Here is a 127084-nt window from a genome sequence, read left to right on the forward strand (position 1 = left end):
GAAATCAGGAGCCCTGAAGCTCAAGGAAGAAAAATATCTGTGCAGATGCTTAAAAATAGCTTGGCTCAAAGAGTGTCAAGAAGGAGACACTCTAATCACAAGCATCAGGGAGCAGATTCTACAAACGTTCCAAGTAGAACCTGAAAATCTAACACAGAGTCCTTTGACGGTTTGATTTTACACGAAAATCAGAGTTTGAGGCATAAACTCAACAGTATATACCACTGATTCGTAAAATCTTTCAACAAGAATGCTGTCTTCCTCATTGTAACTTTTAACCACCATCCCCACAATGTTTGGGTTCTTTTTTTCTTTTTACCAATTTATTATTATCACACTGCTAAGTCTATTTTTTTTTTTAAATCTAGGATAACGTGGGGGAAGGACTTTTGTGAACATTCCTACTGGAAATATCTGCATTTTTGAACATTATCTGAACAGCACCGTGCTCTTCACACTATTGAAATCACAGAGTCTTGCAGGGAGCAATCAGGATAATTTCATACAGATAGAAATTACTATGCTGAGCAGGAAACCATAGCAATAGCACTCTAAACTAGAAAAGAGATCAGTCACAAAAGAGCAATAAGAAGAAAACATTTGTCTAAAACAATAAAAAATTAGTTTAGAGTACTATTATTCTATTGGAGTCATTTGTATTTTTCTTGCATACAAATATATGTTTGCTTATACATGTATGGATATATATGCATGGGCTTCCCAAGTGGCTCCGCAGTAAAGAATCCACCTGCCAAGCAGGAGACACAGGTTTGATCCCTGGGTTGGGAGGATCCCCTGGAGAAGGAAATGATAACGCACTCCGGTATTCTTGCCTGGGAAATTCCAAGGACAGAGAAGTCTGGCGGTCTACAGTCGATGGGGTTGCAAAAGAGCTGGACATGACTGAGTGACTAACACACACCACATATCTCTAAACTGTGGTGGAGGACAGCACACACCCTGTCCCTTGAGAGAGCCCTGTTCATAGCACTGTACCCTCCTGGGGAAAATTCAGGTTGTCTGACCCCACACCCATGTCTATTTACATGCTCTCCGAGACTTTCTTCCACTTCCTCCTTCCTCCTTTGCTTGCCCATGTAGCCTCTCTGTGCTGGTAAAGGATAGGTTAGAAAAAATTAACATATGGTGAAGCTCCATCCAATCAACTAGTCCAATGACTAGCTGCTCAGTTAAAAAGATTTATTGAGTCACAAATATCAAACAGTGGCTACCTTTTAAAAAGTTATTTATAGATATTCTTCATCAATGTTTTCTCTCTCTTTACATCAAAAAACAAAGGCTGGTTTATTCCTTTCAACACAAAACATCTGTTAAAAATAAAAAGCAAAAGTAGGATTTCAAATGACAGGGTCACTCTGATGAGGGGAAGGGGGTCTTTCCAGAACATTTAGTTTTGGTTTTGTTTTGTTTTTTAATTGGGGAATAACTGCTTTACAATGTTGTGTTAGTTTCTGCTGTACAGCGAATTGAATCAGCCTTATGGATACATACACCCCCTCCATGGTGAGCCTCCTCCGCGTCTCCTTGGCGTCTTTCTAGGTCATCACAGAGCACCGAGCTGAGCTCTCTGTGCGATACAGCATCTTCTCATGAGCTATCTATTTTATACATCATAGTATGTATATGTCAAGGCTACTCTCTCATTTCATCCCCCCCTTCCTCCCCCTGTGTCCACAAGTCCCAGAACATTTAGTTTTTATGGACAAAACCCACTGAAGGTAAAACACATGAGGGCTTAGATACATAAAAATTTCCAGCATCGAGAAAAAGGCACAGGCTCATATTATCTGTGCTTATTTGTGGTCTTACATAATTTATTGTACTTTTCATAAATATGCCGGCCTTGTGAATTGTCTTCATTTCACTATAGAAGCTGTACTGAGTCATTTGCTGTCTTAGTGCAGGATTTTCTTTTCTGTGTTCATATTTATAAATTTGTCCTCCTGGAAAATATCAAGGTCAATTCCTGCCATTTGTTGCAAAATGTAGAAGATTTAACTGAAGGTAATGTTGATTATGCATGCATCCAAATATAGACCTGGGTCTTAAATATTTATTTAAACATTGAAAACACTTAGATGGGAACACATACAAAGGCACACAGTAAACAAAACAAAAAAGCAGAAAATGAAATCTGAAATATGTTTTCTTAGCTCTCAGTGTCATGCTGTCTCAAGCGGAAGGATCCAGTCCCTGAAAACACTGATTTTTGGTTAATAGCAAATTGAAATGAAAATTATGAAGGTAGCACAATAGCTAACAAGTTTTCAAACAAATAGAGGTTTTTATTTAGTTGCTGCTTTGTTCTTCTGGGGATATACTTTAAACAGAGAAGGCAATGGCTCCCCACTCCAGTACTCTTGCCTGGAAAATCCCATGGACGGAGGAGTCTGGTAGGCTGCAGTCCACGGGGTCGCTAAGAGTCGGCACGACTGAACGACTTCACTTTCACTTTTCACCTTCATGCATTGGAGAAGGAAATGGCAACCCACTCCAGTGTTCTTGCCTGGAGAATCCCAGGGACGAGGGAGCCTGGTGGGCTGCCATCTATGGGGTCGCACAGAGTTGGATATGACTGAAGCAACTTAGCAGCATACTTTAAAAAAAAAAAATCAAAGACCAGAAATAGCAAATTCAACTCCAAAACTATTTTGAAATGAAAAAGTCAGGGAACATTTAAGACTATGGACAGTTTACAAAGCTGCTCCTTATACAGTTGGGTTGTAGCTCTGAAGCTTCAACAATTTCCTGGGCATAGCAGGGAGCAAAGGATTGAACCCAGTAGGTAAACATAGGAAGAAAACATCAGTGGATGGTATTCATCCATTGTCTTGTTCATTTTACAAAAATTTGTGTCAGGAGACAGACTTCAAATTAAAGATCAGATTCAATAAAAACTGGAAGACAGAGATCATGTACAGAGGTTGAGGCACAATAAGAAAGGGGTCATGAAACAACTGAGAAAGCATTGACTTGGAGGTTAGAAGTAATTGGAGAAGTTGTGAGGAAATCTGAACTGTGATTTGGCTAAGGGCAAAAATTAAGACATTCTGGAACATACAAGGACTCAGAAGATATAGTATCCTTTCATGTAGAATAGTATCCACCTGACAAAGGGAATAAATCAGGAAATAGATGAAGGAAGCAGTGGGTCCAACACTAGAGCTGGACAGGGAACTCCCTGGATTACCACTGAGTGCCTGGAGATCATCAATGTGTCCACAAGAGGGAAGAGAAAGGAGGCCCCTGGGAGCAAGATTTCTAGGGAAAAAAAAAAAAAACAACAAAAGGAAATTTGACGGGTCCTCTGACTTAATAAAGCTTCTTTTGTCTAGATTTGGCTTTTTTGGCATTCTTAATTTTTGTGACAAAATATATTTAAGACAGGGCTTCCCAGGTGGTGCTACTGGTAAAGAACATGCCTGCCAATGCAGGAGACATAAGACATGCTGGGTTCAATCCCTGGGTCGGGAAGATCCCCTGGAGGAGGGCATGACAACCCACTCCAGTATTCTTGCCTGGAGAATCCCATGGACAGAGGAGCCTGGCGGGATGCAGTCCATGGGGTCGCTAGGTTGAACTTAGCACACATGCAAATACATAAGATAAAAGCACCGTTTTAGCAATTTTTAAGTTTTGTTGCAATAAATGCATTCTATTGTAATAAGTTCCTGAAGGTAGTAAAGTTATTTTATTGATTTGAGGCTTTTCTTTTTTTTTTTTTTCATGGATTTATAGAGATTTCCCTCTTAGCACTGGTTTTGCTGCATCCATTAAGTTGGTATGTTGTTTTTTTCATTTTCGTTTGTCTCAAGTTATTTTCTTATTTCCTTTGTAATTTCTTCTTTGATCCATGGTTGCTTAAGAGAGTGGTATTTTATTTCCACATGTTTGTCAACTTTCCAGTTTTCCTTCTGCTACTGATTTCTTGTTTCATCCTACTGTTATCAGAAAAGACGCTTTGTATGATTTCAATCTTTTAAAATTTATTAAGACTTGTGACCTAAAATATTGTCTATCTTGATTAATGATCCATGTGCAACTGAGAAAAATATCTATCCTTTTGTCACTGGATAAAGTATTCTGTACATTTTCATTAGGCCCAGTTGATATCTCTCTTGTTTAAGTCCCATATTTCCTTTATAGATCTTCTGTCTGGCTGTTGTATATGTTACTGAAAGTCTGGTATTTAAGATTCTTACTATTATTGTAGAGTTGTTTATTTCTCTCTTCAATCCTATCACTTTTGCTTCATAAATTTCGGAACTCTAATATTTGGTATGTAAATATTTATAACTGTTAATATCTTGGTGAATTGACCCTTTTTTCATTATAGAATGTCCATCTTTGTCTTATAGGTTTTTTACTTAGTGTGTTTTATCTAATATTTGTATTGCCACCCTGATTTCTTTTCATTACTATTTGCATGAAATATCTTTCACATGCTTTTGCTTTAAACTTATGCATGTCCTCACCTCTAAAGTGTAGATAGCATAGAGTTGAATCTCATTTTTTGAATTTATTCTACTAATCTATGTCTTTGATTTGGGAAGTGTAAATCCTTTACATTTAAAGTAATTGCTGATAACGAAGGACTTACTTCTGTATTTTGTTATTTGTTTTCTGTACGTACTGTAGCATTTTTCCCATATTTCCTTCATCTTCAATTTCCTTCAGCTGGACATTTAATATCCATGAGTTAGGTTGGTAATGATTCCATCTTTAAGAGGTGTTCTGAGGATCAAACGAGGTAAGGCATGAGAAGCACAGATCCTAACACATGATAAATGCTCACTAAATGTTAGCATTAGTAATTGCACTGCAGAATTTTACCAGACAAGATGTGAATTAAGCCAGTCTTGCAAGTTGGAAACATTTTGTATGGACATTGAAGGGAGATATAATTAATTTGAAGACAATCACAACTCTCATTATCACCCCAACCAAAATGGGCTTTAAGACAGCTCAAGGGTGTGATTCAATAGGTGTGATTCAATTCGTTTCTGCGTTTGTTTCTTTAATCCTTGATGGAGGAAAGGAGCCAAACTAGTAGATGTGGCTGGATGGGAAGGGTGTTTGGCTCCTGTTGATGGGTTCTGAAAGGGTTTATTGATCTTTAACACTAGAGCTTTCATGTCCTGAGAAAAGGGCTCCCCTGAAACCATGACAAGCCAGGGTGGCTATACTGCATAAATAGTCCAGTTTACTGTTAGTATATAAACAGTGTTTTGGCATTAACATAGAAAATCTGAATCAGAGAGGCCTATTCATAAATAAATTATTTGGATAAGAAGCAAAGCCACCACAGAGTTAATTTGTCTATAAAGTCAAAAAGAAACCAGAGGAATAAATAGAAAAGCTGGTGTCAGCACCAGGTAATACTCTGGATATATGGCAGTTACCCGGTTAATGTAGTCAGTGTGGGAAAACTCAAGAATTTCTCCAAATTGGCTACCCATATTGACTGAAGTATTTAAACAATGACAAATCTCTACTCTGTGTTGGGTAGATGAGTTATTGTTGTTCAGTCGTTAAGTCATGTCTGACTCTTTGTGACACCATGGACTGCAGCATGCCAGGCCTCTCTGTCCACTATCTTCCAGAGCTTGCTCAAACTCATGTCCATTGAGTCAGTAACGCCATCCAACCATCTCATCCCCTGACACCCCCATCTCGTCCTGCCTTCAATCTTTCCCAGCCTCAGGGTCTTTTCCAATAAGTCAGCTCTTCATATCAGGTGGCCAAAGTATTAGAGCTTCAGCATCAGTCCTGGGTAATGTTCAAAATATGTGACAAAATAGTATAGTACAGAAACTAAAAATCAGAATAGAAACTTGCTCAATCTGATTCAGTGTTATCTGTAAACATGTCGTCCATCTGTACTTATGTGTACCCACAGACTATTAGCTTTGGGGTAGATACCATCTCTTGTCTTTTTCTTACCACTCCTCCATGAAAATTGACTCTTCAAAATGTTTTTAACCTAAAATGCTGATGATCCCAGCTGGCTCTCTGCATTCATCAATTTAACCACTTCACAACAAAAATTTCTCCATTTTTTGTTGCAGAGATATTTGAGAAAGGAGGAGAGGAATTTTTAAATTATTAATGTGAATTCTCTGGGTCCTTTCAAAATTGGCCATTTAGAATACCACTGGAATTATAAAAAAACTGCGAGGAAAACAACAAGAAGGAGAAATAGAAATGCAAGCTCCGTCTGTGGCAAGTCAGGTGATATAGTAATCCTGAGATATGGTAAGTAAGAAGATTTGACAGGTCGTCACTGGTGGTCCAGTGGTTAGAAGTTCACCTGCCAATGCAGAGGCCATGGGTTTGATCCCTGGTCCAGGAAGATTCCGCATGCGGCTGAGCCACTAAGTCCATGTGCCACAACGACTGAGCCTGCGCTGTAGGGTCCAAGAAGCACAACTATTGAGCCCACATGCCCTAGGGCCCATGTTCCACTGGAGAAGGCACTGCAATGAGAAGCCAGCACATCATAACTACGGGGTAGCCCCCATTATCACAACTGAAGTCCACACAACAATGAAGACCAAGCACGGCCAAAAATAATTATTTTTTTTGTAAATAAGGAAAAGCTGACAAAAGCAGTAGAGATCAAGTACCAAGTTGGAATGTTCACAGCTGCAGTTCTCAGAAAATCAACAGAGAACAATTCTAGGAGGCTTGTCCCTTCAAAACCAACCATCTCTTGTTGGAAACAAGAAGCATAGGTACTCTTGGTAGCTTCAGGAAGCATGGAAAGTTTTAAGATTAAAAGAGAAATCACAGAGATGCCATGATCTTAGTTTTCTGATTGAGTTTTAAGCCAACTTTCTCACTCTCCTTTTTCACTTTCATCAAGAGGCTCTTTAGTTCTTCTTCACTCTCTGCCATAAGGGTGGTGTCATCTGCATATCTGAGGTGATTGATATTTCTTCTGGTAATCTTGATTCCAGATTGTGCTTTATCCAGCCTGGTGTTTCTCATGATGTACTCTGCATATAAGTTAAATAAGCAGGGTGACAATATACAGTCTTGACGTACTCCTTTTCCTATTTGGAACCAGTCTGTTGTTTCATGTCCAGTTCTAACTGTTGCTTCCTGACCTGCATACAGATTTCTCAAGAGGCAGGTACAAATAGCTGTGAAAAGAAGAGAAGCGAAAAGCAAAGGAGAAAAGGAAAAACATACCCATTTGAATGCAGAGTTCCAAAGAATAGCAAGGAGAGATAAGCAAGCCTTCCTCAGGAATGCAAAGAAAAAGAGGAAAACAGTAGGATGGGAAAGACTAGAGATCTCTTCAAGAAAATTAGAGATACCAAGGGAACATTTCATGCAAAGATGGGCTCAATACAGGACAGAAATGGTATGGACCTAACAATAAACTGCAAGGATTATAGAAAGGGGAAAAACAGACATAGCAGAACCAATGTTGAGACAACTGATTAAAGTTAACCCTGATTTCAGAGATAAAATAGCACATCACCTATAAGTGGAGGAAAAAGACTCATACTGTCCTCAAAGTATTTTATTTCTATATCACAGCTAAAGGTCAGTGTGGCCTACAAAGTCTTCAATGAATGAGAATGACCTAAGAATTTTATTCTTAAATAAAGTGACCAATCTGCCCTAGTTTATTCAGTTCTAGCTTTTGCACTGTAAGTCTTCCATCCTGGGTGGGAACCCTTTCAGTCACAGGCAAACCTTGGTTTCAAGTGTCCAGGCAAGAGTCACTACCTGTGATGTATTAAACCACAGTGAGAAAATCCATTCATTCCAGCATGTAGAAATAACACAAAGAACATTCTCTGATTATATGAAGTAAATCTAGAAATTACTATAAAAACTAAAAAGAGGAAAAAACTTCTACCACCTGCCAATGTACAAAAGAGAAAATTAAAATGTGAACGGCTGAATATTTAGAACATAAAGATATAAAACCACTCTATACAGAACTCCTTACAGGTAAAGTAATGCTTGGTAAAAAGGGTTTGTGATCTTACATCCAGAAAAAAAAAGGAGATTAAAAATAGTCATTTAACATCCCTCATAAACACATATGAAAAATTTTACTAAAATATTAGCAAAAGAATTCTGTAATATATAAAATAATAATACGTAAAACCAAGTAGAGTTTATCTCAGGATTATCAAATTGGTTTAAGATTTAAATCACATATCTGCATCTAATGTCTATTTAGATATAGACATATCAGGGCTTCCCGAGGGGTACAGTGGTAAAAAAAAATCCACCTGCCAATGTAGGAGAGGCAAGAGATGCAGGCTTGACCTCTGGGTTGGAAAGATTCCCTGGAGAAGGAAATGGCAACCCACTCCAGTATTCTTGCCTGGAGAATCCCATGGGCAGAGTCTGCTGGGCTACAGTCCATGGGGTCACAAACAGTCAGATACAGCTGAGCACACACATGCTGTATGGTATATATCTAGACACAGAGAGAGAGCAAGAGAGAGGGAGGATTATGTATGAACGCACGTATGTATGTATGTATACCAGTCTCTTGCCAAAGCATTCTTTAAACTCTCGAATAAGAAAACACGTCCTTTGTCTGCAATAGGGTTTCTTTTGTCCCATAGCTAACAGTCACACAATTAGACAAGAGGAAAAACCAGAGGTATAAAATTTAAGGAGGCAGAATTATATTTGCAGGTGATGGGACTGTTTTTCGGAAACTGCTTTCTCTGGAAAACCTAAGAGAATCTACTAAAAATATGTCGTAAATAATAAGAGAATTCTTCTGGGGGAGAGACTTTGATGACTAAGGTCCTGGATGTAGGAAGACTGTGGTTTCACCGTATATCCTTGTGTACATTTTGAATTTTTTGCCATCTACGTGTTATTACATACAATAAATAATAAAATTAAAACTAGCAACTACAAGTGAGGATATTTTAATCATTTCCTGCATAACTATCTCTGCCAACTGAAGTATTTAATAAGGAACTTTTGTGACAAAACAAGAGGGAATTGTGAAGTTTAAGAGAAAAGAAAAGAATGACCAAATAAAGTTGTTCAAGAAATGCATCTCTAGGGCTTAATTTTCTCACGTTATTCTATCTTTTTGTTGTCGTTCAGTCGCTAAGTCACATCCAACTCTGCAACCCCATGGACTGCAGCGCGCACCAGGCTTCCCTGTCCTTTACTATCTCCTGGAGTTTGTTCCACTGAGTTTGAGCAATTGTCCATTGAGTCAGTGATGCTGTCCAACCTTCTCAACCTTTGTTTCCCTCTCCTACAGTCTTCAGTCTTTCCCAGCATCAGGGCCTTTTCCCAGTGAGTTGGCTCTTCGCATCAAATGGCCAAAATACTGGAGCTTCAACTTTAAACAATCTACAAAAACTAGTCATCTGGAGAACAACATAGACATCTAAGACAACATCATAGACAACAACAACATCTAAGACAAGAATATCAATAACAATAATAACCAACATCTAATTAGTGATTACAGTTTGTCAGACACCATTTTCAGTGCTTTTGGTCTATTCATTTGTTTAATACTCACAGCAATCCTACGTGCTGTAAGAGCACATTACTACCCGTCTCAGTAAATATGAGTTTCCATTTGGTTCATTTTCACCAAATAGAGTACAGTGTAGACAAAGGCTGATGACAAAGCCATCTGGCCATGATTCTATTAGCCAGGGCGCCGGGCAGAGTTTTCCAAGACCTCATCACCTCCCACACCTGGAAGGGTTCCAGAAGCCCAAGGTCTGCACAGGTCATAGAGACGATGATGACGGTCCCAGGGGTGGCCTGACCTTGACCAAGAGTCAACATTCAAAGACAATGTTGCTGATGCTGCAATTTCCTGCTTGGAGTGCTCCACATTCCTGAGCGCTTGCGGTGAGAGCTAACGGAAAGACTCATCCAGGACTGTGTCCTGAGTGCCTGCGGGGGTGGACCTGTGCAGATGAAGCCAGCAACTGGGCAGTTTATTGTGAGTGGTAACAGCACTCACTCAGGACAAACTGTAAGCATGGCGCTTTGAGAAAATCCCACTACAGAATATATTAGCTCCACACCTCTGTCCCGAGTGCCTGAAATTTCATAAGGAAGCACTGCTGTCTGCCAACTCCACTATTCCAATAAAAGTAAGATTATCTATCTATGGATTTCCTAGTTGGTGCTCGTGGTAAAGAACCTGCCTGCCAATGCAGGAGATGTAGGAGACGCAGGCTCGATCTCTAGGTCAGGAAGATCCCCTGGAGGAGGGCATGGCAAGCCACTCAAGTATTCTTGCCTGAAGAATCCCACGGACAGAGGAGCCTGGCGGGCTACAGTCCATAGTGTCACAAAGAGCTGGACACAACTGAAGTGACTTAGTATATATACATATATATGTATGTATATATATACATATGGCATATATATATATATATATATATATGGCTAACACTAAATAAAAAGTGAATTGTTTTAAAACTGCAAAAGCATAGAAGTCATTGTCAGATATTTGTTTTAAACTTTTCTATGTCTTTTAGTAATTCTGTGCCACCAGGCAAGTTTACTTAATTTGAGTTGGTTTCTTCATCTGTAAAACAAGGCTGCCGCCGCTGCTGCTGCTGCTGCCTAAGTCGCTTCAGTCGTGTCTGACTCTGTGCAACCCCATAGACGGCAGCCCACCAGGCTCCCCCATCCCTGGGATTCTCTAGGCAAGAAGGCTACTAATTCTCATTTCATAGGGTTGTTGTGACAATTCAATACAGACGCACACACTCCATCTTATACAGAATCCAGCTGAATGTTAAAGCATCCAGTTAAATGTTCCACTAACATCAGTTTCCTCCTACGCTTTCCTACCTAATTAACCCCATCTTCTTGGAAGGCAATACAAAGGCATTTTGCTGGAATCAAGCTTGACGCGCTTGCCTGGAGCTGGCCCTTTGTGCAGGAACCACCACGCCCTCTTGTTCACTGCACTCCCCTGACCCTTGACCCATCCACTCGCTACAGTTCAGAGCGTGGTGAGCCAATCTTACAGTGAAAAGAGACATTTCCTACCCTTGAAAAAAAAATTGGGCAGAGAACCAGCAGACGTGTGGTGCCTTCCATTTCCCATCTGTAAATTTCTCAAAATACTTTCCAGTAAGCAATCTCCAAGGGCTCATAACCTGATTAATAATATTGTCTCTCAGTCGCTTTTAGTATTTCAGATGAAATAGCGTCTTGAGAGGGTACAGTCGCTGAATTGTGAATAGGAGGCTGTGTGGTCTGTGCTCTTTCTATTCACATGTATGCTAGACTCTCAGAGGGGTGACGGGAATCGACTGGTCATTCAACAAGTTAAAGTTTTGCTTGAGCCTCACAATGAACTAACTCACAGCGCTGCTGCGGGTAAAATCCAGGGTCACGTCCAGAAACTGGAGACCTCAACTCAGAAGGGCCAAAGAGAAGGGACATCACCGAGTGGCTCTTCCTGGGGGCTCTTGAAAACATGAGTCTCAGGTTCCTTTTGTCTGAAATTCCATTGCTACAAAGTTGCCCCCTTCAACGGCAAGTCTAAGTACGGTTTTCTCTGTGCAGAACCTTGCAGTATCACTTACGGGCTGGGGGTGGTCAGTTTCCTAGCGATAGGATGCCTAGATTGTCCAGACCTCACAACTGTGCCTCCTGCCACCACTCCCTGCCGACGGTCGTCAGAGCCACCTGCCCTTTTCCGGGCTGGCACCATCCTTCACTCCCTGTCAGATGAATTTGCACAGGCAGGGCCAGCGTGGCGGCCGCCTCTTTATCTGCCTGCACACTTCTTCCTCTGCCCATTCAGGCTGCCTGCAGAGGTCCGGATCAGCTTCCTGTAATCTTGGAGGGGAAAAACGTCTCCTTTCAGCCCAGCTTGTGAGCCTAGTTGCTGTGGGTAACTGATTTCCTCCTCTCTTCTTCCTTGAGTTCACATAGCTTCCTTTGCCTAGCCTGCTAACCCTCCTCCAACGGTGAGGAGTCTTCTCTACACCCTGGGATCTCAGCGCGTTCCTCCCCTTTCTGCGTCAGGGCACAGGATTTCCTGATCCTGGGATGTATACACAGAGCAGGCACTGCTGGGGTCTGTCTTGACCCCAGGCACCTCCTAGGGATCATCCCTTTCCCTATACATCATGTCGTATTTATATCCACAGCACTGAGGCCGCTCCCAGCTTTGATATATCATTTCCTTCATCCCTAGAAGTTGAGCAAAGCAGAAAATCCTTCATCCTCCAAGTCCACTAGCCCCCTACTCTTTTTCCTGCTTTGACTTGAGGACATTCTTGCAGCTTCAGTCCCTAAGCTGGAGGAATTAGTTAGCATGAAGGATGAGTTAACAGTCAGAAAAGTGAAATGTTGCAGGAGTTATCATCTTCTAGCTGAAATCCCTTCTAAGAACCCTAAATGTTTAACACATCAAATAATTTGAAAATGGTCAAAGGGCTTCTGGATATACTTAGAGTATATCTCCGATCGTTTTTTATTCTGATGGAGTTTAAGTAGACATTCGTCAATTGGAAATATGGATTGCATCTGTGGAAAAACTCTGGAATGGTGACTAGAAAATGATCATAGAGATCAGTTCACTTTCAACCTGGAAAGGTACATTTACCTATGGAGATCCATAATAAAATATTACATTTCTCACGCAGTCCTAAAGCAGGAAACCCGGTCCCATTACTTCCTGCCATTATACCTCCAGTCCCTGGTCTCCCTGCAACATACGCTGTTACAGCCCAGAATTCCCAGGTGTTACGACTAGAATCTGAAGGCAGTTTCTAGCTTTCCAGCCTCACTACTAGAGCAGGGACTCAGATGCATCTGTCAAGGTCACCTTCAGTGCCGCTGCAAGACAACCACAGTGCCACCAGCCAGTGCCAAGAGGTCCTCTCTGAGCCAGGCAGTGCTTATGAGCCTAAAAGCATATTGTAGTTGGTCCTGACTAAAACTGTAGATGCCATTCAGATATCCCTTCTCAGAACTTATAATTGCAGGGTGAAACAAACCCACTCCTTGGAGGGTAGGGACACTCACTTCTTAGGAGTCTCCTTCCCTGTTCCCCTTTAGAATGGCACCTTGTAGACAGTAAGTGCTCAATAAATACCGATCATGCTTTAGTTAGATTGTGTAAATGGGAAGACTGTCTTCATCTGGAAACATTTTCTTAGTTTGCTGCTGCTGCTAAGTCGTTTCAGTCGTGTCCAACTCTATGCGACCCCATAGACGGCACAGCCCAACAGGCTCCTTTGTCCCTGGGATTCTCCAGGCAAGAATACTGGAGTGGGTTGCCAGTTCCTTCTCCAATGCATGAAAGTGAAAAGTGCAAGTGAAGTCATTTAGTCGTGTCCAACTTAGTTTAATTCCCCTCAAAATTGGACATTGGTTTCCACCTCGATGATGTTACATTGGCATTGATTGGTTGTAACTTCATACTTCCATCCACGCATGCTCAGTCACTCAGTCATGTCTGACTCTTTGCAACCCCATGGACTTAGCCTAGCAGGCTCCTCTGTCCATGAAATTTTCCAGGCAAGAATATCGGAGCGGGTTGCCATTTCTTACTCCAGCGGATCTTCCTGACCCAGGGACTGAACGTCTTGCGTCTCCTGCATTGGCAGGTGGATTCTTTACCACCATGCCGCTTGGGAAGCCCCTTCGACAGTATAGGCATGAAAAAGTCCCCTCTTTAAACTTAGAAGTTGAACTTGTGTGTGAAAATTGTATTACTGTTGTGTTGGCTATGCCTAAATTGAGGGAGACCCAGGTCAACAGTTAAACAATGTCCAGATGTTATGGGATTAAACTTAGACAGACCCTGGGTCATTTGCTGATGTGGAAACAGAATCCAAATCGGGGACCGTTATTTCATAATATGGACAATCTGGCCACTCAGGGTTAGTTTGAATTGGTCTGTAGTTTAAGAAAGCCATTGGCAAGTGTTGTCCTGTTCAATCTCAGAAGCACATGAGTGACACTGCCAACATGAATAAAGTTTACATGCGTAAACATGAGCAAAATTTACGTGAGTAAACGGCCATCATTTTAAAACAGAAAAGACTCAGTTCTTGACTCTAAGAATTTAACATAAAACACAGAAGAACATAAAGCAACTTTAAAATAAGATACTGTGTTCACACATAACATTAGGAATGACAAAGAAAGAAAACTAAAGGAAGAAACCCAGACAAATAAATATTAATAGTGCAGTAATTGAAAAAGCCAGGTTTTTATGTTGCTGACCATCAGTAAATTTCTAAATAATCCCACCCTGCTAGGCGGATGGCCGCCATGCTCTTGTGAGTGAGAATTGTTATTTCTGTTTGAGAAGTGTAAGTTTCCTAACAAAGAGCACAGGATTGAATGGTATAGCTTTGTCTCCACCTGCAGGAATGAAGAGACTGAATTTTTTGTTGTTATTTGAAAATATGCAAGGCCTCTAGGATCACGTAAGAACAGGAGATTGAATCAGTGTGTGTACGTGTGTGCTCTGTTGCGTCTGACTCCACGATCCCACAGACTGTAGCCCACCAGGCTCCTCTGTCTGTGGAATTTTCCAGGCAAGAATACTGGAGTGGGCTGCCATTTCACTCAAGTTTACTACACATTCTTCTATAATAAACTAACAATTGGATCAAGACAGGTTCAGTTAAAAGAAGCACATAATTAATGTGAACCACCATGCTTATTTCTATAATGTCTTAATGAACCTATCCATAGAGAAAAATTCACCATGTGAACACACTTGTAACCATCATCCATAACAGAAATGACATCAGCAGCACCCCTTACAAACTGCACTTTATTTTTAAAGCCAGAATTGAAAACCTTAGTCTTTTTTTTTCCTTTTGAACTTTTTATTTTTGTATTAGGGTCTAGCTGATTAACAATGTTGTGATCGTTTCAGGTGAACAGCGAAGGGATTCAGTCATACATATGCATGTATTCATTCTCCCCAAACTCCCCTCCCATCCAGGCTGCCACATCACATTGAACAGAGTTTCATGTACTGTACAATAGGTCCTTGTTGGTTATCCATTTTAAATACAGCAGTGTGTACATATCCCTCCCAAACTCCCTAACTATCCCTTCCCCATGGCAACTCTATGTTCGTTCTCCAAGGAAAACCAAAGTCTTTAGCCATCCATTCTAAGAAAGAGAAGAAGCCACTAGCCACCGATGGACTCTTGTTCCCTAAGCAGCCTGGTCCGGGTGCTGCCCCCAAAACGGCCATCATCAGCCTGGCTATGAAAGGGAGAAGGCAGCAGCTACCACTGGGGCTCCAAACATTATGAGCTTAGGAACTTGCCTGGTGGTCCAGCGTCTAGCTTAGGGCCTTCCCAGGTGGTGGCAGTGGTAAGGAACCCACCCAATGCAGGAGACAGAGGAGACATGGGCTCGGTCCCTGGGTCAGGAAGATCCCCTCAAGGAGGGCATGGAAACCCACTCCAGTGTTCTTGCCTGGAGAATCCCATGGACAGAGGAGCCTGGCGGGCTACAGTCCATAGGGTCACTGAGAGTCGGACACGACTGAAGTGACTTAGCACACACTCCATCGGCTAAGACTCCACAGTCCCGACGCAGGGGGCCCGGGTTCAATCCTTGGTCGGGGAACTAGATCCCGCATGCTGCAACTGAAGATCCTGCTTGTCGAAAGTAAGACCTGGCGCAGCCAAATAAATAAATCAAAATAAGTATTGAAGAAGAATGATCTGTAGGGATTTTTATACTGGTTGCTATAGAATGAGCAAGTATTCTAAGTCACAGTAAGAACTACCCCCACCGCACCAAAAAAGAAACAAACATGATCAGCTCATGGTCATGTCCAAGGATAGGTCTGTCCTTGTCTACATGAAGCTAAGTCTTGATGAAAGTTAATCAGAATGTGGTTTGTCCTCAGAAAACCCCTCTCTTGTGTACTTCTTGCAGAATCTTGGCATGCAGTATGTGCGGAGGTCTCCTCTCTGCTGTGGACGAGCAGAGGTCCCGCTGGTCACTACAGTCAGTGTGGCCAGTATTCTACACCCATACCAAAGCAGAAATGAAACTCTTGTGTTTATGACCCAAACTACAACTTCTACATAAAATAAACTTCCATCTGATTTAAATTATTGTAAGCTGCCTATGGTCCGAGGTCTCAAAACTCTTAGTCCATATGGTGTTTTTGGACTTGGGATCATTTAAGACAAGAGGGTACACCCAGTGCCTGTTATTCCATCTTGGCTGGGAGCAGAAATCTGAACAATTACTCTCTGACAATCCTCTAGCCTCTTGAGAAGAATAGGTTTTGAGAAACACAAAGCATTTGATTCTTCTTATGCTTTGCTCTGTAATGGGTCCTGTTTTTTGGTGTTTTTTATTCCCCCTTGACCACATATGTGTGGCTGCTTGTTTTGTGACCACAAAGTCTGTAGATATTGTCAGGCTCAGACTTAAAAACAATTAACCATCCCCCTGATTCAGCTGGGAAAGAAGGAATTCACAGCTTAAGAACCCAAGGGGAAAGGAGACAGGAGCCAGGAAGAGTGGAAGGGAAATTATAAAACTGAACAAAACGTGCCAGGATCTGTTTTCTTTTTAGGCTTTAATGTATTTGTTTAAACCGTTTGTTAGTCTGTTTCTAATATTTGTTTAAAAATCATTGTAAAATATATATTTGGACATCTGTCACTCAAAGAGTTAAGCCAGACAGTAGGGGGGCAGGGTGGTTCTGGAGGCTAGTGACCCTGCCAGGTGCTTTTGGTAAAAGGGAGGTAACAATGTGTCTAGCGCATACATATTGTGGGCACACTTCAGCTATTCAAACCCAGACAGAGGAAAGGAGGAATGGAGGTTGGGGGAGGGATGGGGCTTAGAAAAGGAACAAAAAGAGAAAATGGCCCAAAACTCTCTGCTGTGGCTCTTCATGTGATGAAAGCCTGCATTGTGTGAAGCTGTGAGTCAAAAGAAGAAGGTTATTCAGCTATTGCAGACTGCATCTCAAATATGAAACAGTTCTCTTCCAGCCTCTTTGCTTCTCCTGCTACAAAAAAAAGTCCTCATTAGCTACCACTTTTCTTCTGTGGCACAAAGTCATTTCACATTTTCAGCAGAAAGAATTTAATTTTTTCAAACCTCTCTTCTCTAACCCATCAACCGAATTTGCGCATTCTGGTGAATGGGGGTGAATGCTTGGTCCTAATTTGATGTTTGCCAAAGGCATCCTCTGGCCCCATAATAAGCATCCATGGATTCTGCAGGGAGCAAGCCCTCATCGACCCTCCTCTGAAACAGCTCCCTCAGAGTCCCCAGCCCCCAGGTCCTTCATCACGATCTATTTTCCTTGGATGAGAGCCTCACAGTGAATAGGAAACATTTTTAAGAAAAGGGAGGAGGGGTTGTGAAAGAGATTTAGAGGCCAAATGGGGCCTTCGCAGGAAAAAGAATTCAGCATGGCTGCTGGAACTCAATGGTATTCACTGTTGCAGAAAGTAACGGACTTTTTACTTAGTTAGCAGAGGTTCACCTTGTGTCCTCGTCTAATTGGAGAACATTTTCCAAGAAGAAAAGAGGGGTCGTGGTTCACAGCCACGCATCTGTGCGTGGGGCTGGGAACCACCCGCCTTTTCTTGTGTAGACTTTTGTGCCGGGAAAAGACTCCTTTTGTGTCTCTGCCTGGTTCCTTGTGTGGCGTTCTTCTGTGGGAATCAACACCAGGTGAAATTATGTAGTTCATCATCCATTTTAAAAATGTAAAATTTTCTAGAACCTGCATATATGCATTAATATATGATATTTGGTTTTGTCTTTTCAACAGACTTCACTCTATATGACAGTCTCTAGGTCCTCAGATGATCTTATACGCAAAACAGATATAGAGACAGAGAGATAGAGCACACACGTATGGACACCAAGGGGGAAAGCAGGTGGGGGGATGAACTGGGAGACTGGGACTAGCGTATATTTTTTATAGGAGGATAATTGCTTTACAACACTGCTGGTTTCCGCCACACATCGCCATGAATCAGCCACAGGTTATGTGTACGCTATTGATAAGATGGATAAAATAGCCAATGAGAAACTACTGTATAGCAGAGGGGACTCTCCTCAGTGCTCTGTGGTGACCTAAATGGGAAGGGAATCCAAAACAGAGGGGATATTTGCGTATGTATAGCTGATCCACTTTAGAGTAGAAACTAACACAACGTCATAAAGCAGCTATACGCTGATAAAAATTTTTAAAAATGAAAAAACCAAAAGGTAAATTTTGCCTGAAAATTCTGCGCTTGAACTTGATCATAATATTCTATGTCCAAATAGCTTCAGATCTCCTTAAGTAATAGCGTATATAAAATATCCAAATACTGACCCTGAAGCTGAGTCTTCTATTAAATTAGCTGAAAGTGAAATACTTTGAGAAACTATATTACTAGACTATCTGACCAGAAATAATAATTTTCATTTGTGGCATTAAATCTGTAAATTACTTCACCCCACATACTGCCTTTGAATGGAAGGGACATTTCTTTCAGGGGAGGGTCAGCCAGCAGACATGCATGCCTGAGGGTGACTTTTCTGCTTCTTGGTGGTCTCGTCTTACCTGGAGCAAGTCATTATGCTGCCTTATATATTGAAAGGAAAGTTCTGAGCTTTTCACTTTAATTTGGTTAGTTATCAGAACTTGGGCTATCTGCGGGCTAAGTCTCTTCAGTCGTGTCTGACTGTTTGTGACCCCATGGACTGTAGCCTGCCAGGCTCTTCTGTCCATGGGATTCTCCAGGCAAGAACACTGGAGTGGGTTGCCATGCCTTCCTCCAGGGGATCTTCCCAACCCAGGGATGGAACCTGTATCTCTTAGGTCTTCTGAATTGGGAGGTGGGTTTTTGTTTTGTTCTGTTTTTACTACTAGCACCACCTGGGAAATCAAATGGTAAAGAATCCACCTATAAAGCAGGAGACCCGGGTTTGATCCCTGGGTCATTAAGATCCCCTGGAGAAGTATTCTTGCCTGGAAAATTCCATGGACAGAGGAAACTGGTGGGCTACAGTCCATGGGGTTGCAGAGTTGGACCTGACTGAGCAACTAACACTTGAGCTATTTGCACACTATCAAATTTCTTCTCTCCTTTTGCAGGCAGCCTTCATGGTCTGAGGGCTATCCCTGGGATTAGTAGGGAGCGATCTGGGTTTCTAGTGTGAACAGTGCGTTTGTAAGTAAAAAGCTCAAAACTTTTTCCTTATTAAACTTCCTGACACATGTTCTTGGAATATCACTGTGAATTTTGACCGTCGCAAATGGCAGTTAATCTCAGTAAGATCATACACAGGTTAAAATGCTACTTATTCTTTGGCCATCAGAAAGTTGCCTCCAGGTTGGAAAATACCATGACTTGCTCATACTAGATACCCAGTAAATGTTACTAATTTGATTTGATCTAGGATATCTCTAAGGACTATTTGGAAGCCAGGTTCTCAAACATTCCCACGATACTTTTTTCCTAGTAGTTCAGTTCTCAGAAACTGAGGTGGGTGAAACTGCAGTGATTTCCCGCCCTGGGTCCCTTTCTTATGAAGTCAGAGACACAGCTTTCTGAGGTGACTTCAGGACAGAGCTGTGGAGGAGTCCTTCTTCAATGAAGCCACCCTAAGAATCTGAAAGGATCTATTCAAGGGTTCTTGGGTGGCTCCTCGTGGCTCAGCTGAGATTTATACCTCTGATTTCAGCAGGACTGTTAGGTGCCTTTGAACCTGAGAAGTCACATAATCTGGCTGGCACCTTTCTAGACTCACTTCCTCTGGTGAGAAAAGAATGAATCTTTATAACAAAGAAGAAAGCATACTGCCTATCCTGGGTCCCCAGCCTAGGTAAGAACAGCATCTACATTTGTCAAAGCCCAACTGGAGGGTGTGGAGATAACTCTGGTTAGGAAGAAGAACCAGTTTAAGGGGAACCCATCACTGGTGGCAGCGTACATTGCTCTTGCCTCCAGATTAGCTCCATCACAGGCTAGAGGTCTGGAATACAGTTAGCAATCAGCATAACAGCTGCTAATACTTATTGAGCACTTATCATATATCCTGGACTGTTTCCAGGTCTTCCCGTTAATTCATTTTATTCTTACAGCTCTACAGAGCAGATACTAATATCATTCTTACTTTACTGATGAAGAAACTGGAGCTCAGAGATTTTAAATAAATTGCCTGGGGAATTCCCTGGTTGTCTGGTGGTTAGACTTTGCCTTCTAACACAGCAGGTGCAGGTTCCATCCTTGATCAGGGATCCCACATGCCTCGGGGCCAAAAAACCCAAAACATAAAATAGAAGCCATGTGTAAAAAATTCAATAAAGACTTTTAAAAATGGTCCACATCAGAAAAATCTTAAAAATAAAGAAATCAATTGCCCAAGGTTACACAGTGTGATGGTGTAAAAATATGGGCACAATTCTTTGAAAGTCTCTTTTCAAAAAGTGTTAGTCACTCAGTCATGTCTGACTCTTTGCAGCCCCATGGACTGTAGCCCGCCAGGCTTCTCTGACCTTGGGATTTTCCAGGCAAGAATACCGGAGGGGGTAGCCATTCCCTTCTCCAGGGAATCTTCCCAACCCAGGGACTGAAACTGGGTCTCCTGAATTGCAGCTGGATTCTTTACCATCTGAGCCACCAGGGAAGTGGTGTATAATTCTCCTCCTCCCTTGATTTGAATCAGACTTAGAGACTCCATTCTAATGAGTAGAATGTGGTGTAAGTGAGCAGATATGCTTCCTAAGTGAGGATAACGACATTGCCCCCTCTCCCAGCTCTCTTTTGGGTTGCTCACCCTGGGGAAAGCCAGTCATCACTGGCTTCAGGACTCCCAGGCGGCCTATCCAGAGGCCCATGTATGGGGACCAGAGACAGAATGAAAAAGCACAAAGAACAGCTACCCTGGCCCCAGAATCCCAACCCTCGCTGTGGCTCACCAGGGCAGACTGCCACACGCACGGCAGCTCTGTCTCTGTAGACGTTTTTCCACTCAGCAGCCGTGACGCTCCTCTGCTTAAAATCGAGAACAAATTCCAAGTTTTCTGCCAGGTAATACAGAGTTTTCTACAGTCTGACCCTGGCCTAGCTTACCTCCCAACAATCCTCCTGATTTTTCAACTTAATATCATTGAATTCTATGCAATTTCTGACTCCACACACCCTTTCTGACTCTTTGAGGACAGGGCCTGGGGTTCGTCTCACCTGGGATATCAACCCTCACTCCACCTGACCCCTTCCCTCAGGCGTTTCTCTTCACTGCTGGAGTGAACACTCACCCTCCACTCTCCAGCAGTACCCTGAAGACAGCCCCACGTATGGGGTGTGCTGTGCGGACAGTACCTGCCCGAATGCTTGTCCCCTCCAGGACATTATAAGCTCTTAGTCAAAAGCTGCAGGATCATATTTAACATTGCATTCCTGGTATCTGGCAAATAGCAGGTGCTTAACAAATGGGACAATGCGTACAAAGAATTTAGGACAACACCTGACAGAGTAAGTGACCAATTCATGTTGTCATTGCTGCTGTTGTTAATTTGTTGAATGAAACCAATGGCTACTGCTCATCTATCCACAAACAAACAAACAAAAAAACTGTTTGCTTTCCTCCAGGCAAAAAGTGGAGAGAAAAACGCTAAATGAAAAGGAAAGAAAATGGAATATTACTCAACCATAAAAAGGAACATTTGAGTCAGTTCTAATGAGGTGGATGAACATAGAGCCTATTATATAGAGTGAAGTGAGGCAGAAAGAGAAAAACAAATATCGTATATAAATGCGTATATATAGAATCTAGAAAGTTGGTACTGATGAACTTATTTGCAGGGAGCAATGGAGGTGCAGACATAGAGAACTGACTTGTGCACACAGTGGGGGGAGGAGAGGAAGAGACAAATTGAAAAAATAACTGAAACAGGTACCTTACCATATATGAAGTAAACGGCAGTGGGAGTTTGCTGTATGATGCTGGGAGCTCAAATCTGGTGCTCTGTGACAACCTAGAGGGATGGGATGGGGTGAGAGGTGAGAGGGAGGTTCAAGAGGAAGGGGGTATAGGTATACTACGGCTGATTCATGTTGATGTATGGCAGAAACTAACACCATATTATCATTATCTTCCAATGAAAACTAAATTTCTTAAAAAGAAACAGAAAACACATTGAAAACAATGAAGAACCTAAAGACACTAAAGATATGCAGTTAAATAGCCTAAATCAAACGAGATTAATGAGAAAATCAACGAGATTCATGAGAAAATCAAACAAAGCAAGGGGAATTTGTCAAACTTTCCTAGCAGGCGAGATAGTCTCCGCTTGGAAAGTGGCTTTAAGGGAAGTGGCAAATTCCCTATAACCTGAGTCACTAAAAATGAGATCAGACAAACCACTTAAAAGTATACAGCAGTACACATCAGGGTACTGGCAAGAGTTCGTGGGCTTTTTCATCTAATTTCTCTGATTCATTCATAAAATATTTATAATAAAGCTGCAAAACATTTGTGACATCTTTTCCCATTGTTGGCCTTCATTTTTCCAAGGGGAAAATGCATAGTATTAATATTTACTCAGCTAAGATTACCAGGCAAGGGGACTGTGTGACTCCACCATGGCTAATAATTGAACAATAACACTGGATATGACAGAGACCGTCATTTTACTGGAAACTTTCTTTGACACTACTTGATTATTTTGATTAGGTCTATATTGGGGGGAAAAAATCTTGGGGTAGATTGCTACTGTTTGCTGATTTATTCTTTGAATAAAATTGGTCAAAAATACATTTTCTTAAAATAACAACCGCATATGACACTCACATTGTACTTTATTTCTCTTGCTCCCTTACTGCCTCCTCCTTCCTCTGCTTCTTTGTTTCATTTAATGGTTCCTAGAAACAAAGACAGACGCTAGAATAAAAGAGCTGATATTACTATTCTCCTGCAGTTGTTTTCTTTAGCTTTTCAAATACAGTCATATTTTCCCAACTCTTTGATGATCAAAATTTTGCCTTAAAAATTATCTTTCAGAAATATCTCTGAAAAGATGGTTTTAGAATATTTCCATCTCTCACTTTAACTGGCACCTGGATTTTCTTCTGATGAATTAAGGTGTAACACTACATTTAAAAAAAAAATGTTCTTAGGGTTTTTTTGACTCACACGAGCACTCTTTGATGTTAGAGGTGAAGCGTTCAGGGTCTCCAGGACAACCCTCTCATTTTAGCTAAGGAAACCAAGTCCCTGGAGGTACAAAGCCAGAGTGAGTTAAAGCCAGGAATCCAGATATCATAGCTCTTTTATTTAATTAATTAATTTTTATTGAAGGATAATTGCTTTACAGAATTTTGTTGTTTTCTGCCAAGCCTCAACATGAATCAGCCATAGGTATACATACATCCCCGCCCTTCTGAACCTCCCTCCTATCTCCCGCCCCATCCCACCCCTCTAGGTTAATACAGAGCCCCTGTTTGAGTTTCCTGAGCTATACAGCAAATTCCCGTTGGCTACCTGATTTACATATGGTAATGTAAGTTTCCATGTTACTCTTTCCATGCATCTCACCCTCTCCTCGCCTCTCCCCATGTCCATAAGCCTATTCTCTATGTCTGTTTCTCCACTGTTGCTCTGTAAGTAAATTCTTCAGTACCATTTTTCTAGATTTTGTATATATGTGTTAGAATACGATATTTATCTTTCTCTTTCTTTCTTCACTCTGCATAATAGGTTCTAGGTTCGTCCACCTCATGTCTTCACTCTTTCTCTAGAACTTTGTCTGCTATACCAAGGATGAAAGGGGTAGAGATCATTGAGGATGCACTATTTTTTTCTTTTCCTTCAATCCAAATTTCAGCAATATAACTGTAATGAAAATAAGAACAGCTAACATCTCGTGATCAAACCAGTCCATCCTAAAGGAAATCAACCCTGAATATTCATTGGAAGGACTGCTGCTGAAGCTGAAGGTCCAATACTTTGGCCACCTGATGCGAAGAGCCGAGTCATTGGAAAAGACCCTGATGCTGGGAAAGACTGAGGGCAAGAAGAGAAGGGGTCGACAGAGGCTGAGTTGATTGGGTGGCATCACTCACTCAATGGACATGACTTTGAGCAAGATCCAGGAGATGGTGAAGGACAGGGAAGCCTGGTGTGCAGTTCATGGGGTCATAAAGAGTCAGATACTTAGCGACTGAACAACATCATCCTGTGAATGCTTATTTTGTGCGCTGTGTTATCCTACACTTTTTATGTGTTTTAGTTTGAGTCACAAAACTATTATCCCCATCTCACCAGTGAGGAATACGAAGCACTAGAAGGGGGTGTGACTGTCCCAGGGTAACCTGCCTTAGGTAACTGGAGACAGAGGGAGGATGGGATCCTGAGGCCCGAGTTTTGGGGACGCTGCCCCATCCTTACCCTTGCGACCTCTCAGTAAAAGCAGACCTTCCTTGGGGGCTGGGAAAGCAATGGAGGTGCCTGTTCCCCAGTCTAAGTGCTGATATTTGCTTTATTTAAAAAAATATTTATTGGATAAGTGTTGATATTTCATTGCTATTCCAGTGTCATCACTGTGGCTTTGTGTTTTCATAATTCCTACTTTATGTCATCATTACCAATGAATTTGGTACCAATCTCATTCCTTGGAATTTCCTGAATATAACAACGAGGATTTCTCAATAACGTGAAAATGCGAATTTTGCCTCTTCGTAAACTTTCTAGATGTAAAAATATTTTTTAAAAGTTGGCCCCAAACCACTGATAAAAAATAATTATAAAGAAGCAGATTGACAGGACCAGTATAAAAATTTATAAGAAAGAAATTCTTTGCCACCTAAATTCACAGATCAAATAGAAGAGCTTTTGAGAATAATGAAAGTTGTACAAAACACTAAATATAGTTCTCAGATTTTTTTCAAAACCTTATAGGAGAAAGGAGTCTTAAAATGGGCATTACATTTATAAAGCTTTAAAATTATATGAAGTTTGGGGAAAGGTAAAGAATACAGAAGACACTGAACGCTGAGACTAAGGTTTCCTTTGGCAGGTATGAACTTGGGGTGTATTGGTGAGCACCCTATGGATAGCCTGCCTGGGCTTGTTAACACAAGCCTGCCTCCAGTTAGCACACTGAGGTAAGCAGTCGGCTAGGCCCTTTCCTGCAGTTAGACAACCCCCCTGCCGTGAACGTGGGGGGACCACGTTAGGGTCTGTTCATTCAGCACACACCACACACACGTGGGTTTTCACCTAGTCATTTTACACTAATCTACCCAACTCCTTACAACCTTCGAGTTCCTTTTCATGATTAGTTTTTAGGTTCATTTCAGCCAACAGTTAGATATCATGGAGCAAACAAAAAAATGTCAGTAGATTCATAATTTCTGTTTCCACCTGGACAGACTAGAGTACAGCATGCCAGGTTTTACACAAGCTGTGCTGTGCTTAGTTGCTCACTCATGTCTGACTCTTTGTGACCCCATGGACTACAGCCCACCAGACTCGTCGGTCCATGGGGATTCTCCAGGCAAGAATACTAGAGTGGGTTGCCATGCCCTCCTCCAGGGGATCTTCCCCACCCAGGGCTCAAACTTGGGTCTCCCACATTGCAGGCAGATGCTTTACCTTCTGAGCCACCAGGGATGCCCAAGGCCTGGTTCTAATTTGCCTTTCAGCATTCTTGCCTTGAGAACCCCATGAACAGTATGAAAAGGCAAATCACAGAGCCACCAGTGGCAGCAGCAGAGAGTGCTTGGTTACACAAGCTATCACCACGTTTCTTATTGTATGGAACACATTTACTTTTAAATAATAAGCAGCTGACTATTAGGTGGATGGGATTCAAGTCATAGGAAAGGAAGTACCTAGTTCTACACAACTGCCAGCCTTAAAAGTGTCCTGGTTGAACTTGGGCTGGGGCAGAATTCCTATATTCCCATAACTACTCTACCCTAGACCAGAGATAATAGCCTGACTCTTCACTGACTGACTGGATTAGTAAATCTAAAATTAGATCGCCAATCCAAAATCAGACCATTTTCAGTTCAGAGCTTGTGTTTTCTTTTCCACCTGTTCTGATCAAAGCTGATGTAGAAGCAGATAATCAGCTTCTATTTATTGAAAATCATGGCGTCCCGGCCTCTTTGGTAGTTAGCGGGAAAATGTGCAAATGGCATAAAAACCCGTCTGTCAGAAGCCTCACAAGCAACCTCCAGCGCTCAGGACTCTCACTGTTTGGAGATACAGAGCTCACGAAGTGCCCTCCCACCCAACAGCCGGGGAAGTCCACTTGGACAGCACTCACCGCTGCTTCAACCCTCTTCCCAAATGAGCTGCTCTCTCAGAAGGCCAGTCTCTTTCCTTTGATCTCCTTAGAGACTGATCTGCTATTTTTCCCTTCCTGTAGCTGGCATGCCAAGAGAATGCACTGGTCATAGCAAACACCCTCTTCCAACAACACAAGAGAAGACTCTACACATGGACATCACCAGATGGCCAACACCAAAATCAGATTGATTATATTCTTTGCAGCCAAAGATGGAGAAGCTCTATACAGTCAACAAAAACAAGACCAGGAGCTGACTGTGGCTCAGATCATGAGCTCCTTATTACCAAATTCAGACTCAAATTGAAGAAAGTAGGGAAAACCGCTAGACCATTCAGGTATGACCTAAACCAAATCCCTTATGATTATACAGTGGGAGTGAGAAATAGATTTAAGGGCCTAGATCTGCCAGATAGAGTGCCTGATGAACTATGGACCGAGGTTCGTGACATTGTACAGGAGACAGGGATCAAGACCATCCCCATGGAAAAGAAATGCAAAAAAGCAAAATGGCTGTCTGGGGAGGCCTTACAAATAGCTGTGAGAAGAAGAGAGGCAAAAAGCAAAGGAGAAAAGGAATGATATAAGCATCTGAATGTAGAGTTCCAAAGACTAGCAAGAAGAGATAAGAAGGCCTTCTTCAGCGATCAATGCAAAGAAATAGAGGAAAACAACAGAATGGGAAAGACCAGAGATCTCTTCAACAGAATTAGAGATACCAAGGGAACATTGCATGCAAAGATGGGCTTGATAAAGGACAGAAATGGTATGGACCTAACAGAAGCAGAAGATATTAAGAAGAGGTGGCAAGAATACACAGAAGAACTGTACAAAAAAGAGCTTCACGACCAAGATAATCACAATGGTGTGATCACTCACCTAGAGCCAGACATCCTGGAATGTGAAGTCAAGTGGGCCTTAGAAAGCATCACTACGAACAAAGCTAGTGGAGGTGATGGCATTCCAGTTGAGCTGTTTCAAATCCTGAAAGATGATGCTGTGAAAGTGCTGCACTCAATATGCCAGCAAGTTTGGAAAACTCAGCAGTGGCCATAGGACTAGAAAAGGTCTGTTTTCATTCCAATTCCAAAGAAAGACAACGCCAAAGAATGCTTAAACTACTGCACAATTGCACTCATCTCACATGCTAGTGAAGTAATGCTCAAAATTCTCCAAGCCAGGCTTCAGCAATACATGAACTGTGAACTCCCTGATGTTCAAGCCAGATTTAGAAAAGACAGAGGAACCAGAGATCAAATTGCCAACATCTGCTGGATCATGGAGAAAGTAAGAGAGTTCCAGAAAAACATCTATTTCTGCTTTATTGACTATGCCAAAGCCTTTGACTGTGTGGATCACAAGAAACTGTGGCAAAATCTGAAAGAGCTGGGCATACCAGACCACCTGGCCTGCCTCTTGAGAAATCTGTATGCAGGTCAGGAAGCAGCAGTTAGAACTGGACATGGGAAAACAGACTGGTTCCAAATAGGAAATGGAGTACGTCAAGGCTGTATATTGTCACCCTGCTCATTTAACTTCTATGCACATTACATCATGAGAAACGCAGGGCTGGAAGAAACACAAGCTGGAATCAAGCTTGCCGGGAGAAATATCAATAACCTCAGATATGCAGATGACACCACCCTTATGGCAGAAAGTGAAGAGGAGCTAAAAAGCCTCTTGATGAAAGTGAAAGAGGAGAGTGAAAAAGTTGGCTTAAAGCTCAACATTCAGAAAATGAAGATCATGGCATCTGGCTCCATCACTTCATGGGAAATAGATGGGGAAACAGTGGAAACAGTGTCAAACTTTATTTTTTTGTGCTCAAAATCACTGCAGATGGCGAGTGCAGCCATGAAATCAAAAGACGCTTACTCCTTGGAAGAAAAGTTATGACCAACCTAGATAGCATATTCAAAAGCAGAGACACTACTTTGCCAAGTAAGGTCTGTCTAGTCAAGGCTATGGTTTTTCCTGTGGTCATGTATGGATGTGAGAGTTGGACTGTGAAGAAGGCTGAGCATCAAAGAATTGATGCTTTTGAAGTCTGGTGTTGGAGAAGACTCTTGAGAGTCCCTTGGACTGCAAGGAGATCCAACCAGTTCATTCTGAAGGAGATCAACCCTGGGATTTCTTTGGAAGGAATGATGCTGAAGTTGAAGCTCCAGTACTTTGGCCACCTCATGTGAAGAGTTAACTCATTGGAAAAGACTCTGATGGTGGGAGGGATTGGGGGCAGGAGAAGTGGACGACCAAGGATGAGATGGCTGGATGGCATCACGGACTCGATGGACGTGAGTCTGAGTGAACTCCGGGAGATGGTGATGGACAGGGAGGCCTGGTGTGCTGTGATTCATGGGGTCGCAAAGAGTCGGATACAACTGAGCGACTGAACTGAACTGAACTGTAGCTGGTATGGAGGAAGAGTGGAGAGATCAGAAGAGCGGAGAGGGGACAGAGTTGGCTTTGATCCTTGCTCTGCCACTGGGGAACAGCTCTCAACTCCCCAGATCCTCCTGATTCTCATTGAACAACAGCAACACCGACGTCTGCCTTGTGGGGTTGATGTGAGGGTGAGACGTGAAATATACAAAGTGCCCGGTCCCAAGCTGGTGATTCCAAATGGCAGGCATATAGAAGGACGGTGATGGGAGTGTGGGTCTCTATCAGCTGGTTGCTGGTCTGAGACTAGGACCTCTGGCTAGAAGATGGATGCTCTGGAAAACCCTTCAGTTCCTCAGCAGGAACAAGAGCGCCCAAGGTAATTGCCAGAGGGATGTTTTTCAGTTTTTAAAAGAGTGTAAATGGGGTCAAGTGCTTGCCTACTGGAACCATCCATAAGAGGTCAAGAACTGAGCTCTCAGGCCAGGAAGGGGAGTTTGGGAAGGGTCCCTGAGCCAGGAAATAGATGGTAAATGATGCGAGCCCACAGGGCCGGGGAGTAACTTTAGGAAAGCCTATTTCAGGCGTTTATTGGAACGCCTCTGATGTTCAGCGACCAACTCAGTTCAGGGGCAGGTGTCCCTGCAAAGAACACAAACTAAGGCCCAGCTCTTGCCCTCAAACAAGGGACAGCTGAGGAAGTAAAGACGGCAAGCTCCCTGAGTGCAGGAACCTTGTCTGGAAGGAAGGTAAGGGTCAGTGAAATCAGTGACTCCCCCAAGGTAGCACCCCAAGTCAGGGCTAAAGTCAGGACTGGCCTGCTGAAACCAAGGGCTCTGGACCAATGCTATTCCTCCACTCCCTGCTCCAGGGTCCAGTCACGGTTCGCAGCGACAACCCTGTTCCAGCACTACAGCAGAACTGGGGAGACCTGGGGGAAGGCTGAGCCTCCCCGCACACTCTGCCTCCATCTGGATGCCTCCGGAACAAACACACCTGGCTGATCTTGCTCACCACTGAGACGGTGCGCAAAGGACGTGCTTGGGAAGCTTGCAGTGAGACCTGAGCGAGGCAAGTGCTTTTTGGCATCCGTGAGAAGTAAGACAGAAAGACTGCTGGGCCTGTGATCAGCTGAGTGAGACTCCAAAGGGCAGGACAGGCCCTGAGTCACTGGGGATTGAGGCGGTTCTCTTCTCTCAGCCTTGGGGGAAATGACCCAGGCGGTGGCACCATGTCCCTTTGCTGGGCTGCACCACAGCTGAGGCCACACCATCTGAGCTGCAGCTACACAAACACAAAACGCAGTCACCAAGGAGCAGCTAGCCTGAGCCCGGAGAACGACAGGGGGTGAAAATGAACGTTAAAAAGATGATCAACATTACCAAGTGAGGTCTCGTAGAAAGGAGAGGAGAAGACAGTGAGGCAGTGGAAACTGGTGAAAAAGCCTCCCGGCAATACATACGCAGGAACCACACACTTCAGTTGTTACCAAACTTTTCACTCATTAAAACTTAACTGGGAGAAATTAAAGTGCATGATCTTAAGCAGCCTTTTATAGTTTAATTCTTGAACTGTTCTTAAAGCAAATTTGACAGCAAACTTTCTTCAGTATTCTGGTTACTGGCTACTGCTTACAGATACCTCCGAGGACACAAATAGATTTCCTTTTGTTTTTAAATAATCAAGTGGCTTATATTGAACATATATGTTCATATATATTCATATGAATATATGTTATATATTCACATAAGATAGAAAGGAGAAATGAATAAACACATGTACTAGGGAGCAGGACACAGCAAGACATGGCGAGGAAGTGGGGAAACTCAAGATCTAGCGACAGAAGACTTGACCTCAGTCAAGCTTCTGCAATTTACATAACACAAGCCACTTCGTTGCCTCTTACTCTCAGTTTCTTTATCTGTAAAAATGGGAATAGAAGTAACATTTAACTCTGAGGACCTTGGTGGGGAGACAACATAGATCTTATGGAAATGTGCTTTGTAAAAAGCCCCGTCCTAGTATTACGGCTTATAGCATCATCAGCTGACTCTGAGGGCAGCTCCAGTGAGAGGAAGCCTTGGTGTACCTCGTGCTTCTTACTGGGCTCAGAGGGCACAGGCACTCACTGGCAGCCCACAGAGAAAACCCAACTAACATGTAAAAGACACCAGCGATAGCAGTAGGTGTTAATTAAGTAAATCACCAAATAACCACCTCTGATACAAACCAGAAAATGTTAATACCTTCTGATAGCTTACTGATCTCTCATTCTTTTTGCAGGACAGATTTAAATTGTGAATGGTACTAAATAGCTAATATAGCAAGCCCCCTACGTATGAACTTTCAAGTTGAGAACTTCCAAAGATGTGAATGTGCATTCCGTCAAGGTCAGATGTGAGTGAAATTGCAGCTTGCCCTCTAACTGTGTTAGCTGGTCACCTAAATGAGCTTTGCTGGCTGAAGCTCCAATACTTTGGCCACCTGATACAAACAGCCGACTCGTTGGAAACAACCCCAATGCTGGGAAAGATTGAGGGCAGGAGAAGGGGGCGAAAGTGGATGAGATGGCCGGATGGCAGCACCAACTCAATGGACATGAGTTTGAGCAAACTCCGGGAGATGGTGAAGGACAGGGAAGCCTGCCATGCTGCAGTCCATGGAGCAACGAAGATATGACTGAGAGACTGAACAACAGCAATGACAATGGGCTCTCAGAGCAGAACTTGTTCTTACACAGGGGACTTAGTTTATCCGCAACAACAGCACAAGAGATTCTGATTAGTTTCACTTGGCAGCGTTAAGGTGCTGGATTGCTGGGGGATGCTGCATTTTCATAAGGCAAGGAGTTTGCCAAAGTGACCACTAGACAGAAGGTACTGTACTCACGTATTTCCCCTCACTTTACAGATGAGAAAACTGAGCTTAGGGAGAACAGCTAATTTTTGAAAGGTCCCAGAGCCAACATCTGGAATTCATATCCAAAAATGCTCATAACTGTTGTGTCACATTAAGCACAGAACACTTAGGAATCTGGAAAATTGAAGAAAAAAAAATATTGGCTGGCTGGAGGGTTTATGAATTGGTTTAATCACTTTAGATAACAATTTGGCATCCTCTTATAATCTCGAACATTATCATGCTCTACAATCCAGAAATTTCACTCCAAGATAGAGGAATTCTCATGCATTGAGTTATATACATAGGAATGTTATGGAAGCCTTGTTCATAATGCAAAACAAAACAAAATATCTGGAAAAACCAAAAATCCTTTTGACAGGAGGATGGACAGATAACTTGGGACATTACATAGCAGTGAATATAAACGAACCGCGACTGAACACAATTGCAAAGATGAATCTCGAACATCACACTATGCAGAGTGTAAGTCACAGAGGATTACCCATAGAATGACACTGTTTCAATTAAACTCAAAACAAGTAAAACTAACGAATAATGAATGTGGGTAAATACATCCTTGATAAAACTGCTAAAAAATCATGGGTAATGTAGGGACCAAGTTCAAGCAGACGATTCCCTCTAAATGCAGGCAAGGGTGGAATAAATGGCCATGTGCGTGTGCTGTGGCCTCAGCCGTGTCCGACTCTTTGTGACCCCATGGACTGTAGCCCGCCAGGCTCATCTGTCCATGGGATTCTCCAGGCAAGAACACTGGAGTGGGTTGCCATTCCCTTCTCCAGGGGATAATCCCAACCCAAGGATTGAACCCATGTCTCTGCAACACCTGCATTGCACGTGGATTCTTTACCACTGAACCATAGCGGGCAAGTCCCAATGGCCACAGGTAGATGCAGAAGTGTTGGGAACATTCAAGTTATTAAGTTGGGGGTTAAGTCCATGGGTCACCACTTTGTTATGCATCACACTACCATATAAATTAGATATATCACTTTAAATGAAGTAGATATAATGAGGGCTTCCCTGGTGGCTCAGACAGTAAAGAATCTGCCTGCAGTGCAGGAGACCCAGGTTTGATCCCTGGGTTGGGAAGACACCCTGGAGAAGGGAATGGCAACCCACTCCAGTATTCTTGCCTGGAGAATCTCATAGACAGAGAAGCCTGGTGGGCTACAGTCCATGGGGTCGCAGAGTCGGACATGACTAAGCAACTAGGACTTTCACTTTTACAGGTATAATGAAAGTCTTTTTTTTTTTTTTAAGTTACCCCTGGGACTTATCTGCAAAGGTAAGATGGGCATACAGAAGACTCCACCTTCTACACCCTCCCCTGGGTACCTGAAGCCTAGACAACTCCAGGAAAAGACACCATACCGAGGGGACATGGGTCTGATTAACCAAGTCTGTTTTCTGGGCCCTCCAAGCTTGATGGCTACCTGGGGCTCCGGGGCCTGGGTAAACAACCCTGTCAGCCCAGCAGAGCAGATGAGAAAGCGCTGGGCCACCCAGGCGGCAATCTCGAGCTCTGCTGGGTGGGCCAGAAACTGCGGGTGTCCCTGCCCTGTGGACACAGGAGCCCCCTGCAGAGAGCACGGGGAGGGGCGGGGGCAGGGGCAGTGTCCATGCTCCAGCGCCCAGGGGCCTGGCCACCCCACCACCCCCGGACGCCAGCAAGCCAGTGCCAGAGGGACCTCAGCACGGGGCTCTCCAGCTGAAGCAACTGAAGTGAGTGGATAATTGCACATAATAGAGTTGAAATATAATTGCCTCATTAAAATGGGTTACTAAACCTCATTGTGCCTGGGCGTGAAAGAGAGAGACAGAGATGCGTGTGTTAAACTGCAAGTACAACAAAACAGCATAAATGAATGTGAGCGGGAGTGATCTGAGTGTGCCTGACTGTACCACCAGGTTCCACAGGAGACCCCGGTGACTGCGGGGCCGTCTGAAGGACTGGTGAAGCCCGTCGTTAGTGGCTGCTTCGGGCAGAGATGGCTCAGAGCGGGGCTGACCCAGAGCAGGTCTCATCTCCTGCTGATGCGTCTCCATCTTGGAAGATGAAGCTCTGGTCTTGTAGCAAGCCATCTTTGTCCTGCCACTATATCTTCAGAGCTCATCCCTGCACGGCTATCCAAGCAAGCTGGACAATGGGCACTTCTCATGCCTTCCTGGCAGAATTCTGAGCAGACATGGGAGCTGTCTGTGGCAAGGATGCCAAAGAATCAGCGAATGACACTCCCAGCACAGTCCTTGCCAACCTGTAAGGAAGTCCCTACGAGTGCCATCTTCCCCTCCTGCCCCAGAAGTGTGAACACAACTCTGATGAGATCATCAAATGCTCCTGCCATCAACACACAGAGAAATAACACTCTTCTTCCCTGACAGGGGGGCCACCAACTGCAATGCTTCCTGCTGCTCCCCCTTCCAAAGCCACCCCTCCAAATTGCCAAAGCCCCATTTGAGAGCTCCCCAAGGGATTCTTGCCTGGAGAATCCCATGGACATAGGAGCCTGGCAGGGTACTGTCCATAGGGTCGCAAAGAGTCAAACACAACTGAAGCGACTTAGCATGCACACACTGGAGCACAAGGGGAGAAGACCCCAGCTCCTCACCCAGTTTGGAACATTTGAAAGAAAAAAAACAGGTATTTCTGAAAACAACTCTGAGTTCTTATTGCCTCAACAGCTGCAAAAGGTCATACCTCACTTTGTTATTAAGTTTCTAACATGCATTCAATCTGACAATGAGCACAACTTAGTCCAAAAGAGCAAGTTTTTTTTTTTTTTTTCTCAAAATGCTCACACATTAAGATGTCGAGACTAATGAGTTATTTTCTTTTCAGTATTAGAAAGCAGATAAACACGGACAATCTGGTGTCGGTTAAGGGTCACTAACAAGACCCAAAACCCTCTTTAGAATCCCAAAGTCCACGGGTGTCCGGTGTAGGCACAGCCTAGATGAGGACTTTCCAGGGGACTTTCCAATGGTAAAGGATCCACCTGCCAATGCAGGAGACACAGGTTTGATCCCTGGGTTGGGAAGATTCCCTGGAGAAGGAAATGGCAACCCATTCCAGTATTCTTGTTGGGAAATCCCATGAACAGAGGAACCTGGTGGGCTACAGTCTATGGGGTTGGAAATAATCGGACATGACTTAGCAACTGAGCTCACATGCACAGCTTTAGTTGAGGGACTGGAGATGCAAAAAGACAGGAAGGGGAAAGGGGCTGCAGGCCCCAGCCCTAACTGCAGAGAACACTGAAGGCGCCCCCTCGCTCTTACCAGCCTGCATGACTCACCGCTGCTGGTAAGCCCTTGACTTCAAATGCAGATTTTCACTTAGACAGACAGATTTGTCTCTACGCATGATTAAATACTCTCTTGATGCCTCAGATAAGTTCAGAAGTGCAAAAAAGGAGGAGGATAAGCTTTTTAATTACAAGCAAGTCAGCCTGGCAAACAGAACTCTCAACCTGTCCAAGTTGAGACGGACTTCCGGACCTCGCCAAGATCCCCATCTGCTTCTTCTGTGGGGGCTTGGGGAAGGGGGTGCTGATTCAAGTTCCCACAGAAAGAATTAGAGAATCTTGGACCAAATGCTTAGCTCAAACAAATAAAGAGCCTCAGTTCTGGATAAAAGTCAAATTGTTAAATTGCACTACTCTGTTTTGGGGTTTTGGGGGGGGGCGGGGGGAGGTTGGATAGGGGGTTGTGGGACACAGCAGAATGAGAAAGTGACAGAATCAGATTTCAGCTCATCTTGATACAATTTTGGAGTTACAAAAGCAACTCTTTTTCACGGTTTCCCCAGGCTTTGCTGGGTGCAGGCAGGGGTGCCTGGATGCCATAATCCCCCATGTGGCTCTCTCTCTCCCACCCCCGCGCTCAGCTTCCTTGAGTGCCAGGATACTCCAGAGCCTCAGAATGGAGTCCTTGAAATGTTATGAAACAGGAATTGGCAATCCTTTCCTTTCAAGCTGCCAAGCTGGAGAAGGGGCTTGAGCAGGGGGGAGGGAGCAGAGGGGAGGAGGCACAGGAAAGGTGAATGCAATATGTCAGTTGGTGTCACGACTCAACCACTAAGGTGCCCCCAACTGTGCGCCCACCACTCTAGCGGCAGCCAGATGGAGGGCCAATGGGCAAGAAGACGGGGACAGAGGCAGCATTGGGGAGAGCGCCGAGAAGCCAGCAGCTGCCGTGGTGGCAGCTGATGCGGCTATGCCAGGCTGGCACGGTGATCAGGGAGCCTGGAGCGCCCCCTGCTGGTAAGTGAGCAGGGGCTTGGTTGCTAAATCTCCTCCCTACAGGCAACTTGGCATTTTAGCCTTCATGGTTTTGGCACGTGGCCTAATTGCTCAGAATAAGGGCTCAGTTAGAGAGTGGCTCCTTCATCACACTCAGAAACTATCTGCACACAGCACAGAAGCTGTGATATTTCTATTCCAGCAAGTCCTCTTTCCCGACCACCAAAATTCCATGGAAAATTCTCAGAAGCTGCTGGATATAAACCAAACTGAATTTTACATTAAATTTATGCTTTAGATTACAGATGATTCTATAGCTGGCAGATTGGCCACCAAGCAAGAAAATTGCCTCCTTATTTTGTTCAAGAAACCATCTACAATGAATATTGCAAAGTTCAGTGATATAAAGGATTCATGTTTTTATTCTCAAACAGTCTGGGAGCTGGAAAACAATGTGGCATGTTAGCTTATGCTTGTGACTGTGATTATGTGCCCTAAATCACTTTGGGACGAGGTCACAGAGGTTAGATCAGATTCTCTCTAGTATATAAGATATCAGGATTACAGAGATTACAGTCAGAGGATAGTATTTGAAAACCAGTAAGAGTCAACAGAATCCAAGTCACCCAACCCAGGGTTTGAGAGAGAAGGAAAGAACTGAGCAATATGAATGTGAAGATTTAGCTTAATTTATCATGGGATCAAAGTGACTGGTGCTGCTAATAGTTTATAATCAGCTTAATTGGTGAGTCCACAGTTAATAACTTTGAAGCGGGACACAGCCAACAGGATTCTAAAACACGGGATGGCAGAAAAAGATCGACTTCATTATCAATTATTCTTTTTAAAAATAGATTTTTTTGATATGGACCATTTTAAAAATCTTTATTGGACTTGGTACTTTATTGCTTCTGTTTTGTGTCTTGGTTCTCTAGCCATGAGGTATGTGGGATCTTAGCCCTGCAACAGAGATCAACCTGCACCCCCTGCACCAGAAGGTGAAGTTTGAACCACTGAACCACCAGGGAAGTCCCTCAATTGTTTTTTTTTTTTTCTTAAGAAATAAATTTTACTGCCTTTGCTAAAAACTTTAACAGCAAAAAATCCAAATAATGCACTTCTAAGTAACTAATAACCTCAGATATGCAGATGACACCACCCTCATGGCAGAAAGTGAAGAGGAACTAAAAAGCCTCTTGATGAAAGTGAAAGATGAGAGTGAAAAAGTTGGCTTAAAGCTCAACATTCAGAAAATGAAGATCATGGCGTCCGGTCCCATCACTTCATGGGAAATAGATGGGGAAACAGTGTCAGACTTTATTTTTTTGGGCTCCAAAATCACTGCAGATGGTGACTGCAGCCATGAAATCAAAAGACACTTACTCCTTGGAAGAAAAGTTATGACCAACCTAGATAGCATATTCAGAAGCAGAGACACTACTTTGCCGACTAAGGTCCATCTAGTCAAGGCTATGGTTTTTCCTGTGGTCATGTATGGATGTGAGAGTTGGACTGTGAAGAAGGCTGAGCACTGAAGAATTGATGCTTTTGAAGTGTGGTGTTGGAGAAGACTCTTGAGAGTCCCTTGGACTGCAAGGAGATCCAACCAGTCCATTCTGAAGGAGATCAGCCCTGGGATTTCTTTGGAAGGAATGATGCTAAAGCTGAAACTCCAGTACTTTGGCCACCTCATGTGAAGAGTTGACTCATTGGAAAAGACTCTGATGCTGGGAGGTATAGGGGGCAGGAGGAGAAGGGGATGACAGAGGATGAGATGGCTGGATGGCATCACGGACTCGATGGACGTGAATCTGAGTGAACTCCGGGAGTTGGTGATGGACAGGGAGGCCTGGCGTGCTGTGATTCATGGGGTTGCAAAGAGTTGGACATGACTGAGTGACTGAACTGAACTGAACTGAAGTAACTAATGGTTCAAAAAATATGATGAATAAAACTTAAATATCGAGAAATAACTTCAAAGCATATAAGGCATAAACTGACAAAACTAAAAAGAAACAGAAGCCAATCCACAATCACAGTTAACATTTTTTAAAAAGTACCTCTCAGTAGCCAGTACAAAATGCAGATCAAAAATCAGGACTACAGATGATCTGAACAAGATTAACAATATTTATCCTTGTAATGCGTGAAACATTGTACCCAATAACTACAGAACACATCATTTTCCAGTATAAGGAGGATATTATTCACTTACATAGGTCATATGCTGGACCCTAAAGCAAGTATGAACAAATATAAAAGGACTGATACACAATACATATTTATGGGTCCAGCAGAATTAAGCTCTAAATCAATAATAAAAGATAACTAGGAAATCTTCATATATTTGGAAATACGTTTCTAATTAATCCATGAGTCAAATAAAAAAAAAAACCACACTGGAAATGAGAGAATACTTTGAGGTGAAAGATTATGAAAATATGACATAAAATTTATGGATACAGCTAAGTCTGTGTTAGAAGGAAATATTGGTGAACATATTTATTAATGAATATATTACAAAAGAAAGTTTGAAATTTGATGATATAAATTTCCACTGCAAGAAGGTAGGAAAAAAAGAGCAAATAAAATACCAAGAAAGCAGGAAGAAGGAAATGATACAGATAGAGAACAAAATTAACAAAATAGAAAATAATCAACCACATAAAAAACAGAATTCTTTGACAAGACTAGCAAGACCATAACTCTTAACAAGACAATAGAAAAAAGAAAAAAAAGGAAAGAAAGAACAAATTACTAATACCAGGTTCACAGACATTAAAAAAGATCAGAGGATAACCTAACAACAAATTAGATGAAATGGACATACACCATGAAAAAAAGAGCTCATCGAAACTAATACAAGAATGAATGGACCATACAAATAGCCCTATATTTATTTTTAAACTGATTTTGTCATTTAAAACCTTCCCCCAAAGACATCACAAGATAAATAGGCTTCACTTGGAATTCTAAACATTTAAGGAAGAAGTAATAACAATCTTACACAAACTATTCCAGATTAGAGAAAAAAGGAGAATATGTCCCACTTAGTTTTATGAGGTCAGTATAACTTTGTGACAAAAACCCAACAAAGGCACTGAAAAAAAAAAAAGGAAAATAACAGAGCGATCACGCTCATGAACATAGATGCAAAAATTCTAAATAGAAAATGAATAAATCAATTCAAGAGATATAGAAAAAGAGATTGTACATTATGATCACTGCAGTTGATTCCAGGAAGGCAACATTTGACATTTGGAATTCTCCACACTGAGCAAATAACTACATGGTTATCTAAATAAATAGATAAAATAATTTGGATAATATTCAATACTCATGCATGACTTAAAGTAATTAGAACAGAAGGGAATGTAGTCAATTCAGTTCAGTTCAGTCGCTCAGTCATGTCCAACTCTCTGCAACCCCATGAATTGCAACACCAACTCCCAGAGTTCACTCAGACTCACGTCCATCGAGTCGGTGATGCCATCTAGCCATCTCATCCTCTGTTGTTCCCTTCTCCTCCTGCCCCCCAATCCCTGCCAGCATCAGGGTCTTTTCCAATGAGTCAACTCTTCACATGAAGTGGCCAAAGTATTAGAGTTTCAGCCTCAGCATAAGTCCTTCCAATGAACACCCAGGACTGGTCTCCTTTAGGATGGACTGGTTGGATCTCCTTGCAGTCCAAGGGACTCTCAAGAGTCTTCTCCAACACCACACTTCAAAAGCATCAATTCTTCGGCGCTCAGCTTTCTTTATAGTCCAACTCTCACATCCATACGTGACTACTGGAAAAACCATAGCCTTGACTAGACGGACCTTTGTTGACAATATCTCTGCTTTTGAATATGCTATCTAGGTTGGTCATAACATTCCTTCCAAGGAGTAAGCATCTTTTTTAATTTCATGGCTGCAGTCACCATCTGCAGTGATTTTGGAGCCAAAACAAAAACAAAAACAAAAACAAAAAAACAAAGTCTGACACTGTTTCCCCTGTTTCCCCATCTATTTCCCATGAAATGATGGGACCAGATGCCATGGTCTTAGTTTTCTGAATATTGAGCTTTAAGCCAACTTTTTCACTCTCTTCTTTCACTTTCATCAAGAAGCTTTTTAGTTCTTCTTCACTTTCTGCCATAATGGTGGTGTCAACTGCATATCTGAGGTTATTGATACTTCTCCCAGCAATCTTGATTCCAGCTTGTGCTTCTTCCAGCTCAGTGTTTCTCATGATGTATTCTGCATAGAAGTTAAATAAGCAGGGTGGGACTATGCAGCCTTGATGTACTCCTTTCCCTATTTGGAACCAGTCTGTTGTTCCATGTCCAGTTCTAACTGTTGTTCTTGACCTGCATATAGGTTTCTCAAGAGGCAGGTCAGGTGGTCTGGTATGCCCAGCTCTTTCAGATTTTTCCACAGTTTATTGTGATTCACACAGTCAAAGGCTTTGGCGAAATAGATGTTTTCTGGAACTCTCTTGCTTTTTCCATGATCCAGCAGATGTTGGCAATTTGATCTCTGGTTCCTCTGTCTTTTCTAAAACCAGCTTGAACATCTGGAAGTTCATGGTTCATGTATTGCTGAAGCCTGGCTTGGAGAATTTTGAGCATTACTTTACTAGCAGGTGAGATGAGTGCAATTGTGCGGTAGTTTGAGCATTCTTTGGCATTGCCTTTCTTTGGGATTGGATTGAAAACTGACATTTTCCAGTCGTGTGGCCACTGCTGAGTTTTCCAAATTTGCTGGCATATTGAGTGCAGCACTTTCACAGCATCATCTTTCAGGATTTGAAACAGCTCAACTGGAATGCCATCACCTCCACTAGCTTTGTTCGTAGTGATGCTTTCTAAGGCCCACTTGACTTCACATTCCAGGATGTCTGGCTCTAGGTGAGTGATCACACCATTGTGATTATCTTGGTCGTGAAGCTCTTTTTTGTACAGTTCTTCTGTGTATTCTTGCCACCTCTTCTTAATATCTTCTGCTTCTGTTATGTTCATACCATTTCCGTCGTTTATTGAGCCCATCATTGCATGAAGTGTTCCCTTGGTATCTCTAATTTTCTTGAAGAGATCTCTAGTCTTTCCCATTATGTTCTTTTCCTCTATTTCTTTGCACTGATCGCTGAGGAAGGCTTTCTTATCTCTCCTTGCTATTTTGTGGAACTCTGCATTCAGATGCTTATATCTTTCCTTTTCTCCTTTACTTTTTGCTTCTTTTCTTTTGACAGCTATTTGTAAGGCCTCCCCAGACAGCCATTTTGCTTTTTTGCATTTCTTTTCCATGGGGATGGTCTTGATCCCTGTCTCCTGTACAATGTCATGAACCTCAGTCCATAGTTCATCAGGCACTCTATCTGGCAGATCTAGGCCCTTAAATCTATTTCTCACTTCCACTGTATAATCATAAGGGATTTTATTTAGGTCATACCTGAATGGTCTAGTGGTTTTCCCTACTTTCTTCAGTTTGAGTCTGAATTTGGCAATAAGGAGCTCATGATCTGAGCCACAGTCAGCTCCCGGTCTTATTTTTGCTGACTGTATAGAGCTTCTCCATCTTTGCCTGCAAAGAATATAAGCAATCTGATTTTGGTGTTGGCCATCTGGTGATGTCCATGTGTAGAGTCTTGTGTTGTTGGAAGAGGGTGTTTGCTATGACCAGTGCATTCTCTTGGCAAAACTCTATTAGCCTTTGCCCTGCTTCATTCTGCATTCCAAGGCCAAATTTACCTGTTACTCCAGGTGTTTCTTGACCTCCTATTTTTGCATTCCAGTCCCCTATAATGAAAACGACATCTTTTTGGGTTGTTAGTTCTAAAAGGTCTTGTAGGTCTTTATAGAACCGTTCAACTTTAGCTTCTTCAGCATTACTGGTTGGGGCATAGGCTTGGATTACTGTGATATTGAATGGTTTGCCTTGGAAATGAACAGAGATCATTCTGTCGTTTTTGAGATTGCATCCAAGGACTGCATTTCGGACTCTTCTGTTGACCATGATGGCTACTCCATTTCTTCTAAGGGATTCCTGCCCGCCATAGTAGATATAATGGTCATCTGAGTTAAATTCACCCATTCCAGTCCATTGTATTTCACTGATTCCTAGAATATCAATGTTCACTCTTGCCATCTCCTGTTTGACCACTTCCAATTTGCCTTGATTCATGGACCTGACATTCCAGGTTCCTATGCAATATTGCTCTTTATAGCATCAGACCTTGCTCCTATCACTAGTCACATCCACAACTGGGTATTATTTTTGCTTTGGCTCTATCCCTTCATTCTTTCTGGAGTTATTTCTCCACTGATCTCCAGTAGCATATTGGGCACCTACTGACCTGGGGATTTCCTCTTTCAGTATCCTATCATTTTGCCTTTTCATACTGTTCATGGGGTTCTCAAGGCAAGAATACTGAAGTGGTTTGCCATTCCCTTCTCCAATGGGAATGGAGACCTCTTCACCATGACCTGTCCATCTTGGGTGGCCCCACACGGCATGACTTAGTTTCATTGAGTTAGACAAAGCTTTGGTCTGTGTGATCAGATTGGCTAGTTTTCTGTGATTATGGTTTCAGTGTGTCTGCCCTCTGATGCCCTCTTGCAACACCTACCATCTTACTTGGGTTTCTCTTACCTTAGACATGGGGTATCTCTTCACGGCCTCTCCAGCAAAGGGCCGCCGCTGCTACTTACCTGCTACTTACCTACTTACCCGCTGCTACGAAGTTGCCCCTCCTGACCTTGAATGTGGAGTAGCTCCTTTTGGTGCTCCTGCGCCCGTGCAGCTACTGCTACTTGGATGTGGGGTTGCTCTTCTTGGCTGCCCCTCCTGATTTTGGACTAGGGGCAGCTCCAAGTTAATCTACAAAATATCTACATAGTGAAAGCTTTCCCTCTTTCCCCACATTTTAGAAAATGAGAAGAGTGACCACTCTCACCACTTCTGTTCAACACTATAACACTGTATTGGTTAAACATTATACAGTACCAGAGAGCTAGGAAAAATAAGAAGAATCAAAACTCCCACTAATTACAGACTATGTGATAGAATATATACATAAAAGTTTACAAAAGAATCTACAGATAAAATTTAGAATTGGTGAATTTAGTAAAGTCACTAGTCAACATACAAAAATATATAAAAATCCAGTGTTTTATACAAAAACACAGAAAATGAAATGATCCATTTAGGATTATCCCAGGAATGCAAGAGTAGTTTATCATCAGAAAAAAATATAAATGTCATTTACCACAAGTAAAAGAAAAAAGATGCATGCTCATCTCAATAGATTGTGAAAGTCATTTAATACAGTTCAACACATTCATAATTAATAACTAAGAGTATAGAAGACAAAAAGAACATTCTCTCTGGTCAGTGGTGAGATACTGTGAACATTACCTTTAAAATAAGAATCAAGTGTCCATTATCACTGCTATTAGTTTACACTGTGTTGGAGGTCCAAGTCAGCATATTAAGATGAGAAAGAGATAAAGGGCACATAGATTGCAAAGAAACAAACAAAACTGTTATCTAGTCTCAAATAATACAAATGTTTATACAGAAAATCCAAAGCAAAATCATCATAAATGAGTTAATGCTTGGATCTAATATAAACAACAGACAAAGATCAATTCCATTTCTATATACAGCAACCAATAATTTGAAAATGCAACTTAAAAACAGCATTTACACCATAAATAAGAATTGTAAGTGTCTTTGGAAAAAAGTGCAACAAAATCTTCTTAGATTTAAAAAAAGTTAAATAAATAACCTAACTCTACACCTAAAGCAACTAGAAAAGGAAGAAATGAAGACCCTCAGGGTTAGTAGAAGGAAAGAAATCTTAAAAGTTAGGGCAGAAATAAGTGCAAAAGAAACAAAAGAGATCATACCAAAAATCAACAAAGCCAAAAGCTGGTTTTTTGAGAGGATAAATAAAATTGACAAACCATTAGCCAGACTCATCAAGAAACAAATGGAGAAAAATCAAATCAATAAAATTAGAAATGAAAATGGAGAGATCACAACAGACAACACAGAAACACGAAGGATCATAGGAGACTACTATCAGCAATTATATGCCAATAAAATGGACAACTTGGAAGAAATGGACAAATTCTTAGAAAAGTACAACTTTCCAAAACTGAACCAGGAAGAAATAGAAAATCTTAACAGACCCATGACAAGCATGGAAATTGAAACTGTAATCAGAAATCTTCCAGCAAACAAAAGCCCAGGTCCAGACAGCTTCACAGCTGAATTCTACCAAAAATTTAGAGAAGAGCTATCACCTATCCTATTCAAACTCTTCCAGAAAATTGCAGAGGAAGGTAAACTTCCAAACTCATTCTCTGAGGCCACCATTATCCTAATACCAAATCTGACAAAGATGCCACAAAAACTACAGGCCAATATCACTGATGAACACAGATGCAAAAATCCTTAACAAAATTCTAGCAATCAGAATCCAACAACACATTAAAAAGATCATACATCATGACCAAGTGGGCTTTATCCCAGGGATGCAAGGATTCTTCAATATCCGCAAATCAATCAATGCAATACACCACATTAACAAATTGAAAAATAAAAGCCATATGATTATCTCAATAGATGCAGAGAAAGCCTTTGACAAAATTCAACATCCATTTATGATAAAAAAAAACCCTCCAGAAAGCAGGAATAGAAGGAACATACCTCAAGATAATAAAAGCTATATATGACAAACCCACAGCAAACATTATCCTCAATGGTGAAAAATTGAAAGCATTTCCCCTAAAGTCAGGAATAAGACAAGGGTGCCCACTTTCACCACTACTATTCAACATAATTTTGGAAGTTTTGGCCACAGCAATCAGAGGAGAAAAAGAAATAAAAGGAATCCAAATTGGAAAAGAAGTAAAACTCTCACTGTTTGCAGATGACATGATCCTCTACATAGAAAACCCTAAAGACTCCACCAGAAAATTACTGGAGCTAATCAATGAATATAGTAAAGTATCAAGATATAAAATCAACACACAGAAATCCCTTGCATTCCTACACACTAACAATGAGAAAGTAGAAAGAGAAATTAAGGAAACAATTCCATTCACCATTGCAACGAAAAGAATAAAATACTTAGGAATACCTAATGAAACTAATGACCTATATATAGAAAACTATAAAACACTGGTGAAAGAAATCAAAGAGGACACTAATAGATGGAGAAATATACTGTGTTCATGGATCAGAAGAATCAACATAGTGAAAATGAGTATACTACCCAAAGCAATCTACAGATGCAGTGCAATCCCTATCAAGCAACCCACTCCAGTACTCCTGCCTGGAAAATCGCATGGATGGAGGAGCCTGGTAGGCTGCAGTTCATGGGGTCATGAAGAGTCAGACATGACTAAATGACTTCACTTTCACTTTTCACTTAGTGGGAAATGGCCACCGACTCCAATGTTCTTGCCTGTAGAATCCCAGGGATGGTGGAGCCTGGTGGGCTGCCATCTATATGGGGTTGCACAGAGTCGGACATGACTGAAGTGACTTAGCAGCAGCAGTAGCAGCAGCAGAACAAATAATTTCACAATTTGTATGGAAATACAAAAAAACTCAAATAGCCAAAGCAATCTTGAGAAAGAAGAATGGAACTGGAGGAATCAACCTGCCTGACTTCAGGCTCTACTACAAAGCCACATTCATCAAGACAGTATGGTACTGGCACAAAGACAGAAATATAGATCAATGGAACAAAATAGAAAGCCCAGAGATAAATCCACACACCTATGGACATCTTGTCTTTGACAAAGGAGGCAAGAATATACAGTGGAGAAAAGACAATCTCTTTAACAAGTGGTGCTGGGAAAACTGATCAACCACTTGTAAAAGAATGAAACTAGAACACTGTCTAATACCATACACAAAAATAAACTCAAAATGGATTAAAGATCTAAACGTAAGACCAGAAACTATACAACTCCTAGAGGAGAACATAGGCAAAACACTCTCCAATATAAATCACAACAGGATCCTCTATGACCCACCTCCCAGAATATTGGAAATAAAAGCAAAAATAAACAAATGGGACCTAATTAAAATTATAAGCTTCTGCACAACAAAGGAAACTATAAGCAAGGTGAAAAGACAGCCTTCAGAATGGGAGAAAATAATAGCAAATGAAGCAAATGACAAAGAATTAATCTCAAAAATATAAAAGCAACTCCTGCAGCTCAATTCCAGAAACATAAATGACCCAATCAAAAAATAGGCCAAAGACCTAAACAGACATTTCTCCAAAGAAGACATACAGATGGCTAACAAACACATGAAAAGATGCTCAAAATCACTCATTATCAGAGAAATGCAAATCAAAACCACAATGAAGCACCATTTCACACTAGTCAGAATGGCTACAATCCAAAAGTATAAATGCTGGAGACAGTGTGGAGAAAAGGGAACCCTCTTACACTGTTGGTGGGGATGCAAACTAGTACAGCCACTATGGAGAACAGTGTGGAGATTCCTAAAAAAACTGTAGATAGAACTGCCTTATGACCCAGCAATCCCACTGCTGGGCATACACACTGAGGAAACCAGAATTGAAAGAGACATGTGTACCCCAATGTTCACTGCAGCACTGTTTATAATAGCCAGGACATGGAAGCAACCTAGATGTCCATCAGCAGAAGAATGGATAAGAAAGCTGTGGTACGTACACACAATGGAGTATTACTCAGCCATTAAAAAGAATACATTTGAATCAGTTCTAATGAGGTGGATAAAACTGGAGCCTATTATACAGAGTGAAGTAAGCCAGGAAGAAAAACACCAATACAGTATACTAACACATATATATGGAATTTAGAAAGATGGTAACGATAACCCTGTATGCGAGACAGCAAAAGAGACACAGATGTATAGAACTGTCTTTTGGACTCTGTGGGAGAGGGCGAGGGTGGGATGATTTGGGAGAATGGCATTGAAACATGTATAATATCATATGTGAAACGAATCGCCAGTCCAGGTTCGATGCATGATACAGGATGCTCAGGGCTGGTGCACTGGGATGACCCAGAGGGATGGTATGGGGAGGGAGGTGGGAAAGGGGTTCAGGATGGAGAACACTTGTAAACTCGTGGCTGGTTCATGTTGATGTATAGCAATTCCAATACAATATTGTAATTAGCCTCCAATTAAAATAAAATTTATAACAAAAAATTTTTTTCTTAGATTTATATGGAGAAAATGATATAATTTTTCTAAGGGACACTAAAACTACCCTAAGTAGATAAGGAAAATTCAACATGTTCATAACTTGGATTATTTAATATCATAAAGATATTAATTCTATACAAATTGATACATAGATTCAAAGTAATCACAACCATATTCCCAACTGCTGTTTGTGAATATAGTGAGATAGCAAAAAGCCAAGAATGCCCAAAGCACTCTAGGTGAAGAAAATAAAATGGAACACTCTACCAGATACCAAGATTTTTCCCTGGTGGTTCAGACGGTAAAGAATCTGCCTGCAATACAGGAGGCCTGGGTTTGATCCCTGGCTTGGGAAGACCCCCCAGGAGAAGGGAATGGCAACTCACTTCAGTATTCTTGCCTGGAGAATACCATGGACAGGGGAGCCTGGTGGGCTGCAGTCCATGGAGTCGCAGAGTTGGACATGACTGAATGACTTACACACGTTATAAAACTTACACAATTCAAAAACCAGTTATAGGTGCAGAAATAAATGAACCATGAAAAGAATGCAAAGAAAGATCCAGAAATGGGTCCACATATATGGAAATTTGAGATGTATGACAGAATGGCACAGCCTCACCCCACCATGATGACACACAGAAAGCAGGAAGCAATACTAACTCTGAACCATCCCCTAAGATTTGCGGTTACCAACAGCAACACCACAGTTAACGATTTACCACTTGCAAAGAGTCTTTTGATAAATCATAAGAGTGAATTTGCACATTTTTGGTTTCTGCAAATGCCATTATGGTTTATTATTGCATGATTCACTTTTAACCTGTTAATACTCAGTGGATAAGTGGTTTTCTTCTGTGTAAGATTCAGAATAAGGCAGGGTACCTTGATGTTTTCTTTTTGTTGTTTACCTTTTTAAACATTTTTAAGTGGAGGATAATTGCTTTACAATATCTCTGCCATACATCAACAAGAATGCCACAATTATACCTATGTTCCTTCCCTCTTGAACCCCCTCCCACCTCCCATCCCACTGCACCCCTCTAAGGCTGGGATGAATTCAGAGAGGAGCACTGAAACACATTACCATATGTAAAACAGCCAGCCAGTAGGACTATGCTGGATGATGCAGGGAGCGCAAACTTGGTGTTCTGTTGTTTACCTTTGTTTTTAACGATGGCCTTTTGGCTTTACTTACATCTTTGTTTATGAAAAGGAACTAACATGGTTTTTAAGCAAGGAAAATTCCTGATCTCCCATTAAATACATATTGCAAGTCTGTGAAATATGAATCAAATCTTTGGTCTCCTTTTTAAGACTTGGCTTCTATGGTAAATGTGCTTTTTTACCTCAGTTTCATCTCTATTACCATTTTATATTGCATCTGAGGCCTGGCTAACAACAGTGGCCAGCTCTTGTCTGAATCCTGCAAACTAGGCTCATAACAGACGACACCCCTAGAAAGGCTGGGCTCGACACAGGAGACCCAACTTCTGATGATGGCTTTGCATGAGAAAAATCACTCTTGTCTCTTGACATTTTGTGGTTAGTGGGCAAAAAATGAATGCTTCCTCCAGGGGAATTTCAGATCTTGACATTAATGGAAATGAAGAGCATACTCAAGTAAATTAATTTTGTGGTGGCAAAGTAATAAACCTTGAAAACCCCAGATTGGCTTGGACCTTCCCCGTTTAAAATACACAGTGACAGAATACTTTTCAAAAAATGACATATCCCCTCAGAGCAGGCAAATATTTCATATGGATATTTCTGGCTCCATCAAAAATTTTCCCCAATTCAACTCATTTTCATAAACTTAATACCATTCATTTTTACTTATTATCAGTGCTAGGAAAGTTTTAATATTCACTGGCATTAATGTGAGTTGAATTTGATAGACTAGCATGCTGTTATTAGTATGATTACTATATTCATTTCATAGCCAACTTATGATTGTTTTATGTCAGCTGTCTCCAAAAGCATATTCTGAGGAGGAATAAGTATTTTCAAGGCAGTTGTGTTTAAATACAACTATAGTCCAAAAGTAATCATATGTAAGCCTATCTATTTACAATTGTTAACAGCATATTATTGACTATTAATAATTAGAAAAATAAATTGATCTCCTGCAAGTATTCAACAGTATTATGTGACTGCACTTTTACTTATACTTAAAAATCCATTATATTGCATGGAAGATGAAAACTTGTTGCTTAAGGCCACAAAGATTTATACCTACAAATGGCTGAGACGGTAAAAAAATCTGACTGCAATGCAGGAGACCTGGTTCAAACCCTGGGTTAGGAAGATTCTCTGAAGAAGAGAATAGCAACTCACTCCAGTATTCTTGCCTGGGGAATTCCATGGACAGAAGAGCCTGGCGGGCTACAGCCCATGAGGTCACAAAGAGTCAGACATGACTAAGTGACTAACACTTTCACTTTTTTCTTCTCAGAGTTTTAGTTTTTAGCTTTTACATTTAGATCTTTCAGTTGATTTTCAAATATGAGATATAGTCCAGTTTCAATCTTTTCTGTGTGGTTTTCCAGTGGTTCCAGTGCCATTTATTTAAAAGATTATTTTTTCCTCATTGAACAGTCTTGACAGCCTTGTTAAAAAAAATTAACTGATGATGGATGTATGGGTCTATTTCTGAACTCTAAATTCTGTTCCATTGAACAATATGTCTATCCTTATGCCAATCAATATCACACTGTTTTGCTTACTGTATCATTTAATAAGATTTGAAATTGCGAAGATTCAAGATAGCTCAGTTGGTAAAGAATCTGCCTGCAGGGCAGGAGATCCTGGTTCGATTCCTGGGTTGGGAAGATTCCCCTGGAGAAGGCAAAGGCTACCCACTCCAGTATTCTGGCCTGGAGAATTCCATGGACTGTACAGTCCCTGGGGTCGCAAAAAATCAGACACGACTGACTTTCACTTCACTTAGATTGTTTTGGCTATTCAAGTCTGCGGTATGCCCATATGAATTTTAGGATTAGCTTGTCTATTTCTGGAACACAAAAAGGTAGGTGGAATTTGATAGAGGTTGCACTGAATCTATAGATCAATTTTGGGACTATTGCCATCTTGACAATATTATTTTCCAATCCATGAATATGAAATGTCTTTCCATTTAGATGAAAGTGAAAGTGGAGAGTGAAAAAGTTGGCTTAAAGCTCAACATTCAGAAAATGAAGATCATGGCATCTGGTCCCATCACTTCATGGGAAATAGATGGGGAAACAGTGGAAACAGTGTCAGACTATTTTTTTGGACTCCAGAATCACTGCAGATGGTGAGTGCGGCCATAAAATTAAAAGACGCTTACTCCTTGGAAGGAAAGTTATGACCAACCTCGATAGCATATTCAAAAGCAGGGACATTACTTTGCCAAGTAAGGTCTGTCTAGTCAAGGCTATGGTTTTTCCTGTGGTCATGTATGGATGTGAGAGTTGGACTGTGAAGAAGGCTGAGCACCGAAGAATTGATGCTTTTGAAGTATGGTGTTGGAGAAGACTCTTGAGAGTCCCTTGGACTGCAAGGAGATCCAACCAGTCCATTCTGAAGATCAGCCCTGGGATTTCTTTGGAAGGAATGATGCTAAAGCTGAAACTCCAGTACTTTGGCCACCTCATGCGAAGAGTTGACTCATTGGAAAAGACTCTGATGCTGGGAGGGGTTGGGGGCAGGAGGAGAAGGGGACGACAGAGGATGAGATGGCTGGATGGCATCACGGACTCGATGGACGTGAGTCTGAGTGAACTCTGGCAGTTGGTGATGGACAGGGAGGCCTGGTGTGCTGCGATTCATGGGGTCGCAAATAGTCGGAGTCAGACACAACTGAGTGAACTGAACTAACATCTTTCAACAGGGTTTTGTGGTTTTCCATGGAGAATCACTCCCTTGGTTAAATCTTCTCCTAAGAATTTTATTGTTTGCAGTGCTACTATAAATGAATTGTTTCAATTTTCAGATTGCTCATTGCTAATGTTTAGAAACACAACAGACTTTTGCATACTGGTCTTGTATACTGCAACACTGCTATACTATTAATTCTAATATTTTTATTCTTCAGTGTATGTAACATATATATATATATATATAAAACCATGTGCTGTGCTAAGTCACTTCAGTCGTGTCTCTTTGCAACCCTATGGAACATAGCCTGCCAAGCTTCTCTGTTCATGGGATTCTCCAGGCAAGAATACTGGAGTGGGTTACCATGCCCTCCTCCAGGGAAATCTTCCCGACCCACGGATTGAACCCGTGTCTCTTATGTCTCCTGCACTGTCAGGTGAGTTCTTTATCACTAGCACCTGGGAAACTCATATATAACTGTGTGCCATTCAGTACTTAGCCACTCAGTCCTAACTCTTTGCAACCCCATGGACTGTAGCCTGTCAGGCACCTCTGCCCATGGGAATTCTCCAGGCAAGAATACTGGAGTGGGTTGCCATGCTCTCTTCCAGGGGATCTTCCCAACCCAGGTCTCCTGCATTGCGGGCAGATTCTTTACCACCTGAGCCACCAGGGAAGCCCAAGAATACTGGAGTGGGTAGCCTATCCCTTCTCCAGGGGATCACTCTGAATCAGGAATTAAACTGAAGTCTCCTGCACCGCAGGCAGATTCTGCACCAGCTCAACTATCAAGAAAGCCCTATATATGGCCATAACCAATCCGCAAATAGACAGTGTTGCTTCTTCCTTTTTAGTTGGTGTGCCTTTTAATTTTTTCTCGCCTAATTGCTCTGCTAGCATTTCTGGTATGCTGTGGAAAAGAAGTGGTAAGAGTACATCCTTGCTGCTGCTGCTGCTAAGTCGCTTCAGTCATGTCCAACTCTGTGCGACCCCACAGACGGCAGCCCACCAGGCTCCCCCGTCCCTGGGATTCTCCAGGCAAGAACACTGGAGTGGGTTGCCATTTCCTTCTCCAATGCATGAAAGTGAAAAGTGAAAGGGAAGTCGCTCAGTCGTGTCCGAATCTTCACCATCCCATGGACTGCAGCCCACCAGGCTCCTCTGTCCATGGGATTTTCCAGGCAAGGGTACTGGAGTGGGGTGCCATTGCCTTCTCCGAGTACATCCTTACCTTGTTGATAACTTTAATGATGGTAGCCTTCAATTTTTCAGCATTAAGTAATGCTAGCTTGTTTTTCATAAATGTCTGTTCAGTTGAAGAAATTTTCATCTATTCCCGTTTGTTTTTTTTTATCATGAAAGGATGTTTGTTGGATTCTCCTACATCTATTGAAGTGATCATGCATTTTTTTCCCTTTACTTATACTGTTAATACTGCATAGTACACTGACTTCCATGTCTCACTGACCTTGCACCCGGAACTAATGCCCTTAATTGTAGTATATAATTGTTTAATGTGTTGCTAGATTCCATTTGCTAGTATTTTGTTAAGGATTTTGTGTCAGTATTCACAAAGGATATCGGTCTGTAGTTTTCTTGTGGTGCCTTTTCTGGCTTTGCTTATACTACAAACAAATGCTGGCCTCACAGAATATGTCAGGGTGTGCTCCCTCCTCTTCTATTTTTTGGGAAGAATTTGATTAACAATTACTGTTACTCCTTCAAACATTTGATACAATTCATCAGTGAAGATATCTGGCCCTAGACTTTTTTAAAACTAGAAGTGTTGTATTGCTAAGTCTCTGCTAAAGGTCTACTCGGATTTTCTTTTTCTCCTTGAATCAGTTTTTCTAGTTATTTTTCTACTTTATCTATATTATCTGTTGACATATTTATTTGTAGTTTATCATTTTTATTTCTATAAAGCAGTAATGCCCCTTTTTATGTACCTGGTTTTAGTAACCTGTGCCTTTTTTTTTCTACTTCACCCAGCTAAAGGGTAGTCAATTTTTTTGTCTTTTCAAAGAACCAACTTTTCACACTTGTATTTTATATTTTTACATATATAAGCACCTCTTTACACATGATGCTGAATGGTCAGCACACCCAATAACTGAAATAACATTATTATTCTTAACATAACAAGCAGGGAGCACTCTTAGAAACTTCTTCCTACGTATGTCTTGAAACACCTGTCTGCATGCATTACACAAGGCAGTATAAGATATAGTTTCAACACACTGTGTTAAGAAATAACCTTTGAAACACATCTATACATGCATTCATGCATTAGATTCCCTCTTAGTCCTAGGCTTTTTTTTGATAATTTGATTGCATGATGTACTTTTGTGTGTATTTCTTTGAATTTATCCTATATAGAATCTGGTAAATTTCTTGAGTGTATATATTAAAGTTTTCATCAAATGTGTAAAGTTTCCTTCCAATTTCTTTCAATATTCTTTCGGCCTCCCCCTGCCTTTTTTTCTGAGATTCCCATTGTCTGAATATTGTTGACAATATTCAAAATCTTTGAGTTTCTGTGCATTTTCTTTCATTTTATTCTTTCCTTTCTGTTCCTCAGACTAAATAATTTCAGTTGACCTGTCTTCAAGTTTGCTGACACCTTTTTCTATCTGCTCAAATCTGATGAACTACTATAGTGAAATTTTAAGTTGTTATTATACTTTTCAACTCCATAATTTTTTAATAAATTTTTATCAAATTATAACTATCATTTTTAAGATTATAAACATAACTATAAAAACCTCCTTTTGGAAATTTCTTCCTCTTTCTGGATATTCTCTATTTGGTAAGATATAAATTCTACTGAATTCTAACTTTACCCCAGGCCCTGTGCGAAACAATTTCTTTCAACCTTTTTTTTTAAAAATTGTGAAATATGTAAAGAGTTCATATTTTAGAAAATAAAAAAATGACCACACATATACTAACCATCAAGCATAAGAACAGAACATTAGTAACTTCTAAGGATCCTGTGAGGTAACCTTGAAGCCTGCATTAATCCTTTCCCATATTTCCTTACAGCTTTACCACATACATATCCATGAATAATGTGCAAATCTGCCTTATCTTTTATTTTAAAATTCTATAAATGGACTCATACTATTCTGAGATTGTTCTGTTCAACATTATGTATTTGGGAATTGTTTCATTTTTCACTGCTGTGGAGTATTCCACTGAATGGATGGATCTAAGGATGTGAGCTAATAGTAGCCAGAGAAAGTGGAGCTATGCATACTCCTGAGGGGGAAAAAAACTGAGGATCAAGCCCTAGAGTATGCCAACTCTTAAAGGTCACAAAGACACAAGAGAATCAGGGAAGGTTCGGTGAGGGAAGTGAATGGAAAACTAGCAGAAAGTTGTGCTGTGAAAGCCTGGAAAGCACAGGATTTCAGACAGAAATGTGTGGAGTGCTGTTCAAAGTTTAATAAAGGAAGGAATGAGAAGAATCCACTGATCTGACAACACACAATGCTATGGGGATCTCATCACGACTGGCTGTGTTGCAGTGATGTGGGGACGCTGAAGCCAGCCACACAGGGGTAATTCAGGACACAATGGCAGCAGAAATGTTAAGACTACATGCATAAATGACCATAAAATGCAGCAGAGAAATGGAGGTATTAGGATCCGGGAGGTGGCAAGTTTTAAAAAGTATTATCAACACTAGAGCACTGTGTATGCTGTCAAGAATAATCCTACAGAGAAGTCAGAAGTTGCTGAAGCAAAATAAAGGGTTAACTTGAGAGAGAAAAGTCCCTGAGAAGGGGAGAGAATGGAACCCGGAGTCCAGAGGAAGGGAACTGCTTGTTACACAAAGAGGATGCTGTCTCCAACACAAAAGGAGGAAAGACGAAGATGATGAATACAACTAGGAGGGTAGAAGAAAAATGAGGGAGATAAATCGGACAGCTTCCATCTCAATGAATCATGAAGGTCATTAACTAAGTGAGGGTGAAGGGTCATCTTGAAAAGTAGGGAGCTGAGCTCACCTGAGACAGAAAAGGACTACACAAAGCAACACCAAGTATCATTTGAAACTGTGCTCATGAATTAAAAAAGTCAGTCAGTCTACTGGGCATGATTTTTCTCAGGTAACATTCACTGGTTCAATACAAGCACAGAAAAAGAATTGGAAACATTCCATCAGAGAAGGCTTTGGTCAGGCAAATAACTTCCCTCTCTAAAGGGAAGGCTGACCTGCATCACCTAAGGTTATACTTAAACAGTTCAAAATGTAAACTAGTAAGTAAACAGCAAATACAGTGTTAAGCTACTGAACTAACTCTTGCAGTCTTTTATTTTAACTAAGTTCTCAACATCACACTGACACCATATCATGCTCGCCCATCTTCCACTGGTTTTATCAATTTGGCCCTGTATTGTACTTTCCTTTCCATTAGCCTATTTTCTAAAAACATATTGACAAGATGTACAAAAATACTGCAATGATCACTGTTCTAAAAACACTTCAGTATTTTATTTGAAAAAATTAGGTAGAAAGATAAATATATTTTTATTCCCCCTAGAAAACAAAGGAATTCACTAATGGTAAGCAAGCAATCTTTTCTCACAATAGATACAAATTATATAAAATTAAAGCTCTTGCCTTACATCATACTTTATTTTCTTTACTATATCACATTTATTAAAGGAAAAATTAAAATACAGATTAAACACCAAAAGAGATGATATGTAACCAATTACTCTTGCTCCAAAAAATTACAATTGTAATTTCAGATAGAACAGGCCCCGTTCTGACAATACTAATTTGTTATATATTCTGTATTTGCCAAATAAATATTATCTTACTACTTTTCAAAATATTTCAGCCTAACCAAGGTTCTCCTTATACCTTATTTTCTCATTTGTAATTTGGGGACACACCTCTTTTTACAGATCTACCAGAAATTAAGATTTTGCTAATAAGAACTGTCCTCAACATCTTACGAACAAAGTCAAGTCACATCAAATACATTTAGATTTGTTTAAAAAAAAAAAAAACTGATTTTGAATCTCAGTTTTGGTCAAGTTTCAAAGTCAGAGCCCAAACAATTCTTTGCAAGGGGCCATCATATGGGTAGATATGTCATCAATTAGAAGTCTGCTACTTTGGCATTTTCCCTCCAGTGATAGAATACATCAGTTTTTTGTTGGCTTAAACATCAGACAAAATGAACAGACAGTTGAATTTAGAGTCCACATGGTACAACAAACACATTCCTTTAAACTCCAGACTGACATGCAGCACAGGATGCGGACACACTTCACACCTACATCCTAGCCGAAGTGCTGAACTTCACCTTGAATTCAGTCCAGGGCAGACACAGAGTGGAAGCCACCTTTAAATGACTGTTCTCTGTTTTTGCTGAATGTATATTTCTGCTCCTCCGTTTAAGCATACTTACTCACAATATCTAATGAGGAAGCAAATGAATCTTTAAGTAAAGAGATGTTTATTAATATTAGGTCACATCTTCAAACTAACTCTTAAGTTTAGATAATTTTTAATATACAGTTAAATTTAGAACTAACCTTGTTTAAAAAAAAAATCCCTGAAACCTCTCATTCTACTCTTTTTCCACATATGTGTATTCCAGAATTGAGGGAAAATAGCAGAGCTAGAGACAAGGTGAGCAAAAACAGAGTCCTTCTGTGTGGAGAGCAGATACAGAGCAACTGCTAATAACCCAGGTCAACATGTTACTTATTTACACATTACCGTGACCAAAGCAGTTACTGGGATTCACATTCTTATGATACAAAGAAAATTGCAACCAGATTTCAAAGTAAAGATGAACAGACTAAAAACCAAGAAAACCTTCAGGGTTTTAGGAATGCAGTATTCTGCTACCACACTCAAAGGCGATGATCAGGAGAGAAGTGTCTGCACTTGCTGTGGCAATCGGTGTAGAATGCTCCCAGGATCTTTGTACTCGTTGACCGGATTCATCACAGCTGCATACACTTCCCCATAGGCTCTGCAGACTAATTCTGTAGACTGTTTTATGATCTGCTCTCTATTGACAAACAAACAGATCTGTGTTAACACATAATCTGAAAACGAAAGACTAAGCATTCCAAGAAAGCTCCATACTTGAACCAAAGTGTTTCATATTTATCACATCTTATTAAAAATCTTTGTACAACTACACAAGTTATCTCGGTTTGGGGATAAAGGGTTTTTTTATATTTATTATTTCTTTATGAAATCTCCATTAGTATGTAGGTTGCAGAAGGGCAGGGGCAGTGTTTTGCTCACTCTGTAGAACCGTGATGTGTAGGATGGAACATTGGCTAATATATTGTCAATTACTAAATAAGAAATAGAAACTGCAACCCACCATCAATGGACTGATTTTGCAAACTCAACTGACAACACATTAACTGTAAAGAGGCTTATAACCATTCAAATGTACCAATCCTTCAAATCTCAGAATAACTTACAATATACAGTCCTTTCACCTATAGCTCCTATACTAATAACCACATCTCCTCGATTACTAATAATCTTCATCTCTCCCACAAAGATGACACTTGTCTGCAACAAATCACAGCATTTTCACAAACACACACTCCTATACAAGCACATAAGAGAAATAATTTTAACTGAAGTAAATGTCTTTAGAAAAAAATAGCATTGGGTTCTTTAAATCTGCATTAATTGTTTAATAGTTTTCATGACATTTAGTTCATCAACTCCAACTGCTCCTTTATCACTATACCTACTGATGAAAACAGGCTTCCCAGGGGCCTGCCAATGCCAGAGATGTAGGAGGCACAGGACATCCCAGATCCCTGGGATGCACAGGTTCCCTGGAGGAGGAAATGGCAACCCACTCCAGTATTCTTGCCTGGAGAATTCCATGGACAGAGGACCCTGGTAGGCTACAGCCCATGAGGTGAAAAAAGTCAGATACAACTGAGCACACAAGCACTGACAGAAACACTTTTCTGATGTTCACAGTAACTAAATTAAAATGTGTCTTTAAAGCTTTACTCTCAACCCTACTTCTGTTTGCTACCTCTGTAGGTGTCATATCTATGTGCCATCACTTCAGTTCAGACCGTAACGAACTCCCGCCGGGAGGAGAAAGCAAAATCCCATTGGTCTTTCTCCAGCCAGTCTCCTTCACATTTAGTGTAGCTTAAGCAGATGACACCACGCTTATGGCAGAAAGTGAAGAGGAACTAAAAGCCTCTTGATGAAAGCGAAAGAAGAGAGTGAAAAACTTGGCTTAAAGCTCAACTTTCAGAAAGCTAAGATCATGGCATCTGGTCCCATCACTTCGTAGGAAATAGATGGGGAAACAGTGGAAACAGTGTCAGACTTTATTTTTTTGGACTCCAAAATCACTGCAGATGGTGACTGCAGCCATGAAATTAAAAGATGCTTACTCCTTGGAAGGAAAGTTAGGACCAACCTAGATAGCATATTCAAAAGCAGAGACATTACTTTGCCAACCAAGGTCCATCTAGTGAAGGCTATGGTTTTTCCAGTAGTCATGCATGGATGTGAGAGTTGGACTGTGAAGAAAGTTGAGTGCTGAAGAATTGATGCTTTTGAACCGTGGTGTTGGAGAAGACCCTTGAGAGTCCCTTGGACTGCAAGGAGATCCAACCAGTCCATCCTAAAGGAGACCGGTCCTGGGTATTCATTGGAAAGACTGACGCTGAAGCTGAAACTCCAGTACTTTGGCCACCTCGTGCGAAGAGTTGACTCATTGGAAAAGACTCTGATGCTCGGAGGGATTGGGGGCAGGAGGAGAAGGGGATGACAGAGGATGAGATGGCTGGATGGCATCACCAACTCGATGCACGTGAGTTTGGGTGAACTCCAGGAGTTGGTGATGGACAGGGAGGCCTGGCGTGCTGCGATTCATGGGGTCGCAAAGAGTCAGACACGACTGAGTGACTGAACTGAACTGAAGCACTGTTAGATTAATCTTTCTAAAGCATAACTTTTATCATGTCTCTCCCTTACCCAGGACCCTTCAAGGCGACTCAATGTTTTCTTCCAATTTCAGAGAAGTCAGAACTCCTTACCCTTTCACTTAAAATCTTCTATAATGCTATCTGCATCATTACTCTAATTCTGCAGTCCAGCTCAACCCCTGACTGGCCTATCTGCCCTGCTCTTCCTGACCTCAGGTCCTTCGCTCCCTCACATACCTCCATTAGCCTGCCATGTCTCTCATCCACCTTTCAATGCTCTTAATTCTCAGGAAAAATGGACTCCCTCATCCACGAAGACTTCCCTGTCCTTCAGTGCTAGAAATAACCCGTTCTTAGAACATCCATGACCAAAATTATACCTCTGTAAGATTATCTGTGGAAATATGGGGATCAGTGGTCTAAAGAAGAATAAAACTGGTTGAATGGAATGAGGAAGGGAGTCCACTTATGGTCTTGGGTCATTGCACATTGTTCCGATGGGGTCTCAAACTCTCGATTTGCACAACCGTGATTTGTTAGAACAACCCCACATTTCCCTAAAGCTTCCAGAATGAGACTGAGTAGAAGGCAGATACGCTGAGTAACTTTTTTGAGCAGAGTGGAGCAATGCTATTGGCTGTACTACCTTTTTGCTGAAAGGGAGGATGGTAGAAACTGATTTGGTAACCTACTTTACCAGATGAGGCTTAGAGATTTTTTTTAAAAATCTGCTGGTTAGTGATCGCTCCTATAATTAACTGAGCGTAACAACAGATGTATCAAAATGATACAACAATCATTTTCCATAAGTGACACAGCTGAAAAATACAACAATTAGCATTTAAAAAATCTGTTAACTGTAATATTTTATACTCATCTGCAACAAATAATGAATTTTAGATATAGCACTTCTAGTTCTCTACTAAAATCAGTAAGACTTTTAATTTGAATTGTTTTAATATTTTATTGGAGTACAGCTGATTTACAATGTTGTACAAATCTCTGCTCTACAGCAGACTGACTTGGTTTTACACATACATACATTCTTTTTTTAATACTGTTTTCCACCATGGTTTATCCCAGGGGATTGGAGATAGTTCCCTGTGCTATATAGTAGGACCGTGTTTATCCATTCTAAATGAAACAGCTTGCATTAATCAACTCCAAATTCCCAATCCATCCCTCTTCCTCCTCCACTAAAAGCAGTAAGATATTTGGAGGTTTATAAAATATTACTCACACCTCATACTCTAAAATCTGTACTCAGTCTGAACAGTGTGTACTTAAGCTACATGTGAAACATACAAACAAGGCTATTCCTTCTTACAATAAGTTTAAAATCAGAATAAGGTACAAAAATGAATATTAAACATATTTTTTAAAAACCCAGAGTTAATAACTGGTAAATACAGAATTACTGAAAATTCTGAAATAATCAATTTAAAATCTTAATTTCAAATCCATGCAGTGAAAAATTTTAACATTACTAAAGTTTAGTTGTAACTCAGGGCACATTTCTACTTTTAAGCCACAACTCACAAGACAGCTGAAAATCATTATAAATCTGTAACACAGAGAACCAGAATAAAGCAATACTGCTAAGACAAATAATTAAATAAAACCCAGCCAATAAGACCAAGTAAGAGTTTGCAATTCATTTTAAATGTTTGTATTTGATGGCACAGGGCTTCCTCATTCCACTCCCCAGTTTAAGAAGCCACCAAGACAAGGGAGGGATCAAAAAATGAACATGGCTGCACTGAACAAGATGAGAAATACAAAAGCCTGTGGACAAAAGAGTCTTTCACAGAGCGGAAAGAAAGAGGGAACGGAACAGAAGGGGTCCTCCTGGCCTAACAGACAGCTGTTAAAGTCAACAGGACAGAAATGCAATGGAAATGGAGATTCTCCAAGTGAATCCGAGTCAATTCAAACTGTAAAGGGCAAGAACTGTGACTGATAGTGGTTCCATATTTCTGGACAAATGTTAGAAGTTCATTTATTACTACCCAAGCCAGGTACAGGTCCACACGCTCATATTCATTAATGTTTTCCTAATGAGTTATACATGGCAGAGGTAAACGGTACAGCGAAGGACATTACTGTCAGAAGATCTTGACTCTAGCTCAAGTTCTGCTACTTATCGCTGCCTTGAACAAGTAATTTAACCTTTCCAAGCCTAATTCCAATATCATAAAACAAAATACTGACCTTGATAACCTTTACTAGATACTTTCAGCTTTGAAACTGTATTATTTCATTAAACTAAGAGCTTTTTAATGAACTGCTGTTAAAAAACCTATATATGCTTATTCATACACATACACACACATATATGCATCCACGTACACCACTTTGTGGAACTCGGTTCCCTGAGTAGCGAAACGTATCAGTGACTTATACATAAATGGGTAGTGTTTCTAAAGTAATAAAGCAATTTTCTTGCCATTTTACTATCTCCTCCTTTTTATTTTTAATGCTAATTACTATGTAAGTTCACCCCTTATGTTAAAAAGTTATCACATATATCTTATCTGTCTGCCTTCTGCCTGCCTGGTGTCTTGGTCCAAATTATTCACTAATATTATGTGTGAAATATGAAGGTCAAATAATGAATCATTACAGTGAAAAATAAAATCAGTGTCAAAAGTGGAAAATTCAAGAACTGTATAAATACAAAATGACCAGCAAATCATCTCAGTCTAGTCATGTGCTTCTAAAAAGGTGGAATATCCTTATCCACTGATCTTTTCAAGTACAGGTAAAGAAAAGCAGTATTTTTTTTTTTCCCCAGTCATGTATGCTATTTTCTAGCATGGGTACTGACCTCAGATTTTACTTTCTGTATTTTGATCAATCACAGCCAATCACATACCTGATGAATGTAATACTTTTAGAACTGTTTATGTTAAAATTCTAAAGATAAATCTGCTTTTCACATGACCAACAACAGATATGCAAAAGTCCAGTTAAAAGGGAAAAGCTTTTGAATGTAAGCCAAGATTCATCTATAAAGTTAGATCATTAACTTTCTTGGTCTCTTTACATGTCTTTACATGACATTCTCACTGTAATTTCAAAAAATTTAAAACAAGACTCATACAAATAATTCATTAATGTAGGAAATTATTAAGATGGTAAAGTTGATTCACAAAACGTTTTGAGGAACTGGTCATTTACAGGCATTTGAAAAGGAAGAGTAGGATAAATCAGGTTACAGATAAAATGAACTAACATCTCATAGAGCAGGAAAGTTTCATCTTGGAACCTTTTAATCCATAGTAAACAGAAAATCAAACAAGGGTACATTCCCCTAATTTTTGATGGGTCTATTAACAATGTTTCAATATGACATGAAAAAGACACGCTGGTCTCCCAGACCCTACACACCTTACTTCCATGGTCTGGAAAGTCTTCTTACTTTTGCAAAGTACAGTTGCTGTTCCCCCCCACCCCCCTGTATAGTTTGCTGTTCTAGTATAGCAATATCAAAGATAATAATCATGTAGCTAATGTGCTATGAGAAAAAATAAGAACTAAACGAGATGAGCTTGTTACACAATTTCACAGAAGTGCAAAGTATTTTAGTTATCTATCCGTGAGAATACCAGACATTAAGAAATTATTTTTGTCCAGTTATAAATGTCACAGTATAAAACTACAGTTTTAAATTCTGAAAATACTAATAAACATTATTGTATAACTAAATGGAGATACCATTCTCATTTTAAAACATGCTCACTGAAATTACCTTACATATAATTTAAATAATTATTTAAAGTACTGAGCCATAATAAGAAATTAACTGCTAACTTCCAAAATCAGTGAGCTTGTCATTAATCAGTACTTTAAGATTTTGGTTGCCGTAACAACATGATAAAACTTTCAACATTACCATAAACCCAGCACTTCTAAAAATAACTTATTTCAACATTCAGGTTCTGTGATCACTAAAATTGAACTTTATTACAGCACCACAGTTAAGAGGCAATCAAACATGCCACAGGAGAAAAGAAGGTGTTACAGTTTAACTATTCCCAAAAAACTAAGGGGAAAAAATATACCTATGTATAATAGATTGGTTTAGAAATGAACATTTTGATTTCTCTCTGTCACAATATAAATATCAAAGATGCCACAGTGGGTCAGCTTTCTGTCATTCACAGTAAAAATTAAAGTGTATCTGAGGTGAGACCAAGGCACAGATCTCACATATGTCTCATACAGCCTATCACATATGCCTAACATTTTTAAGTTTCCTTTTAAAATAGTAAAACAATATAATCTCAGCAGAGAAACAGTTAATACAAATATAGTACAAGCTAGTGTTAAAGAGAACAGGCTCTGGAATACTGGATTCGAATCTTGACTCTGCTTCTTGCTAACTGTTTGACCTTGTTTCAATTATTTCACCTTTCCAAAAAAATATGTCCTTTCTGTAAAATGGAGAGACTAATGTACAGACTTACCAAGAGGGTTAAGTAAAGCAATTCACTCAAGGATCACTCTAGCTGAGATGCTAAAATTAGACTGTAGAGGCCGGTGTAGGAATGGCAGAGAGGGCAAGGGTCAAATAGTTTCAAGGCTGATGTGATAATCCAGGCACAGATGATACTACCTTGGACCAGAGAGGTAACTGTGGAGACAGTCAAAAGTGACTGGAGTCTGCTCTCATACATTTCTTTCTAGGTAAATATTTAATAAATTGGTTCCATGGCGTTTTGATTGGAAGTACATTGGGAATTTACAGCTTACTACGTTACATACCCAGTTAGAAAAGAATATCATGTGTCTACATTGGAACACTGGAAATCTATAGCAAACATCACACTTCAGTGATGAAATATCAGAAACATTCTCAGTAAAGTTCAAAGTAAAATACGCATACTCACCATTACATCTACTATTTACTTGGAGCACCTAGTCAATGTAAGTTTAATCATAAATACTGAAAAAAATTAATGACTCATTAACTTCAGATGTCTGTACCAAAACAAACAAACAAAAAAAAATCAAGGCAAACAATTGATAAACTAATAGAACTAAGAATTTACTTACCTGGTCAGATTCAAAATTAATGTACAAAATTTAGTATTTTTCCCTATTTACCAGCAACATCTAATGAGAATATGCAATGGAAAATAAAGGACCTTATCAAAGGAGTCACAAAACTATTTCCTAGGAATAAACCCAACAAGATACATGGAAAACTATATGAAGAAACTAAGTCTTTACTGAAAATTCTAAAAGATGATCTGGATAAATAGGTAGGTATACTATGCTCATAGGAAATACTCACAGTGGCTTTCTTACATTTGTTCTTATGTTAGCTGACTGAATGTTTTACATGCACTTTAAAAGAATGTTATCTTCTGTAGTTGTGTGTGGTATTTTCTTTCTGTTCGGTTGAGCTGATTAGTGACACTGTTCAGTTCCTTTACACCAAACAAGTAGTTTTCTAATTTTTCTATTAATTATCGAGAGAGGAGGGCTGAAATATCAAAAGGAATGCCAATTTATCTATTCTTCTTCAATTTCATAAGCTTATATATCATGTTTTTTGAAGCTCTATTAGTTGCACATATTTACTATTTTATCTTCTTCATGAATTGATCCTATTATTGTGAAATATCCCTCTTTATCTTCAGTAGCATCATCTTCCCATCAGCCTAATTTTTCTGATATTAACATCAGAATATAGCTACTTCAGCTTTATTATATTTTTATTTGCATAGTATAATATGATCTTTTAAACGTGCCCTTCAAGTGGGTTTCTTACAGACTGCAGACAGTTGGGCCAGGTTTTTACACCCAGTCTAATACTTTCGGCCTTTCAACTGGAGTGTGTAGCCCTTTTACTTTTAATATAGTTACATTTGGGGCTGAATTTAGGTTTATCATCCTACTATTCATTTTATATTTGTACCCCCTGCTCTTTTTTTCTCTTTTTCTGCCTTCTTTTAATCTAACTGTCTTTTAAACATTCTATTTTACCCACCAGCATATTATTTATTTTAGTGCTCGCTGTAAGGTTTACAATCTATCTTCAAACAATATTATGCACTTTATGAGCAACCTTCAACATCTCAACAGTGTACTTCCACTTCCTTCCCCCTTCATCGTTTATGCTTTTGTAGCCATAAACTCTATTTCTCAGTGTTAAGAACCCCACATTCACTGTCAGTATTTTTATTTTAAAGGTCCACTATCTTTTATATTTAGCATTTCCTGTGCTAGTCATTCCCTGGTGTAGACATGAGTTTTCCTGTGGTATCATTTTTCTTCAGCCTGAAGAACTTCCCATATCATTTCTTGCAGTGCAGTATACTGGTGATAAATGCTCTCTACTTTTGTTTATCTTATCTCAAAATGTATTCTTTTTGCTTTCAGTTTGAAAGATACTTTTGACGAACACACAAAGTTGAAACTGTTTTATCATTCAGCTTTTTAAAAGATGTGATTTACTGTCTTCTGGTTTGAACTGTTCTAACAAGAAGTCAGTAGTATCCTTATCATCGTTCCCCACAAATAATATCATTGTTCCATTTAAAAATCTTGCTTTTTAAGATTTTTTTTCTCTTATCGCTGGTTTGCAGTAATTTGATTATGGTATACCTTAGTATAAGTTTCCTTGTGATTTATTTAGCATCCTGAATCTGTGGGTTCATGGTTTCCATCACATCTGAAAAAAATTCTTTTATGCCTTCAATTTTTTTATGCCTTAATCTCACTATGACACTTCATTTATATTCCAATGCTTGTTATTGTCTCACAATTCGCCACCTAAGATTTTTCATCTGTTCTACAGCTTTTAAATTTTTCCTACCTGAGCTTCAGTCTGGGCAATTACTACTGTTCCCTCTACAAGCTGATTGATCTTTTCTTCCATAATGTTCAACTGGTGATTATATCTACCCAGTGAGTTTTCCTCTTAGTCCTTGAACACATCTGGAAATAGCTATTTGAAAGATCTTACCTGCTATTTCTGTAAACTATGCCGGTACATCTGTTTCTGTTGACAGATTTGTTTCTAGTTTTGGTTCACACATTCCTAGTACTATATCCAAGTACTTTTTATTGCATGTTCAGCACTATAAATGTTACACTGTTTATTGTATTTTGCCATATTTATGAGTGTTAAGTTTTGTTCTGGAAGGCAGTTAATTCAGTAAAGATCCACATGATCTTTTAGAGGATTGTCTTTTCTTTATTAGTATGAGTCTAAAGTAGCTGAAAGGAGCTACCCCCACCCGAGGTCAGGAGCTGCGGCCAGGAGGAGCTACCCCACCTCCGAGATCAGGGGCAGCGGCTGGGAGGAGGTATGCCCTGCCAGAAGCCAAGGGGGGGCAGCCAAGAGGAACGTCCAAGGAGTGGTGTCTGCGTGGGCGCAGGTGGGCCTAGGAGGGGCTGTGATGAGGAGATACCCCTCATCCAAAGTAAGGAGCAGAGGCTGCACTTTGCTGGAGCAGCCGTGAAGAGATACTCCACGTCCAAGGTAAGAGAAACCCAAGTAAGACGGTAGGTGTTGCAAGAGGGCATCAGAGGGCAGACACACTGAAACCATACTCACAGAAAACTAGTCAATCTAATCACACGGACCACAGCCTTGTCTAACTCAGTGAAACCAAGCCATGCCCTGTGGGGTCACCCAAGATGGGCAGGTCATGGTGGAGAGGTCAGACAGAATGTGGTCCACTGGAGAAGGGAACGGCAAACCACTTCAGTATTCTTGCCTTGAGAACCCCATGAACAGTATGAAAAGGCAAAATGATAGGATACTGAAAGAGGAAATCCCCAGGTCAGTAGGTGCCCAAATTGCTACTGGACATCAGGGAAGAAATAACTCCAGAAAGAATGAAGGGATGGAGCCAAAGCAAAAACAATACCCAGCTGTGGACGTGACTGGGGATAGAAGCAAGGTCCAATGCTGCAAAGAACAATATTGCAAAGGAACTGGAATGTTAGGTCCATGAATCAAGGCAAATTGGAAGTGGTCAAACAGGAGATGGCAAGAGTAAATGTCAACATTCTAGGAATCAGGGAACTAAAATGGACTAGAATGGGTGAATTTAACTCAGACGACCATTATATCTACTACTGCGGACAGGTATCCCTTAGAAGAAATGGAGTAGCCATCATGGTCAACAGAAGAGTCAGAAATGCAGTCCTTGGATGCAATCTCAAAAACGACAGAATGATCTCTGTTCACTTCCAAGGCAAACCATTCAATATCACAGTAATCCAAGCCTATGCCCCAACCAGTAATGCTGAAGAAGCTGAAGTTGAACGGTTCTATGAAGACCTACAAGGCCTTTTAGAACTAACACCCAAAAAAGATGTCCTTTTCATTATATGGAACTAGAATGCAAAAGTAGGAGGTCAAGAAACACCTGGAGTAACAGGCAAATTTGGCCTTGGAATACAGAATGAAGCAGGGCTAAGGCTAATAGAGTTTTGCTAAGAGAACACACTGGTCATAGTAAACAACCTCTTCTACAAGAAAAGACTCTACACATGGACAATATCAGATGGTCAACACTGAAATCAGATTGATTATATTCTTTGCAGGCAAAGATGGAGAAGCTCTATATAGTCAGCAAAAACAAGACCGGGAGCTGACTGTGGCTCAGATCATGAGCTCCTTATTACCAAATTCAGACTCAAATTGAAGAAAGTAGGGCAAACTGCTGGACCATTCAGGTATGACCTAAATCAAATCCCTTATGATTATACAGTGGAAGTGAGAAATAGATTTAAGGGCCTAGATCTGATAGATAGAGTGCATGATGAACTATGGACTGAGGTTCATGACACTGTACAGGAGACAGGGATCAAGACCATCCCCATGGAAAAATGCAAAAAAGCAAAATGGCTGTCTGGGGAGGCCTTACAAATAGCTGTCAAAACAAAAAAAGCAAAAAGTAAAGGAGAAAAGGAAAGATATAAGCATCTGAAAGCAGAGTTCCAAACAATAGCAAGGAGAGATAAGAAAGCCTTCCTCAGCAATCAATGCAAAGAAATAGAGGAAAACAACAGAATGGGGAAGACTAGAGATCTCTTCAAGAAAATTAGAGATACCAAGGGAACATTTCATGCAAAGATGGGCTTGATAAAGGACAGAAATGGTATGGACCTAACAGAAGCAGACGATATTAAGAAGAGGTGGCAAGAATACACAGAAGAACTGCACAAAAAAGAGCTTCATGACCCAGATAATTAACAATGGTGTAATCACTTACATTCATCTAGAGCCAGACATCCTGTAATGTGAAGTCAAGTGGGCCTTAGAAAGCATCACTACAAATAAAGCTAGTGAAGGTGATGGAATTCCAGTTGAGCTATTTCAAATCCTGAAAGATGATGCTGTGAAAGTGCTGCACTCAAAATGCCAGCAAATTTGGAAAACTCAGCAGTGGCCACCGGACTGGAAAAGGTCAGTTTTCAATCCAATCCCAAAGAAAGGCAATGTCAAAGAAAGCTCAAACTACTGCACAATTGCGCTCATCTCACACGCTAGCAAAGTAATGCTCAAAATTCTCCAAGCCAGGCTTCAGCAGTATGTGAACCGTGAACTTCCAGATGTTCAAGCTGGTTTTAGAAAAAGCAGAAGTACCAGGCTGCCAACATCTGCTGGATCATCGGAAAAGCAAGAGCATTCCAGAAAAACATCTATTTCTGCTTTATTGACTATGCCAAAGCCTTGACTGTGTGGATCACAATAAACTGTGGAAAATTCTTAAAGAGATGGGAATACCAGACCACCTGACCTGCCTCTTGAGAAACCTATATGCAGGTCAGGAAGCAACAGTGAGAACTGGACATGGAACAACAGACTGGTTCCAAATAGGAAAAGGAGTACGTCAAGGCTGTATATTGTCACCCTGCTTATTTAACTTATACGCAGAGTACATCATGAGAAATGCTGGGCTGGAAGAAGCACAAGCTGGAATCAGGATTGCCGGGAGAAATATCAATAACCTCAGATATGTAGATGGCACCACCGTTATGGCAGAAAGTGAAGAGGAACTAAAAAGCCTCTTGATAAAAGTGAAAGAGGAGAGTGAAGAAGTTGGCTTAAAGCTCAACATTCAGAAAACTAAGATCATGGCATCTGGTCCCATCACTTCTTGGGAAATAGATGGGGAAACTGTGGAAGTAGTGTCAGACTTTATTTTTCTGGGCTCCAAAATCACGGCAGATGGTGACTGCAGCCATGAAATTAAAAGACGCTTATTCCTTGGAAGAAAAGTTATGATCAACCTAGATAGCATATTCAAAAGCAGAGACATTACTTTGCCAACAAAGGTCCATCTAGTCAAGGCTATGGTTTTTCCAATGGTCACGTATGGATGTGAGAGTTGGTCTGTGAAGAAAGCTTAGCGCCGAAGAATTGATGCTTTTGAAGTGTGGTGTTGGGGAAGACTCTTGAGAGTCCCTTGGACTGCAAGGAGATCCAACCAGTCCATTCTGAAGGAGATCAGCCCTGGATGTTCTTTGGAAGGAATGATGCTGAAGCTGAAACTCCAGTACTTTGGCCACCTAATGTGAAGAGTTGACTCACTGGAAAAGACTCTGATGCTGGGAGGAATTGGGGGCAGGAGGAAAAGGGGACGACAGAGGATGAGATGGCTGGATGGCATCACCGACTAGACAGACGTGAGTTTGAGTGAACTCCGGGAGTTGGTGATGGACAGGGAGGCCTGGTGTGCTGCGATTCATGGGGTCACAAAGAGCGATTGAATTGAACTGAACTGACTGAAAGTAGCCTTTACTGTAGGACAGATTAGCCTCACTTTTAAGGCTTAGACATTCCCAGGTCTCTAAAGCACACTGTGAGTCCCAGTCATTTATCACTTTGCACGTTTCCAGTAATCACTATTTTTTTGGTAGGCTCACCCTGCCCCTATTGCCAAATCTGCTTTATTTTCTGTTTATACTGGCGTTCCTGATAGTTAAAGATAGTGGCTTAAAAAGGAGGGCTTCCTGAGCAGCACTAGTGTAAAGAATCTGCCTATAATGCAGGAGACCCAGGTATGATCCCTGGGTTGGAAAGATCCCCTGGGGAAGGGAATGGCAACCCACTCAGGTATTCTTCCCTAGAGAATCCCAAGGATGCTTAAAAGGAGGCAGTGAAAGAGAAGAAAATTATTCCATTTACCTCAAAAAAAAAAACACAAAAAAACAAAAAACCAAAGTCATTACGTTTAAAGAAATTTGCTTTGTTTCTACCATATGCAATAGATTAAGATTCCTGAATCAAAGAATTCTCAAATCATATCCACTTTTCTACACACTCACTTTAAGAAGCATCTATAGTCTCTATTTCTTAAATTATTCATACAAAGAATTCTGATTCAATAAGAGAAGACACAGAATATTTTATAAATATGCATGACTGTGGTTTCTATAGTCCAACCTCTATTTTTATACTATTAAAAGGTAAGTGTTGGAGTCTGGCACTGAAAAAAGAACAACGCCCTTCCAATTCATCACAATGAAGGAAGGATTCTTTAAAAATGCTTTAATTTTCTACTTTTTAATTTTTAATACAACCTCATTTTCTGGCTACTTAAATTCATTCAATAGCTTATTCCAAGGCTGAAGTATTCAATCAAAATCCACTTGGAGAGGCAGTCAAACTACAACACAAGACAAGAAAAGAAAAAAGAAGAGAAGAGTGACAGGGGTTCCCAAGGTACTGCAAGCACAGAGACAAGCAAAGTTATAGAGAACAGAACATTAACAAAACAAGACAGGAATAAAAAAGTTTTACACTGCAAAGCTCTATTTCAAAGAAACAATTGATATTTTAAATATAAATTTAAATATCTATATGGATATGAAATTATTTTAGCTTAAAAACAGATTACCATTTTGAAAAGGTTCAAAATTTAACTGAATAAAAGTTACCTCCTATTATTTCAAATGCCTTATAAGTAAGATCAAATGCATATTATGCCTATATAGTACTAAGTACTAAAACAAGTGGTTAAATATAAAAAAGTTACAGGTATTTGGTTAAACAAAGTAAATAACTTAAGAAGACAAACAATTTGAATTATGGCATAAAGGAATTTGCTTTACAGTCTCCCAGTTCTTTAGAATTTTAGTTGACAGTATGAGATCTTTTAAGATAAAAAAATATAAAAGCAAAAAAATAAAATAAAATCAGTTACACTGACCACAACTAATGTGGGAACTCCCTAAGAAGGTAACAGGGTAGAGGTTTAGTGAGTGTCACACTCAAAAGTAACGTATTAAGATTGGAATCCATTTCAGAAGTCAAGAACTATAAGCCAAGGACGATTGACAGACGGAAGTCTCCAATGATACACAGTCTAACTTCTTCAGTCATTCCAGTTTCTTCATTAGGTTAGATACAGTTAGAACCCTAACTCTATGTCCGAGAGAATCCATTTCCAGCCAATTCCAATAGACACCAAATTCTTCCGCGTGCTGAGCCCAAAGCTGCCTCCTTGCTCTACATATTGCTCCTCAGAACAACAGAAGGCAAGTGGACCACCTCTGTACCACGACATCCTTTCAGATATTTAAAGCATTTTTTTTCAAGTTGCATAGTTCTTTCTTTATTGTACTTTTAATGTAAATATTTGTTCAAGTGTGTAATTGACATGTCAGACTATAATCTCTATTAAGATAGCGAAACTGGCTTTTAAATCTTACTCTGTAGTGCCTGGTACACAGAGCACTTAATGCACTGGCTGAATGGAAAGAAAAAAAAGGTACAGATGTCTGATTTCCTACTTGTACAAAACTGTCAATATTTTTGCTAAAATCAAGAAAGTCACCCAGTATAATCTCTCACTTTCTTCTAATTGTAATATCCTTATATTTTAATGTATAGTCCTTTGCCTTGAACACATTTCTAATACATGATATCGAACAATTTTATAATGTATTATAGAAACTTCCAGAGTCCAAAATGATCTAAACAGTAGGACATCTATGTTGTACAATGAACATATTACTAATCTTTTATCACATATTCAGTGCAATTTTGACATTATATTAATACAATGGAACTTTGTATTATCACATTGTAGCTTCAATTATATAAGTCCCATTATTTTTTAAAAAAGCATGTATGGCAAAACCAATATAGTATTGTAAAGTAAAATAAAGTAAAAATAAAAATTGAAAAAAAGAAACTGATTTGGGAGGGTAGCGTTGAAACGTGTATATTATCATATGTGAAACAGAACGCTGGTCCAGGTTTGATGCATGAGACAGGGTACTCAGGGATGGTGCACTGGGATGACCCTGGGGGATGGGATGGGGACAGAGGTGGGAGGGGGGTTCTGGATGGGGAACACATGTGTGCCCATGGCTGATTCATGTTGATGTATGGCAAAACCCACTACAATATTGTAATTAGCCTCCAATTAAAATAAATTAATTAATTAAAAACTTATTTGGACTCCAGGAAAAAGAAAAAGCATTCACTAAATAGATACTTTCAAACTACAAACAAGTAAGGAACAAGTATGAACAGGGTAAGGTCAGATCTCTTAGGGGTGCTGAGGTAGAAAAAAAGGCTGAGAACTATAAATCCTCAATGATTAGATCTCCTTTTTTAAAAAACAATTTTTTTCTAAGAAATTTATGTGAATCTTTGGAATAGGCAATGGCACCCCACTCCAGTACTCTTGCCTGGAAAATCCCATGGACAGAGGAGCCTGGTGGGCTACAGTCCAAGGGGTCGCTAAGAGTTGGACACGACTGAGCAACTTCACTTTCACTTTTCACTTTCATGTATTGGAGAAGGAAATGGCAACCCACTCCAGTGTTCTTGCCTGGAGAATCCCAGGGACGGCGGAGCCTGGTGGGCTGCCGTCTATGGGGTCGCACAGAGTTGGACACGACTGAAGCGACTTAGCAGCAGCAGCAGCTTGTGAATCTTTACCAACTATTAATAATTGGAACCAATAAATACTTACTTCACTGTGGCACTTAGAAGAAAGTTCAGCTGTGGCATTAACAGGTTGTCAGGAGCTGACAGATAGCGATCAAACTGAACCTAAATGAAACAGAGAAATTGGAAACACAAAGTGCATACATCTGCTAACAGACCTCCCTAATCATCATCCCTTTTTAAGGATTAAATCCTTGGGAAAATCCCATATTCCAAATAACGAGGTCTTTGTGATCAAAATGACTTATTTCTTATATATTCTAACTAAATTCACTGCAAGTGTCAACTCTTTAAGGTACTCAGTATCAGCAATATCTACTTTTAAAATTTCAGATCCAAGCCATTCATTTTGATCTCCCTCACCAAACTTCTGAGTAATAATAAGATGTTAAGTCATCAGATTTCAAGTCTACCTTACTTTTTAAAATCCAGAGTATCTGTTAATCATTCATTATTTTTTAATTTATTTTAATATAAATTTATTTTAATTGGAGACATTTATTCATTATTAATATTCACAGAGTACCTGTTATTAGTAAGGTACCTTATAACGTAATATAAATATAATGGTGAGCAAAAAAAGACAGTCCCTAGCTTCACAGAGCTCATGGTCTAGTGAGAGAGGTAGTAAACAAATGTAAATAAAGGAAAAACCAAGGCACCAATACTATAAAAGCATCCATCAGGACGACACAGATCTAATCTTTGTGTCTGGCAAAAGCGTCTCTGAGCAAAGGACACTTTAAATGAAATCGTGAAGATGAACTGACATTAGGTTGTGTGTGCATAGTGGGGTCAGTGTGGATGAAGGCTTAGGTGAGAAAGAATGGCTACTAGAGCTCAGTTCATATAGGACTTGAAAGCTTTTCTAACAGATTCTAATTTCCACTGTAAAAGCATTAGGAAAACCATTAAAGGAGGGAAATAATGAAAGGGGGGAAATCATCTGATTTGAACTTAAGATGCTAACTCTGGCCACAGCAAAAAGAATCAAAGGGGAGGTCGTACATAGCAGATGCAAGAGCAACAAACGGGTAGCTCCTGCACCATCTCAAACAAGGGCAAAAGGAGTGGAAAGAAGAGAAGATATCTGAGAAAATTAGAGAGCAAACTCATCGCGAGTTGGTTAATAGTAAATGGGATGAAGGGGTTGACTCTGAGATTTTGGATCTGCATGATTTAATTCACAGCATTATCACAATTCACAACTGTATTCTTTATACATTTATTTAGTTGCATGATAAATGCAGCTCTTATTGGTTTTCTCTAATGATATATAGCCTAACTTCTTCATGTTGTCATTCCTGTTTCTTCATTAGGTTAGGAGTAAAAGTCTGAAACTGAAGAAAACTTAAACAGGAATAATAAGACTATTAGGGCATAGTGAGATATTACTACCAATGTCTGTCTTGATCAGACCTCTTTAAAGGGATAAGTGTGCAATCATTATGACTGGACCCAGTTGTGAATACACCAAATTATCACACGGGAAAGAGTAAGAATCACATTCCATAAAGAAACGTATACTGACATGCTTTATTGCGTACTTACCATTGCAGCCTTCAGTGCCACAGAATCTAGGTTGGGCAAGTTAGCTAAAGGGCCCTTAAGGAACAAAAGGCCAAAAACAAGATGAAAACAGGTGCTAAATGTTATAGTTCACTTATGAAATACAGTCCATTAGGAGACTTTCCAAATTTGAAAATTTAGTTTATTTCCAAAGAACGTCCTATCTTCAACCTCAATTAAAAGAGGGACTATGACCTGTTAATTTCTGTATAACTAGCGTGAAGGTCCCCAATAATATGTGTTGGAGTGAGGAGCACATACGTTTATGGACAATGAAACAGCAGGATACTTCAGATTTAATCATAAGCAAGAAAAAAGGGCAGTGAAGTACTGAGAAACGGCAGTGAGAAATAGGGACTTGAAGAGTCTCACTTTGACAATTTTAGATAGTATAAAAAAAGTAGCAGAATTAGCTCCTTCTGGTGGAAACTTGCTTATTACCTTATCAAAAGAAAAAATTCAAAACCTGTGCTCTTTGAGAGTGTCACTTAAATAAGAGTTCCTGGGTTACAAAATATTCTTCACCTTAATGTTATTTAAAAGAGTTTTTTGCTTTTTAAAGAAAAATGCTTACGTGGTTTCCTAGGCTTCTCTCCTACTCCGTGTTCCAATTCTATTGGAGTTCCATAACTGAACAAGATCGTATGCTAGCCCCAGAAGTATTTACCTTTCCAAATAATAGACCATGATCTGCTAAATTAAAATGGGGAATGACTGCTATTTACATATAGTAATCTAAGCATTCAATTAGTTGATGGTGATAAAGGACTTTGAAAAATTTACCAATGTATTAATTTATACATTTTTCTATACTAATTTTTGTATATTTTCACTACTTTTAACCCAAACTATCTAGAGTAAAAAGGACAGTTAACATTTGGGGACACTCTACTATATTTCAGGTAGTCATCTGAGCACTACACAGGCATTATCTTACTTAATCTTCAGAATAACCCTATGTTACAGATATTAGTACCCTCAATTTACAAATGAGGAAACAGAGGAAACAGAGTGGCAGAGCCAAGATTCTAATGAGTCTAGCTCTAGAAGACACAGTCTAAATTGGTGTTTCTCTCTAGTTAGAAACAGCCATGTGCTTACCTGTTCAGTTTTATGTTGCTGTACCATGTTATAAATATAACTCAAGCCTGCTCTGGTTAAAACGTAAGAAGCTTGCTCATTTATGAGCGTGTCCAAATGTGCTTCAATCTAAAATAAAATACAATGAAAAGAAAACATTTTAAAAGAAGAATAGGACTGCTGAGAGGAGAAGCAGACTGGCCTGGACTCCTAGCTCTTCATCGTGCTCCTTGCTGAGGCACAGGGACTGCTCTTCTATAAAGACTTTTCCTTCCTCAAAGAGGAAGTCCCCTCACAAATGCCAAGAAAGTCTTTGAGGATTCCAGGGCTAGTCAAAAAAATGTGAGCTGCTTCTTAGCTCTTTTAAAAGCTGGTATGAAGCAAACAAACAAAAACTACTCATCAACAACAACAATGTAAAATAAAATACTTAGGAAGAATTCTGGGAGGATGAGGACTTGCTGTTTCTCACATCCACACTGCCTCATGCTCCCAACTTACTGGACTGACCCAGCCAATCAGATATGCCATCTGGAGAGGCCCGGAGGAAATCCCACAGGGGCTGAAGCTATAAGTTCCCCTGAAGAAAGCAGATCTGGGACAACTAGGGGATGGTTGAGGACCCAGCAGAAGACTAGTCAGAGGCGTCAGGGTCCGGGGCTGCCTACAGAGACTATGCTGGCAGGTAGGAGTTGTATGCGCTCACCTGCTTTTGCTGTTCTTGGGGAAGCTACCTATGGCTAATGGGGGCAGAAGTCACAGGCGGAGACTGCCTGGTGGGATGACAAATTCCCAGGAAGGGAATTCCCTTCCCTTTACCAGTACAGGCCTGAAAGCCTGGAGCTCTTCCTGCTGTTCCTCCCTCACTGTTATCAACCTGTTTACCAATGGCACAGTTCACTATTAATAGATGATGTTCCCATCTGAATGCCTGCCATTGTCCAAGCCTCTACAGTAACTGAGGCCCTCCCCTTAAAAAACTTACAACTGGCTTAAAAAAGGTGATAGGTTCTAAGAGGAAAGCCACCAGAGTAATGAAAACAAGTGTCTTTTCTTGAGGTAACACAGGTAGCTGAGACAGCAAACAATCCGCCTGCAATGTGGGAAACCCGGCTTCGATCCCTGGGTTGGGAAGATCTCCTGGAGAAGGGAATGGTACACACTCCAGTATGCTTGCCTGGAAAATACCATGGACAGAGGGGCCTGGTGGGATACAGTCCATGGAGTTGCAAAGTCACATGACTGAGTGACTAACACATGTATACTGAAAGACACAGAGCACTTTAATTTTTTTCAAGTGAATGCCCAAGAAAGTACAATTAGAACCTTTACTTACTGGTCTCTTTGAAAAACCAAGAAAAATAAGATTGCAAATATAAATATTTAATGAAAGAGTTACCACTAAGAACCAAATTAGTATCTGAAAGAAAAATGGAAGAATAGTAATACAGAATAAATATCAAAGAAATATATTAAAGTGAAGAGGTTTAAAGAGAAATTAAAAGACAAGTTCAGGAGATAAAGCCAACTAAGGACAGAAGCTTTTTATATTCAGAATATAAAAAGTAACAGATGGAGAAGTGATAATTAATTAAAGAGTACAGAAAACTTTCTTGAGCAAAAAAAAAAAAAAAAGGTTGAATCTTCAGACTGAAATGGCTGTGCAAAGTCCAAAATGGAAGTAACAAAAAAAGAGACATACTAAAAAATATCCTGAGGAAATATCTGAACTCAAAGGAAAATTGTTGTAAGCTTCCACATGAATAAAATAGGTTTATTACAAAACTAAAGAGAATCAGACTGGCCTGGATTTCTTACTCAGAACACTGGAAGAAGTTTAAGAATGGAAGAAAATTAAAGATCTGAAAATCAAGAATCTTTTACTAAATAGGGAAAATCATTACTGCAGGGGCATGCTTCCCAGCAAGCAGCCACAGCCTTGCACAGTCCTTCCACACTGATTCTGGTCTGGCCCATGAGACCAGCACTGGCCACCGCCTAACAGTGAGCACGATGCAGACCTAATAAGCACTTACATGGTGGGGTGTGTCCTCTTGGGATGCAAAAAATAACTTTGGGATATTTAAGAAACAAGGATAACTAGTGATAAAACAGATTGTTGGAGAACTGATACATATCTGCACACTTCGGGAATAGATTTAGACAAACGGCAGTCTGGGGTTGAATTAGTGATAAATACATTAAAAACTAATGAATTTTTAAAAAAGATTTTTACTAATTATACATAAACAATTATGGAAGAAAGAAAAATTAATCGTACTTCATATTTTGTAAAAAAAAAAAAAGAAAGCAGGAAATATCACGAATTAAGAGGTCTCAAAACTCATTTCTTGGAAAAATCAAAAGCAATACATTTTTACTGCAGCCACTGCCAACTGTTTATATTCTTGTGATAATAAAGAAGATTCAGAGTTTTGTGTTTTTGTAAAACATTTTAGCTAGCAAATCACTATTTCAAACTCAGAAGTCAAGTGTCTGGTAAATTTTATAAACGGCTTTGTTGTGACGCTTAAGTGAGACCGTTTGGCTTAAGGACCAGCATGGTTGGTTTAACAAATTGTAATGTTGTGCCTAACACTGATTTACACATAGACAAAAATGTATCTGTCCTTTGCAACACCTTCCGCACAAGCTCTGCAGTTCGAAAAATATAGCACGTTATTCACAGTTCGGAAACTGAAATCTGCATATAGGATAATGGTTCAAATTAGTCAGAAAAGCTCCATTCTACCACCACATACTATGGTTTGAATAAAATATCCTACTCATTACATACCCTGGCTTCTCCCAAACTAAACTAAAATCCTGAGTATGGGATTCATAGAAATCAGGTCACTGAAGTTAGCTTATAGCCAGTAACTGAGATCATGTATGGAAAAAGAAGATTTCATCACAGTGAGCAGGCATGTCATGGCAAAATTAACCTGGAACTGCAGCATTTCCAGACGTCTGTCGGTGAATTCAAAGAGAGCCAATGTCGTCTTCATCATATACAGTGAATTGACCATGAAAGTGGCCATGTCAGCTGTGCCCAAATGGCTGGCTGATACAGTGCACATCTGGAGGAGAGGGTCCAAGACACACGATAAGACCTACAACGAAAAACAGAATTAAACAGACCCTTCATCTCCGTACCAAGTGATACAGGTCTGCGTTAATGGCACTTCAGAGTGAATGCCAAACTAGAGAGGAAGAGACCAACTTACAGAAGCACATAGGAAAGAGATTAAATGGTATAGAAATCATAACTCTTAAAACAAGCATCGCTGAGTATATATTACCTTTTAAATTAATGGGAAACGGTTTACTATTTGAAGGTAAAAACACTGAGAAGGGGTGTCAAGATACATGGGTTACAAAATGCCAGAATTTCAACACAAGGTACATTAGAGGAGTAATGGTCATTAAGAGTGAATTTACAACACACCTGCACAAAATCAGCTTGACGGGCATCTAATGGCACAACTGAAGAATCATGAGATGCTAGAACTTCACGCAGCAACACGAGCGTCTGATTTAAGGCAGAACTTGGCCCAAGATCAGGCGGTGGGAGTTCAACCTAAAATAAAGGATGATCTATACACTGCTTATACTTTTCTACTAAACTTTAGTGTCTAAATATGTCAGTTCACAGTAAAATCATTCACATGAAAGATATAAAGCACTGGCTGACACATTACAAAAGCTATCATCTATCAATTGTTTATTCCCTAGTGTACTAATGAAAACCACAGAAAGTGACACAAAAGTTTTTGTTAGGTTATCTCAGCATTAATATATCTGAAGTATAGAATTTGTACTTTTAAGATACAAAAAATTATGAGGAAAAACTTAGTAGTCTTTGAATTTAGGATTATATTTTCATATGGATTTGAAACGGCCTATTCTGTTTAGCCCTAGTCTTAAGAAAAAAGTAATTCAGAGAGAGAGCAGCACTTCCCCAACTATAACTGAGAATCACCACTCCCTGTCATGCCCCAGTCTCAGCTATTGTGGCTCAATACATACAGGTTCAGGGTCTATATACTTGAAACTAAATCCCCCTACAACTGAGCTCCCTCACTGAGTTTATGAGTAATCTCTTATCCAAAACCAGACTCCCTTTCTTGTCCTGCCCTTGCTCCCCTCAGGACTGATGAGTATCAAAAAAAAGGGGAGACTGAAACCAAGCAGGACCCTATAGGACATTCCCAGGTACAAAAGCCCCTCCGTGTCCCCCATTTCCTGTTTGTAGAACAAAAGGCTTTAGTCTCCTACGCCTCTCCTGAGTTCAGAAGAGCAGAAGCAAACGGTTAATGATTACGACAACAGACTCACAGGACTCCTAGTTCCTTCTGAAAAGATACAGGTAACAATCCGATGCATACTCTGAGTTGTTCTGGATAAAGTAAGACCCCATCCGGGCAGAGAATGGTGACTACATGCTGATCACAAACACACAGACCCCTGCTGGAACCAGCAGGTTAAGATTCCCAGAAAGTTACCTTATCACCAATAAAGTAATCAATAACCAATAACCAATCAGAAGGTCCACAAGCTCATCACGCATCCTAAGATCCTTTCCTGTAACACTGTCTTTAAAAACCCTGCCTGAATGTCATCAAGGAATTCCTATCTTTTGAGCATTAGCTGCCCCTTCTCCTTGCTTGGCACTCTGCAAATAAACCCTTACTTTGTTCCAAACACCCACGGTCAGAGTTTGGCTTTCCAGCCCTGTGGGCACATGAGGCCCCTCTCGGTAACATACATTGAAACCATCACCACATTCTATACCACAACCATTTCCTCTGAAAGTTTCCTCTTATCTTACTTATTTACGGAATTACAATTTTAAGTCAATAAAATTATTCAGAAGAAATTTAAGAGTGCAAGTTAATGTTTGAAATGTCAAAAAAATTACAACTTTTTCACATATTGTATTTAAAATTTAACAAGCATTTTAGCTGAAAACATTGTTTTTGCCTGTTTTTCCTGGCAGAATAATCTGCAAGGAATAATGCAAATCTCGAAGTATTCCTCTTAAAAAGCACTTTTCAAACTTTAAGATGCAAACAAATGACCAAGGAATCTGGTTAAATGCACATTCTGATTCAGCAGGTCTGAATCTTAATCTCAGGTGCCTAAGGTTCTTCATCTCAGCTAAACTAATAAACTCCGAGGTGATGCCCAAGCTGCTCCTCCAAGAACTACAATTTGAACAGTAATAAGACATTCTAAACAGGAGTGATATCCAAGAATTTAAACCAAAATTTAAGGGACCATTTAGATTTTCTTTTCAGAGTGCTAGGCAAGTCAACCCTACTTATTATTAATTTGATATGGGTTTCATTCACGATAAAACATACCCTTTAAATTAGTACTGAATTACTATAGTGAAAAGAACTTTTCAGAAAATGTCTCTCTAACTAAAACTGCTATGACATTGTATCTTTTAGGGGATCCTTTAGATTTTGCTAGATGCACAGCTATGAATGTTTCAGGAGAGCCTGAGAAACAAGGGAGTACACATACTTGGCTACTGAAGTGCTTCAAACACTTTGCTAGGGAAATGGTACATCTTTCAATAAAATAACGTCCTTGAACTTTCCTTTAGCATACCAGATAAAGAATTAGCTCCCAAATGTGTCCTTTTAAAAGCAAAGAACGAATCATAAAAGAGTTCATTTCTGGCTATATCTTTATTTTAAAAGCTATTCTTCCTAACAATTTTATAATCCACTTTAAAATTCTATTAACAAAAAACGGGTGCTTTGGTAGTGAAGACCATTCTGCAATATGTGTTTTCCTCATAAGGCTATAATCTTCTTGGAAGAGATGAATGGTTTATAAGAGGCAGAATAAGATGATAATATACTTAACATAAAATATGGAACATTAAAATTTGAAGAAAGTAAGATTTTCTGAAAGAAACCTGAAATGGTTGTCTACATATAAGTAACACATGAGCTATAAAAAGCATCATATTCCAATCTCACGTAATGTTAAAATATCCCTAAATATTACCCAATTCATATCTAAGAAAAACATTTCAGGGCATAATTATTGATAATAACAATTAAATAATAATAAGTCATAAACCCATCAACCTAATCTCACACAGGCTGCAGTATTAATTGGTACTTAATATATTCAAATTACAATTCTTCCTTTCCCTGTTTTTATCCTATTCTGTTCTAGAATTTAGCTGGAAGACGCCACACTTAAAATTTGCCTTTCATTAACCATTGTATTTTCCTGCAACTTTCATTTTAACTTTATAAGAGAAATACAGTATTTAAGAACATAGTGGGTTTTCCGAATGAAAATAAAACAAAATAAATGGATACCATTTGAGAAAAATAAGTGTGATCCTTCTTTCCCCGCATGGACAAAAATAAACTTTATGTAGATTAAAAATTCAATATAAAAGTGAAATTACAGAAAGACCTAAGAACATGCATTTATATAAATTTATTAAATAATCTAACACTTTCCCACTACTAGATATTAACTTTAACATATAATAAATTCTCTATATATTTTCTTGATGTGGGAAAGTTTTTGAAGTACGTTTTATAGCAAGTTCCCAAAGGAGAAACAATAGAGGAAAAAAATGTTAGATTTTACTGTGTAAACATTAAAAGGGATTTATCAGAATATACTACAGGCAAAATCAAAAGGTAAATGATGACATGGAGAAAAGATTTGTAATATATATGACACTTAATTTTCATAATGTATAAAAATATCAGAAAATAACAAGAATAAGATACAACTTGGTAGGAAAAGGGCAAAGGATTTGAAAAACCAATCCATGTGGTAATGATAATGACTGACTTTCACTTGCTGAACTATCCCTGCAATCCAGGAAGAAATCCCAGTTGGTCAGGCTATATAATCTTTTCTAAGGACTTCATTTGCTTGCTAGTTATACTTTTCAATTCCAGAATTTCTTGTTGAGATTCTCTGCCTCTTGGTAGGTATTTCCACTGTGTCCACACACTGTCCTCCTGACTCATGTTTAACATAACTGTTCTTAAGTCTTGGCTGGCAGATGCACCATCAAGTCTTTTGCAGGAAGGTATCTGCTTTGAATGGGCCACATTTCCCTGTTTATGTGCCTTGTGATTTTTTGCTGAAAACAGCATTTGTTAACCCTGGAAATAAATTCTCCCCCTTCTCCAGGGTGTGCCATTTCATGTTACTATTTTTTTTTTAACTTGCTGTAGGCTATCTCTGTGCCAAGGATCAGGCTGAGGTGTAAACTAAAGTTCTCAGGTCTTTCTGAGCCTGCTCCTTTCCCTGAACATGTGGTTACTTTTTAATTTTCCTTGTATATACTGTTGTTTTTGAATGTTTTTAATGTCTGACTCCCATCATGGGAAAAAGAAAAAATATTAAGCGGGTAGAAAAAATGCATTAACCTTTGAAATCACCCGGAAGTCAATTTAGCCAAATGACTAATTTAGGGGGAGGAGTCTGTCACAACGCGGAAGTGTAGAAACAGTGGCCACCCTCCTCTTCACAACCCTGGGATGAGAGCACAGACCCCAGAGGTGTGGAGGACAGGGTCCTGTTTGTCCACCCTGGCTCTACAAGCTGTGTGCAAGGCACTCAAGGAACAAGCACACAGCTGCCCGCCACAGCCCTGGGGGTGGGAGACGGGTAGCTGCAAGTATGCTACGAATTGAAGTTGACCAAAATTAACTGCAATTTACAATCCAAGCCTTCCCCTAGAATTTGCAATTCTTCAATAGACTCCAGAGTTCCAAAATAGTTACACCGGACAAATTCTGCTAGTGCAGTTGTCTAAGGTGTAAAGACAGATTCCTGGTTGCCAAATTCCCCAAATTCCCTTGTTGCCAGATTCCCACGTTGCCAAATTCCCCCAAAATTATTAATCCTTGTATATTGATCTTGTCACCAATTGTATTTCTTGAGTTTTTGAAGTACAATCAGAGCATTCACAAATAATCTATTTCTTACTTTAAAATGTTTGTATCTCTCATTACTTTATCTGGACTTTTATTTAAATAAGCAGTTCTTGGCAAGTATTCTTGTTGTGTTCTTTCTTGACTTAAACAGAAACATAATACTAGTGCTTCTGTGTTAATCATGATATTGGCTGTTAGTTTTATTAATCTTTATATGGTAAAGGAAGTATTTCTAATTTCTCATTTACTAATATTTTCCCTCAACAATTTAATTAAATATCTAATATGCCATCAAATTTGGAAAACTCAGCAGTGGCCACAAGATTGGAAAAGGTCAGTTTTCATTCCAATCTCAAAGAAAGGCAATGCCAAAGAATGCTCAAACTACTGCACAATTGCTGGTTTTAGAAAAGGCAGAGGAACCAGAGATCAAATTGCCAACATCTGCTGGATCATGGAAAAAGCAAGAGAGTTCCAGAAAAACATCTATTTCTGCTTTATTGACTATGCCAAAGCCTTTGACTGTGTGGATCACAATAAACTGTGGAAAATTCTTCAAGAGATGGGAATACCAGACCACCTGACCTGCCTATATGCAGGTTGAGAAACCTATACGCAGGTCAGGAAGCAACAGTTAGAACTGGACATGGAACAACAGACCTGGTTGCAAATAGGAAAAGGAGTACGTCAAGGGTGTGTATTGTCACTCTGCTTATTTAACTTATATGCAGAGTACATCATGAGAAACGCTGGGCTGGAAGAAGCACAAGCCGTAATCAAGATTGCTGGGAGAAATATCAATAACTTCAGATATGCAGATGACACCACCCTTATGGCAGAAAGTGAAGAGGAACTAAAAAGCCTCTTGATGAAAGTGAAAGAGGAGAGTGAAAAAGTTGGCTTAGAGCTCAACGTTCAGAAAACTAAGATCATGGCATCTGGTCCCATCACTACATGGGAAATAGATGGGGAAACAGTGGAAACAGTGTCAGACTTTATTTTGGGGGGGCTCTAAAATCATTGCAGATGGTGACTGCAGCCATGAAATTAAAAGACGCTTACTCCTTGGAAGGAAAGTTATGACCAATCTAGATAGCATATTAAAAAGCAGAGACATTACTTTGCCAACAAAGGTCCGTCTAGTTAAGGCTATGGTTTTTCCTGTGGTCATGTATGGATGTGAGAGTTGGACTGTGAAGAAAGCTGAGCGCCGAAGAATTGACGCTTTTGAACTGTAGTGTTGGAGAAGACTCTTGGGAGTCCCTTGGACTGCAAGGAGATCCAACCAGTCCATTCTAAAGGAAATCAGTCCTGGGTGTTCATTGGAAGGACTGATGTTAAAGCTGAAACTCCAGTACTCTGGCTACCTCATGTGAAGAGTTGACTCATTGGAAAAGACTCTGATGCTAGGAGGGGTTGGGGGCAGGAGGAGAAGGGGACAACAGAGGATGAGATGGCTGGATGGCATCACGGACTCGATGGAGGTGAGTCTGAGTGAACTCCGGGAGTTGTTGATGGACAGGGAGGCCTGGCGTGCTGTGATTCATGGGGTCTCAAAGAGTTGGACACAACTGAGTGACTGAACTGAACTGAGTAAGTTTTAATCCTCCTCTCTGGTTATTATCTCCAATTCTGATGTTATATTTTAAATTTTGTCACTGCTTAAAGAATTGCTAGAAGGTTGTCAATTTTGTTGATCTTTTCAACAAATCATCAATTTTGTTTTTCTGGTTTCTAATTGATTGTAGAAATGTACATTCATTTTTCCTTTTACCATTCTGCTTTATTATTCCCTTTTCAGATTTCACAATAAAAATGCCTCCTACATTTTATTCTATTTTTTTAGTTCCTATGTTTTCCATTAGTAAAGCTTTGGGTAATATTCTCCTGTGCTTTTCCCATATTGCAATCTGGCTCTTGCCCCCACCACGTGAATAAAATTGTCCTCAGTAAGTCATGGATCACCTACATATTGACAAAGATAACAAACCTGCTGTCTCTTGTTTTTAACAGAACTCTTCCTATAGTATGTGCCACCAACCATGCTTTCACCTCTATTCTCTTGGCTTTTCTGATAAAATCCTCTTCTCATTTGTCTCCTGCCTCTCCAACCTTCTTCAGAATCCCACCATCGTTGGGCTTACCACCTTCTCTGAAATGCTACTGTTTCTCAAGACTGTGTCCTAGAAGCCCTACTCTCATTAAACATGATTCCTAGCGACCTCATATAAACCCATGGATTCAACCCTTTTATACACAAAACCCTGTAAATCCAAATGCACGGCTCCCTGCTGGATGAGATTGACTATAAAGGAGGATATCCCATGTGCGTCTTGTCTAATTTAGACAATATTGTCATCTTATCCCCTAGATTTTGCACTTTCTCTTTATTCCAGATACTTGCAATTAGTATCAATATTCCCAGGTTGGGAACTTAGGAATTATTTTAGAACTCTTTCCTCTGATTTAACCACATTCTATCAGTCACCAACTTTTGAAGACTTACCTTTACCCTTCAAGAATCTGTCCCCTTATGGCTCTTCCCTTAGTGTATGTGTTTTCATAAAAACTACTTCAATGAAAATTCCTTCACTACCCTGTCTGCAACCTGACTTCTCTGTCTATATTCCATCCTGTCTCATTAAACAAAGAGTTGCATATTCTTTTTGCTTCCTCTACTTAGGATAACCTCTACCCACCCCACTTTTCACCTATCTAATCCCTATGTCCTTCAAAGTTCAACTCTTGTAACTCCCTCTCTGGAAAGCTCCCCCTCTGTATATCTGTATTATTATGGACACATATACTCCTCCTCTAAAGGCAAAGGGAAAAAGGAAAGATAAACCCATTTGAATGCAGAGTTCCAAAGACTAAGCCTTTGTCGTGATCAATGCAAAGAAATAGAGGAAAACAACAGAATGGGAAAGACTAGAGATCTCTTTAAGAAAATGAGAGATACCAAGGGAACATTTCAAGATGGGCACAATAAAGGACAGAAGTGGTATGGACCTAACAGAAGCAGAAGATATTAAAAAAAGATGGCACGAATACATAGAACCACCATACAAAAAAGATCTTCATGACCCAGATAACCATGATGGTGTGATCACTCAACTAGAGCCAGACATCCTGGAATGTGAAGTCACATGGGCCTTAGGAAGCATCAGTATGAACAAAGATAGTGGAAGTGATGGAATTCCAGTTGAGCTCTTTCAAATCCTAAAAGATGATGCTATGAAAGTGCTGCACTCAATATGTCAGCAAATTTGGAAAACTCAGCAGTGGCCACAGGACTGGAATAAGTCAGTTTTCATTCCAATCCCAAAGAAAGGGAAAGCTAAAGAATGTTCAAACAAATGTACAACTGTACTTATCTCACATGCTGGAAAAGTAATGCTCAAAATTCTCCAAGCCAGGCTTCAACAGTACGTAAACTGTGAAACTTCCAGATGTTCAAGCCAGATTTAGAAAAGGCATAGGATGCAGAGATCAAACTGCCAACGTCCACTGGATCATCAAAAAAGCAAGAGAAATCCAGATAACATCTACTTCTGCTTTACTGACTACACCAAAGCCTTTAACTGTGTGGATCACAATAAACTGTGGAAAATTCTTAAAGAGATGGGCATACCAGACCACCTTACAATGCCTCCTGAGAAATCTGTATGCAGGTCAAGAAGCAACAGTTAGCAGTGGACATGGAACAACAGATGGGTTCCAAATAGGAAAAGGAGTACATCAAGGCTGTATATTGTCACCCTGCTTATTTAACTTACATGCCGAGTACATCATGAGAAATGCTGGGCTGGATGAAGCACAAGCTGGAATAAAAATTGCAGGGAGAAATATCAATAAACTCAGGTATGCAGATGACACCACCCTTATGTCAGAAAGCAAAGAAGAACTAAAGAGTCTCTTGATGAAAGTGAAAGAGGAGAGTGAAAATGTTGGCTTAAAACTCAGATCATGGCATCCGGTCCCATCACTTCACAGCAAATAGATGGGGAAACAATGGAAACAGTGAAACTTTAATTTTTTGGAGGCTCCAAAATCACTGCAGATGGTGACTGCAGCCATTAAAGACATTAAAAGATCTTGCTCCTTTTCATTAAAAGCTATCAGAGAAAAGCTATGATAAACCTAGACAGTATATTCAAAAGCAGAGACATTACTTTGCCAACAAAGGTCCATCTAGTCAAAGCTTTGGTTTTTCCAGTAATCATGTATGGATGTGAGAGCTGGACTATAAAGAAAGCTGAGTGCAGAAGAATTGATGCTTTTAAACTGTGCTGTTGCAGAAAACTCTTGAGAGTCCCTTGGACTGCAAGGAGATCCAGCCAGTCAATCCCGAAAGAAATCAGTCCTGAATACTCATTGAAAGCACTGATGCTGAAGCTGAAACTCCAATACTTTGGCCACCTGATGCAAAGAACTGACTCGTTGGAAAAGACCCTGATGCTGGGAAAGATTGAGGGCGGGAGGAGAAGGGGACGACAGAGGATGAGATAGCTGGATGGCATCAAGACCCAATGGACGTGAGTTTGAGCAAGCTCCCGGAGTTGGTGATGGACAGGGAGGCCTGGCGTGCTGCAGTCCATGCAGTCCAAGAGTCAGACATGACTGAGCGACTGAGCTAAACTAACACCCCTCCCTCATGTGCCAGCATAACACACTGCGGATGTCTCCCATAAAACACGTGATTCTACAGTAAGCACTGATTTATCAGACTATTTTCCATGAATGGAAGTGCAATCTGACACCAACAAACCTTCACTGTTTGCCCTTGTGCTCTCATTAGCAAGCAACATTCACAGTTTGTATCAGGGGTGAATGATTTTAGAAAACTTGTGTCTAAATAATAACTTATATAACCATATCTAAAACAAGGACTGACTGCCTGTTAGTAAACTTCTGGTGATACAGGAAAACACATAAGTGAAATACTGCATCTCCACAAACTCATGCTGCTTTTCCAGAAAATTTGAATCCTATGTTAGGGTCAGACAGTAGACTCTTAAGGTTTCCCTGAGCTTAGGAATGTAAAATCCAGAGCCTCTAAACTGGACTGCTACTGACTGCTCAACACCATACTATAAACCTGCGTCTAATATAACCAAGCAACTGGATAGAGCAGCATAATTTAAAACAAAAATGGTGATTGTGATACATCTCTAAAAAACCTGGGTCCTTAATAATGAAACAAAAGCAAAGAAGGATTTGATTGTCATAAAACCATTCCTTAAGGTCTTCCCAATTTACTTGTGCACAGCACAATGTTCAATGTAAAATACTAGCTCTCACAGAACTCTTTCAGGTTTTTGCTTGTTGTTTTGTTTTCTTTGCTTTTATGGAATGTTTTTATTATCTTACTTGTTTCATAATTGTAATATGTAACTCAAAGGCACATAAGTTCCATAAGGAAAAAGCTAGACCACCAGTGTAAAAATATATGCCAGCTGTTTAGAAAAAGTATTTACTAAAAGTTCCAGTTTTTCAATCTGTATGTCATTTTAGTTCTGACCTATTAAATATAGAAAGTCTGCTTTAATTACAAATTGTGGGTTATTGAAAAATGGTAGTAAAACTAGGGCTTTGAGATTCTACTTCCAACTATGACTCGATGTTATACTGTTCTAGGAACAGACTATAAGCCTACAACCAGTAAGCCATCCCAAAATGAATTTTCTTGTTCATAGGAAGAACTCAAGGGAACACTAAATGAAATGGGAAATAAACTGTCACCAATGTATAAACAGTAAAACAGCATTTTTGAATGTGAAAGACTCACACAGTATAAGAACTGCATTTTTCAAACATACCTTGTCCATTAACTTACTGGCATGAAGACTTAAGCTGCTGAAGAATATTTTTTTGCTCAGCAAATGCATTTCTTCAATGGTAGTCAACAATGTAGTTGCGCTATTTCCAATAATGCCACTAAAAGCAAAGAATATTTCTGGTTGCAAAGCAGGTCTAAACAATTTAGCTCTATAATTGAGTAGAATTTTAAAAGATCCAGATTTAAATACAAGTTTTTATATAGAATATAACCTGTGAATTAAAACAATTACTCTAGTCTCATACAGAAATGAGGTTTTTGGTTTTTTTCAGGTTAGGTGATGAACAAATGAAAGCAAACTACAGTGTTTTCAATATCTCATAATCTCTTAGAAAAGCAGTGGGTTAGACTAAACCCTTATAGCATGCAAATCCATGTGGCTATTTTTCCGCTATTACGGTAAATGCATGTTTTGATTATCTGAAGATTAAAAGAAGATCTGCTTTTAATTTAAAGGAAGCCATTCCATTAGTAGCTCTATGGAGAAAATATTAATACTGAGCTTTTTTAAATAGAACTTATGCCATATCAGTAACACATCTGCAAATTATAAAGTATTATGATTATACAGCTGCCAAAAAAGTATCTTTAATTATGAAAAATTTGGTAACATTTTTAAATAACTACTCTACATCCTATAATTCTCAATTTTCTCCTACAAGGATATTTCTTAGACTTGTCCAGTGGGGTTTCTCATTTTTTGCAGAATGTAACACAACCATGTATATAAAACAATTTCCAATTTTATTTTCCTATTCATGTACTGAAAGTGATTCTTCTGTCCCTGATACTGGCATGCTTGTAAAAAGTCATCTAAAGTGATTTTTTAATAGACTATCAAAAATATAGCTTGGAATACCAGTGTTTTACCACAACTCACATATAACATGGTCTTACAGTGAGTGACATTTACAATAGGGCTCAAGTGTACGTATGCTGTCAAAAGACAGTGGTGAAAATGAATGTAAATTTTGGAATCGAAGATTGTATTTTAGATAAGACAATGGTTCCTAGATAAGACAAGTGGTTCCTAATCAGATAAAGTCACTTTAATTTAGAGAAGATAAGATAGCTATTAATAGTACTTAGAGAAGATAAAGCTATGATTCTGTTTTACCACTAATGGAAAACTAAATGTTAAAGAAGAATTTATGTTATTTACATTCAGAACAGGACATTTTACTAATTATGCCGTTCTGAGTATAATATAGAGTTGCTTTAAGTGCCATGGATCTCGAATACAGAAGGACTCAAAAAATACTTCTATTATAGACTTATACTGCTATATAAGCTGTGCGGGTGCAAATGTGTTTGTGTGTGTGTGTGTACAGTTACGCCTGGAAAAGAAAGGAAAAAGGAAATGACGGACCTCAAACTACAACATGTGTAATATGCAAATAATGACTCACATGGTGTGGAGGTTCACTTAGTCAACAAACAGAATACACACACACACATAAATACTACACTGTGTTCTAACTGAAATGAAGTATGACATGGGATGTAATGAGCACATTTAACCATTCCACTTACCTGATTGTGTGGTGGTAAAATTTGAGGAGGTTAGAAATTTTATATAATAAAACTGCCCCAGGTTCAGCAACTATTACTTGTTCAATTCGAACCTATTAAAACATGTGACAAAAAATTAAACATTTCTTAAAAGTGTAACTTTTTCTTCATTAATCACATGTGGTGCGAACAGCATTAAAGAGATTAAATTTCATGATTACAGAAATCACAAACTTCCTTCTAAATAAGTAATATCTGAATATTAAATCAGAGGATGGTAAAACAACACAAAAAATTTAACACAGGTATACTCTATGAACAAATGATCCATTACCTGCAGAATTTGGCTCAAGGCAACTGCTATCAGAAATAATCAATACAATGAGATCATGTGGAGGTTTTTTAACCAGCATATAATGGAATTTTGTTCAGCACTAAACTGCAAAGCAGCTGTTACATGCCTCAAATTATCAGTGAAAAGGTACTGCTCTATGAACCAATAGTAAGGGGAAAAAAATGAAAAAATTTTACCTTTAAACAACTAAACTAAGTTTCTTTTAATATTAATTAGAGAACAGGAAAGTGGATGGATCTTGAGTTGGCTCCAACATATTTGTCTAATTATAATACTACCAGGGCAATATCTCAGATCTAGTTCAAAATTAACTTGAAATGCTCAAGATTAACTACTGGGAATCTTTCTAATTAAAACCCATCCTTCACTAATCCTTCCCTTACTTCACATTCAAAAAAAACAATTTAAACTACACTGAATGTGCTTGCTTACATATTACACTACATCTATGCTTAAGCTGCAGAAAACATTATGTCTTCTTGTTTCCTAATTAGATTCTAAACAGACATTGTATTTTCTATTCCTTTTACATCTCTGCAGCACTTGGCAGGATAATACACATGCAGGAGATGTTCAATAAACACTTTTGAAAGCATTTAGATTTTGGAGTATGTCGTAATACCAACAAATATGATCTGCTAAAATATTTTACATTATAAATACATGTAATAGTATACAAAAACCTTGCATAGAAAATTGGCAATGATTATTTTAAAATGAGTTTTATTATCCAACATTAATGTGTTAATTTGACAAAATTACAGCTCAAGTTGTTACTTCTTTAAACTCCAAATAAGGCAATAATTTAACCACATAACATATATTTGATATAATATATACAAAGTATTTTACCTTTAGAGGCCTGCACACACCCTCAGTGATATGGCCAACAACTTCTTGAATATTTTCTTCAACACCTATGGTTAATTATAACATAACTGAAATTTTTTTCATATTGCACTGTTTCACAGAAGTACAAAAAATCAACAAACACTAATACCTGTGATTAATGGCATTAATGATAAACATTTTAAATAAACTAACGGTATTTTATTAAGTTCAATATCTTTTAGGATATTACTAACTATATTAATATCTGAACCTAAAGCTCTATCAATTCATTTGACTGCTGATTAATAAAAAAGACTGTGAAATTAATTAACTGAAGGAGGTGATGAGTAGATGTATTAGGATCTGTTCCACAAACTCCTTACTCTAGGCAGACATACTAAGCACACAAACTGCAGGTATAAGATGGAAAACACACCTTACAATTTAATAGAAACACTGACATTTACTAATTACTGACCACTTGTCAAGGTCTGTACCGTGTACTTGGACATGTACAGCTTGTAACCACCTTCATTTTCACAAATGGAGAAACTGAAGTTTAGAAGAATTCATGCCATTCCCATGGAAGAACCTATTTCTAACTCCAATTATTTTCTTCCTGCCTCTTAATGCGGCCTCTCATGTATACTTTACTAACAGCTTTTAAGAAATACATTCTTTTAAACTCAGTTATTAGAGTAACAGAAAACAACTTTAAACAATGCAGACTGTGTGCCAATCTATCACAGACACTGAATCTAGTCTGAGTATCAGTGAGGAGGTTGAGTCCTGCACCCATTTGCACACCGGCCTCTCCTGGAAGGTGACCTGATGAATCAGCATGGTGTGGGGCCGCACCATGCAAGACAAGCAAAAGACACCCCCCACAACACGTCCCTTCCCTTCCCATCAAAACCAGAACATCTAAATTATCCACTAACTCCTTCTATCATAGGTATCTCAAGACAGTCACAACTAAAAAGACCAGAAATTCTGCAAACAGATGTTAGCAACTCAAAAATAATCATTTTTCTTCTTTGAAATTAAGAAAAAAATTTTAAGTACATTCAGTACATAGGCAATTATTCAAAAAATTCTGAAACAGTCACATGAGAATGAAAAAAGGGGCTAAGTAGTATTAATAGAAAAGAAAGAAGTAGGAGCTTCAGGACCTTAAGAAAAGTCAACAAGCTTGTGTGCTTGTAGACAAAATGGAGACAACATGCCCTTTTGCCTTTAGAGGACAGTGCCGTACAAGATCTGAGACAACATACACCAGGCACTCCAGAGGCACCTCGAAAGGGGAGCAGAGGGGTCCTGGCTCACTAGGGAAGGCCCCAAGGGTCCGGTATAAAAATGTTATCAGTTGTGTCACAAAATGACAGTGATGGAAAAGAATTCACTAGAAAAGGGGAAACTAGAGAAAGGAAGACTAATTAGGCCGCTTACTGAATCACCTGGGGTGAAGAGTTTATTTCTATGAAAAAAACCAGCGAGAACAGAAACAGAGAGAGCCTGTGTGACGTGCTACATCTCAGATGAGCAGGAGCCGCCGGCTGACCCACCTTGTGTAGTTACATGCTTCAAAAGAGCTTCAAGGTGTTCTTTTTCAGAAGCGGTAGCTTGGTGGAGCCAAGCCAACATATCTCCTACGTATCTAATGGAAAAACTAAATGTTAGTGAAAATTTCCTTCAGAAAAACACTGAATACCCCAATACTGTCTGCTACTATACCTCAAAGGGTCATGGGAGTGCATTTCAATGGGTCTAGGGGTGCCTCCTGGGCCCCCTCTAGTAAGAGCATCAATGAATCCACGAACCACTGTACTTCTTCTGGCTGTTCCAAACTCATCTAAGGTATACCTAGAAGAGACAAGTTATTAACAAACAACTGTTTTTCTTCCTAATGGCTGTATCAAACTATTCATGCACTTTCTCAGATAAGCTATCTAACACTTTTTTTCACACAGTTCTCTCAAGCAATGCTGCTTTAAACAACAAAAAATATTTAATAAATAACTTTATCATAGTGATAATCGAATCCAAAGGTGCATGTTTTTATGTCTAAGAAGGAATGCAGGGATTTACAATCAGTAACAGAGGTTGTGGCAATAAAGGATAGAGCAGGGGATTTGGTAAAAGCAAAATTTGAGACAAGGTGGAAACCCTGAATTCTACAGGTTTCAGCGCCCACCCCTTGTCCAAAACATGACACTCCATTGCACACAGAAAGCCTAGTATATGGTTCTCAGAGGCTGGTTACAGTTAGAACTCTGCAATTCAAAATATAAGACTTTTCCTTCTACATTAAAAAACTCTCACGTATATTATTACAATACCACCAAAATTTGTCCAAAGTATACCAAATACCACCAAAATATACTATTCATATGTAAAAGCTTATTTTGACTCCAATGTTAAACATATTACATGCTACTTGAATTTACTGACCAGTTATGCATTAAGAGCAAATACTTTCTTTTACATATATTTACAAGTTATCAATTATAGTCGATGGGGCCAGAGGGAAGACTTTGAAGGCTGAGGAAATTTTTAGGGAAAAAAGACTTTGAACTGGAAGCTCAGACCATTTGGGGTCAGATGATAGGACGGCTTAAAGTTACCAAGAGTCCCGGTCTCCCTGACTAGAATCAGCCTTTGCTTCTCACTGTCGCCGCTATCGCCCAACTGAAAGTTCTGGTTTAAAGACACACAGGAAAACAAAATATATTTTCGTAGTCCCATGCCAGCAGATTCTAGATCCATGAACTTTTACATCTCTGAACAGTACTCTACTAAATGTTGAAAATTGTTTCATTACCCTACATATAAAGAAAAGTTACAAAAATTTCACCAAAGTTTGCAAAAGAATTTCTTAGGCTACACTGCTTTCTTTAATCTGCTACTGATTTCATGGAAAAAAGCCACATTTTTTTTTTTTAACAGAAGAAAGCTAGAAATGGGGCATATTTTTAAATGAAAGTGTAGTGAGGCAATCAATAGCAATAAATTGTTAGGACTCTGAGCCTTCTTAAAGGACTATGTACCAGTAACCAGATCATGGTTGTGTGTGGTTTTTGGTTTTAGTTAAAAGGAAATGGTTTTGAAATTCCACGCAGTGACATACCAGCAATACGTCAAGATGAAAATGCAGTTATCAAGCTAAGTTTTGCCAAAGTGCACAGCTGCTTTACATTCACTTTGTTTTTTAAACAAATTAGAACCAAGGTGCTTATTTCTATTTCTTCCCTCATGCTCTTAAAAACGTAAATGCTTAGGGTACAGAATGCCTTCCTTTAAAGACCATCAGTTCTATGAAGTGACTTGTGATCAGATTTATGACACCACAAAATTCACAAACTTTTTAAATAAGTAAAACTTATCTTCCCCTGGGGACCCAAATGACTGCATAATAAACAGAAACAATGTAACTTCTGTTTCTAGGACTATTCACTGTGACCACAAGTTATATTAAAAACCAGTGAATCCACTGGCATTTTAAATGCGGGGAGGGGCAATTTTAAAAGTCTGACAAACACTAGAATCTAATCTTTTTACTATAAAATATAAATAAACATTAATATTAATGTTAATTTTCCTGCAACAGATATAATTTGAAGCAAGAAGAGCATGAGCTGAAATGAGCCTTCAGTGGTTATCTGAAGACATGAAATCTCTTTTCCCAGAGACAAAAGAAAATTTCCTTGACCAAAAAGAGACTCTTTTCCAACAAAGGTCAAAAACTGAAAATGCAGGTTTACAAAAGTGAATGTCAAAATTATGTAAATATTCTAAAATGCCTCTAGTTAAAAAACCAATATCCCCAGTTTTTATGTTTATCCATAATAGAAAAGGAAAAATTCTGGTCAAAAAGCAAATAAAATGAAAAAATTTTGTCCAAAAAAAGTCAAAGAATAATGTAAAAGCCTCTCTAAGAAATGCAAGAAATAAAGAATGAAAAAAAATTAGCACTGTATATATTACTATATCCTTTAATAATTGACATGCTGAAGGTTTACCAGTGAAAAGAAGACAGCATCAATTTGTCCATTTCTACTTGGAATAAATTTCTTTTTGAAAACACTTCTGTACTTGATGTATTAAAAGTTAATAATGCATTAGCATTCCAGTTATATAAGACCTAATAAAACCTGAGTATGACAATTTTCCCCAAAGACTTTAATAACTGACGTTTTCTTAAATGTGATACCTATACATTTGAGACTCAATAATGAAGAGTGAAGTGGCTCTACTTTATTTAAATCAAGTTCATATAGTGCCATCTGGTGGTTAACATAATACATTATAAAGTTTGTCCCTAAATTTAAGGAAACCACTGCTTTGAAAACAAGTGATTACTTAAGATGAAAGGCCAATTTTCTCTTTTTCAGCGTTGATCTTATGGTACTTCAGTTCAGTTCACTTGCTCAGTCGTGTCCGACTCTGAGACCCCATGAATCGCAGCACACCAGGCCTCCCTGTCCATCGCCAACTCCCAGAGTTCACTCAGACTCACGTCCATCGAGTCAGTGATGCCACTGAGCCATCTCATCCTCTGTCACGCCATTCTCCTCCTGCCCCCAATCCCTCCCAGCATCAGAGTCTTTTCCAATGAGTCAACTCTTCACATGAGGTGGCCAAAGTACTGGAGTTTCAGCTTTAGCATCATTCCTTGCAAAGAAATCCCAGGGCTGATCTCCTTCAGAATGGACTTGGATCTCCTTGCAGTCCAAGGGACTCTCAAGAGTCTTCTCCAACACCACACTTCGAAAGCATCAATTCTTCGGTGCTCAGCCTTCTTCACAGTCCAACTCTCACATCCATACATGACTACTGGAAAAACGATAGCCTTGACTAGACGGACCTTAGTCGGCAAAGTAATGTCTCTGCTTTTGAATATGCCATCTAGGTTGGTCATAACTTTTCTTCCAAGGAGTAAGTGTCTTTTAATTTCATGGCTGCAGTCACCATCTGCAGTGATTTTGGAGCCCCCCAAAATAAAGTCTGACACTGTTTCCACTGTTTCCCCATCTATTTCCCATGAAGTGATGCTAAAAGTTTCCTTCTCCCGCATTCAACATCCAAGTGTTTAACCATCCATACTGCACTATGGCCCCCATCCCCTGTGTGTCCTGTGAAGATACATCTTCTTTGCCTATTTCAGTTATATTGTCTCTCAAGCATTTTGCTTTGCTGTCAGGTAGGCCTTAAATACACTTCTCTTTAGCTAAAAATTTTCCACTTTATCTCCTTTCAAAATAAAAATAATAGCCAGTACTTTGTGATGAGTAAAGCATGATGTTCAACACCTTATGAGAACATTCCAATTTTAATCTTCACAACAAGCCAGCAAGACAAGCACTATTTTCATCCTCATTTCACAGCTCAAGAAAACTGAAGCCTATAAAGGTATGTGGGTTCATCAAAAAATCCAAAAAAAAAAAAACACACACACACACACAAACACACACCCAGTCTAACTCAGAGCCCACCATTTAAACCGTTATGCAATACTGCTCCTTTCCAAGTGTTGATCGAGAATCAAAACTTAGAAAAAATACATTTATACAGTAGAAGTCAGCTGACCTTTTCAGAGGCCCAAAATACATGAAGACCTTTTTAAAAAACAATTAACCTTGTGAACAAATATGAATCTGTGGACACTGTTACACATCATTGAACAAGCACCAAATGTTTCAGGTACTATAATTATAACCAAACACCCATACCTTACAGTGAAAAAACTGGGAAAGAAATTTCGAAGACGCTCAGATCCGCTGAGCTGACGGTCAACAATGAGCATCAGCTTATCCCAGGAACCTGCACAACATGCAGATCTATGTGATCCAACTCCCGCTACTGACTCAGCAACCAGCTTCTGCGAGTCCCCAGAGGCACACGTTCCTCCTCAACCCATGCACTAGCACTGCTGTTCCCTAAATCTGGGATGTCCTCTCCTCCCTTTTCATCTTGGAAAATGCTTGTTAACCTTCAGAACTCACTTTATACCTACTTCCCGGAAGAAACTTTCTCTAATGTACACCCCTTTCCCCACCACCAACTACTCGAGCCACAAAGCACTTGAGACTTGACTTTTAGAAAAGCACTTAATGTATACATTAAAGCTGATTTGTTTACATCTGGTTCCATAAAGTAAAGCAAGTTGACGGCGATGTTTTATTGATGGTAAGCGTGCCACACTTGGAACTGCACTTAACATACAGTGAGTACTCAATAAGTAACACTGGGGTGTGATTATTGTATGTATCTGTCAAGTCCCATCATTTGTGTTCTAAAATCTTATTACAGGACAAGTAATGTTCTAATCAGAAAACAGAGTTACAAGGAAATCTTCTAAAAATATAGAATCATATAGAAGACATGACTCAGAGCAGGACTGAATCCATGAGTTCTCTGGCTTTCTGTTTCCCGAATTTTAACTCCCTACATGGTCTTCCCATGTTCACACTATTCCAGACATTAAGAATGAAACAGGATTTGAAGGAATGGATAAAAAGATGTGGGACATGTATACAAGGGACTATTACTCAGCCATTAAAAGAACGAAATAGTGCCATTTGCAGCAACATGGATGGACCTAGAGTGTCATACTGAGTCAAGTAAGCCAGACAGAGAAGGAGAAATAGCATATGACAACCTGCGTATGTGGAATGTAAAAACAAATGATAACAGATGAACTCACTTACAAAACAGAAAGATGCACAGACTTAGAAAATGAACTTATGGTTGATGAAGGGGAAGGGGTCGTTAGGGAGTTTGAGAAGGTCATATACTCGTTGCTATATTCAAAACGGATAACCAACAAGGACCTACTGTACAGCACATGGAACTCTACTCAGTGTTATACGCAAACCTGGATGAGAGGGAGGCCTAGGGGAGAACGGATACATGTATATGTATGGCTGAGTCCCTTCCCTGTTCTCTTGAAACTAACACAGTATTGTTAATTGTCTATACCCCAATACAAACTAAAAAGTTTAAAGACTGAAGACAAAAAAAGGACTTGAAAAGTAAAAGAAAACTAAAACACAGAAAAATAAAAAATATATAAGTTAATAATGCATGAAGTTCTTATCCAAAGCATTATCACATAGCACCTGGCTGCCATAACTTACAGGATTAAAAACCTGAACTCTTTCTTTTCTGGAATCCTACTAATGGAATTCTAATTTTAAATCTTCTTTTCTCATCTCTGGGTAATTATTATTTATTAGTCTATTTGACTTCCACCCCTCCAGGGCAGTGTTAATACAGGAGTTTTAGTTACATACAATTCCAAGGTAATTAATGAGATGGCAGAATGCGGGAAAGACCTTAACCTCTGAATAAATAAGAGACAGTCTAGATATTGGGACATCTTGGTTTTTATATGTGTGTTGCATTCTATAGCATTAATATGCTATTAGGCAGATGCTCCAGTGGTACCCAGATGAAATAAAAATATCACTGTAAATTATTATATTGCTCAAATTATTGTATATAAATTTGATTAACACTGAAATTCAATATAAATTACCAAAGGAAAAGCAAATCTGCTTTTTTATTAATTAGGAAAAAGTCACTCACTTATATAAGACAGGTCTGTCCTGCAGGGCTTCCATTGCCTGAGTCAGTACTGGAGATACGTCACATGATTCTTGTGTCAAGGTTCTGCATTCACCTGAAAAAGAATTAACCTTGTAATACTTGTTAAAATACAATTAGGCCTTTATTATGTCCACTGAACAACCAGAGTCTAAATACCACATTTAAAAAATGCTTGGAAAAGCCTAGAGAACATACCAATAAAAAACTAGTTAATGCTGCTAAACTAAACATTCAAGCTTAAATATCTATTTAACTTCAATAGACCATATCTGCTATATGGTATACAACACATTTTATTATTATAAGAAACTAGAGTTCTGAAGAAACCAATCAATGAACAAACATACACTAAATAACTGCTATGCTGCTGCTGCTGCTGCTGCTACTGCTGCTGCTGTGTCGCTTCAGTCGTGTCTGACTCTGTGCGACCCCATAGACAACAGCCAGCAGGCTCCCCCGTCCCTGGGATTCTCCAGGCAAGAACACCGGAGTGGGTTGCCATTTCCTTCTCCAATGCATGAAAGTGAAAAAGTGAAAGTGAAGTCACTCAGTCGTGTCCAACTCTTAGGGACTCCATGGACTGCAGCCTACCAGGCTCCTCCGTTCATGGGATTTTCCAGGCAAGAGTACTGGGGTGGGGTGCCATTGCCTTCTCCGAATAACTGCTATACACACAGTAATGTCAAAAAGGGAAGGGAATACTAAATATTCATCACCAGTTCTTTACCCCAGGGGCAATCTTTAAGCAGTTTGCTAGATGTTTATATGTGTAACTAATACATACTAGTAAAATTATATCTACTATTCTATCTACAAAATACTGATTAAATGTCTACTCTGTTCAAAAAACAGGACATGTTCAGAAATTCCCAACCTTTGCTAGGTGAAGACCTCATGTTCCTTTGTTTTTAACAGGTAATTCTACTAACACACTATTGAAACATTTTAAAACAAAACTAAATACATAAACCACTTGTGGTAGGCAAAATAATGGTCCTCCCAAGATCCCTAATCACCCAAACCTGTGAGTATGTTATCTTATGAAGCAAAAGAGACTTTGCAGATGGAATTAATGGGATGGACCTTCAGGTCAGTTCAGTTCAGTTGCTCAGTCATGTCCTACTCTTTGCGACCCCATGAACTGCAGCATGCCAGGCCTCCCTGTCCATCACCAACTCCCAGAGTCCACCCAAATCCATGTCTATTGAGTTGATGCCATCCACCCATGTCATCCTATGTTGTCCCCTTTTCCTCCTGCCCTCAATCTTTCCCAGCATCAGAGTCTTTTCAAATGAGTCAGCTCTTGGCATCAGGTGCCCAAAGTATTGGCATTTTAGCTTCAACATCAGTCCTTCCAATGAACACCCAGGACTGGTCTCGTTTAGGATGGACTGGTTGGATCTCCTTGCAGTCCCAGGGACACTCAAGAGTCTTCTCCAACACCACAGTTCAAAAGCATCAATTCTTCAGTGCCCAGCTTTCTTTATAGTCCAACTCTCACATCCATACATGACCACAGGAAAAACCACAGCCTTGACTAGACAGACGTTTGTTGGCAAAATAATGTCTCTGCTTTTTAATATGCTGTCTAGGTTGGTCATAACTTTCCTTCCAAGGAGTAAGTGTCTTTTAATTTCATGGCTACCATCACCATCTGCAGTGATTTTGGAGCCCCCAAAAAAAGTCAACCACTGTGTCCACTGTTTCCCCATCTATTCCCATGAAGTGATGGGACTGGCTGCCATGATCTTTGTTTTCTGAATGTTGAGCTTTAAGCCAACTTTTGCACTCTCCTCTTTCACTTTCATCCAGAGACTCTTTAGTTCCTCTTCACTTTCTGCCTTAAGAGTGGTGTCATCTGCATATCTGAGGTTATTGATATTTCTCCTGGCAATCTTGATTCCAGCTTGTGCTTCCTCCAGCCCAGCGTTTCACATGATGTACTCTGCATAGAAGTTAAATAAGCAGGGTGACAATATACAGCCTTGACGTACTCCTTTTCCTATTTGGAACCAGTCTGTTGTTCCATGTCCAGTTCTAACTGTTGCTTCCTGACCTGCATACAGGTTTTTCAAGAGGCAGGTCAGGTGGTCTGGTATTCCCACCTACTTCAGATTTTTCAACAGTTTATTGTGATCCACACAGTCAAAGGCTTTGGCATAGTCAATAGAGCAGAAATAGATGTTTTTCTGGAACTCTCTTGCTTTTTCCATGATCCAGCGGATGTTGGCAATTTGATCTCTGGTTCCTCTGCCTTTTCTAAAACCAGTATAAACATCTGGAAGTTCATGGTTCACGTATTGCTGAAGCCTGGCTTGGAGAATTTTAAGCATTACTTTACTAGTGTGTGAGATGACCTTAAATTAGGGACATTTTCCCAGATCACTTAAGTGGGTCCAAGGTAATCATCTAGGTCTTAAAAGTGGAAGAGGCTAGCAGAAAAGTCAGAGATATGAGATGGAAGAAGAGACAGGAAAGATTCAAAGTGAGAAAGCGACTCCATCTACCACTGCTGGCTTCAAAGATGGAGGAAGGGGCCACAAGCCAATGCAGGCGGCCTCTAGAAGCAGGAAAACCCTGTAACAGCCGGCAAGGAAACTCAGAGCTCTCAGACTCAAAGAACTAAGTTATGCTAAAAAAGTGAATAAGCAAGGCAACAGATTACTCCCTAGAGGCTCCAGAAATGCACATCTTTTCATTTTAGCATGGTGACTTCTGACTACAGAACTATAAAATGATAAACTTATGTTTTATTTTAAGCCGTTAAGATTGAGATAAATTTGTTACAGCAGCAACAGAAAATTAATTAATTGTAATGATTATATTAACAAGGGATGTCTAATCAACCTTAAGATAATCTGGGGCACAAATACTGACTTTATTATTTTTTCATTTCCATCCTTAATCATATATAGTACCTGTATTATAGTACTTATGAGGCAAACACAAGTTATAGTATGTTCAAATTTTTTGATTACTAAGATCAAAATATGTTATCAAATAAATACTAAGTGAAATAAAATCAAGCATTCATGAATCTAGACTGCATCAAGGAAACCACTTACTTTGAGCCCACCGGTAAAGTCTTTCATAAGATGTTTCTTGAAGCAAGGCCATTTGCTCCATAATTTCTAAGCTAAAAAAATTAAAGATTATAATTAAAAGTTTTAGCCAATAGCTAAATCTAAGAATCTAATTATTTTAATTACAGAATGATTTCGTTATACCCTGTTAACTTTTTATCATTTTGTAGAATACTTTTTTATATAATTTTTTAATCATTAAATAAATGTTGCCAAGTTTTAATACCATCACTTAGACACTCAACTGCTGTTTTACACTAAACATCAGGGTATAACTTCCTCTTTATCCAAAGACACATGAAGATTAAACTTCTATTTTACATAATGCCATACACTTTAGGAATCTGGAAAATCTTTAAAATTTTGCAAATACAAGTGGCAACACAGTCATGAACTGAAAAGGCTACTCACCCTGCTGTTTGTTGGTTTGTACGCAAGAGAACTTTAACATCATTATGAATCTGTTTTACTCTTCCCAGTGCCTTGAAAAAATCCTTTAAAATTAAGAATGTAAATTTAAAGTTTCCATGTTTTCAGGTAAAACTGTATTGCTCTAAATTGAAATATCACAACAAAAGAAAAAGAAATTATTCTACCTACTCTAATGAAGCCTTCCTTATACTGATCTCAACTTTCTCTAAATTTTTATAAAGTGTATAATAGATATTTAGTGAAGTGAAAGTTGCTCAGTCACATCCCCCAGACTCTTTGTGACCCCACAGACTATACATGAAATTCTTCAAGCCAGAATACTGGAGTGGGTAGCCTTTCCCTTCTCCAGGGGATCTTCCCAACCCAGGGATCAAACCCAGGTCTCCCACATTGCAGGTGAATTCTTTATGAGCTGAGCCACCAGGGAAGCCCATTATTCACATTTTAATACATACATTAATTCGATGTCTAGTATATGCCAAACAGTGTACTAAGATGCGGAGATAAAAAGTTTATAAAGACAAAATTTCTGTCTTCAAGACATATACAGTTTTGTGAAAGAGTAATATAAACCTGAAGATTGTAACATAAAGAAAAACATGCTATGTATTACATATCTTAAGATGTAGAAAACCCAGGATGGCTTCATCATCACAGGAGGTGATGGTTTCTGTGTCTATCATATACCCTTTCTTGGCCCCTCATCCAGGAGCAGAATGCAAAGTTGGATGTATAAACATACACAAGTTGACCAATGCTGAACTCCCAGCTTTTTTTCCCTCTGTAAAAAGGTACTGGAGCCTTAGTTTCCAGATAGCCACAAATAGTGTTCCAACCATGAAAAGTAGCTGATGAGTTATTTTTCTTTGATGAATAAAAAAATTTTTTAATGTTTTAAAATCCCTAATGCTGTTGATTATTTCTGCTGAGGCGGGGGGGGGGGGGGGGGGGGGGTGGGGGGGAGGGAAGGTGTGATGTCACATATTTAAAAAGCACAAAGTTCCTCAAACTATAAAGGCAATAAATACCTATAGGTAAGGTACCTACAATCCTCTCACCTACTTAACACCCTACACTCAAGGGACGGGTTCCATCCCAGCCCAGGCAGTAAGATAACAGTGACATCTATCAAGAGTCACTCAGGAAGCCCCCGACCCTGGCCCTCCTCAGGAACTCCTCCTGCCCTCAGACCCCAGGCACAAGTTTGCAGTTCCTCCCAGTTAGGACATTAAAAGATTCTTATCAAGAAAAACTGAGTATCTTCAAGGGGAAAAAAAGAGGAATGATAATTTTCCTTGTTGTTTAGCGTTTTGAGAGGCTTTATAGCTTGAAGTTTTGGAAAGAATGGCATGGGTTCAGAAAAGAATCAGATGAAAAGGTAAGGAGTTTCTAATCTCAGGAAAGACCAAAAGTTGTGACAGGACATGTGATCATTGCAACATCACTGCAATGTAAACAGAACATGCCATATAACTGCACTGTAAGGCGGAAGAAAAGAGAACATATATGTGCGGGGAGAAAGGAGCCCTGGAAGGAGAGGCTAATCACTCTTAGCCCATGGTAGCTCATCCATAGAAAATAGTTAACATCGATATCCAAAGCATACTCCTTTTCACCAGAGGTCCAGAATACAGAATCTACAAAAGAAGCAATTAACAAGATTGAAAATGGTTGCCAAAGGACTTAGAGATGGAAAGGAGTGGAATAGGTGATGAGGTGATGTAGGCTTTCCTTATAAGCCTTTTTGTACTCTGACTCCTAAAAAACAAAAAAGAAGTACACGTACTGCTTTGAAAAAAATAAGATAATTTAAAATCTGTACCTTAAATTGCTCACCTTAAAAACATTTTTAAATCAAAAAAATTTCAGGTGGTAAAATAAAGCCTTAAAAAAGAGTGATTTCTCTATAACATCTGTAACTGCTGTGCTTTAAGTGATTTCAACAGAAAGCAAAGTACCTCAGTGATGGGTCCTTCTCTTGTACCTCGGAGAAGACTCATTTCGTCAGAAGTCAGCTGGAACTTGGATAAGAAGGCATCTGCCACTTGTGCTCTTATTTCTAATCTTTGACTGCAATATTTTTAAAAAGGCAACAGAAAATCAAGCACATTATGCATTTTACATAGCTTTAAAACAAGTTACATCTCTCATAACTTTTAAGACAAAGACGTGAAACTGTCTCAGTATCTTCAGAAGCCTCATTTCTATTTCAAATATTAGCAGCTCATGAAGCACAGAGGTGATCAATTAGCTGATATTGTCCTGCCTCTGCAGAGGGCGCAGTAAGAGGCCACAGTAAAATGATGAACTAACCTTTATGCAAAAGGAGAAATAAGTTCATGAATGGTACAGGCAATACAAATCCTTAGCCACTTATATGTATGTGAATAGTTCACCTTATGGTAACAAAGTTGTAAGAGAGACATAAGCCAATTAATTTCTTCTCAGTCACTAAAAAGTTCTAAGCCTTTGAAGCTTGTACATGAAGTACACAAGAAATCAAAATTCAAGCCTATTATTTACTTTAGGTTAGAAATTGAAGTCAAGAACTCATCTAGTAATTCTTCATTAATCCAAAAAAAAAACAACACTCCTCCATTTTGTCTTCCCACTTTTTCTGCACACTATCATAACAAACAAACAAAAATCACCTTTTCAGATTATGTTATCTGAGTGCAGCCAAGTCAGACTAGCTGGCAATTAGGAAAAGCACACTTGAGGCTGCAGTTAGACCTGCAGGGCTGAGCTGGGCCACAATCTAACGGCAAGTCAGGAACACAAACCACACGAGCAGAAATTCCACATTCCTGCCTTCTAGATTTTAGATTTGAAGATACACAAATAAAACTAAAGTGTTTCACTAGGAGTATTCACAGGGCAGTAATATTCTCCAATTTCAAAATACTCAAATGAAACTGAACAAACACTATCTGAACAGACAGAACAACGCATGCCATCTTTGTTTTGTTTGGACTCTCGGGTTTCCAGGTTTAAGTTCACTATGTCAACTGCCACCGACGAATGACAAGAGCTAAAAAGAAAAAGCCCTCCAGGTGGCAGTAATGCTCTATTTTTCTCAAGTGACAATGCAAAGCACCTACTTAAATCTATACGGATTTAAAAAACCTATGTCCTTAATTATCTTATTAAGTACGATATCTACAAGTTACCTTAACATGTTTTGTTTTATACTTTTAGAAGCTCAAATCATTATCATACAGCATTTAAATTAGTGATAACACTTCATAAAATTCTTTGAGACTGTACAAATTAACCGTTTCAATGAAAATCTTTCAGGAGTTTCTTTTGGATCTATCTTCACAGTCAATTTACTGGGCACAAAGGAAAATTAATCTCTTTAGTTTACTTTTTCATTATGTTTTAACTGAATCTAGTACAGCTGACCCTTAAATAATGTGTGGGTCAGGGACTCCTATCCTGCCCTGTAGAGAGGAAAATCTGCATATAATGTTACAGCCAGCCCTCTGGAGTAGAAGCTCCAACCCACTGTGGAATGTGTAGGACTACAAAAAAAAAAAAAAAAAAATATATATATATATATAAGTGGACCTGTGCAGTTCAAACCTGTGTTGTTCAAGGGTCAGCTGTTAATTCAGTATGCACACATACTGACTGAGAGAAAATACACCACATTAACACTAGCTATGTCTAGGTGGTGACGTTACATCTGATTGCAATTTTCTTCAAGTTTTATACACGTAAATAAAAGGAGAAGAAGAAAAACGTGATTTTTGCTTGCCTTCTCCTAACCTTTCACAGGGCAATGAAAGAATATGTATCACATATGTTTTGGATTTTCACATGTATATTTGGGCAAAATAAATTGCTTTTATATTTGTATGTAAACTGTAATATCAAAACCTAAGTTACAGTAAGTACTTTATAGCAAATAACACAATCAAAATAAAAACTATTAAATAATAAAAAAAAGAATGAGAACATAAGCAACACAGCTGAGGAAAACTATCTAATTAAGTACAGAAAAGCTTCTGTTTCCAGTCGCCAAAGTCAATGAAGAAACAAGATGTACTACACATCTCTGTCTAAAAAGCGGAGAGGGACATGGAAGGCAGTACTCCTTGAGGTGTGTCAGGCAGTGTGTTCAGCACTCAATATAAATCACTTATCCATCACAACCACCCTGTGATGTAGCTTATTATTCCTTTTTTTCAGATGTGATAACTGAACCTGAAGGAGTTAACAAATAACTCACGTAAGATTAAAAATCTAATGAGCTCTTACCTACGATTTAGATTAGAATTCAGCTCTTCAAGGTCTACATCCTTTCCACTGTAACATACTACACCTCAAAGAAAAACATGAACATTCACGAGAGAGAAATTTGGCTGATGGGCCTTTCCAAGAGACCAAAAAAATACATCATAAATAGTGATTTCACCAATATTAAAAACAAAGTTCATATATATTCACTCAAAATCACATACTGAATCTACAATGTGTTTTGCACTGAGACATAAAGAGAGAATAAGAGGCTGTCACTGTTCTAAAGGAGCTCAGCTTTGTAGGAAAGAGACTCAATCAAACCAACAATTAGTTACAAGAGATTGTACCACATACTAAAGATGGCAAGAGAAAGATTTAACTCAGGCCAGGAGAAGGCAATGGTACCCCACTCCAGTACTCTTGCCTGGAAAATCCCATGGACAGAGGAGCCTGGTGGGCTGCAGTCCATGGGGTCGCTAAGAGTTGGACACGACTGAGCGACTTCACTTTTACTTTTCAGGTTCATGCACTGGAGAAGGAAATGGCAACCCACTCCAGTGTTCTTGCCTGGCGAATCCCAGGGACGGGGGGAGCCTGGTGGGCTGCTGATTATGGGGTCGCACAGAGTCGGACACGACTGAAGTGACTTAGCAGCAGCAGCAGAAAGGGTTTGAATAAGCTTTGTATACAGGATTGGTGATCTGTTACTCTCTTGGTTTGAGACATAATTTTCAATTGAATCCACACTTGTTCTCATGTCAGCCAACAAAAGCATAAGAGAAAAATTCATAGGTGGGTCTCTAACCGCAAGGAAACTTCTCTTTCAAAAGATGTGTTGTGATACTAAAAACATTCTAATCTGATGCTCAAGGCACATGCTTAGTTCTGAATACAGAAATTCAACACCTGCTTTTCCTTAGAGTGGACTGCTCTATGAAGCCAACCATCTCTTCAGCACAGTGTGCAATTTTCCTCACCATGGTCCATGCACCAATGGGAAAGAGATGTGTGGTGATGGAACAGTTCCGTACCTTGACAGTAGCAGCGTACATAATCATTAAGTTAAAAATAAAAGGCAATTGTGAAAAGATAATAAAATTACTAAAAAATTTAAAAATCTACTGCTTGTTTAAAAGAGCAGTCAGTTTTGAATGATATAGCAAACAAACAATACATCATCATTTCCAAAAAGGGATAATCTCAGTCCCAGCTATCAATGTTCCTAAACACTGATTTGCTTTTTACTCTTGGATAATAGCTTAAAACCTCATATTTTGTATCATTTTTTAATCACTTTTTTGATTATTTTAACTCTGCTTTGAAGTTATTTATAGTTTTATGAGTTATCTCCAAATTGATGAAGAAGTGATTATATAAAGAAAAACTTACCTTTCAGCTTGAAGTTTAGTGGTTTTTACTATTAAATCCTGAGTCTGTTCCTTTGCTGCCTAAAATTATAAACATATCTAATATTAGCACATTTAAATTTTATTATACTTCAGAAAACTAACACTGGCAATTACTGGAGTTCAACAGCAAATGAGATCACACTCCAGAACTCAAAGATATAAAAAAGCCCCCAAAAATTGAAACAGATGTTTTAAGGCTCACATACTACATTTAAGAACTCACTCAGGCAGAAAACAACACAATATTATAATTATCCTCTAATGAAAAATAAATAAATTTTAAAAAAGAAGAACTCAGAATTCTCAATACACACATAATGCTAAGGCTTACAAGAAAGAAAAAGGTGTCACCATGATGGAAATGAAGACCATGGCATCTGGTCCCATCACTTCATGGGAAATAGATGGGGAAACAGTGGAAACAGTGTCAGACTTTATTTTGGGGGGCTCCAAAATCACTGCAGATGGTGATTGCAGCCATGAAATTAAAAGACACTTACTCCTTGGAAGAAAAGTTATGACCAACCTAGATAGCATATTCAAAAGCAGAGACATTACTTTGCCGACTAAGGTCCATCTAGTCAAGGCTATGGTTTTTCCTATGGTCATGTATGGATGTGAGAGTTGGACTGTGAAGAAAGCTGAGCGCCGAAGAATTGATGCTTTTGAAGTGTGGTGTTGGAGAAGACTCTTGAGAGTCCCTTGGACTGCAAGGAGATCCAACCAGTCCATTCGGAAGGAGATCAGCCCTGGGATTTCTTTGGAAGGAATGATGCTAAAGCTGAAACTCCAGTACTTTGGCCACCTCATGCGAAGAGTTGACTCATTGGAAAAGACTCTGATGCTGGGAGGGATTGGGGGCAGGAGGAGAAGGGGACGACAGAGGATGAGATGGCTGGATGGCATCACTGACTCGATGGACGTGAGTCTGAGTGAACTCCGGGAGTTGGTGATGGACAGAGAGGCCTGGCGTGCTGCGATTCATGGGGTCGCAAAGAGTCAGACACGACTGAGTGACTGAACTGACTGAACTGATGCTTTTTAGTGAAACAGAGGCACTGGCAGGGCCAGTGAAGGATGGAAAACATGGCTTCAGTTATGGATGTGCTGAATTACCAGGAAATCTCTGAATGAAGTTGTAAGTTAAGTCACTGATACTCAATATACAAAAAATACCCCTCATAGAGGGTTCTGGTGAAGATTAGAGATAGCCCCATCTACAAGACAGAGTGCTGTTCCTGACCAAGTCATACTAAGCAATCCTCTCTACCCTGAACCAGAGCTGAAAGGATCAGGAATGAAAACTTGATGAAAAGGTATTTCAAAGACTAGGAAAACATTTATAAGGTGAACTGAAACAAACAAGTGTACCAATGAGATTCTCTCTCAGTGACCTGAACTGGGCAATACTGTAAGATAAGACAGTCAGTAATGAGAGGAGAAACAAGTCAGTGGTTGGAGACAGGTAGAGACATAAAGGCATTAAACGAATCAGAAGTATGTAGATAAATGCTAACTCTGCAGCCAAACTAGGGGTTTAGACTGCTTTAATAAATGGCCCTACACTTACAGACATTTTCCTGAGATTTTTTTTTTAGAGTGAGTATAAATCATAATTAAGCTGGGTCTTCATTGGGCATAGCTTTAGTCTGAAAGTTTCCTAAGGCTTTCTACTAAGGAATTTATTTCTGCTGCATTTGTGGAATATTATGGAATTCAAAAGTATATCAAAACTTCACACAGTTATCTCTATACTGGCAAGATCGAAATACAAAAGTTTCTGGAGTTAACTGCACAATATTAGTAAACCATCACTGAAGAAACACGAAGAGAGTTATAATTTTTAAAAATTTACATTCGAACTTACTACAGGGCATGATGTATCAGATATCCATACATTCTGTAGACTTATCTAGCAATTTCTGAAAGTTTACCCTGTTAACAGGAACTAGGTTAAAATGCAGTCAGTATACTGGACCTGTAGGCGACTTGTCATATCTTTACAACAGCTGCTCATTGCTTGAACATCTTCATGTATGCTTTCAAGCTCCTGAAAAGGAAAAAAGTAACATTAGATATAGTTAAAGCATTAGATAAAGAAATTTCTCTTATTTTAGCCAAATCTTTATTTTTGTTCCATGATATTCTTTTGCCAAAGCATGACAAAAGATTCTGTATTTAAGACTGAAAATGATGAAAAAGAATAATGCCTAGAATAGGAAAAGATATTTTTAAAAACTAGCATATTTTTTTAGAAAGGGTCTGATAACAGGAAAATGGAAAATTTTTAAGAATATGAATACATGTTTATTCATATTCTCATACTAAGAATTTATCCTAAGAAATTAATCAAATAAGTGTGCGACAATATATGTAAGAGATGATCAACAGAGTTGCCTAAAACAAATGACAAGTGTGAAACATTTCTAACCACACAATGGAAATCTGTGCATCCATTAACAATGATAATATCTATGCACACACGTGTGTGTTATTATGGAAAGATGTCTATATAAGGCTAAAAAAAGGGCTTATAAAACACATAGAACACCTCCCCATGTTTTTTTTTTTTTTTTTTTCAGAAAAATACACATATATGTGTGCAGAAGAACACAAGGAAAGTCCTGAAGGACCACACAATAAAATACTGAGATTATTTTTGTGTAATAGAATCATAAGTAATAGTTCTATTTCTGACCTTACTGTTTATCCTAAACAGCTTCGAAGTGAATAGGAGAATGATTTCAAAATAGCAATAAATATCAGCAACAGCAAACAGATACAAATAGGCAAACTAATCTATTTCCTTAAATCTCACTGTATAATCTAATGAGACTAGCACTATATTATTAGCCAACTAGGTCAAGAATAACTTATTCCTAATATTTACTTTAGCAAATGGCAACCCTTTCCAATATTCTTGCTTGGAAAATCCCATGGACAGAGGAGCCTGGCGGGCTACAGTCCATGGGGCTGCAAAGAGTTGGACACGGCTGAGGGACTAAGCATGCACTATAGTATACCGAATGAATCTGACTTGTAAATAATATAGTATCGCTCATGGACATAAATATGTTTGACAAGCTTCAGTCCACTGCAGTCATTCTTCCTGATCCACAAATCATCCTATCTTTGACCAGTGGAAACCCCTTAACTTAGCTCCACAGTCCTTTTGACACTTCCCAGTAGTCTTTTATGGCTTCCTCGCTTTGGTACTTCTTTTCAGTGGGAAATGGTGTCTAAAGAGTACACTTTAGACGTGCTCATCACTACTATCCCCCCCTAGTTTTATGAACACTACCAAACTTCCCTTTTAACCTTCCAGATTATTAGACTTCAGCCAATGAAATCCTACTGCACAGTTAAAAAGTCTACACTGGACTTCCCTGGTGGTCTATGGTTAAGAATCTGCCTCCCAGTGCAGGGAAAACAGGGTTCAATCCCTGGTCTGGGGAGATCCCACAGGCAGAACAACGAAACTCATGCACCACGACTACTGAAGCCTGAGCACCTCGAACCTGTACACTGCAATGCAGAGTAGCTCCTACTCATCGCAACCAGAGAAAGCCCACGTGAAGCAACGAAGACCCAGCGCAGCCACGAAGACCCAGTGCGGCCACAAACAAACAAATAATAAATCTTTAAAAAAAAACAGCCTGGTGTTTATTAAGCACTTGCTGGTACCATATATGACACTTTCATACAACTCACATAGAAATATTAACTATGTAATATCACTCTAATTTAAGGTAATTAATAACATGACAATAAATAAAATTCATTTTCACTTTATGATGAGTAGACTGCTCACTCAAATATAATGAATAATTATTTATTAGCTGAAGTAAATGATTTTAATTAATCTGAAAATTTCATAATTTAGGATGCAGTAAGGTTCAGTTCAGTTCAGTCGCTCAGTCGTGTCCAACTCTTTGCGACCCCAGGAATCGCAGCACGCCAGGCCTCCCTGTCCATCACCAACTCCCGGAGTTCACTCAGACTCACGTCCATCAAGTCAGTGATGCCATCCAGCCATCTCATCCTCTGTCATCCCCTTCTCCTCCTGCCCCCAATCCCTCCCAGCATCAGAGTCTTTTCCAATGAGCCAACTCTTCGCATGAGATGGCCAAAGTACTGAGCTTCAGCTTCAGCATCATTCCTTCCAAAGAAATCCCAGGGCTAATCTTCAGAATGGACTGGTTGGATCTCCTTGCAGTCCAAGGGACTCTCACGAGTCTTCTCCAACACCACACTTCAAAAGCATCAATTCTTCGGCGCTCAGCCTTCTTCACAGTCCAACTCTCACATCCATACATGACTACTGGGAAAACCATAGCCTTGACTAGACAGACCTCGGTCCCTATTAATCTCCAGTGGAAAAATAGTTATCCAAGAGAGGTGTATTCAACGAGAGACTATTTCTACTGGAAAATCACTCAGAGAAATGGTTTTTTGTTGCTGTTTAAAATGCTAAAATTCATAAAAGAATTTCCCAGAGCAAATATTTCAACGTTCTAAGAAGCAGCATTTGTGGAGGTTATGGATTTAGAAATCACACCATTCAAAGAAAGATGCTGCTCAAGGAATTGTTAATAGTTAAATTTTCTATTTGAACATGGTACACAAATAGCAAGCATATCAACTCTATTCATAAAAAAAACTCAGCACAAAGCCAAGCATACAGTAAGCTCTCAATAAATGCTAAATGAAAAGAGTTTACATACTTCTTTCACTTCCTTGAAAATGCTTACGAACTCTTCATTGATGGCCAAACTTCTGCGTTCAATATCACCACGTAAATTTCTTCGAGTCCGCAAACTATTTTCAACAAAAAAGGTTGACAGTGCCTTAAGAGCTTCCAACATCTCCTACATAATTGAAAATAAAAGAACATTATTGGGACCAATTTTCAAATGTTTTTCTAATCTTAAGCAAAAACTTACTAAAATCATTTCCCAAGAATTTATTCCCATTACACAATCCAAAAAATACCAGAAGACCTTCACATTACTTATTTCTGAACAGCAAACTTATTTCTGAAACACAGTAAGGACATATTTACTTGTGCATCATGACATATATACAAGGTTATTCACTGCAGGATTGTTTGAAATTGCAAAGATTAGAAAGAACCTTAACGTTCACCTAAAAAAGACTGGTTAAAGAGACTTTTATACAGCCACTGAAAAGAATTGGAAATTCTGTATGTACTTACATAGCATGAGCTTCAAGATATAAGTAAGTGAAACAAAAAGTTACAGAAACATCTGTAACACCAGATGTTTTAAAAAAAAAAAAAGGACTATGTACAGTACATGCATATTTACTGGTGCCTGCATAAACCAACTCTGGAAGGCTATATCTAAAAAATAAGTACTAAGGGTAGCTTCTAGGCTAGGAACTGAGTAACTGGGAGCCGAACTTAGACTTAAGAGAGGAAAGCCTCTCTGAGATGACTTCTGAACCAAAATAATTCAAGCAAGATTTGACAGTGGCCAGTGGCTTAGCCCAAGATGGTTTAAGCAGATAAAAAAGAGATACTCCAAAAAAATTAGAATATATTTTTCAAGATTAAGCCTATAGGATTTGTAATGGATTGGATGTGAGATGTGGGGGAAAAGAAAACAACAGGAATAAAATAAAAAAAAAACCACTTATATGTTTCTTGTATGAAGGATAAATGGTGATGTCCTTTACTAACAGGGGAAGAGAACCAGTTTGGAGGAAAATCAAGAATTCTGGCCATGCCGTCTGTGTGATATGGACCAGGTATCCAACTGGAAGTGTCATGCAGACAACTGGAGCTTGGTAGAGATGTCAGGAACAGGGTTAGAAATTAGAGAATCATCATGCTTTTTACTATTTAAAAAGGTACGAAACTAAAAGAGTTCTTTAACAGAGAGAACATGGGTAGAGGCCAGAGGACCAAGTCCATTGTGTCCAATAACACCCTAAATCCTACAGAAAGAAATTCCTACACCTGAACTAATACATGTTCAAACAGGCTGAACTTTCCATGTTTTGATTATGCTATCATAAAAACACTGGACACATTTGGTTGCTCACCTAAATCTAACACTATACTGCAAGTCAACTATACTTTAATTTTTAAAAATGGCTGGAATGACAAAAACTGTAAGGCTATTTAAATTCAATTTAATATTTAAGAGACAGAAAAATATCTTTAGCTATAAATATTCATGGCAAAAAAATAGATAAAATAAAGCTGTTTATTTTTTGGAACACAGCCTTGATACATCCTTGAGTCGAGGCTAAATGAGTGGTCAGTAAAAGCTAAAGGAACAAAATCACACAGACTAGGGGGCAAATGACAGCTCGCCAGTTACTAGATATATGTCTTAACCCAGAGACACTCTCTCCATACCTCATTTTTCTCGTGAGTAAAAAAGAAATGTTAATTTACCAGAGCAGCTGTATTAAAAGAGAAGATCCATGTCAATAATAGGCACTTTAAACCCTTAATAAACTGTATAAAATGAACACTTACTGAGAATTAACAAGAAACAACTCCTGCAGCGCTGTGCTGAGCATTTCACCTGGTTTCTCTTATTGAACCCTCGCAACAACCCTGAGAAAGTAACTTGCGGTATTCCCAATTTAGAGATTTAACATCAGCTTAGAGAAGGCACTTACTCAAACCAGAATGCACCAGTTTGCTGGTTATATCTAATAAGCGGCGGTCCTAAAGACCACCTTTCTTAGTCATCATAGTATAATGTGGACCATCTCCCCTGGTGGCTCAGACGGTAAAGCGTCTGCCTACAATGCGGGAGACCTGGGTTCGATCCCTGGGTCGGGAAGATCCTCTGGAGAAGGAAATGGCAATCCACTCCAGTACTCTTGCCTGGAAAATCCCACGGACAGAGGAGCCTGGTAGGCTACATCTACGGGGTCGCAAAGAGTCGGACACGACTGAGCGACTTCACTTTCTTACTCATCACAGTATAATGTTAATCTTTTACACACAAATTCTTATCGATAGCTTACTGTCAGATGCCTACACATTTACCTATAAAACTCACTTCTTTACATTTTTTTTTTTCTTTATGCCGTTATGGCATGACCAACACCTGTCGGGGTCAGGGAGAACCCCTCTTCCACCGTTTGCTGTCCGGACCCAGAATCTTCGAGGAACCGTTTTACATAAATAGAGGTACACCCTGGAAACCTCTTCGTTTTTCCAGGGTCTCCTCGGCTTCCCCATTCTCACCTGCCCCACACCGGCAACGTAGCCTGGGGTGACCCCCTCGAGGCGAAGACAAGGGACAAGCGCGAGGGCACCGGACAGACGATCACCCCCCGACCCCGGCTCCCAGGGATGCGCGACCCTCGGCCCCTCCAGCCCCGCTCACCTTGTCGTTGTCCAGCCGGGTGTCCAAGATCTTACGCAGTTTCCGCGACAGCGGGTTGCTGGTCTGCGCCGAAGTCCCGCCGGTCCCATTATTGAGGCCGTTGGCAGCCCCGGTCGCGGGCACTGCGACTACTTCCCCGCTGCCCTCGGCCATAGCGCCTGGCGTCCCGCCTCTGTACAGGCGCCGGCCACCTCAGCGCAGGAAAGGGACGCGCCAGTAGCCGCGTAGCACGCATGCGCGCGAAGGCCGCGCATGCGCCCTCGGACGGCTGTGCCCCGCCCCCTCCTGTTCAGCCCGGCTCCTAGGAAGCCGGTTGGTCGGGGCGCGGGGCGTGGGGGTGGCGCGGGTAGAGAAATCGGGGGAGGCGGAGCAAGATTTCAGGCTGGAAGGAGGACACTCACGTGAGGCTGCGTTTGCAAAGTGCACTGGAATTCAAATCAGGTGTAGAGCTGGGGTATTACGATTTATGGGATTAAAGAGATTTCGTAATCCTCAATCTGTGAAAGTCTGAGCTAGACTTACAAACACTGAGACCTGTGCCTGGGCGAATACGTTCAGTTAAAGCTAATTCTAGTTAAGTTCACTTAATACTGTGCAGCCGTTTCCCGCTATGAAGGAGATTTAAATGTGGATGCGCAAAGAATTCCTAAATACAGTATGTGAAAAAACCAAGGTGCGTTACAGTGTGTGTAGTGTGATCACCGTGTGTGTGTGTGTGAAATACCGGTACGTGTAAATTTGGGCTTTTTTGGATGGATGGCATTCCTTTAGCAGACAGATTTGCACTTTTCATTTTGTGCCTTTCCAAACAGACTGAAGTTTTCTAATCTCCCTCATGTGTTACTGAATATATTAACTGAGTACATTAAGGTAGGGGGCCCACTTTTCTGTGTTTATTTGTACTTCTCTGAATTTGCAATTGTAATAAAAGGGAACAAGATAATTTGGAAATTAGAAATACAGTAGGATGAAGACAGGCAAATTACTGTAAAATTTAAGGATGTTTCTGCTGGGAGGGATTGGGGGCAGGAGAAGAAGGGGACGACAGAGGATGAGATGGCTGGATGGCATCACTGACTCGATGGACGTGAGTCTGAGTGAACTCCGGGAGTTGGTGATGGACAGGGAGGCCTGGCGTGCTGCGATTCATTGGGTCGCAAAGAGTTGGACACCACTGAGCGACTGAACTGAACTGAAAGCCATTTATATGCTTTTTAATATTCACCTATTATTCTTTTATAAGGCTAACTATAAATTTTAAGTTAAGGGCTGGAAATCGATACTTTTAAACTGTTCAATATTTTCCAGCAGTTAAAAACGAATATTCAGATAAGCCTTACCAGAGATGTAGGTTTTATATATGTATTTATTTTAATATGTGTATGTATAATATTTATATATAACAATTTTATTGAAGATAAGGGTTTTATTTTAGTGAAAATGTAAAGGTATTTATTTATACTAAACGCCTTATGATAATAGACACTGAAAGAATTAGAGACAGGCTCTGACTTAAATATTTTAATTTAGTGAGAGAACAAAGACTTATATATAAAAGAGTAAAGCATTTTTATGTAACCACAGAAGAACCATGCTGAAGTGTAAAATGCGGACATTCTTACCTTCCAAGTAGCAGTTGAACGGAGAGCCTTATCAATTTCCCCGTCTCCTCCTTTGGTTTTTTGTTAAAGCTTTCCTGCTCTTTAGTTTCTGAAATAGGTGGAAGTCACACCATATTGTTCACTGTGACTTTATCAAAATATAATATGGCATTTATTAAAGCCATATCCGGTGAATCGTAGAATAAAATAGAATATTCAATCCTCTGCATTCTTCCCTCTGTTAAAAGCAACGAGTGCGTTTTCAGCCGTGTCCGACTCTCTGCAACCTTCTAAGGACTGTAGCCTTCCAGGTTCCTCTTTCCATGGGATTTCCCAACCAAGAATACTAGAGTGGGTTGCCATTTTCTTCTCCAGGTGATCTTCCCGACCTAGGGTTCAAACCCATGTCTGTTGCGGCTCCTGCATTGGCAGGTGGGTCCTTTACCCCTGAGCCACCTGGAAAGTCCATTAAAAACCCCACAGTTTCTATTACTTAGCATCCAGATGTATTGAGAATCAGGCTCAGTACTAGGTCCTTTTAATGCACTGTTCTTTGTGCCTGTCGTGCAACATCAGAATCGTTACCATGTTATCATGTCATTAGTATTTTATGATGAGTAAATGAGTAAGTAATCAAAGGCTATGCAATCCTTCCCAAGGTTATAAGGCTAACCTCACACCACGTACTTACTTACTAAGTTAGCAATAGTTTTCAAATTCTATTACTGCTTCTTTGGTTTTTGTTTTGAGTTATGTACACCTCTCACTTGGAATGTAGGCAAAAACTTTAGCAGCTAAATGTTTAAGTGTGTTCTGTGTTTGCGTTGTCTGTGCTTACTACTTTTGCACTGACACCAGGATTATTTTTCTAAAGCAAATTCGGCCGTGTCACTTAGTGGCTTTAAAAACCATAGTGGCAATTATTGAATAAAGTAACTTTTTTTTAGTATGGTGTACATAAGTAAGTAAGTAAGTGAAGTCGCTCAGTCGTGTCTGACTCTTTGTGACCCCGTGGACTGTAGCCTACCAGGCTTCTCCATCCATGGGATTCTCCAGGCAAGAATACTGGAGTGGGTTACCATTTCCTTCTTCAGGGGATTTTCCTGACCCAGGGATCGAACTCAGGTCTCCCGCATTGGAGGCGGACGCTTTAACCTCTGAGCCACCAGGGAAGATGGTGTATATACACCTTCATAATGAGATTTCAGAGTATCCCTCTTATTTTATTCCTAGGCACTTGCTTATGGTTACCATGCTCAAACCACCTGTATTTTCTGGGCCACAAACACATCGCAAATTTCTAAGTCTCCATACCTTGGCACATACAACTCACTCTCCCAGAAATGTCTGCTCCTGTGAAACTTGTGAGATCCTATTTGTCCTTCTGACTCCGCTCAAATATCACTTCTTCTGTGTACCTTCCATAGCTCCCCATCTGTCCTTGGGCAGAGTTAATTGATGTGTCATGCAAATTCCATAGCAGATAATATCCCGCATCTCTATAACTTCTGTCATTCAATTATTTTTAAATTTAAGTGTTTATTGTTTCTCCCCTGGACTCTTTAAGTACTTGGATGGGAATCTTTGCCTTCCTAATCTTCTTCATAGTATCTTATACAGTATATGTGCTTATTAGAGGCTTATTGAGTGAAAAGTATTGAAATAAAGTTTTATGGTTTTATAAGTGATAGAGTTCTTTTTTTCTTTTTTATTGAAATCCCAGGTGGTGCTGGTATAAAGAACCCACCTGCCAAAGCAGGAGACATAGAACCAAGCATTCAGTCCCTGGATTGGGAAGATCCCCTGGAGGAGGACATGGCTACTTCAGTATTCTTACCTGGAGAATCCCATGGACAGAGGAGCCTGGAGGGCTACAGTGCATGGAGTTGCAAAGAGTCAGACATGACTGAAGAACACAGCATGCGTGCACAGAGTTGATTTACAATGTTGTGTTAGTTTCTGCTGTACAGCAGAGTATGTGTGTGTGTATGTGTGTGTGTATGTAGTATAAATTTTTCTCACATTCTTTTCCATTATAGGTTATTGCAAGATATTGAATATAGTTCCTTGTGTTATACAATGGTGGTATAATCGTTAAGTCATATCCAACTCTTGCAACCCCATGAACTGTAGCCCACCAGAGTCTCTGACCATGACATTTACCAAGCAAGAATACTGAAGTGGGTTGCCATTTCCTTCTCTGGGGTGCTATACAGTAGGACCTTGTTGTTTATCTATTTTGCATATAGCAGTATGCACCTGTTAGTCCCAAGATACTAATTTATTCTTCCCCCTTTCCCCTTTGATAACATGGATTTTATCATGTTTTCTATGTCTGCAAGTCTGTTTCTGTTTTATAAATAAGTTAGTTTGTATCCTTTCTTAGTCTCCATATATGAGTGATATTATATGATATTTGTCTTTCTCTGGCCGATCTGCTTCACTTAGTATGATCTTCTCTAGGTCCATCCATGTTGCTGCAAATGGCATTATTTCAATGTCTTGAATGGCTGAGTAATAGTCCATTGTATAAATAGACCACGTCTTTCTCCATTCATCTGTTGATGGACATTTAGGTTGCTTCTATGTCTTGTCTATTGCACATAGTGCTGCTGTGAATGTTGGAATACATGCATCTTTTCAAATTAGAGTTTTCGTCTTTTCTAGATATATGTCCAGGAGTGGGATTGTTGGATCATACAAAAATAAACTCACAATGACTGAAAATATAAGACATGAAACTGTAAAACTTGTAGAAGAGAATATAGGCAAAAATGCTCTGACATAAATCATAGCAATGTTTTCTTAGATTAGTCTCCCAAAACAAAAGAAATAAAAGCAAAAATAAACAAATGAGGCTTAATCAAATTTATAAACTCTGGCACAGCAAAGGTAACCATGAACAAAATGAAAAGACAACATACCGAATGGGAGAAAATATTTGCAAACGGTGCAGGCTACAAGGGCTTAATACCCAAAGTATACCAACAACTCATACAGCCTAGTATAAAAAATGTAAACATGAACACCCCAAGCAGAAAATGGGCAGAAGACCTAAAGAGACATTTTTCCAAAGAAGACATACAGATGGGGCAACAGGCACTTGAAAAGGTGATCGGCACTAATTATTTAAAAAATGTAAATCAAAACTACCAGGAGGTATTACCTCACAGAGGTCAGAATGGCCATCTCTGAAAATTCTACAGTCATTAAATGCTGGAGAGGGTGTGGAGAAAAGCGAACCTTCAGACATTACCAGTGGGACCACACGGGCGTTACTGCTGAAGCCTGGATTGACAGGTCACTTTACCAACTGACGCTCGACTGCAGGCTGCCTCCACAGCACAGCTGTGTCTCTCGAGACTGTTGTCTAAACTGCTGTCACCTCCTGAAGAGTTCTCCCTGCGTATACTTTTTGCGTCACTTTCTCTTGATTCCCTGAAGTGCCAGTTTCTTTGTGTCCACAGATGGTGTTTCTACATTTACGTGTCCAGTTAATTGAACCTAAAATACATGTCCACGCTCTAGTTTCCAGGAAAGCTGAGAAATGGAGTACAAATTTTAGCTTTCATTTGTAGTTATTTCAATTTCTCTGCAAAAGTCCTTGTAATGTGCTGTCTCTCCTGTGTATTTCTCTCAAGGACTTTGAAGCATCGATCCCACATTTCTTATCTGTCTGCAATTAACAGCTCCCTGTGCCTTTTCTTTGGACCTTCTGTTCTTTGCTTTACTACCTAGAACTCAGTTTTTAGGCATTGAGAGTCCTCACATGGAAATAACTCCTCTTATCTCTCTTTCCTCTGAAACCTCGTGAATTTTAAAGCTGCTTCTAATTCTTCATTTTTTTTTCATTTCAGACATATTTTCTGCCATCTTTCACTTCATCCTTCATTTTCTCATCCTTCACTTTGTCCTTAAAACTCTCCAATTTTAAGGTTCCATGACTGAAACCTTAGCAATCATGAATCTTTTTAGCAGTAAAATGATTTCATATCTTCTTCAAATGAAATCTGCAGAGGAAATAACAGTGTGGCTGCTCTGACGGAAGCCCGGGTAGAAAGTGAAGTCACTCAGCTGTGTCCGATTCTACATGACCCCATGGACTGTAGCGCGCCAAGCTCCTCTGTCCTTGGAATTCTCTAGGCAAGAATACTGGAGGGGTTGCCATTCCCTTCTCTAGTTTCTTTGCTAGGTACACTTCTGTGTGTGTGTATGTCATCTGTGTTGGAGAAGGCAATGGCAACTCACTCCAGTACTCTGGCCTGGAAAATCCCATGGGCGGAGGAGCCTGGTGGGCTGCCATCTATGGGATCGCACAGAGTCGGACACGACTGAAGCGACTTAGCAGCAGCAGCAGCAGCATGTCATCTGTGTAGCCTCCCTTGGCAGCCTGTACCAGTAGGAATTTGGGTTTGCAAAGTAACAGATAATAATTTACTGGAAGGGTGGGAAAGAGAAAGTGAAAGTCGCTCAGTGGTGTCCAGCACTTTGCAACCCCTTGGACTATACAGTCCATGGAATTATCCAGGCCAGAATACTGGAGTGGGTAGCCGGTCCCTTCTCCAGGGGATCTCTTCCAACCCAGGGATTGGACCCAGGTCTCCCACACTGCAGGCAGATTCTTTACCAGCTGAGCTACCACGGAAGCCCCGAAGGGTGGGAAGGCAGCTCAGAGGACTGATGGAAAGACTGAAGACCCAGCTGGGAACCAACAGCAACTCGGGATCCCAGTAGCTGGAAACGCTGACCTGTTTGTACAGCACTGCCACTAATCCTTTTTTCTGCTTTTGCTCAACATTCAAAGTCCTGAAGCAAGTCCACTTTGACCATATGCCCATCCATCCATTGGTCAGGACACCATGATTTATGATTCTGATGTGTTACTGATCCAGATGTGGTCTGCTTGACCAAAGAGCAGCAAAGCCAATTTACCGACCCCAGGTTGCAGTGAAAAAAAGTGCAGCATTTACTGCAAGGGGCCGAATGTGGGATGAAGCATGGAAAACATGCAGTGCATGCTCAAAAGACCCGAACTCCCCCATGGTTTTCAAGGAAGGGTTTTTAAAGACTGAGGGAGAGAGTCCCAGGACGTGTGTTCAGCTTGTGCAGAATTCTCTGATTGGTTGATGGTGAGGTAACAGAGTGATGTTTCAGGAAACTTAGTCATCAACCTTCCAACTGGTCTGGGGGCTATGTGCTGGTGGTCAGCACGCAATTAACATCTTCCACCTTGTGGGGTGTTAGTATTATCTGTAAAACAACTCAAGGATATGGCTCAGGATACTATCTACAGCCCTTGAGAAAGAACTGAAGGTTCTTGACTGTTTATGGCTAGACTGTTACGATTTTGTCTTGTTTAACTGTTTTCCTTGGTTTTTGCCTTTTTTTTTTTTTCACTTCTCTGATTAAATTTTCTCTTTGCAACTCTGGGAAGGCCTAGGAAGCTAAAGCTTTTTACAAAGAGGCAGGGGACTTGAGGGTGTCTGTCTCTGGGAAAATCCAACAGGATCTTGCTGGGTTTCAAACCCAGGAGCACACAGTATTGGAGAGGTAATTCTGGTCAATACAATAACTATAATAAATTTGTGGTCTGTGGGATACATTAGGAAATAGTCTATATTAAAAAGGTGCAAATTTCAACAAGATAGTAAAAAGTTTAATTACAGCCCCAGCACATGGGATAGAAGGGGCTGTCATGCAAATTTTAATTAGCTTTGAGCAGACAGATTAGTTGTGACTCAGTGAGGTGGGTATGAGATGTTGTACACCCAAATGAGACAATTAAATTATATTTATGATGGGGTTATAATACAAATTCTGTCAGAAATTATAGTAAAAATAAAATGGCTAATAAGTAGCCAGATGAAACTTTCTGAACAGGATTGGCATATTAACAGGCAGCTTAGGTAGAATTATTCTGGAAATTGCCACTAGGTTCCAGGTGTCTGTCTAGAATCTCTAACCACAGCCTGAAATTCTTTGAGTCAAGAGATGATAAATGACTTAGCAACTGTGTGAAGATATAAAAATATAGAAAAATAATGATGAAATCAAATCCTTGGAATCATTATTTTTTGTACCAATTTGGGATGTTCAGGGCAAATCTAGGTGACCCCAACTGCAGAGAATAAATGAAAAAGAAAATAGAAAATTTGAACAGTGTATAATCATCTGAAAAATACAGGCTATCTTGTTTTTAAATCTGACATCTTAAACTTGTGATCTCAACCTGAAGATTGTGTGTGTGTGATTTTAATTTTAAAAGGTATAATAGTATTTTAAAAGTTTTAACGGCATTTACAAGTTTAAATAAATCCAAAGCATCAGATCTTTAATATTAGGCTTTTAAGTATCATTTAAGTACTTAAGAATATTTTGTATTTTAGATTTATACTTCTACCTGCTTGTCTATTTGAAGTACACTAGAAAAATAGATATATAAACCATTTTAAGTTGAAAAGTTTTAGATAATTAAGTCAATCACAAAATTTAATTATATTTAGGAGAATATAACTAGCATGACTTTAATACAAAATATTTGAAATAATACATGAATAAAACTTATGAGTTGTACTTAAATGCTTGGGGAAATTAAATATCCTAAATTTAAAGTTGACTATTAATTAACAACCACTAGATTTGTAAGTTCTGTTCAGTTCAGTCGCTCAGTCGTGTCCGGCTCTCTGCGACCCCATGAACTGCAGTATGCCAGGTCTCCCTGTCCATCACCAACTCCCGAAGTTTACTCAAACTCATGTCCATTGAGTCGGTGATGCCATCCAACCATCTCATCCTCTGTCATCCCCTTCTTCTCCCACCTTCAGTCTTTCCCAGCATCAGGGTCTTTTCCAGTGAGTCAGTTCTTTGCATCAGCATGCCAAAGTAGTGGAGTTTCCAGCTTCAACATCAGTCCTTCCAATGACTGTTCAGAACTGCTTTCCTTTAAGATTGACTGGTTGGATCTCCTTGTGGTCCAAGGGACTCTCAAGAGTCTTCCCCAACACCACAGTTCAAAAGTATCAATTCTTCGGTGCTCAGCTTTCTTTATAGTTCAACTCCCACATCCATACATGACTACTGGAAAAACCATAGCTTTGACTAGATGGACCTTTGTTGGCCAAATAATGTCTCTGCTTTTTAATATGCTGTCTAGGTTGGTCATAAATTTTCTTCCAAAGAGCAAGCATCTTTTAATTTCATGGCTGCAGTGATTTTGGAGCCCAAAAAAATGAAGTCTGCCACTGTTTCCACTGTTCCCCATCTATTTGCCATGAAGTGAAGGGACCAGATGCCATGGTCTTCGTTTTCTGAATGTTGAGCTTTAAGCCAACTTTTTCACTCTCCTCTTTCACTTTCATCAAGAGGCTCTTTAGTTCTTCTTAGCTTTCTGTCATAAGGGTGGTGTCATCTGCATATCTGAGGTTATTGATATTTCTCCCGGCAATCTTGGTTCCAGCTTGTGCTTTATCTAGCCCAGCGTTTCTCACTATGTACTCTGCATATAAGTTAAATAAGCAGGATGGCAATATACAGCCTTGACGTACTCCATTTCCTATTTGGAACCAGTCTGTTGTTCCATGTCCAGTTCTAACTGTTGCTTCCTGACCTGCATATAGGTTTCTCAAGAGGCAGGTCAGGTGGTCTGGTATTCCCATGTCTTGAAGAATTTTCCACAGTTTATTGTGATCCACACAGTCAAAGACTTTAGCATAGTAGATTTACTTAATATTTAAGTTGTATCTTCTAATCAAAATTGTAATGTATACACTACTGGTGAAAATGAATGCACATGTAAGAATTCCTTTCTACACATAAAAGCCATCTATACATTTGTAAAGAACCCTCAGTTATCAAATGATAATTCTCCAAAAAGCTACTGATACATTGAAACCACTGGTAAAGTGGTTGGTGCCCTGGTTTTGAAGTCAGAAAGCCTGATTTAAATCTCAACTCTACCACCATAAGACCCTGGACAACTCACATTTTGCCTGCAGTTCTTGGTCTCCTCATCTGCAAAATGCTGTAACACTAGCTGAGTTATTGAATAATGAGGACTAGATGAAATAAGGTGGATGCAAGATGTACTAAGTAATCAATCCATAACACATATTTGTCACATTTACCCAGGCTACTTCCCGCACCATCAGTGGAACTATACAGTAATCCTCCGTTCCTGCCAAGTCTCATGTAACAGTTCTACATTCTCAGATAAATAAAACATACATATTTTTTCACACATTTCCTATCCCCTTTCAGCTTCAAGTTTCATCTAGCACACACATGTACGCATACATCAACTCTTTGTGACCCCTTGGACTGTAGCCCACCATGCTCTTCTGTCCATGGGATTCTCCAGGCAAGAATACTGGAGTGGGTTGCCATTTCCTCCTCCAGAGGATCTTCCTGACCCAGGGATGGAACCTGTGTCTCCTGCATTGGCAGGCACATGCTTTACCACTGAGCCACCTAGAAGTTCCACGTGGTTTAAATACCACGTGTAAGGTGTAAACAACTGTGTACTTTCCAGAGCTCTGGCCCTTCCCTCTTTCCTTGTATGGGTGCATATAATCTCCAGAAACAAGCCTCCAATTGTGTCTTTTTCATTCTTGAGGTCCCCATTGACAAGGTTGCCCACTGGTCTCTCTTATTTAACACATGCCACATTTACTCACCAGATAGTAATGTCTCTAATTTAAATAGCCACAGTTAATGTTTTCATTGCTCAGTTTCTACACTGCAGCTGTAACGTGAATGATCTATTTCCACTTCTTTTTTATTTAGCCTCCAGTTGTCACTGTTCTGCATGGATCTGGCAGCTTTTGGCTCTTAATTGATTGCTATTGATTTTGTTTTCAGAATAGTTGAGACCGTGGCCTCTTAGCAGAACTAAGCAGCCCTCCTGTCACAAGGAATTTGATGCCTGTTGAACTCTCTTCCTGCTTCAGTTTCCCCCTACACTATGCTTTGCCTTGGCCATCATATTCCTCCTCCTGGAACTCAATTTTCTTTCTTCTTCCCTTCAAGCACTGTTTTTAGACTCTCAGAAGACATCTTTTCCAAAACTGTCCTGAGACAGGCCAGCTGTCCCTTCCCTGTGCTCCCAAATCACTCTCCAGGTGGTTCTCTCGTGGCCCCTCTCACACCCCAAGTCATCATTGACATGTTTTTATAATTCCCGCTAACCTGCGAGCTTCCTAAACCTAGAGACCATCTCATTCAGCTCTGACTACTTGATATGTCATGCAGTTTCTGAAATGTGGTTGGAATTTTTAAGTATTTGTTGAATAAATGGAAAAATTTTATGAGTAAAGGAATAGACTGATTTATTTGAATTAACGATGACCCAAATGACAGAAAATATATTCTATTCCAAGCCAAACTGAAAACACGGCATGT

General features: G+C 39.6%; 1 protein-coding gene and 1 long non-coding RNA gene across 2 annotated transcripts; one reads left to right on the top strand and one right to left on the bottom strand.

The window, feature by feature from the left end:
* Positions 1 to 55405: 55405 nt before the first annotated feature.
* COG6 (component of oligomeric golgi complex 6) lies at positions 55406 to 116342 on the bottom strand. The gene is made up of 19 exons (XM_069601485.1): positions 116088 to 116342; positions 113439 to 113582; positions 110693 to 110764; positions 108695 to 108753; positions 105019 to 105130; positions 103040 to 103122; positions 102611 to 102681; positions 99525 to 99618; positions 93672 to 93800; positions 93503 to 93594; positions 91959 to 92023; positions 90773 to 90864; positions 89220 to 89337; positions 78915 to 79046; positions 78412 to 78579; positions 75488 to 75595; positions 74369 to 74422; positions 72843 to 72922; positions 55406 to 56969 (listed from the first exon to the last, which is right to left on the bottom strand). Exons 1-19 carry the CDS (start codon positions 116238 to 116240, stop codon positions 56822 to 56824), a joined length of 1974 nt encoding a protein of 657 aa, XP_069457586.1. The 5' UTR covers positions 116241 to 116342; the 3' UTR covers positions 55406 to 56821.
* Positions 116343 to 116409: 67 nt separating this feature from the next.
* LOC138446857 (uncharacterized) lies at positions 116410 to 120541 on the top strand. The gene is made up of 2 exons (XR_011259579.1): positions 116410 to 116760; positions 119412 to 120541. It is a non-coding gene; the product is annotated as an uncharacterized lncRNA (long non-coding RNA).
* Positions 120542 to 127084: the final 6543 nt, after the last annotated feature.

Source organism: Ovis canadensis, chromosome 10 (genome assembly GCF_042477335.2).
Source record: "Ovis canadensis isolate MfBH-ARS-UI-01 breed Bighorn chromosome 10, ARS-UI_OviCan_v2, whole genome shotgun sequence".
Taxonomy (NCBI): Eukaryota; Metazoa; Chordata; class Mammalia; order Artiodactyla; family Bovidae; genus Ovis; species Ovis canadensis.

Coding starts and splice junctions, on each gene's coding strand:
- COG6 (XM_069601485.1), bottom strand. CDS start 116,240: ATGGCCGAGGGCAGCGGGGAAGTAGTCGCAGTGCCCGCGACCGGGGCT. Junction 102,682..103,039: donor ACAAACCAACAAACAGCAGG/GTGAGTAGCCTT, acceptor TAATTTTTTTAG/CTTAGAAATTATGGAGCAAA. Junction 72,923..74,368: donor TGGCACTGAAGGCTGCAATG/GTAAGTACGCAA, acceptor TGTTTCATTTAG/GTTCAGTTTGATCGCTATCT.